Source organism: Spinacia oleracea, chromosome 6, assembly GCF_020520425.1.
Source record: "Spinacia oleracea cultivar Varoflay chromosome 6, BTI_SOV_V1, whole genome shotgun sequence".
NCBI classification, from domain to species: Eukaryota; Viridiplantae; Streptophyta; class Magnoliopsida; order Caryophyllales; family Amaranthaceae; genus Spinacia; species Spinacia oleracea.
In genome coordinates this window covers 79554219-79698397 of record NC_079492.1, presented here as the reverse complement: position 1 = coordinate 79698397, position 144179 = coordinate 79554219, and the positions used below count along the sequence as shown (strand labels likewise).

Here is a 144179-nt window from a genome sequence, read left to right as displayed (position 1 = left end):
AGCTCCCTTGCTCGTCGTCGCATGCCCGCACTATACAACACCCCTTAAGGGTAACACATAGCGTCCATTGATTTGTGCGTGCAAGTTTTATGAGCGAATTGCATAAAAATTAAAACTTTTATTTCCAAAATTAATTACAAATTAAAAAATCATATTAATTTCATAATTTTAGGGCGAAAAATCGAAAATTTATTAATCAATTAATTTCCGATTAACATGGATTCAAATCTAGGTCATAAAAATTTAAAATTTAACACAAATTAACAATTTTTATGGTGGTTTTTAATCATAGGTATCTAATCAAATTATTAATTAATTATGTAAATCAAATCAATTCTAAATTATTCGAATTTCAACAAATTAATCATAATTACAAATTAGATTGTATAATTAACAAGGCTAGGCATTCAAACTTGTTAAACATATACAGTAGGTCAATCAAAAATTCAAGATTTATCAACAATAATCGCAAATATTTAATTTAACATCTTAAATTTACAAACTTTTGCGTTCGAAAAACTAAAACCTCCGAAAAGTCATAGTTAGGCTTCGAATTTGGGAATTCTGGGTTTCGGCGAAAAACAATATTTTTGTCAAAATTTTAGAATGCCTTTTACATGCGGAATTGACACAAAAATCACTCGATTTGGTTGAGTAACGAACATTCTGCCGAAAAACTGCGTACATATAATTAAATAAACGCCATTTGCAATTAATTAACAATTACGAAAATTAATCACCCCTTTTAATTCCTTGCAAATTTGTAATATTTAACCATGTTTATGCAATTTTAGATTATGAAAATAATAAGAGGCTTGTGATACCACTGTTAGGTTATGATACATATGACAAAACATAAATCATGCGGAAAAACCATAAAGCCAGGAAACATATTATTCACACATAATCATTTAGCATAGTTCAGATGCATACACTTTGTTGCGTGCCCTCCCTAGCTGCGCCCGAACCGAACAAGAACAAGTCTTTAGGACTCCAAGTGTCGTCCCTCCGTAGATAGTCCACAGCACGTCCGGATCCGCCTTAAGCTTGACCAACTAGAATCGCCCTTAAGGTAGTATAGATTTCGGCTAAATAGAGGCAAGAGAGTGGCTGATTTTTCTTGAAAATCTTACCTTTGAATACTTCAATTGTGTCTATAAATTATGACCCTAGGCTCCTATTTAAAGAGGTATGGAAAAAGAATTATAATCCTACTAGGATTTAGATTTATTAATTAGAATCCAACTTGAACTCTAAATAATGAATTTAATCTATTAGGATTAGGATTTAATCAATACACGAATTCCGATAGGATTAGGATTCTTTACGAACATGAGCATCGTATGGCCACGAGCATCGTACCACCCGCGCAGGCCTTGCGGCCCACACGAGCAGTCGCTGCTCGCAGCCCAACAACACGCTTAGCGTGCGCGCGCCAAGACATTGCTGGGCCTGGCCTTGCGCTGGGCCTGGCGAGGCTGTGGCAGCTCCATGTTGGGCGCTCGGCTTGCTGGGCGCGGGCTTGGCTTCGTACTGGGCCTTCGTCTAGCAAGCCTCGTCCGATGCTAATTCGTACGATGCGCTTCCGATTAAATTCCCGGTTCCGGAATTCATTTCCGATACGAACAATATTTAATATTTCCGATTCCGGAATTAATTTCCGTTTCGAAAAAATATTTAATATTTCCGTTTCCGGAATTATTTTCCGATTCCGATAATATTTCCGATTCCGACAATATTTCCATTTCCGATAATATTTTCCGTTACGTACCATGTTTCCGTTTCCGGCAACATCTACGACTTGGATAATATTTATTTTTCCGATACGATCCATATTTCCGTTTCCGGCAATATCATCGTTTCCGGAGTATTCATTTCTTGCTTGTGACGATCTCAGCTCCCACTGAAACCAAGATCCGTCGATTCCGAATATCCATAGACGGAGTATTTAATGCCATTAAATACTTGATCCGTTTACGTACTATTTGTGTGACCCTACGGGTTTAGTCAAGAGTAAGCTGTGGATTAATATCATTAATTCCACTTGAACTGAAGCGGCCTCTAGCTAGGCATTCAGCTCACTTGATCTCACTGAATTATTAACTTGTTAATTAATACTGAACCGCATTTATTAGACTTAATATTATATGCATATTTGGACCAAGGGCATTATTTCCTTCAACCTTGGTCTGTGGACATGAACTTAGCCAAAGAACCCATTAAGAGACTGCCAATATAGATCCAATTGCCTCGATTGAAAGTGAAATATTGGGGGGACAAGAGTCTTGCTAAGATTGTTAGCCAGATTGGTACTATGATCAAAGTGGACCAAGCCACTCTGAATAGAGATAAGCTAATGTTTGCCAAAGTGCTAGTTGAGGTAGACATTGACCACAAATTTCCTGATGTGATACAATTCATGAATGAGAATGGAGTAAGAGTTGATCAGAAAGTCCACTATGACTGGTTGCCATTGTCATGCTCTCTATGCAAGGGTATGGGGCACAGTAATAACACTTGTACCAAGGGAATTGTAGGAGGGACCAGGAAAGTATGGAGACCAAAAGCTGTCCCACCAGTTCTAACTTCAAGGGATGTGGCAGTTACTACTCAAGTAACCACTCCTAGTGCTTTTGTTCAAGCCACAAAGTTCAGCACACATAGAGGACAGCAGCTTAAACCTGTCAATACTGCAAACAAGTTCCAGATGCTCAGTGTTGAGGAGGATGATGACCTAGTGGGGGTCCAAGTAGTCCACCCTAATGAGTTGTTATTGTCTCATGATAGTCCTTTAGGCAGGGGGGTGATAGCCCCTATGCCTAATGGATAACATATTCTGCTGGAATGTAAGGGGATTGAACAAGAAGCAAAAACAGCTAAAAGTGAGAGAGATGATATTCTCTCACAAAGCCAAACTGTTCAGTCTCCTTGAAACTAGGGTGAAGGCTTCAAAAATGGGAGATCTCTACTTGAACCTTTACCCCACTTGGTGCTTTTCCACAAATAGTAGTTGTCACAACAATGGGAGGATAGTTATTGCCTGGGATGCAGCTGCTTTCACAATTGACATAATCCATATGACTAGTCAAGTCATGCATTGTTATGTTCCTCCCTCCTCTATGCAGGGTTCTTTCTTCTGCACCTTTGTTTATGGGCTGAATACAACTAGGGAAAGGGAAGCTCTATGGAGCACTCTTTTAGATGTGGCTAAAGTATGCAATTCCTCTGCTTGGATCACTATGGGGGATTTCAACTCTATCATGGACTTGGAAGACAGAATTGGTTCCAGGGTTAGATTAAGTGAAGTGCAACCTATGAGACAATGCATGGCTGTGTGTCAACTCACTACCATCAAAACTGTGGGGAGACAGTTCACCTGGAACAACAAGCAAGATGGTGTTGACAGGGTTTTCACAAGAATTGACAGAGTGTTAGCCAACTCCACTTGGGGTGATTGCTTTGAGAATGCAGAAGCTTGTTTCTTACCTGAGGAAGATTTTGACCATTGTCCCATGGTGCTTAGCACTCACAGAGCTGATGCTGTGAGGATACCTTTTAGGTTCTACAATATGTGGACCTCCTCTCCTAAATTCATGGAGATTGTTCAGACACAATGGTGCAAATTTGTTTATGGCTGTCCCATGTTTAGAGTACTTCAGAAACTCAAATGGATCAAAGCTGACCTGAAGCTGTTAAATAAAGCTGGTTTCAATCTGTGGAAGCTGAGTATATAAGAAATAAAGAGTTGTTCCTGTCTACTCAGAAACAACTTCACTCTAACCCTAGCAATAGTGAGCTGGCTACTGCTAAAAGAGATTATGCTGAGCAATACAGAGCTGCCAAAGCAAATTATGACTCTTTTATGCATCAGAGAGAAAAACTCCACTGGCTAGAACATGGTGTGGCGCGCGTTTGGCTTGCTGGGCGATGGCCCGGCTTCGTGCTGGGCCTTCGTCCGGCAAGCCTCGTCCGATGCTTATTCGTACGATACGCTTCCGATTAAATTCCCGGTTCCGGAATTCATTTCCGATACGAACAATATTTAATATTTCCGATTCCGGAATTAATTTCCGTTTCGAACAAATATTTAATATTTCCGTTTCCGGAATTATTTTCCGATTCCGATAATATTTCCGATTCTGACAATATTTCCGTTTCCGGCAATATTTCCGATTCCGGCAATATTTCCATTTCCGTTAATATTTTCCGATACGTATCATGTTTCCGTTTCCGGCAACATCTACGACTTGGATAATATTTATATTTCCGATACGATCCATATTTCCGTTTCCGGCAATATCATCGTTTCCGGAGTATTCATTTCTTGCTTGTGACGATCTCAGCTCCCACTGAAACCAAGATCCGTCGATTCCGAATATCCGTAGATGGAGTATTTAATGCCATTAAATACTTGATCCGTTTACGCACTATTTGTGTGACCCTACGGGTTCAGTCAAGAGTAAGCTGTGGATTAATATCATTAATTCCACTTGAACTGAAGCGGCCTCTAGCTAGGCATTCAGCTCACTTGATCTCACTGAATTATTAACTTGTTAATTAATACTGAACCGCATTTATTAGACTTAACATTGAATGCATACTTGGACCAAGGGCACTATTTCCTTCAGTCTCCCACTTGTCCGTAGGGACAAGTGTGCATTACCTAATTCCTTTGTCGCTCGATGCTTGCTCTTGAACATAAGGTAAGAGTTCATCCTTATTATGTCCAGAGGTGTTTCTCGGTTTCAGAGTTCAACTGATCAAATAAACAGATAATCATAGCCTATGATTCATCCGAGCACGGCCATGCATTTTACAGTTTCTAGCTCTCCGAGTGGCCTTGTACAACTTTTAAGCATCTCATCCCGATTTATGGGAGGACAATCCCAATCTTGCAATCTTGAGATTAGACTTCGTTTGATAGGTGATTACCTGAGCGTTGCCTTTATAGCCTCCTTTTACGGTGCGACGGTTGGTCAACGTCAAAGTAACCAGTTCTCAAACAAGTAATCTCAAATCACTCAGGTATTGAGGATTTATTGTCTAATAATTTTAATGAAATTTACTTATGACAGATTTTCATCTCTTACAGTAAAGTTTCATAGGTCTGTCCGATACTAGTCTTCCCAAAGTAAGTATCTATGCAAATGATTATGACATTGCCATGTCCACATAGTTCAAGAAACAGAACTACTAGTCATCTTGCATTCTAGTCGTCTAACGTTTTCTATGCGTCCAATTTTATAGAAAACTCCGACCAGGGACCATTTTAAACTTTTGACATTCAAGTTCACTTGATAGACATTTCTTAGTCACAGGACTGGTCTTGACAGTCTATCTTGAATATATCGTCGAATTGAAGGGACTCATCATTTAATACTAAACCAAGATTAAATGGAATATGAAAAATACATTTCATATATGATAAATGTTTCAACCCTAGTGTTTTATAACCATGGGCCTTAAACCCATCTTTAAAACAGTTCATAGAATTCAAAGCTATGCTTGATTTCTAGTGCTACAATGTGAGTGTTGCTTCTCACTTGTTGCATAGGTTTAGTTATCATGCTTTGCCAATCTTAATATCCTTTTCATCGAATGTTCTTCGAGATAGATGATAAGATCTTTTGAGTATGTTTATTTTGTTGATCTAGTCTTTCTTGCTACATCAGTGGTTCTACATATTTTTCAATGAAGAACCATCAAGTCAGCAGACATCTTTCTTGCTTCAAGAGTGGTTCTACGCATTTTGCAATGAAGAACCATCAAGCCAGAAGACATGTGATCTACTCAAGTTCAGTGAAGAACTCTTTAACATAAACAACCCTGTTTTATTGCTTTTTAGGCAATAATAATTTTTACTTCAACTGTTTAGGTTCCTAGTGATGCTTTGTTTGGATTTACTTATCCAAGCAGTTCACAGATATGTGGAAGACTTTCCAGCTGTATCTTAGAACATAAAAATTATTATTTTAATTTCCCACGCAACAACTCATGGTCTCCAATCCATGTTGCCATTTCAAAACACGATGCTCTTTTAGCTCGTCCTTGTCAATGGTTAACTCCAAAGGGATCTTGCTTGATCCTTTGCCAGTGTTTATGCATGTAGCATCAACTATTTAGCATATCTTTATTTCCTTGAATCAAGAATTATTCGTATGTACCTTTTCAAGTACCATAAGTTTTTCTTGATCTCAATCTAGTTGATCTTCACTTAGATCAATAGAGATTGGTATATGTTCGTCATGCCTAAAGTCATACGATACGTTTTTGGCGATCCTCATATTATATTATACATGATAAATTCTTTTGCAGAATAACTCCCAATTGAATTCTATTCATGTAACTTTAGCTCATATAGTTTCAGTAGATACTAAATCCAGCTAAATTCATTGACATATAATATAGGTGAAGAATCTCATTAGATTCTTTGATGTTTAACTTAGTAAATGCTTATACATAGTTCAAACATTCTTTACTTAGATTTATTCACATGGGTCGAATATCTCCAATGGAGTATTTCGTGTTTGATTTACTAAATGCCATTACTAATCTAAAACAATATTATAAGATCTTTGAAAATAGATCTTAATACCCATTATGTACTAAGTTTCGCCTTGGTCCGTCATTGATGAATAATTTCAAATCTAAGTCATTAGCATTTGAATGTTATTTCACAATAGAGAGATATGTGTGTGATACACATAGGACCAATTAAGTTTTATGTACTCCCACTAAACTTCTTATATATCTATAATAATCATGTACATTTTATGAAACTAAAATACTTATTAGCTTCACTAAAATACAATTCCAATTCCCAATTGCTTGCTTAAATCTGTACTTAGATTTCATAAGCTAGATTTCCTTTCAAGCATTATTTGTATCCACAAATCCTATGACATGCCATGTACATAGTTTCTTCCAACATTTGATTGAGGAATACGTTTTGTCATCCAATTGCCATATGTACCAATATGCAATCATTGCTTGATTTATAGACTTGAGCATTACGATTATGCATGAGGTTTCAACAAAATCCATGCCATGAATTTTCTTGTAACCTTTAGCAACTAATCTAGCTTTGTGTGTGAACACAATTCCATGTTTGATGGTTTTTATCCTTAAAACCAATTTTCAACCAACAGGTGTTAACCTATTCTTGCAAATCAACAAAATTTCAATTTTGTCATCAAAACATTGGTTATGTTTTATGGCCTTTAACCAATTAAACATATAGTCTATATATGGCCTCTAACCATTTTAGGGAATCAATATTTCGTCATAGCTTTCTTACTAGTCACAAACTCATTAATCTTTGTGATAATAGTTTGACTGCAAGTTGTAGGTTTCTTCACTATCTAATAGAAGAATCGCATAGTTTCAGTGACTTGAACTCTATGCCTACTTGGGTATAGAACATCAAACAATAGAATATCAATAGCCACTTGAAAGTCCTTTGAATATTCTGTTCTCCTTGAAGCACTTGTAAAGTCTTCTAAGAGATGTCTATTCTTTAAAAGCCACTTCTAAAGTCCTTAAAGAATACGTGTTCGGATTTTCTAAAGAACTTCGAAAAGCCTCCGGATTGTCCGTTTATGTTTGTTGTTCGCCTCGAAGACTTTCGAGGTCCATTTTCTCCCACTTGTCATTTTGGAAACGAATCTCCAAAAGGACATTATTTCGAGCAAACAAACATTATGTTCTCAAAAATTCGTGGTAGAAACAATACCCTTGTGTCTCATTTGAATAAATCACAATGAAATATATATCTATACTTAGGCCTTAGTTTGTCGAATGACAAACACTAAGCTCCCACTGAGTTTTGCAACTCTCTAGATATATTTTATGAAAGGTTATTCTGAAATTACTTTTCAATAGCTTTGACGAATTTGGTTTAGTTTGGTGGTAGTTGAGCATTTTGTTTTAGAAATTATAGGAAAAGTCTTTATGATTCATCATTAATCGAATCAAGTACTAATTGACTTCGATTATTCCAACTAAGATATGCCATATCTTATGGACCTAGATTGTGAAATTACAACACACAATCATTGATGATCATATTTGGTCTCAAGTAATCATCAACATGATCTAACCTAGATCTTTATGATTTCTTGCCAAGTGGATTTTATACTTCTGAATCGTTTATGTTTGTTGTTCGCCTCGAAAACTTTCGAGGTCTATTTTCTCCCACTTGTCATTTTGGAAACGAATCTCCAAAAGGACATTATTTCGAGCAAACAAACATTATGTTCTCAAAAATTCGTGGTAGAAACAATACCCTTGTGTCTCATTTGAATAAATCACAATGAAACATATATCTATACTTGGGCCTTAGTTTGTTGAATAACAAACACTAAGCTCCCACTGAGTTTAGGAACTCTTTAGATATATTATGAAAAGATATTCTGAAATTACTTTTCAATAGCTTTGACGAATTTGGTTTAGTTTGGTGGTAGTTGAGCATTTTGTTTTAGAAATTATAGGAAAAGTCTTTATGATTCATCATTGATCGAATCAAGTACTAATTGACTTCGATCATTCCAACGTAGATATGCCATATCTTATGGAGCTAGATTGTGAAATTACAACACACAATCATTGATGATCATATTTGGTCTCAAGTAATCATCAACATGATCTAACCTAGATCTTTATGATTTCTTGCCAAGTGGATTTTATACTTCTGAATCTTTGAACTAGCCAAACAGATTCAACTTATATCACATTTAAGTAAATAAACCTATATTCACTCAAATCCATGTGAAATAATAAAGTCATAAAATCTTTCTTTAGCTTTGAACTCTATTGTCTAGGCATTCTAACAATAGTTCATATCTTTTGTTACTTTCAACAAGTAAGACTAGTTGTCTTAAATTGATCTAGAAATCAATCAACTTTCAAAAGTCCATCAAAATAGAGCTTTTGAATGTTAACTTGTTGATATGGTCTAAGCAACAATGCCAAAGGTTAGTGGAACTCAAATCAAGAGATTGATTTGAACCTAGTAAAGTTTTATTGTTAAAGAGTTGTTTGTTTTTAATCAAGCATATTGACTCAACCCGTAAATGACCATTTCATTCAAATAAACAAACAAACAAGCATTGTTTTCGTTCTTCTGAATGTGAGTCTTTCTGTGTTTGAAGCAGAAATTTAGGTATGTTGATTATGTAACAAAATAGCCATTAAGTTCCAGCCTTTGAACTAGATGACCCTACAACTAATGTAGCATTGCCATGCTTCATTTCCCACTTGTAGGTCATTAGTGTATCCTAGCTTCCATTGTTTGAGTTATTACCGAAGTAAGAACCTCAAGCGGTATATGATACCAAGGAAGTTTGATTGCTAGGTCACTTCTCTTTAAACATAAACTCTTAGGTAGAAACGAAATCGTAAAATTTCTTTCATTTGTTCCTTATTTTCCTATTTCTTGTACCCTTTCTTATAGTCTTAAGAATTGAATTCTTTAGTGTTGACTTTTATACATTGTTTAGACATGTCCAATGTCACTCTAACAAAGTTCTTACCATTTTAATTTATGTTGAATATTTTGTTTCAACTAGATGATCTTACCAGAAGCTTCTAAAGTTCTCTAAGCATCGATCTATTCGAATGTCTAGGGACTAGATTCATTCGAGAATTAAATGGACAAAGATTTTAGGTTGTTAACCATTGGTAAAGCTGAGCGTTTAAACTCAATGCTTTATGATCTAAAAACTACATTGTATTTTGAATCCACAAGCACCAATCGGTTCGCCATTCGATTTTGATACTCGAAAACAACCATAAAAGTCACTAAAAGAAACGTACTTTTAAATTGCTCATTTTCTCTCATTTCCGTGAATCGTTCTTGGATTCATTACCAATCGAGGAAATTTACTGTTACCTTTCTAAAAGGATTTATTGCAGTGCAAGATATTTAATTATAAACAATAATTAAAACATACATTGAAGCATGCAAAGTCTAAACATTTATCATAAGTAATAACTTGAAAATTAAAGCAATCATGCAATTTAAACAAGTTATTAGCATTTTATTCGAATTTATTGTTCCGGCTGGTGTGAATAAAATGATTCCAAGACCCTAAAATCCATTGAAGAATTAAGCACATTATGTATTTAGACTTAATTCTAAAATCTTTTAGGTAAGCAAAAGCCTTTTGCTAATAGTCTAGAAACTATTCTTGGTTGATAGGCACGTCTAAGAACTTATTAGGTAAACCTATCGATTTTGCCACGACATAAAAGGACTCCTTACTTATATCGTTGAGTTTCACCAAAACTAACATGTACTCACAATTATTTGTGTACCTTACCCCTTTAGTATCGATAAGTAACATCTCGCTATGGCGGAAAACTATTACTAAGATCGATGAAGAAAGGATATCCAAGTAAGTGTTATTTTGGCATGGCACCTTTTAACTCAATTTTTAAGTTTGGAACTTAAAGCTCTTACTATGTTGGAACTTAAAGCTCTCATGCATATTTAAGACATATTTAAAAGCAATAAATAACTTTAAAACATGCATAAGATAAATGTGATCTAGTATGGCCCGACTTCATCTTGAAGCTTCAACTTCAAAGTCCGTCTTGAAAATGGATACTTCGTTTTGAATTTCACCGTGGGAGGCGCCATTTTCTTCAAATAGGATAAGCTATAACTAATTACAACTATTTGATGGTACGCAGACCATATTTGAATTGAAAAACAATTTTGGTACTTTAGACCAATTACATTCAAATTAATGGTACGCATACCATATTTTCTATCCTATTTGGGCCATACTAGTCACTTCATAACCTGCAAAACAGTACATATACAATATATACCATTCACCCATTCATTATCATGAATGGCCCACTTAGCTGGTTAGTAAAACACGTTATGCATCACATAAATATTTGCAGCAATTAATCAAGGGCACCAATAATCTACCAATTATTCAGTCCTTATTAATTCTAATCAAGTTGTTTAACCTTAAGGGATTTGTAGACCTAATCAAGAGTTTATGACTAAAAATGCTCCCACTAAAACCAATAAATTCATATGCTTTACTAATTTTAAACATAAAAATGTATTTCTAGTCTAACCGGAAACATACAAATTTAATTAAAATTTAAAGCTCATATAAATTTATAATTGAATCCGCTTTTTTAATTTATTTTCAGTCGAATTTAAATTAATTCAAGATTTTTAATTTTAGTAAAATAATTAGAATAAATAAAATTTATCATAATTATAAAATACAAAATTAAAATCCAAGAAAACAATTTAAATTATTAATTTTAAAATTAATTAAAATTACATGAACTGAAAATTCCAAATTAAAATTTTAAAACGATTTAATCGTAACACAAGGTACGCACATCACCACGCAACGCACAGCCATAGGCCACACGCACGCAGCCATCGCTGGCCACGATGCGCGCAGCCTATGTGCTGTGTCGCGTCTGCTGCTGCTCACCCTCGCAAGGCATCAATCGAAGCACGCGAGCAAGTGCTCGCTGCACGCGCCAGCGCTCGATGCACGCGAGCCAGCGCTCGCTGCACGAGGCATTGCTCGCTGCACGCGAGCCAGCGCTCGCTGCGCGTGAGCCCACGCTTGCTTCGCGAGGCAGTGCGCGCTGTGGCGCAGCTCGCTTGCTACCCACACGCGACTGCTCGCTGCCTTGCCTCTCGCCCTTGCCCACTCGCCCATCGCGCATAGCACACGACACAAGGCAGGGCTACTGCCTTGTGCTCACGCACCATTGCCTTGCTTGCTGCATTTGTACCGCATGGGCGACGAGCTCCCTTGCTCGTCGTCGCATGCCCGCACTATACAACACCCCTTAAGGGTAACACGTAGCGTCCATTGCTTTGCACGTGCAAGTTTTATGAGCGAATTGCATAAAAATTAAAACTTTTATTTTCAAAATTAATGACAAATTAATAAATCATATTAATTTCATAATTTTAGGGCGAAAAATCGAAAATTTATTAATTAAATAATTTCCGATTAACATGGATTCAAATCTAGGTCATAAAAATTTAAATTTTAACACAAATTAACAATTTTTATGGTGGTTTTTAATCATAGGTATCTAATTAAATTATTAATTAATCATGAAAATCAAATCAATTCTAAATTATTCGAATTTCAACAAATTAATCATAATTACAAATTAGATTGCATAATTAACAAGGCTAGGCATTCAAACTTGTTAAACATATACAGTAGGTCAATCAAAAATTCAAGATTTATCAACAAGAATCGCAAATATTTAATTTAACATCTTAAATTTACAAACTTTTGCGTTCGAATAACTAAAACCTCCGAAAAGTCATAGTTAGGCTTCGAATTTGAGAATTCTGGGTTCGGCCGAAAAATACTGTTTTTGTCAAAATTTTAGAATGCCTTTTACATGCGGAATTGACACAAAAATCACTCGATTTGGATGAGTAACGAAGAAACTGCCGAAAAACTGCGTACATATAATTAAATAAACGCAATTTGCAATTAATTAACAATTACGAAAATTAATCACCCCTTTTAATTCTTGCAAATTTGTAATATTTAACCATGTTTATGCAATTTAGATTATGAAAATAATAAGAGCTTCGTGATACCACTGTTAGGTTATGATTCATATGACAAAACATAAATCATGCGGAAAAACCATAATGCCAGGAAACATATTATTTACACATAATCATTTAGCATAGTTTAGATGCATACACTTTGTTGCGTGCCCTCCCTAGCTGCGCCCGAACCGAACAAGAACAAGTCTTTAGGACTCCAAGTGTCGTCCCTCCGTAGATAGTCCACAGTACGTCCGGATCCGCCTCAAGTTTGACCAACTAGAATTGCCCTTAAGGTGCTAGGATTTTCGGCTAGGTTAGTGCAAGTGTATGGCTGAATTTTCTTTCAAAAACTTACCCTTTGAATACTTCAATTGTCTCTATAAATTATGACCCTAGGCTCTTATTTATAGAGGTATGGAAAGGGAATTGGAATCCTACTGGGATACGAATTAATTAAACTAGAATCCTATTAGAACTCTAATTAATTAATTTATCCTTTTAGGATTAGGAATTTAATCATATACCAAATCCCAATATCTTTAGGAATCGTGCATGAACACAAACACACACACGCACGGCAGCCCACGAGGGGCGCCTATGCGCGCGCGCGCTCAGCCCACGCCACGAGGCCCGCAACGCAGCCATGGCCTTGGCGCGCGCTGGGCCTGCCTTGCGGTGGGCCTGGGGGCTGCCTTGGCTTGGCGTGTGGCGCGCGTTTGGCTTGCTGGGCGATGGCCCGGCTTCGTGCTGGGCCTTCGTCCGGCAGGCCTCGTCCGATGCTTATTCGTACGATACGCTTCCGATTAAATTCCCGGTTCCGGAATTCATTTCCGATACGAACAATATTTAATATTTCCGATTCCGAGAAGCCGGGCCTTCGTCCGGCAGGCCTCGTCCGATGCTTATTCGTACGATACGCTTCCGATTAAATTCCCGGTTCCGGAATTCATTTCCGATACGAACAATATTTAATATTTCCGATTCCGGAATTAATTTCCATTTCGAACAAATATTTAATATTTCCGTTTCCGGAATTATTTTCCGATTCCGATAATATTTCCGATTCTGACAATATTTCCGTTTCCGGCAATATTTCCGATTCCGGCAATATTTCCGTTTCCGTTAATATTTTCCGATACGTACCATGTTTCCGTTTCCGGCAACATCTACGACTTGGATAATATTTATATTTCCGATACGATCCATATTTCCGTTTCCGGCAATATCATCGTTTCCGGAGTATTCATTTCTTGCTTGTGACGATCTCAACTCCCACTGAAACCAAGATCCGTCGATTCCGAATATCCATAGATGGAGTATTTAATGCCATTAAATACTTGATCCGTTTACGCACTATTTGTGTGACCCTACGGGTTCAGTCAAGAGTAAGCTGTGGATTAATATCATTAATTCCACATGAACTGAAGCGGCCTCTAGCTAGGCATTCAGCTCACTTGATCTCACTGAATTATTAAGTTGTTAATTAATACTGAACCGTATTTATTAGACTTAACATTGAATGCATACTTGGACCAAGGGCACTATTTCCTTCAAAGGGAAGTTCAAGAAGGAGGTTGCTTATGCTGTCTTGGTAGCCTTGGTGTACCACATTTGGAAAGCTAGAAACTCAGCCATTTGGGATCTGAAAGTTCCCTCAGTTGACACTACAGTGAAGAACATTCAGGCTGACATCAGGGGTAGAGTACAGAATCTGATTAGCAAAAAGGTTAAGGATATTGATAGGGAGTGGTTTAGCTCCTTGTAATTCTGTTCCTTTTCTTCTTGTTTTTGTGGTGGATCGGTTTGTTAGGCTTTTGCCTTTTTTCTGCTTAGGGCCATCTCCCTAGCAGTTTGTACTCTTGTGTTCCTACTTAATATATTGCTCACTTGCTTGCCAAAAAAAAATGATTGAGCTTATCTATGTTCATGTCCAAACGCATTTATTAAACGAAATTCAAATTTAATCATACTCAACTTATTTATTAAATGAACGAACATAAACGAGTTTTATCCCGGTTTGGGCTCGAGTTTTATATTGGGGTGTCAAATCATTTACACCCTTACATGCCTTTTTCGGGACAATATGTCTATGGCATTGAATCCGAGATTAAGTCTATTTTGATTACTTCAGGGTTTATTGGATTGTTTTAGGGGTCATTTTGTTCACTGAACTGGAATGATTTGGAATGGAGTCTCATACCAAGGGGGTATTGATTTTATTTCTCATACCAACCTAAAACTGTTTGGTTTGATCTTGGAATGAATTCTATCTCCCATTCATACTGTTTGGTTCATTTTTGGAATGGATTCTGTATTTAATTTTTTTAAAATATATATTGATTTTTTTTTACAGAAGTATCAAAGAAATGACTACCAGAAAAGATCCCTCAAAACTATTATTCAATAGTAGTATAAAATGTTCTCAAATATAAAACTCTGTATATAATATTCATATAAAAAAGCCCTTTCTCTCTCTAGTTTTCCTCCCAAAGAAGGAAACCCCCAAAAAACCAAAACCCTAGCCGTCACCGCCGCATGCTCGCTAGTGGCCGGATCTCAAGGTTGCCGGCGAGCCTGCCATCAATAGATCGTAACCTCCACTCTGTTTTCAATGGTGGTTCAACAGGTAGATAAGACAAAGACGGAGCCAAGTTTTCGCCAGCGAACGCTTCTACCTCCTCTTATTGTGTCGCTCTTCTCATCGGATTTTTAGTGTAGTTCATAGTATCTTTTGTTGTTACTGGTTTTAATCGGCTTTGAAATTTTCGTCGGGGAAGTTCCATACACTCACCGGGTCATCAGAGAGGTGTTGTCTCAGATCTGATTTCCAAAGCCTATTCCAAACGTCGCCGCATAGTGTTAGAAGTTGTTACACTTGTTGGTAAAGGTAAATCTTGGATTAGGGTAGGTTTCGAATTGGGGATTTTGTTGATCTTCAAATCGAAGGGTTTCAGTTCTTGATTAAGGGGAGTTCGGCAACAAGTCATCAAAAGCCAATCTTTTCGCCACCGTCGGAAGGTATCCGGTAAAGGAGAATCGACTGTAAAGGTAAAGGTTGAAGGAAATAATGCCCTTGGTCCAAGTATGCATTCAATGTTAAGTCTAATAAATGCGGTTCAGTATTAATTAAACAAGTTAATAATTCAGTGAGATCAAGTGAGCTGAATGCCTAGCTAGAGGCCACTTCAGTTCAAGTGGAATTAATGATATTAATCCACAGCTTACTCTTGACTGAACCCGTAGGGTCACACAAATAGTACGTAAACGGATCAAGTATTTAATGGCATTAAATACTCTATCTATGGATATTCGGAATCGACGGATCTTGGTTTCAGTGGGAGCTGAGATCGTCACAAGCAAGAAATGAATACTCCGGAAACGATGATATTGCCGGAAACGGAAATATGGATCGTATCGGAAATATAAATATTATCCAAGTCGTAGATGTTGCCGGAAACGGAAACATGGTACGTATCGGAAAATATTATCGGAAATGGAAATATTGCCGGAATCGGAAATATTGCCGGAAACGGAAATATTGTCAGAATCGGAAATATTATCGGAATCGGAAAATAATTCCGGAAACGGAAATATTAAATATTTGTTCGAAACGGAAATTAATTCCGGAATCGGAAAGATTAAATATTGTTCGTATCTGAAATGAATACCGAAACCGGGAATTTAATCGGAAGCGTACCGTACGAATAAGCATCGGACGAGGCCTGCCGGACGAGGGCCCAACACGAAGCCAGGGCCATCGCCCAGCAAGCCAAGCGCGCCACACGAACAGCCAAGGCCACGCCAGGCCCAGCGCAAGGCCAGGCCCAGCAGGCCATGGCAGCGCGCGCAGCGCGCGCAGCAATGGGCTGCGAGCTGTGCTGCTGCTCGCGTGGGCTTGCGGCTCGCGTGGGCTGAGCGGCCGTGTGGGCTGTGCGTGGGCATGGCCTGCACGCTCGTGGGTCATGCTCGTGTAGAGTTTGTGTTCACATACGAAACTTAAATTGTATAGGATTTGTTTGATGATTAAATTCCTAATCCTAAAAGGATAAAATTAATTAGTTAGAGTCCTACGAGGATGCTAGTTTAACTAATTAGTATCCTAATAGGATTCCAGTTCCTTTTCCATACCTCTATAAATAAGGGCCTAGGGTCATTATTTGCAGGTACGATTGAAGTATTCAAAGGGTAAGTTTTTGAAAGAAAAATCAGCCATACACTTGCAAACACATAGCCGAAATTCCTAAGCACCTTAAGGGCGATTCTAGTTGGTCTAACTTGAGGCGGATCCGGACGTACTGTGGACTATCTACGGAGGGACGAAATTTGGAGTCCTAAAGACTTGTTCTTGTTCGGTTCGGGCGCAGCTAGGGAAGGCACGCTACAACATGTATGCATCTATTCTATGCTAAATGATTATGTGTAAATAATATGCTTTCCTGGCTATATGGTCTTTCCGCATGATTTATGAATTGTCATATGTATCATAACCTAACAGTGGTATCACGAGCCTCTTATTATTTTCATAATCTAAATTGCATGAACATGGTTAAATATTACAAATTTGCAAGAATTAAAAGGGGTGATTAATTTTCGTAATTGTTAATTAATTGCAAATTGCGTTTATTTAATTATACGTACGCAGTTTTTCGGCAGTTTCTTCGTTACTCATCCAAATCGAGTGATTTTTGTGTCAATTCCGCTTGTAAAAGGCATTCTAAAATTTTGACAAAAATAGTGTTTTTCGGCCGAACCTTGAATTCTCAAATTCGAAGCCTAACTATGACTTTTCGGAGGTTTTAGTTTTTCGAATGCAAAATTTCGTAAATTTAAGATGTTAAATTAAATATTTGCGATTCTTGTTGATAAATCTTGAATTTTTTATTGACATACTGTATATGTTTAACAAGTTTGAATGCCTAGCCTTGTTAATTATGCAATCTAATTTGTAATTATGATTAATTTGTTGAAAATTGGAATAATTTAGAATTAATTTGATTTTCATAATTAGTTATAATTTAATTAGATACCTATGATTAAAAACCACCATAAAAATTGTAAATTTATGTTAAATTTTAAATTTTTATGACCTAGACTTGAATCCATGTTAATCGGAAATCAATTAAATAATAAATTTTCGATTTTTCGCCCTAAAATTATGAAATTAATATTATTTATTAATTTGTCATTAATTTTGAATATAAATTTTTAATTTTATGCGATTCGCTCATATAACTTGCACGCACAAAGCAATGGACGCTACGTGTTACCCTTAAGGGGTGTTGTATAGTGCGGGCATGCGACGACGAGCAAGGGAGCTCGTCGCCCATGCGGTACGAATGCAGCGAGCGAGGGCATGGTGCACGAGCACAAGGCAGCAGCCATGCCTTGTGTCGTGGGTTGTGAGCAATGGGCGCATGGGCAAGGGCGAGAGCAAGGAGCGAGCAGTCGCGTGTGGGCAGCAAGCGTGCTGCGCCACAGCGCGCACTGCCTCGCGCAAGCTTGCGGAGCCTCGCGCGCTGCGAGCGCTAGTGTGCGTGCGACGAGCGCTGCGCCCAGCGATGGCGTGCAGCGTGCTTGTTGCGACGTGCGACGAGCGCTGCGCCCAGCGATGGTCAGCAGCATGCTTGTTGCGACGAGCGCTGGCGCGCACCTTGCGATGGGGAGCAGCAGCGATGCGACGCAGCGCATGGGCTGCGCGCACATGGCCAGCGATGGCTGTGTGCGTGTGGCCCATGGGCGTGCGTTGCGTGGGGTTGTTGCGTTTCGATTAGATCGTTTTAAAATTTTAATTTGAAATTTTCAGTTTACGTAATTTTAATTAATTTTAAAATTAATAATTTAAATTATTTTCTTGGATTTTAATTTTGAATATTGTAATTATAATAAATTTTATTTATTCTAATTATTTTACTAAAATTAAAATCATGAATTAATTTAAATACGACTGAAATTAAATTAAATTTATGGATTGAATTATAAATTTATATGAGCTTTAAATTTTAATTAAATTTGTATGTTTCCGGTTAGACTAGAAATACATTTTTATGTTTAAAATTAGTAAAGCATATGAATTTATTGGTTTAAGTGGGAGCCCTTTTAGTCATATACTCTTGATTAGGTCTACAAATCCTTAAGGTTAAAACAACTTGATTAGAATTAATAAGGACTGAATAATTTGTAGATTATTGGTACCCTTGATCAAAGCTTGATTATGTTGCATGATTAAGGATTTTAGTTCACTTAAAATCTAACCAACATAATAAGAGCCTTAAGTTCCAAAGTTAAAAATTGAGTTAAAAGGTGCCATACCAAAATATACACTTGCTTGGATATCCTTTACATCAATCTAGTAATAGTTTTCGCTCAGCGAGGTGTTACTTATTGGTCCTAAAGGGGCAAGGTACACAAATAATTGTGAGTACACGTTAGTTTTGGTGAAACTCAACGATATAAGTAGGGAGTCCTTTTATGTCGTGGCAAAATCGATAGGTTTACCTAATAAGTTCTCAGACGTACCTATCAACCAAGAGTAGTTTCTAGACTATTAGCAAAAGGCTTTTGCTTACCTAAAATGTTTTAGAATTGAGTCGACAAACTGTGCTTAATTCTTCAATGGTTTTAGGGTCTTGGAATCATTTTATTCACACCTGCCGGAACACATAATTCGAATAAAATGCTAATGACTTGTTTAAATTGCATGATTGCTTTCATTTTCAAGTTATTATTCATGATAAATGTTTAGACTTTGCATGCTTCAATGAATGTTTTAATTATTTTTTATAATTAAATATCTTGCACTGCAATAAATCCTTTTAGAAAGGTAACAGTAAATTTCCTCGATTGGTAGTAAATCCAAGAACGATTCACGGAAATAAGAGAAAATGAGCAATTTAAAATGTACGTTTCTTTTAGCGACTTTTATGGTTGTTTTCGAGTATCGAAGTCGAATGGCGAACCGATTGGTGCTTGTGAATTCAAAATACAATGTAGTTTTGAGATCATAAAGAATTGAGTTTAAACGCTCAGCTTTACCAATGGTTAACAACCTAAAATCTTTTTTCCATTTAATTCTCGAATGAGTCTAGTCCCTAGACATTCGAATAGATCGATGCTTAGAGAACTTTAGAAGCTTCTGGTAAGATCATCTAGTTGAAACAAAATATTCAACATAAATTAAAATGGTAAAGAACCTTGTTGGTGACATTGGACATGTCTAACAAAGTATAAAAGTCAACACTAAAGAATTCAATTCTTAAGACTATAAGAAAGGGTACAAGAAATAGGAAAACAAAGGAGAAAATGAAAGGAATTTATAATTATGTTTCTACCTATAAGTTTATGTTTAAAGAGAAGTGACCTAGGAATCAAACTTCCTTGGTATCATATACCGCTTGAGGTTCTTACTTCGGTAATAACTCAAATAATGGAAGCTAGGCTACACTAATGGCCTACAAGTGGGTAATGAAGCATGGCAATGCTACATTAGCTGTAGGGTCATCTAGTTTGTTTTAAGTCCTTTCAAGGCTGGAACTAAATGGCTATTTTGTTCCATAATCAGCATACCTAAATTTTTGCTTCAAACACAGAAAGACTCACATTCAGAAGAACAAAAACAATGCTTGTTTGTTTGTTTATTTGAATGAAATGGTCATTTACGGGATGAGTCAATATGCTTGATTAAAACAAACAACTCATTAACAATAAAAACTTTACTAGGTTCAAATCAACCCCTTGATTTGAGTTCCACTAATCTTTGGCACTGTTGCTTAGACCATATCAAAAGCTCTATTTTGATAGACTTTTGAAAGTTGATTGATTTCTAGATCAATTTAAGACAACTAGTCTTACTTGTTGAAAGTAACAAAAGATATGAACTATTGTTAGAACGCCTAGACAATAGATTTCAAAGCTAAAGAAAGGTTTCATGACTTTATTATTTCACATGGATTTGAGTAAATATAGGTTTATTTACTCAAATGTGATATAAGTTGAATCTGTTTGGCTAGTTCAAAGATTCAGAAGTATAAAATCCACTTGGCAAGAAATCATAAAGATCTAGGTTAGATCATGTTGATGATTACTTGAGACCAAATATGATCATCAATGATTGTATGTTGTAATTTCACAATCTAGGTCCATAAGATATGGCATATCTTAGTTGGAATAATCGAAGTCAATTAGTACTTGATTCTATTAATGATGAATCATAAAGACTTTTCCTATAATTTCTAAACAAAATGCTCAACTACCACCAAACTAAACCAAATTCGTCAAAGCTATTGAAAAGTAATTTCAGAATATCTTTTCATAATATATCTAAAGAGTTCCTAAACTCAGTGGGAGCTTAGTGTTTGTTATTCAACAAACTAAGGCGCAAGTATAGATATATGTTTCATTGTGATTTATTCAAATGAGACACAAGGGTATTGTTTCTACCACGAATTTTTGAGAACATAATGCTTGTTTGCTCGAAATGATGTCCTTTTGGAGATTCGTTTCCAAAATAACAAGTGGGAGAAAATAGACCTCGAAAGTCTTCGAGGCAAACAACAAACATAAACGAACAATCTGGAGGCTTTTCGAAGTTCTTTAGAAAATCCGAACACGTATTCTTTAAGGACTTTAGAAGTGGCTTTTAAAGAATAGACATCTCTTAGAAGACTTTACAAGTGCTTCAAGGAGAACAGAATATTCAAAGGACTTTCAAGTGGCTATTGATATTCTATCGTTTGATGTTCTATACCCTAGTAGGCATAGAGTTCAAGTCACTGAAACTATGAGATTCTTCTATTAGATAGTGAAGAAACATGGAGTTCAGGTCACTATGCAATTCTTCTATTAGATAGTGAAGAAACCTACAACTTACAGTCAAACTATTATCATGTAGATTAATGAGTTTGTGACTTGTAAGAAAGCTATGACGAAACCCAGATTCTCTAAAATGGTTAGAGGCCATATATAGACTCAAATGTTTTAGATGGTTAAAGGCCATAAAACATAACCAATGTTTTGATGACAAAATTGAAAATTTGTTGATTTGCAAAAATAGTTTCACACCTATTAGTTGCAAGTTGGTTTTAAGGATAAAAACCATCAAACATGGAATTGTGTTCACACACAAAGCTAGATTAGTTTCTAAAGGTTACAAGCAAATTCATGGCATGGATTGTGTTGAAACCTCATGCATAATCGTAATGCTCAAGTCTCTAATTCAAGCAATGATTGCATATTGGTACATATGACAATTGGATGACAAAACGTATTCCTCAATCAAATGATGGAAGAAACTATGTACATGGAATGTCATAGGATTTGTGGATCCAAATAAATGCTTGAAAAGAAAGCTAGCTTACGAAATCTAAGTACAGATTTAAGCAAGCAATTGGGAATTGGAACTGTATTTTAGTGAAGCTAATAAGTATTTTAGTTTCATAAAATGTACATGATTCTTATAGATATATAAGAAGTTTAGTGGGAGTACATAAAACTTAATTGGTCCTATGTGTATCACACACATATCTCTCTATTGTGAAATAACATTCAAATGCTAATGACATAGATTTGAAATTATTCATCAAAGACGGACCAAGGCGAAACTTAGTTCATACTGGGTACTAAGATCTATTTACAAAGATCTTATAATATTGTTTTGGATTAAGTAATGGCATTTACTAAATCAAACACGAAATACTCCATTGGAGATATTCGACCCATGTGAATAAATCTAAGTAAAAGAATGTTTGAACTATGTATACGCATTTACTAAGTTAACATCGAAGAATCTAATGAGATTCTTCACCTATATTATATGTCAAAGAATTTAGCTGGATTCAGTATCTACTGAAATTGAATGAGCTAAAGTTACATGAATAGAATTCAATTGGGAATTATTTTGCAAAAGAATTTATCATGTATGATATAATATGAGGATCGCCAAAAACGTATCGTATAACTTTAGGCATAACGAACATATACCAATCTCTATTGGTCTAAGTAAAGATCAACTAGATTGAGATCAAGAAAAACTTATGGTACTTGAAAAGGTACATAGGATTAGTTCTTGATTCAAGGAAATAAAGATATGCTAAACTTTGATGCTACACGTATAAAACACTGGCAAAGGATCAAGCAAGATCCCTTTGGAGTTAACCATTGACAAGGACGAGCTATAGATCATCGTGTTTTGAAATAGCAACATGAATTGGAGACCATGAGTTGTTGCGTGGGAAATTAAATATTAATTTCTATGTTCTAAAGATACAGCTGGAAAGACTTCCACATATCTATGAACTACTTGGATAAGTAAATCCAAACTAAGCATCACTAGCAACCTAAACAGTTGAAGTAAAAGTACTTATTGCCTAAGAAAGCAATAAAACAGGGTTGTTTATGTTAAGGAGTTCTTTACTGAACTTGGGTGGATCATATGTCTGCTGACTTGATAGTTCTTCATTGCAAAATGCGTAGAACCACTCTTATAGCTAGAAAGAATAGATCACAAACTAAACACACTCGAAAGATCTTATCATCCTATCTCGAAAAGACATTCGATGAAAAGGATATTAAGATTGGCAAAGCATGATAACTAAACCTATGCAACAAGTGAAAAGCAACACTCACATTGTAGCACTGGAAATCAAGCATAGTTTTAAATTTCATGAACTGTTTAAAAGATGGGTTTGAGGCCCATGGTTGTAAAACATTGGGGTTGAACATTTATCATATATGAAATGTTATTTCATATTCCATTTAATCTTGGTTTAGTATTAAATGACGAGTCCCTTCAAATTTGACGAAATATATTCAAGATAGACTGTCAGGACCAGTCCTGTGACTAAGAAATGTCTATCAAGTGAACTTGAATGTCAAAGGTTGAAAATGGTCCCTGGTCGGAGTTTTCTATAAAATTGGACGCATAGAAAACGTTAGACGACTAGAATGCAAGATGACTAGTAGTTATGTTTCTTGAACTATGTGGACATGGCAATGTCATAATCATTTGCATAGATACTTACTTTGGGAAGACTAGTATCAGACAGACCTATGAAACTTTACTGTAAGAGATGACAATCTGTCATAAGTAAATTTCATTAAAATTATTAGACACTAAATCCTCAATACCTGAGTGATTTGAGATTACTTGTTTGAGAACTGATTGCTTTGACGTTGACCAACCGTCGCACCGTAAAAGGAGGCTATAAAGGCAACGCTCAGGTAATCACCTATCAAACGAAGTCTAATCTCAAGATCGCAAGATTGGGATTGTCCTCCCATAAATCGGGATGAGATGCTTAAAAGTTGTACAAGGCCACTCGGAGAGCTAGAAACTGTGAAATGCATGGCCGTGCTCAGATGAATCATAGGCTATGATTATCTGCTTATTTGATCAGTTGAACTCTGAAACCGAGAAACACCTCTGGACATAATAAGGATGACAACTCTTACCTTATGTTCAAGAGCAAGCATCGAGCGACAAAGGAATTAGGATATGCACACTTGTCCCTAAGGACAAGTGGGAGACTGAAGGAAATAATGCCCTTGGTCCAAGTATGCATTCAATGTTAAGTCTAATAAATGCGGTTCAGTATTAATTAACAAGTTAATAATTCAGTGAGATCAAGTGAGCTGAATGCCTAGCTAGAGGCCGCTTCAGTTCAAGTGGAATTAATGATATTAATCCACAACTTACTCTTGACTGAACCCGTAGGGTCACACAAATAGTACGTAAACGGATCAAGTATTTAATGGCATGAAATACTCTATCTATGGATATTCGGAATCGACGGATCTTGGTTTCAGTGGGAGCTGAGATCGTCACAAGCAAGAAATGAATACTCCGGAAACGATGATATTGCCGGAAACGGAAATACGGATCGTATCGGAAATATAAATATTATCCAAGTCGTAGATGTTGCCGGAAACGGAAACATGGTACGTATCGGAAAATATTATCGGAAATGGAAATATTGCCGGAATCGGAAATATTGTCAGAATCGGAAATATTATCGGAATCGGAAAATAATTCCGGAAACGGAAATATTAAATATTTGTTCGAAACGGAAATTAATTCCGGAATCAGAAATATTAAATATTGTTCGTATCGGAAATGAATTCCGGAACCGGGAATTTAATCGGAAGCGTATCGTACGAATAAGCATCGGACGAGGTCTGCCGGACGAGGGCCCAGCACGAAGCCAGGGCCATCGCCCAGCAAGCCAAGCGCGCCACACGAACAGCCAAAGCCACGCCAGGCCCAGCGCAAGGCCAGGCCCAGCAGGCCATGGCAGCGCGCGCTGCAATGGGCTGCGAGCTGTGCTGCTGCTCGCGTGGGCTTGCGGCTCGCGTGGGCTGAGCGGCCGTGTGGGCTGTGCGCGGGCATGGCCTATACGCTCGTGGGTCATGCTCGTGTAGAGTTTGTGTTCACATACGAAACCTAAATTGTATAGGATTTGTTTGATGATTAAATTCCTAATCCTAAAAGGATAAAATTAATTAGTTAGAGTCCTACGAGGATTCTAGTTTAACTAATTAGTATCCTAATAGGATTCCAGTTCCTTTTCCATACCTCTATAAATAAGGGCCTAGGGTCATTATTTGCAGGTACGATTGAAGTATTCAAAGGGTAAGTTTTTGAAAGAAAAATCAGCCATACACTTGCAAACACATAGCCGAAATTCCTAAGCACCTTAAGGGCGATTCTAGTTGGTCTAACTTGAGGCGGATCCGGACGTACTGTGGACTATCTACGGAGGGACGACATTTGGAGTCCTAAAGACTTGTTCTTGTTCGGTTCGGGCGCAGCTAGGGAAGGCACGCTACAACATGTATGCATCTATTCTATGCTAAATGATTATGTGTAAATAATATGCTTTCCTGGCTATATGGTTTTTCCGCATGATTTATGAATTGTCATATGTATCATAACCTAACAAAGGTTGGGTTGGGGCTTCCGTTTTTGGTGTCCAAATAGCCGAATTTGAGGGACTTGTAAGTGGTTTCCTTTCCTCTTTTTCTATCTCTGGTTCTTGGTGTTTGGTTTATCAATAGTTAATCTCCCCTGTTATTTTTGGTCAGTTGCTTTAATTACTCATGTTCAAGTTGTTTAGTGTCTTGTGGGTAGTATATTTGTTCTTCTTCCTTAATGTCGAAAGTTTCCCATATGAGGTTGTGGCTTGTGGAATTTTGCTTTAGTTTTCGGAAGTGCAGGGTTTAATTGGATGTCCTATGTGGTATGTACAATGTTGAAGTTTGTTGTAATTGTAGAGTGGGAAAATGTCATTTGGTTTAAGGAGATCATGAGAATTGGTATCCTTAGTCCCTCCAAAGAGTGGTTTTTTGGAGGGGGTGTGATGTTGTGTTTTAAGGACTCAATTTCCTTTGTTAGGAGTCTTGGAGGTAATGGTTATGTGTTTGTATCAAGGGAAGGAGGTATGTTTGGAAGGGGGTTTTATTCTTCGCGAGTCTGTGTTGTGTGTTGGTCGATGCGGTTAACTGGTGTTAATTCTCATTTTAGGTTAGCGATGAGATTGATTCTCATTGCTTTCAAAAATATTTATCTTAGCGCTACTTCCCTTTCGGGGATTTATAGCATGCTTTCCAAGTCACTTTTAGTGACTATTTGGGCTTGTGAGGAAATCACAAGTCATTTGCAACCATCTCGGGGTATTACTCCTCTTTCGCTCTTTTCTTTGGTTTCCAAGCTTCATAGGTTTTCAGAGGATTCTCTCAGTGTTTACCAATCACGCAGCAATTCAATCTTCAATAAGGAGATCAATAGCAAAAATGGCTCTGTCCAGTTGACCTACGTAAGGCGTGGTAAACAGAGTCATGACAACAATCAAGGGTCGACATATAAAAATCATGCTATTCCTATAATTTTTAATGTTTTGTTGGTTGTTCGGTGTGTAATCTATGTAAAGGGTTTTAATGACCCTAGTAGTTTAGGTTATTTTAGTTTTGTAAGTTGTAATATGTACACTTTATTTATTTATGCAAATTAAGCTTATGTCAAAAAATATGAATAAAAATGTTCTCAAAGTATATTGAAGCTAATTTTACGAATATTCAAACATCACCAAGTATATATCAACATAGTATATTGAAGCTAATTATTATACAGTTCAATCAGGACCAAAAAAGTGTCTGCACCAAATTTTTGAAATCCAAAACGTCACCAAGTATACTGAAGTCATAGCGTTGCATTGCCTTTCGTTTAAATCCATTGAAATTGAGTATCGAAGGGTAGAAAATACTCCGTATAGTGGAAGCAAATTTATTGAGATTCCTTTGGTGATTACTTTGGGGATTTAGTACCACAAACAACAGTTCAATCCAAAATTAATTAACCAAATAACATTGGAGAGGATAATGATGGTCGCCGACACGCCGATAATGATGGTAGTGTTGGGTTATGATACATATGATATTACATAAATCATGCGGAAACAACCATTAACCCAGGATTACATATTATTTACACATAATCAGATAGCATAATTTAGATGCATACTCTTTGTTGCGTGCCCTCCCTAGCTGCGCCCGAACCGAACCAGAACAAGTCTTTAGGACTCCAAGTGTCGTCCCTCCGTAGATAGTCCACAGCACGTCCGGATCCGCCTTAAGATTGACCAACTAGAATCTCCCTTAAGGTACTAGAATTTTCGGCACTTTTGAGCAAGATGTGTGGCTGAATTTTTCTCTCAAAAACTCACTTTGAATACTTTAAAACTCGTTATAAATTGTGAACCCTGGCCACATATTTATAGGGGTATGGAAAGGGAATTGGAATCCTATTCAGATACAAATTGATTAAACCTAGAATCCTACAAGAACTCTAATTTAATTAATTTATCAAATAGAATTAGGAATTTAATCATTAACCGAACTCTGCACGTTTTAGGAAACGTGCACGAACACAAACACTTACACACGCACACACGGCAGCCACGATGGGCCGCCCATGCGTGCGCACGAGTAGCAGCCCACGCAGCGAGGCCTGCGCGAGCTGTAAGCCCACGCAGCTCCCGCGCGCGCTGCGCGCGCTGTGCGCGCTGCCACGGCCTGCTGGGCCTGGCCTTGCGCTGGGCCTGGCGTGGCTGTTTGTGCGGCGCGCTTGGCTTGCTGGGCGATGGCCTGGCTTCGTGCTGGGCCTCGTCCGGCAAGCCTCGTCCGATGCTTATTCGTACGATACGCTTCCGATTAAATTTCCGATTCCGGAATTCATTTCCGATACGAACAATATTTAACATTTCCGATTCCGGAATTAATTTCCGTTTCGAACAAATATTTAATATTTCCGTTTCCGGAATTATTTTCCGATTCCGGTAATATTTCCGATTCTGACAATATTTCCGTTTCCGGCAATATTTCCGATTCTGGTAATATTTCCATTTCCGATAATATTTTCCGATACGTACCATGTTTCCGTTTCCGGCAACATCTACGACTTGGATAATATTTATATTTCCGATACGATCCATATTTCCGTTTCCGGAAATATCATCGTTTCCGGAGTATTCATTTCTTGCCTGTGACGATCTCAGCTCCCACTGAAACCAAGATCCGTCGGTTCCGAATATCCATAGATAGAGTATTTAATGCCATTAAATACTTGATCCGTTTACGTACTATTTGTGTGACCCTACGGGTTCAGTCAAGAGTAAGCTGTGGATTAATATCATTAATTCCACTTGAACTGAAGCGGCCTCTAGCTAGGCATTCAGCTCACTTGATCTCACTGAATTATTAACTTGTTTAATTAATACTGAACCGCATTTATTAGACTTAACATAGAATGCATACTTGGACCAAGGGCATTATTTCCTTCAGTCTCCCACTTGTCCTTAGGGACAAGTGTGCATTTCCTAATTCCTTTGTCGCTCGATGCTTGCTCTTGAACATAAGGTAAGAGTTGTCATCCTTATTATGTCCAGAGGTGTTCCTCGGTTTCAGAGTTCAACTGATCAAATAAACAGATAATCATAGCCTATGATTCATCCGAGCACGGCCATGCATTTCACAGTTTCTAGCTCTCCGAGTGGCCTTGTACAACTTTTAAGCATCTCATCCCGATTTATGGGAGGACAATCCCAATCTTGCGATCTTGAGATTAGACTTCGTTTGATAGGTGATTACCTGAGCGTTGCCTTTATAGCCTCCTTTTACGGTGCGACGGTTGGTCAACGTCAAAGCAACCAGTTCTCAAACAAGTAATCTCAAATCACTCAGGTATTTGAGGATTTAGTGTCTAATAATTTAATGAAATTTACTTATGACAGATTTTCATCTCTTACAGTAAAGTTTCATAGGTCTTGTCCGATACTAGTCTTCCCAAAGTAAGTATCTATGCAAATGATTATGACATTGCCATGTCCACATAGTTCAAGAAACAGAACTACTAGTCATCTTGCATTCTAATCGTCTAACGTTTTCTATGCGTCCAATTTTATAGAAAACTCCGACTAGGGACCATTTTCAACCTTTGACATTCAAGTTCACTTGATAGACATTTCTTAGTCACAGGACTGGTCCTGACAGTCTATCTTGAATATATAGTCAAATTTGAAGGGACTCATCATTTAATACTAAACCAAGATTAAATGGAATATGAAAATACATTTCATATATGATAAATGTTCAACCCCAATGTTTTATAACCATGGGCCTCAAACCCATCTTCTAAAACAATTCATGGAATTCAAAGCTATGCTTGATTTCCAGTGCTACAACGTGAGTGTTGCTTCTCACTTGTTGCATAGGTTTAGTTATCATGCTTTGCCAATCTTAATATCCTTTTCATCGAATGTTCTTTGAGATATGATGATAAGATCTTTTCGAGTTTGTTTATTATGTGATCTAGTCTTTCTCGCTACAATGGTGGTTCTACGCATTTCTCAATGAAGAACCATCAAGTTAGCAGACGTTTTTCTTGCTTCAAGAGTGGTTCTACGCATTTTTCAATGAAGAACCATCAAGCCAGCAGATAGGTGATCTACCCAAGTTCAGTGAAGAACTTTAAACAACCCTCTTTTATTGCTTCTTAGGCAATAAGTACTTTAACTTCAACTGTTTAGGTTGCTAGTGATGCTTTGTTTGGATTTACTTATCCAAGCAGTTCACAGACATGTGGAAGACTTTCCAGCTGTATCTTAGAACATAGAAATTATTATTTTAATTTCCCACGCAACAACTCATGGTCTCCAATCCATGTTGCCATTTCAAAACACGATGCTCTATAGCTCGTCCTTATCAATGGTTAACTCCAAAGGGTCTTGCTTGATCCTTTGCCAGTGTTTATGCGTGTAGCATCAATATTTAGCATATCTTTATTTCCTTGAATCAAGAACTATTCCTATGTACCATTTCAAGTACCATAAGTATTCTTGATCTCAATCTAGTTGATCTTCACTTAGATCAATAGAGATTGGTATATGTTCGTCATGCCTAAAGTCATACGATACGTTTTTGGCGATCCTCATATTATATCATACATGATAAATTCTTTTGCAGAATATTTCCCAATTGAATTCTATTCATGTAACTTTAGCTTATCTAGTTTCAGTAGATACTAAATTCAGCTAAATTCTTTGACATATAATATAGGTTAAGAATCTCATTTAGACTCTTTGATGTTTAACTTAGTAAATGCTTATACATAGTTAAAACATCCTTTACTTAGATTTATTCACATGGGTCGAATATCTCCAATGGAGACTTTCGTGTTTGATTTAGTAAATGCCATTACTTAATCCAAAACAATATCATAAGATCTTTGTAAATAGATCTTAATACCCAGTATGTACTAAGTTTCGCCATGGTCCATCATTGATGAATAATCTCAAATCTAAGTCATTAGCATTTGAATGTTATTTTACAATAGAGAGATATGTGTGTGATACACATAGGACCAATTAAGTTTTTATGTACTCCCACTAAACTTCTTATATATGTATAAGAATCATGTATATTTTATGAAACTAAAATGCTTATTAGCTTCACTTAAAATACAGTTCCAATTCCCAATTGCTTGCTTAAATCTGTACTTAGATTTTATAAGCTAGCTTTCTCTTTCAAGCATTTATTTGGATCCACAAATCCTATGACATACCATGTACATAGTTTATTCCAACATTTGATTGAGGAATACGTTTTGTCATCCAATTGCTATATGTACCAATATGCAATCATTGCTTGAATTATAGACTTGAGCATTACGATTATGCATGAGGTTTCAACACAATTTACACCATGAATTTGCTTGTAACCTTTAGCAACTAATCTAGCTTTGTGTGTGAACACAATTCCATGTTTGATGGTTTTTATCCTTAAAACAAACTTGCAACCAATAGGTGTGAACCTATTCTTGCAAATCAACAAAATTTCAATTTTGTCATCAAAACATTGAGTATGTTTTATGGCCTCTAACCATTTAAAACATTTGAGTCTATATATGGCCTCTAACCATTTTAGGGAATCTAGGTTTCGTCATAGCTTTCTTACAAGTCACAAACTCATTAATCTACATGATAATAGTTTGACTGCAAGTTGTAGGTTTCTTCACTATTTAATAGAAGAATCTCATAGTTTCATTGACCTGATCTCTATGTTTCTTTACTATCTAATAGAAGAATCTCATAGTTTCAGTGACTTGAATTCTATGCCTACTTGGGTATAGAACATCAAACATTAGAATATCAATAGCCACTTAAAGTCCTTTGAATATTCTGTTCTCCTTGAAGTACTTGTAAAGTCTTCTAAGAGATGTCTATTCTTTAAAGCCACTTCTAAAGTCTTAAAGAATAAGTTCGGATTTTCTGAAGCACTTCGAAAAGCCTCCGGAATGTCCGTTTATGTTTGTTGTTCGCCTCGAAAACTTTCGAGGTCTATTTTCTCCCACTTGTCATTTTGGAAACGAATCTCCAAAAGGACATTATTTCGAGCAAACAAACATTATGTTCTCAAAAATTCGTGGTAGAAACAATACCCTTGTGTCTCATTTGAATAAATCACAATGAAACATATATCTATACTTGGGCCTTAGTTTGTTGAATAACAAACACTAAGCTCCCACTGAGTTTAGGAACTCTTTAGATATATTATGAAAAGATATTCTGAAATTACTTTTCAATAGCTTTGACGAATTTGGTTTAGTTTGGTGGTAGTTGAGCATTTTGTTTTAGAAATTATAGGAAAAGTCTTTATGATTCATCATTGATCGAATCAAGTACTAATTGACTTCGATCATTCCAACGTAGATATGCCATATCTTATGGAGCTAGATTGTGAAATTACAACACACAATCATTGATGATCATATTTGGTCTCAAGTAATCATCAACATGATCTAACCTAGATCTTTATGATTTCTTGCCAAGTGGATTTTATACTTCTGAATCTTTGAACTAGCCAAACAGATTCAACTTATATCACATTTGAGTAAATAAACCTATATTCACTCAAATCCATGTGAAATAATAAAGTCATAAAATCTTTCTTTAGCTTTGAACTCTATTGTCTAGGCGTTCTAACAATAGTTCATATCTTTTGTTACTTTCAACAAGTAAGACTAGTTGTCTTAAATTGATCTAGAAATCAATGAACTTTCAAAAGTCCATTAAAATAGAGCTTTTGAATGTTAACTTGTTGATATGGTCTAAGTAACAATGCCAAAGATTAGTGGAACTCAAATCAAGGGGTTGATTTGAACCTAGTAAAGTTCTTTAAAGAGTTGTTTGTTTTAATCAAGCATACTGACTCATTCCGTAAATGACCATTTCATTCAAATAAACAAACAAACAAGCATTGTTTTTGTTCTTCTGAATGTGAGTCTTTCTGTGTTTGAAGCAGAAATTTAGGTATGCTGATTATGGAACAAAATAGCCATTTAGTTCCAGCCTTTGAAAGGACTTAAAACAAACTAGATGACCCTACAATTAATGTAGCAATGCCATGCTTCATTTCCCACTTGTAGGTCATTAGTGTATCCTAGCTTCCATTGTTTGAGTTATTACCGAAGTAAGAACCTCAAGCGGTATATGATACCAAGGAAGTTTGATTGCTAGGTCACTTCTCTTTAAACATAAATTTATAGGTAGAAACGGAATCGTAAATTCCTTTCATTTGTTCCTCGTTTTCCTATTTCTTGTACCCTTTCTTATAGTCTTATTGAATTCTTTAGTGTTGACTTTTATACTTTGTTAGACATGTCCAATGTCACCAACAAGGTTCTTTACCATTTTAATTTATGTTGAATATTTTGTTTCAACTAGATGATCTTACCAGAAGCTTCTAAAGTTCTCTAAGCATCGATCTATTCGAATGTCTAGGGACTAGACTCATTCGAGAATTAAATGGACAAAGATATTAGGTTGTTAACCATTGGTAAAGCTGAGCGTATTAAACTCAATGCTTTATGATCTCAAAACTACAGTGTATTTTGAATTCACAAGCACCAATTGGTTTGCTATTCGATTTTGATATTCGAAAACAACCATAAAAGTCGATATAAGAAACGTACATTTTAAATTGCTCACTTTCTCTCTTTTCCGTGAATCGTTCTTGGATTCACTACCAATCGAGGAAATTTACTGTTACCTTTCTAAAAGGATTTATTGCAGTGCAAGATATTTAATTATAAACAATAATTAAAACATACATTGAAGCATGCAAAGTCTAAACATTTATCATGAATAATAACTTGAAATTAAAGCAACCATGCAATTCAAACAAGTTATTAGCATTTTATTCGATTTTATTATTCCGGCAGGTGTGAATAAAATGATTCCAAGATCCTAAAATCATTGAAGAACTAAGCACAGTTTGTCGACTTAATCCTAAAACATTTTAGGTAAGCAAAAGCCTTTTGCTAATAGTCTAGAAACTACTCTTGGTTGATAGGTACGTCTAAGAACTTATTAGGTAAACCTATCGATTTTGCCACGACATAAAAGGACTCCTTACTTATATCGTTGAGTTTCACCAAAACTAACATGTACTCACAATTATTTGTGTACCTTGCCCCTTTAGGACCAATAAGTAACACCTCGCTGAGCGAAAACTATTACTAGATTGATGTAAAGGATATCCAAGCAAGTGTATATTTTGGCATGGCACCTTTTAACTCAATTTTTAAGTTTGGAACTTAAGGCTCTTACTATGTTGGTTAGATTTTAAGTGAACTAAAATCCTTAATCATGCAACATAATCAAGCTTTTGATCTCATGCATTTTAAGACATATTTAAAAGCAATAAATAACTTAAAACATGCATAAGATATTTGTGATCTAGTATGGCCCGACTTCATCTTGAAGCTTTAACTTCAAAGTCCGTCTTGAAAATCTCCGTGGGAGGCACCATTTTCTTCAAATAGGATAAGCTATAACTAATTACAACTATTTGATGGTACGCAGACCATATTTGAATTGAAAAATAACTTTGGTACTTTAGACCAATTACATTCAAATTAAAGGTACGCAGACCATATTTTCTATCCTATTTGGGCCATATTAGTCACTTCATAACCTGCAAAACAGTACATATACAATATATACCATTCACCCATTCATTATCATGAATGGCCCACATAGCTGGTTAGTAAAACACATTATGCATCACGTAAACATTTGCAGCAATTAATCAAGGGCACCAATAATCTACCAATTATTCAGTCCTTATTAATTTTAATCAAGTTGTTTTAACCTTAAGGATTTGTAGACCTAATCAAGAGTTTATGACTAAAATACGCTCCCACTTAAACCAATAAATTCATATGCTTTACTAATTTTAAACATAAAAATGTATTTCTAGTCTAACCGGAAACATACAAATTTAATTAAAATTTAAAGCTCATATAAATTTATAATTGAATCCAAAAAGTTTAATTTAATTTCAGTCGTATTTAAATTAATTCATGATTTTAATTTTAGTAAAATAATTAGAATAAATAACATTTATTATAATTACAATATTCAAAATTAAAATCCAAGACAATAATTTTAATTATTAATTTTAAAATTAATTAAAATTACGTGAACTGAAATTTTCAAATTAAACATTCAAAACGATCTAATCGTAACGCAAACACCCTACGCATTGCACGCCCATGGGCCGCACGCATACAGCTATTGCTGGCCATATGCGCGCAGCCCATGCGCTCGTCGCATAGCTGCTGCTCTACCAATCGCAAGCCATCGCACGCTGTAATGCTGCGCGCGCGCCAGCGCTCGTCGCACGCGAGCCATCGCTCGCAGTGCGCGCTCGCCAGCGCTTGCTGTGCGCGCGAGCCATCGCTCGCTGGGCGCGCGACATCGCTCGCTGGGCGCGCGACATCGCTCGCTGGGCGCGCGAGCAACGCTGGGCGCAGCGCTCGTGGCACGCGAGCTTGCGATCGCTGCGCGCGAGGCTGCGCGCTCTTGCGCGAGGCAGTGCGCGTTGTGGCGCAGCTCGCTTGCTGCCCACACGCGACTGCCTTGGCTTGCCTTTCGCCCATGCCCATTTGTTCATAGCTCGTGGCCCACGACACAAGGCAGGGATGCTGCCTTGTGCTCGTGCACTACGCTCTTGCTCATTGCATTCGTGCCGCACGGGCGACGAGCTCCCTTGCTCGTCGTCGCATGCCCGCACTATACAACACCCCTTAAGGGTAACACGAAGCGTCCATTGCTTTGTGCGTGCAAGTTATATGAACGAATCGCATAAAAAAATTAAAATTTATAAAATTAATGACAAATTAATAAATATTATTAATTTCATAATTTTAGGGCGAAAAATCAAAAATTTATTATCCAATTGATTTCCGATTGTTATGGATTCAAGTCTAGGTCATAAAAATTTAAAATTTATCATAAATTTACAATTTTTATGGTGGTTTTTAATCATAGGTTTCTAATTAAATTACAATTAATTATGAAAATCAAATTAATTCTAAATTATTCTAATTTTCAACAAATTAATCATAATTACAAATTAGATTGCATAATTAACAAGACTAGGCATTCAAACTTGTTAAACATATGCAGTAGGTCAATAAAAAATTCAAGATTTATCAACAAGAATCGCAAATATTTAATTTAACATCTTAAATTTACGAAATTTTGCATTCGAAAAACTAAAACCTTCGAAAAGTCATAGTTAGGCTTCGAATTTGAGAATTCTGGGTTCGGCAGAAAAATACTCTTTTTGTCAAAATTTTAGAATGCCTTTTACATGCGGAATTGACACAAAAATCACTCGATTTGGATGAGTAACGAAGAAACTGCCGAAAAACTGCGTACGTATAATTAAATAAACGCAATTTGCAATTAATTAACAATTACGAAAATTAATCACCCCTTTTAATTCTTGCAAATTTGTAATATTTAACCATGTTTATGCAAATTAGATTATGAAAATAATAAGGGGCTCGTGATACCACTGTTAGGTTATGATACATATGATATTACATAAATAATGCGGAAACAACCATTAACCCAGGATTACATATTATTTACACATAATCATATAGCATAATTTAGATGCATACTCTTTGTTGCGTGCCCTCCATAGCTGCGCCCGAACCGAACCAGAACAAGTCTTTAGGACTCCAAGTGTCGTCCCTCCGTAGATAGTCCACAGCACGTCCGGATCCGCCTTAAGATTGACCAACTAGAATCGCCCTTAAGGTACTAGAATTTTCGGCACTTTTGAGCAAGATGTGTGGCTGAATTTTTCTCTCAAAAACTCACTTTGAATACTTTAAAACTCGTTATAAATTGTGAACCCTGGCCACATATTTATAGGGGTATGGAAAGGGAATTGGAATCCTATTCAGATACAAATTGATTAAACCTAGAATCCTACAAGAACTCTAATTTAATTAATTTATCAAATAATTTTAGGAATTTAATCATTAACCGAACTCTGCACATTTTAGGAAACGTGCACGAACACAAACACTTACACACGCACACACGGCAGCCACGATGGGCCGCCCATGCGTGCGCACGAGCAGCAGCCCACGCAGCGAGGCCTGCGCGAGCTGTAAGCCCACGCAGCTCCCGCGCGCGCTGTGCGCGCTGCCACGGCCTGCTGGGCCTGGCCTTGCGCTGGGCCTGGCGTGGCTGTTTGTGCGGCGCGCTTGGCTTGCTGGGCGATGGCCTGGCTTCGTGCTGGGCCTCGTCCGGCAGGCCTCGTCCGATGCTTATTCGTACGATACGCTTCCGATTAAATTTCCGATTCCGGAATTCATTTCCGATACGAACAATATTTAACATTTCCGATTCCGGAATTAATTTCCGTTTCGAACAAATATTTAATATTTCCGTTTCCGGAATTATTTTCCGATTCCGGTAATATTTCCGATTCTGACAATATTTCCGTTTCCGGCAATATTTCCGATTCTGGTAATATTTCCATTTCCGATAATATTTTCCGATACGTACCATGTTTCCGTTTCCGGCAACATCTACGACTTGGATAATATTTATATTTCCGATACGATCCATATTTCCGTTTCCGGAAATATCATCGTTTCCGGAGTATTCATTTCTTGCCTGTGACGATCTCAGCTCCCACTGAAACCAAGATCCGTCGGTTCCGAATATCCATAGATAGAGTATTTAATGCCATTAAATACTTGATCCGTTTACGTACTATTTGTGTGACCCTACGGGTTCAGTCAAGAGTAAGCTGTGGATTAATATCATTAATTCCACTTGAACTGAAGCGGCCTCTAGCTAGGCATTCAGCTCACTTGATCTCACTGAATTATTAACTTGTTTAATTAATACTGAACCGCATTTATTAGACTTAACATAGAATGCATACTTGGACCAAGGGCATTATTTCCTTCAGGTAGACGACTCAGCGAAGAAGATGCGGTGATGGTCGCCGGTAATGATGGTTGCGTCTGCGCGCACCCTCCTCTTTCTTCTCTCTTTTATGAATTAGGGTTAGGAACTTGAGTGAAATGGGGTTTGAATCTCTAGGAAATAGGTGGGTATGCGATTCTAGGGGTATGACAAGGAGATAGAACTAGGGATGGCAATTGGGCGGTGCGGATAGGGGGACCCCTTCCCCCGCACCCGCACCCGCCAAAAAAATTTACACCCATTACCTACCCGCTACCCACAGCGGGTATAATTTTCTCGTCCACACCCGCCTAGGCGGGTACATTCTTATAACCGTACCCGCCCCACCACCCACGTGAATATCCACCAACTATTTTTACCCGCCTGTACCCGCCTGCTTAATAATATAATAGAAAAAAAAATCTTGTTTCTACTGTTGCCACCAAGGGCTACTTGCCTACAATAACAACAATATTTATAAATAATCTAAACAATCCGAAAACTAAATTAAGCTGGGTAAAAATGCAAGAATTTCAAGTATAAATTCCTATTACGCATATCACTGGGACGATAAATGCAAGAAAATATTGAAGTGACCTTTCAATATGGCTAAACAAGTTTTACCGTACATATGATATGGCAACTAAATTAATTGTCCATGCCTTAACTATCTTCAACTAAAATAAGGAAGCAGTAAAACAAAAACAAGAAGGCAGTAAATTAATTCCTTGTTCTTGCAGTACAATAGATTTCTTCACTTTTGGAACGTTCACCTGTCATCAGAATACATGCGCAAATCAGACTAAGTTTTACAATTTACACCAGCACATGAAAAAAAATACAAATTGTAAGCATAAGTAGTAGGACTGCAAATTGAACAGCAACACCAATCAAAGAACTCAACCCCAACCAAGGTATTCAAATTACCGAATAGGAAGTAAATAGAGAAAAAAACAATTGTAAAACTGACCTTGAGGTATGAGCTGCGGCTCCCCAGCTCGACGGGAGGACGGAATGAGAAAGAAAGAGTAACAGAGAAGGAGGCTCGCCGAGAACTACTACTGACTAGGTTTCTCAATTACTCCATTAGACATTCATACAACGTACAATGAAAAGTGAGGAGGGAGGCGCCGGCTACGACCTACTACTGATTCACTGACTAAGTACTATGGTTTTCATCTAAATGAGTAAATGGAATAAATGGGCTTATGGGCCTATATAAACTCTGGGCTAATATATTACTCATAAATTATGAGTCGTAATTGTAAAATAGTATTAAAGAATACGGGAGTGAGAGGGGCGGGCGGGTAGGAGGCGGGGCGGGTAGAAGGCGGGGTGGGGCAGGCGGGTTTAGAGTGGGTATGACCTAAAATCCACTACCTACCCATTGCCCATGGCGGGTATGAGTTTTATACCCACACCCGCCTACTACCCACCAAAGTTATATCCATCCCCGCTCCAACTGGGGCAGGTGCGGTGCGGTATTCGCAAAATTTTACCCACCTGCTATCCCTAGATAGAAGTAAAAACCCAATGAGTATGAGACCCCATTTCAAAAATGCCCAACCAAACAATAAGATAGATGGAATGGATTTTAACTCCATTACAACCCATTCTAAATGGTACAACCAAATGATCCCTAGAGTGGTGTCAGTTTTTTAACTCTAACCAATTTAGAAAGCCGTTTTAAAACCCTTAACTTTTGGGCCTAATTGAAATATTAGACTAAACGAGGCCCTTCAAATCTTCCATCCATGCCATAGCAAATTCAGCTCAAAATTCAGAGTTCCCCATTCTTCTCTCCTCCATGAAATAGTTGATGAAAAACTCACAAAAAGCTTCAAAAGCTTCGTAATCGGCGCGAAAATGGTGTTTCGGACAGCAATTAGGTTGATGACATCCAAGAAACCAAAGCCAAAGATGAAACCCATTGAGCTCAAGGGTCAACAACCTGAGCAAACTCAAACTATTACTCGCGCCATCTTCGACATTCTCAAAGAGCAAGGACCTCTCACCATTGCTCAAACCTGGGAACGACTCCAGGTTTCCTCTCTCCTCCCTCTTTTTCGGTTGCAGCATTATTGAATTGATTTTATTTGTTCATTTTTGGATAATTGGTGTTTTGGCAAGTTATTGTTGATTTTATATGTAATTGCTGATTTTTTTATTCATATTGGGATAAAATTAGTTTCTATATGAAAAACACGGAGTAGTCGTTATGGAATTGCTGATAATTTTGGGATAATGGTTTTTTTTTTTATTAATAATTGTTATTGAGGGGTTATTCTAATTTTCTACATGAGCCGTAAGAAAGTTTGAAGTGTTTGAAGTTGTAAGAAATGTTTGGAGTTTAATGTTGATGAATTACCGAGTTTTCTTATGATTCGAACAGTTTAATAGAGGAAACTTTAATAGTTCAATCTCAAAGATAATGTCGATCCTCTTTTTAATGTATGAGTTCCATACCAGATTCATGTTAGGGGTTTGATGTAGTGTCGAGATGGGTTTGATGGGCAATAAACTAAGGAAGCACAAGTGTTGTATTTAAGTGTTTTGAAGGCTAAATGTAGAACAAGATAATAAGGAAAATCCTACGTAACTTGTTGTGCCATGGTAACCAACTGCCTTGAAAACGAGATTCGGTGCAACTGGGGTGCATAATTGTATTCACCAATTCGTTCCCTAAAGGTTTATACAGCTTTCAACACACAATGACACTCATGGGTGTGAGATGAAGTTACTAGAACTTATGCGGTCATGCCCAAAAGAGAGAGAAAAGAAGAAGATGAGAGAATGATATTATGTCTCACAAACTCAGAAAATGAGGAGTATATATAGGATCTGTAGAGGAGACAAAATAGCCAAAAGAAATCCAAGAACTCAAAGGAATTCAATGATAATAATCAACCAATTAAACCCATGATCAAGAGAAATAATGGACCAACTTAATCACCAACTTAATCACCAAAATTAGAATGATAAGTGTCCATAAAACATAATTAAAAGGCTATTGTAAAAGAGGAATCCAAAGAGATAATAAAATCGGATAACCATTCGGGCGCGAGAGCATTCATAAATATTCATGAATTACGCCGTTTTTTTCGAAACCGGTCGGCTTTTCATAACCCGGCAGGTTTTCGGTGTATTTCACCAAAGCCTTTTCAACTCTGATTTCAAAACGCTTTCGGTGCACTTTTCCATTTTTAAATTCCAATAATCCCCCCACTAAAGATGGGAAAAGATATCAAATGAAAGAGGAAAAATTTTGGGCATAAGAGAAGATCAATACATAAAATCCGGTGTTACGCTTAAGTAAATTGAAACCAAATGCTTAGTGAAGTGGAACAATGAGTTACAAGTCCAAGGGATGGAAAACCTTGAAACCCTTAAACTTTTGATCAAAGAGTGGACTAACCTTGAAACTCTAAGATTTGAGTCAAGCCCCCCACAACACATATCTCAATCTAAAGATCTAGTAAACTCCGCAAAGTGAACGCGTTTCAAGCCATGCGTTTACCTTAGTTCCCATTGAAGCTCTAGAAAACCGCCCAAGTTTCCATAGAAGATGACGAGTCCTCACAACCACGTAGGTGAATCCCTTGTGCTTCTCAATAGCACAAAACATTAGTAAGTATAAATCCATTAAGAATTCAAACGCGTTAAACTTACAACAAGCATTACAAACACAAAACGCCATAGGGATGGAATATTAGTAATGCTAATCATATTCACTTCATGGGCTTGAGCCCCATCTCCCTCAACGAGTCAAGAACTTGGTTTCTTGCTAACCCCTTAGTCAAAGGATCCGCCAAATTTCTTTCGGACCTTAAATAGTTCAATGCAATCACTCCATTTTTTAGTAGTTGCCTTGCCGGACTATGTCTGAGGCGGTGCTTCTCCTTACCATTATAGTTGCTATTATTAGCCACACCAATCGCAGTTTGAGAGTCACAATGCAAAGACACTGGAAAAGATCTTTCCCCCACAATGGAATATCGGCTAAAATACTTCTTAACCTATCCGCTTCTTGATCTGCCAACTCAAGAGCAATGAATTCAGATTCCATGGTGGAGCGAGCTAGACATGGTTGTTTTGAGGCCTTCCATGAAATAACACCTCCACCTAACATAAACACATAACCACTAGTAGAAACAACTTCATCATTATCAGACACCCAATTAGCATCACAATAACCTTCCAAAACATTAGGAAAAACGATTAAAATGCAAATATACATCCATGGTACCCCTTAGGTACCTAAGCAATCGATGAAGTGCATTCCAATGTTCACTACTAGGATTATGAGTATATCGACTTAATCTACTTACCGCATAGGCAATGTCGGGACGTGTGCAATTCATAAAAAAACATCGCTTTTCCTATTACTTTGGCATATTGCTCTTGAAACACGCTTGGGCCCTTATTATTTGTAAGCTTTATACTTGCATCATAAGGAGTCTTACATGGCTCTACATCATAGCAATCGAACTTTTTCAAGATTTTCTCCACATAATGAAATTGACTCATTGAGAACCCATCCTTGGATTTGGTCAACCAGATACCAAGGATCACATCGGCGTAACCTAAGTCATTCATTTCAAACTTAGTAGACAAAAAATCTTTAGTGTAATTCATAACCTCAAGGTTACTGCCCATAATTAGCATGCCATCAACATAGAGACAACTAATAACACAAGAGGAATCAAACACTTTAGAATACACGGTATACACCCCCACACTTTCAAAATACTCATGTTAGGACTATAACCCTTCCAAAGCTCATAGGGTGTCTTATCCAATTTCTTATGGGGCACACTATTGAGTACATAACAAGCAGATAAAACCGCCTCCCCCACATGTTGGATAATTCGGAACTTAGAAGTATGACATTCATAGTCTCTTTTAAAGATTTGTTTTTCCTTTTGGCAATACCATTTTGTTGTAGGGTGTAAGGTGAACTTAACTCATGGATGATTCCATCGGTTCCACAAAATTCTTATAAAGAACATTTTATATATTCACCACCTCTATCAGTTCTAGCTCTTTTAATTTTAAGGTCAAGTTGATTTTCAACCTCGACTTTATACTTTAAAAATGCACTTTCGGCATCATCCATAGTTTTCTAAATATAAACTTTAGTAAACCTTGAAAAATCATCAACAAGAGTTATGTATTAATTTTTCCCACCTCTACTAGTAGTGCAATTTTAAAAGTCCGTTAAATCCGAGCGAATCAACTCTAACAATTTAGTACTTCTCGTTACTACTTGCTTAAAAGGTTTTTTAGTATGTTTGACCTCAAAACATACAGGACATTTAGAGGCCTTGTCAGTTTTATCAAAAGAAATGAAGTTCATGTCCTTTAACTTTTTCATGTAAGAAACATTTAAATGTCCTAATCGGTTGTGCCAAACATCCATAGACTCAACGATATAAGCAAAAGAAGAAGTACTTTCATTATTGTTTAAAACATTCAACACAAACAATCCTTCACTAAGGTAACCTTTCCAAACAAAGTCTCCATTCTTAGAGATAACAATCTTGTCCGCCTCAAAGACAACTTTTTGGCCGACTTTGTTGAGAAGGGCTCCCCAAACAAGATTCCTCCGAAGGGAGGGAACATACAAGACATTATTCAAATTGGGAATTTTTTTCCGGAAGTGAGTTTAAGGTGGACCTTCCCTTTGCCAAGAACTCCGGCGGTGCTACTATTTCCCATGTAAACATGGTCTCCATCGATAGCATCCTCAAAGTCCGTCATGATAGCCTTGTTAGCATAAAAAAATGTCTTGATGTTCCCGTATCCAAGATTCATTCCACCTTGTTCTCAACCATGTTGGCTTCAACCACCAGCGCGGCTATCACCTTATTCTTTTCAACAAGGTTGGCTTGGGAGACACCATTGGAGTTGCTCTTGTGGCGGTGGTCACATTGATAGGCTTTGTGTCCTATCTTTCCACACACATAGCAAACTCCTTTGGTCTTTTGTATCTTGTGGTTGTTAGTGATGTTTCCTTTGCTTGAATGATTATTCTTCTTCCCTTTAAACCTGATTTTAGTCGTAGGAACATTAGATCAAACCAAGTTAGCTTTAGAAGAATTCAAAGAAAGAGATTCAAACTTATCCTTGAGGCGGTTAGCCTCTTCGGTCCTCATATGACCAATGAGTTCTTGAAAGTTCATATCCTTCTTCTTGTGTTTCAAAGAATTGCGGTAGACATTCCACGATGGTGGAAATTTCTCCAAGAGCACATTGGCTTGAAGAGTTTCACACATCTTCATACCTTCAAACAAGATGTCGGTGACGATGTTCTCATAATCATGGACTTGATCCATGATGGACTTGTCATCCGTCATCTCGAAATTGATCCACTTACCAACAACATACTTTTTCTTACCGGCATCATAGGCTCCATACTTCTTTTGCAAGGTGTCCCAAATGGACTTGCTTGACCGATTGGTGATGAGGAGATCAACAAGATTTCGTTAACATGATGGAGAATGTGAGCCCGAACAAGTTTGTTGTCTTTCTCCTTCTTGGTCAATGCTTTGGCCACCTTCTTGACATCCTCCGCCGAAAGGGAGAGATCCGGAGCTACCGCCTTGCTTGCTTCAATTGCTTCAATCACATCTTCACAGGGCACATTATTTATTTCAAGTTGCTCAAAAAAGATCAACAATTTTTGTGTCCATCTCTTGCAGTCCTTGCCATCAAGAAGCTCTAATTTAGAGAGGCCCGAGGAGTCTTGTTCAACATAGAGTTAGTTATCCATAACAATAGACATAATATCTCGTTTTCCAATTGTTGTATTTAAGTGTTTTCAAGGCTAAATGTAGAACAAGAGGATAAAGAAAATCTTACCAACTTGTTGTGTCGTGGTAACCAAACCAGTGCCTTGAAGACGAGTTTCGGTGCAACCGGGGTGCACAATTGTATTCACCGATTCGTTCTCTAAGGTTACACAACTCTTAACACACAATGACACTCTTGGGTGTGAGATGAAGTTACTAGAACTTATGCTTAAAAGAGAAAGAAAAAAGAAGAAGATTAGAGAATGATATTGTGTCTCACAAACTCAGAAAATGAAAAGTATATATAGGATTTGTGGAGGAGAAAAAACAGCCAAAAGAAATCAAAGGACTCAAAGGAATCCAATGATATTAATCAACCAATTAAATCCATGAAAATGAAGGGTTGATAACCCCGATAATCAAGAGAAATAATGGACCAACTTAATCACCATAATCAGAATAATAAGTGTCCATAAAACATAATTAAAAGGCTGTTATAAAAGAGTAATCCAAAGAGATAAAAAAAAAGGGGACAAAGTCGAAGCTTTAGTTTCAAAACCGGTTAGACCGGTTTTTCAAAACAGGTCTCATAAATATTCATGAATTACGCCGTTTTCAAAACCGGTCGGGTTTTCAAAACTCGACAGGTTTTAGGTGTATTTCACCAAAGCCTTTTCAACTCCGATTTCAAAACCGGTTGGATTTTCAAAACCCGTCAGATTTTCGGTGCACTTTTCCAGCTTTAAATTCCAACAATAAGGAGAGGCTTGGAAGGTGGAAGAAAGATTACGTAGGAAAGTCCAGCGGGGCCGCTAGTGCAGTAGCGAAATTCTTCTTCCTTGCGCGATCAAGCGGATGGCCAGCGGCCCACTGGTTTTTGCGCCGGCTCTTACTAGCTTCCTCTCTTAATGTTTTGATCAAGGGATGTGGCTTGTTTAGACACTTGGATTGTCTTATATACCCTAGCACTATATATATAGTCATATTATGCCTGTTTTAGAGTTGGGGTTGTTGATTTAAGAGAGAGAAACTCCTTATCGAAACCTCATACACTTAAGGTTTAAGTGAGGGAGAGTTGTGAGGTGAAGCTTCCTTAGCTTGATAATCTCTTTGTAAATCTTCATCATAATTTCTAGTGGATTGGTGAGTTTTTCTCCCGGTGCTCGGGTTTTCCACGGTAGATTTTCTTGTCCCCGTTTTCATGCTTGTTTTGATTGCATATTGTTATTCATAATTGTTAATGGTTGTTATCACAAATTAGTTGGAACATTTCTAATTCACAACGATTCAGTAGTCACATTAGTAGTTCAAATTACAATATCAACATGACTTTTAATTGCGAACAGAGGGAGAGAGTGTTGTTTTAAGTGCTGCCTTCACTCTTGGAGGGAAAATGATAAGTTCGAGGGAAGGAAGCTGAACGTACTACTTTTCTTGTAACCATCTAAAATGTTATATTCAACATTATCAAAAAAAGTACAACCTAAATGGTTTGGTTTGAGCCAGTATAACCAGTGATCCAGTTTGAGAAGTTGCTACTTTGAGGCTAAAGAATACTAGTTTTTCCTTGCTTGAATTCTCTTACAGGCTAAGGCTGTGACTGATCATGTGTATTAGATTATACACAATACGGAGTATATGTCTGGCTATGGAGTTCAAACTATAAACCCGTACATATTTGATGAACTTTTCTTGTTTTATTGGTTGTGTGGCATGTGTGCATGCTGTTGTGTGGTATTCTGAATTCTGATAGATTTGGGATTTTGCTGTAAATTGAACATTGTGCTTCTGTTTTTTTGCTTAAGAGCTGACTTGATCACTTAAGTTCAGATAAGTTCAGATAAGTTCAGATAAGCATACACCATGCTTAAGCATGGTGTATGCTTCTGTTTTTTTGCTTAAGAGCTGACTTGATCACTTGAGTTAAATAGCCCAGAAAAATAAAAAAGTAAATAAAGCCCAAACTTGATGTACTGAAAAATAAAGTTCTTTTTCCCCAAACCCGACTTCCTTATACCCCACTATATTATGAATCACATGAGTTTGTGACCCACTTTTTTACCCTTTTACTTTTTATTCTCTAGTGGACCTATTTGTAGTCATCCTTTACTTCTTCTTTTTACTCTTTTTTTTCATTGTATGCACGTATATACTACTCCCTCCGTTCCTAAATAAGTGTCACTTATGGAGAGTGGTACGATAATTAATAAAAATGAGAAGTGTGTAAGAGGTAATGATTGAGAATGTTTTTGTTTTTTTGGAAAGGGGAAAGTAGATAATTGTTTGTTGATAAAGTACAAATAAAAGTGGATGTGGGAATTGAAAAAGTGGGAAAAGTGTAGAATGTGTAAGAAAAAGCAATCATGATTTATGGAAAAGTGGGAAAAGTGTATGTAAAAGTGTATGTTAAAAAATGGAAAGTGGACACTTATAAGGGAACGCCATTTATAGAAAAGTGACACTTATTTAGGAACGGAGGGAGTATATATTATTCAACCCTTATCGAAGTAGTTATTTTAGGTTTCAAAATTGAGAATTGGTCTATTTTTTGTCAGTGTGTCAATTTCGGCCATGTTTGTAGACATCTCTACACTATTCTACCCTTATCGACCATCAGGTAAGCTTCAAATGCTTTATGATTTCCAATAAAAAAATTAATGTTAATATGTTATGAATTTCACTTGTAATTCTTTATTAGAAAATTAGTTTTGTATTGAGAGGAAAATAGCAAAAGCTTATAGTACAAAGTCTATGATTTAAAACCTTTGAAAGGGCAACGAGCATTATGGAGTAAAATAATTGTGTTCACTAGGGATGAAATTGGGAGACTTATATAGGGCATATGGAGTACTAGTGTAAAATTTTATTTATGTCGCATGCTCCGTGTCCATTGGCCCCTGAAAGAAAAACTTTCAAGATCCGCCACCGGTGAAATCCCCATGTGTACTTTCCAATGGCTGCAATATTCAATGCATGAATATCTCTAATCCCTATCCTCCACAAGATTTGGAGAAGAATACATTACTCCAAGCTACAAAACCTGCTTTTTCTGCTATAATATTCTCCATTCCATAAAAATGCTCTACAAACTTTCTCTGTGCCCAATATATATGAATTCACTAAGCAATATATATATGAATTCACTAAGCAAGACTGAATTGATGAGCTGCACTCTGCCTTGGAAATATATATTCCTGCTACTCCATAGTTTTTGATCCTAGCAGGCTAGCAGTCATTTTTTCAACCAAACTTTCACATTCTGCGACAGAAATTCTCTTTGAGCTAGATTCTTCGACGTACCTAAAAGGAATACTACCTTTAACGAAACCAGAAACTTCTAGCACCTATTCATGTCCTGTTCACTCACACGATAAAACTATACAGTATACACTGCAGATTTTTGGACATTTGCTTGCGGGCCTGAGGAATCTGAAAAGATCTTAATACCTTGGAGGAACAGGTAAACAGATCATTTGCAAAACAAGGGTGTGTCAACTTCACAGCTGCACGTCTTGGATGAAACTGAAACTGAGGTAGCTTACAGTTTTAATCATTATTCGTAACAAGTATTCCATACATATCACAAATAAGAAGGGGTGATAATGGATTCCTTTGCTGTACTTCTGTCTTTGATACAAAGAAACCATGCAACGCTCCGTTAATCATAAGAAAGAATTTTGGAAATTAGGAGTACACGTATGTGTTGATTAACTTTGCAGAATGCTTAGGGAATTTCAGAGCTACGAACATTTCCTTTAAAAAAAACCCAGTTAATGGTATCATATTCTTCATATCTAGCTTAACATATGTAACTAGGTTTTGCTGACTTCCTGCCATATTGCCTCACCCTGCCTTGACAGACCATAATATTGGGCACTATAAATAAATCTACCATGCACAAGGCACCTTGATTGTCTGCAATATGATAAGGTAGCACATGCTTCAATCTGTCATACATCTTTGTGATGCATTTATTCAAAGTATTGCAACATGGGGCAGACTGAAATTCTGTCACACCGCACGTCCAGGAACTCAAAGTGATGGCATTCACATTGATTTCCTGCCATAGTTGTCCCGTGTTAAAATAAAAAGATCAAGTACAGCTGCAATAATGTCGTCACCTATAATCAAGCACATGTGTGATGTGTGGTGTATGCTTGTCATGGTTCATGATTTATTTGTTCTTTCAAAGCCTTAAACCATAAAGATTGTGTAGAATACTTTTATTTGCCGAAGTATATTGTAAATGGGGTTTTTGAGAATATGCTATTTTAGTTACTAGATTGTTGTCATTGTTGATTATTCGTCTATTCCACGAATGTATGGCATGAAGAGTTCTTGTAACATCTTCTAACCACCCTTTTATGGTTTTCAGGAAGTTGGTTTAAAGGACCTAACAAGCAAAACTCAGATGAAAACAGTTATGAAATGGATGAAAGAGAGACAAAAACTTAAAATGATCTGTAACCATGTTGGGTCTCATAAGCAATTTCTGTATACCACCTGGTTCACAAAGGAAAATATCAAGCCTGCGAAACCTGGAAGTTACGATTCAAAGGAGTAAGATGGGCAAAGTCAAGTTATTCGAGAACTGGGTCAACCTTTGGAAACCTACTTGTGTCAAGCTTGAAGCGAGGCTTGGCGCTTGCTTTACTGATATGAACTGGCTGTGGCTTTAATATGTGCTCTTTCCTGCCGAAGCTAATCCTGTTAGCCTGTTATAAACTGCATTCCGCTGTACAGCCTATACCAAGACCAATGGTTTATTTTTAAGATAATAAGGGCAATAAGGCTACTACTCTGAGCTAGCTGTCTACTCTGCTGCCTTTGATCAAAGAAAAAGATGGATGCAATTTCTGTTTGTAGTCCCAAAAGACGCGTTTGGTCCATCCTTAGGTATGACTGTATGAGGTATGGGGTTAGGTATCAAACTATCAAACCTATGGGTTTGGGATGACTCATACCTAGAAACCCAACCTTAATTCACGTGTTTGGTTGTATACAATCCAAAGTCAATTTCATTAATTTGACTAGCAAAATATAAATAATATAAATAATCTCTCTCCTCCTCACCCTCTACCTTCAAAAACTGAACTTTAAACATAAAATGGAATATTTGTCGCTGCTCATATCTTATGCAAACTAATTTTTTTTAAAGTTGGATATGATCACCTAGTTTTTTTTATTAATGTTGACAGATTAAGAGATGTTAGTGAGTCAAGACTAATATATTAGTCAACTTGGGTGGCTTAGTCAACTTGGGTGGCTAGACTTGGTTAACATACCTGAAAGTTCAGATGACAAGGAATACTTGATCAATCTGAATGGAAAAATGAGTATTAAGAAGCTTGGGTTGCCAGTTTAAAGGTAGTTTGTTTTTGTTCTTGACTAAGTATTAGACTCATGCAATAGGTTGCTCTAAAATCTGGACGATTGAAAATTAGATTATCATGATCGTCTCAAGATTCGATTAAAATAACAAATTGTGTAAGTGTCAAATTTGCACTTTGGGAAATAATTTTGTATCTATTAGTCAAGTGAGAGTTATAGTGCTCTCATTGTCTAGCGTTGACTTCTGTATACTTTTAAGATCTAGGTGATGAAAACAGAGTGTGATAATCGCTTATAAATTAAGAATGTTAATTTATTAATTTTGAGGTATGGATGTACTCAATAATCCTTTTAGATAGTGAATGTTATCTATAAGACTATAACAGTACACCAATTATTTGGAATATGTTAGCACGCTATTTTGGACGACTCGGACTCAAAGGTTGGACATGGTTTTGACCCATAACTAATTTCGAGGTATGGATGTACTCAATAATCCTTTTAGATAGTGAATGTTATCTATAAGACTATAACAACACACCAATTATTTGGAATATGTTAGCACGCTATTTTGGACGACTCGGACTCAAAGCTTGGACATGGTTTTGACCCATAACACGAAAACGGATTTTAACAAAACTGCTAGACGACAACATCTATAACTTTCAATCTTCTAACTGTTTCGGACCAAAATAGACTCTGCATGATGGATTAAGGCTAGACCTACGGATTGATAGTTTATAGGCCTCACGGTTCTTAGTAAAACTCCTTTTACGACCATTTTAGTGTTTTTACTTTTGGCTATACTGGTTTGACTAAAGTTACGGGATGAAGATGAAGGGAACTATCCTGGGTGTGGGTGAACTCTAGGGAAAGACTCTAAGTGTGTGGAGACTCTCTAAGATGTAATTCTAGGTGAATGATGACTCGATTGGTAGACTTTAAGTTTAGAGTCTTAGGAAACAATTTTGATTAAGACTCTAGATGGACCTAGGCTAGGTGAACTTAGGCTTTAATGGACATGATGGACTTAAGGGATGACAGACTCGGCTAGGATTTTTGACTCGACTTAGCTTTTCCTTTGCCTCGAATATTATTAAGCGATTATAACGAGTAGTGTGGTGTAAATCTATTTTTTAATTGATTTTCAAAAACAGACTCTTTTTTTTTCTTAGAAACTTTTGCTTTTAGTGAACGTTAAAGTTATTTCATTAGCATGAACGGTATTAGGCCGAACATTAGTGTCATTAGGAAGCTAATAACGACTTACGAATCGATTTTAGTATTGCGTATGTTTCAAGAAGTCAGTTGCACGAAAGGAGCGCGAGGCGTGACGAATTTCTTGCGCCCAGAAGGGGTGCGCAGGAAATTTGCCGCGCACGCCTGTGGGGCGCGAGAAAGAACTTGCGCCTGCAGGCCGATTTTTGCTTATTCGTGCAGTTTATTTTCTGGTCATTCCAACTTTTCGTAGTTTATGTTTTACTGAATCAAGCCCTTTATTCGAGCGTGCGTGCACTTAAATATTCAGCGTTCCGGACGAAAGTATAATTTGTGTCCGTACTGGCCTTTGGGGGTAATTCGTAAACACTACTTGGGTTAGTTTCATAACTCGTTCGATTAACGTAATTGCATAAAAACACCTTGGATGCAATTTTGAATTTGCTCTTTTATGGTGGATATTTTTAACTAGATCAATGTATTGTTTAAGTACGAATGCGTCTTGGTCGTTTGAATTAGTTGCACGAACATTGTACTTTTTTTTTACTTCGCAAACATACGGAATTATTCTGGAAAATCCCAAGTGAGCGTTAATAATTTCTCACGCACAAATGTGTGCGCAGGAAATTTGTTGCGCCAACCTACTGGGTGCGGGTATTTTTTCGCGCACATGGGCAAATTTCACTTTTTGATTTTGCAGCAGAACATGCGTGCTTGCGTGAAAATATTCTTGCGCGTTGTCTGCCGCGTTGGAATTTTCTCACGCCATCCTGGGTTGCGCTAATATTTCTTGCCCTCGCCCCGGTTTGCGGAACACGTAGTTTATTTAATTTTGATTCGTAGCTAATTATTTGTGCTTTTAATGTTTTAAGCATTTTTTATTAACTTTTAGATATCGTTGACTTTAAAATTTTGCGTCTGGTTAGTTAATTCGCACATAGCATGTAATATCTACACAAAACTACAACGAGCATGATTTTGAATTTAAATATGCACACTTATTTTATGTAAAGTCTCTATGGTACAATGGCTGAGGGGCAAAAGGTACCAAACCTATCGTCAATTCTCCGACAGGCATCGGTCGAAGTAGCCGGGTTCATGAACGAGTTTTATCAAGGCTTATCCGGTACACGCTGGAGTGGCGCGTACCAAGAATGGACCCATGAGATAAGAGATTTTGTTTGGGACAGGTGGACTACAGCGAAAGTGTCGAGTGGACAACATCCGAAGCATATACTCCCCTCGAGCTAGTAGGTGTTCTTATTCCCAACTTCCGAGATGAGACATGTCAAGGAAGCCAGGTTTACGTGCGGTTCAGTCCGGTCAAACAATTACATTCATTTTTCAGGTCGTCCCAACTTAATAAGGAAATAAAGCAGTGTAGAGTTAGATTTTTCCCTTGGGCTAGGTCCACTTACCACTTGCACAATTATCTCAATATACTCCCCAGTAGAGTCACCACTGTGAGGGGGGCGGAAAATACGTGTTTAGGTTCTCTTCGTTCTCTTCCCTCGTGGATGTGTGGCAAACAATATTAAGTAAACGGGGACTAATTGGTGGTCGTAGCCTCCTTTTTACTAGACCTTAGAGTCGTCATTTCGTTTTCAACGACAATGAGGAAAATTGACAAAACCCGGTTATTGTGATACGAGAGTAACAGCCGAAACTCAGGCTCATGTACTTGACCACAACGGTTTTAGGTTCCCTTGTGATCCCTGGTTTGGATCGCTCAACATACATCCAACGGAGTAGAGATAAGGGTTCGGGGGACATTTACTAATATGGGGAGTGACCATCATTAGCCCATGTGACGGCCCTTACTAGTTCAATGTAACGATGATGGGACATGCGTTAAACTATATTACTAATCTGGATTACATTTAATGCAAAGATATTAACTAACAAACGTCAAGAGGATGATTTAGATTAATTTAAGGTGCCTAGAAATGATCCGGATTGTCCAAAGAATATCTTATTAGGCGTTATAAATAATTAGATTAAAGTTAGCAAATTTATATTGGTGATGAAAGAAATAAAAATATAATATTTCACGTTACAATATAGCTTAGGCTATATTGCGGTTCTTAGTAACACTCACCATTTGCCTTAGTGAGCCTCAGCCTCAAAACGACCTTTGTACTGAATTTTAGATCTTTATCCTTCCTTCAATTCCGGTAGAGTTTCCCCTTAGATTCTTCGGTTTAGGCTAAAGTAATTGGGATGGTTTGAATGCTTATACGGACAGAGTTCTTCTTAACAAGAGTTAATACGGCATAACTATTAAGAATACGGGACGGGACTTCAACGGAGATTTAGAATACTAGAGAGGGAAGAGACAATTCAGAATATCAGAGGAGTGGGACTGAATTGATGATCATATAATTGGGGTGCAAAAGGGCTATATTTATAGTGTAGACTGGCGAAATTCCGAAAGAATTAGGATCGCGAAACCAGATTTAATCTAATTTGTATCCGTCTGAAACTGTATCAAGCGCAAGAGAATTCTGGGGCAGGTCATTGGGCGCAAGAAATGATTTGCGCTGCCATATTAGTTCGGTTATGCGTTTTCCAGAAATTTTGATCTTTAATGGGTCATAACTGAAGGAAATAATGCCCTTGGTCCAAGTATGCATTCAATGTTAAGTCTAATAAATGCGGTTTAGTATTAATTAACAAGTTAATAATTCAGTGAGATCAAGTGAGCTGAATGCCTAGCTAGAGGCCGCTTCAGTTCAAGTGGAATTAATGATATTAATCCACAGCTTACTCTTGACTGAACCCGTAGGGTCACACAAATAGTACGTAAATGGATCAAGTATTCAATGGCATTAAATACTCCATCTATGGATATTCGGAATCGACGGATCTTGGTTTCAGTGGGAGCTGAGATCGTCACAGGCAAGAAATGAATACTCCGGAAACGATGATATTGCCGGAAACGGAAATATGGATCGTATCGGAAATATAAATATTATCCAAGTCGTAGATGTTGCCGGAAACGGAAACATGGTACGTATCGGAAAATATTATCGGAAATGGAAATATTGCCGGAATCGGAAATATTGCCGGAAACGGAAATATTGTCAGAAACGGAAATATTATCGGAATCGGAAAATAATTCCGGAAACGGAAATATTAAATATTTGTTCGAAACGGAAATTAATTCCGGAATCGGAAATATTGAATATTGTTCGTATCGGAAATAAATTCCGGAATCGGGAATTTAATCGAAAGCGTATCGTACGAATTAGCATCGGACGAGGCTCGCTAGACGAAGGCCCAGCACGAAGCCAGGCCATCGCCCAGCAAGCCACACGTATCACCAACACACGCCAAGGCCTCGACCAGGCCCATCGCAAGCCAGGCCCAGCCGAAGCCATGGGCGCGCGCGGACAGTAGCATGGGCCGAGCGCTGTGCGCTCAGCGTGGGCCGCAAGGCCTGCGCGGGTGTACGGTGCTCGTGCGATGCTCGTGTGCGAATCTTAAATCTATCGGGATTCGATAAAAGATTAAATCCTAAACCTATTAGGTAAAGTTTATTCAAATAGAGTCCTAGCAGGATTCTAATTAAATAAATTAGTATCCTAATAGGATTCCAATTCCTTTTCCATACCTCTATAAATAAGGGCCTAGGGTCATTATTTATACATAAGTTTTCAAGTATTCAAAGCTAGGATTTTTAAGCAGAAAAATCAGCCATAACTCTTGCCTATTTAGCCAAAAATAAGTAGTACCTTAAGGGCGATTCTAGTTGGTCAATCTTAAGGCGGATCCGGACGTGCTGTGGACTATCTACGGAGGGACGACACTTGGAGTCCTAAAGACTTGTTCTTGTTCGGTTCGGGCGCAGCTAGGGAAGGCACGCAACAAAGAGTATGCATCTAAACTATGCTAAATGATTATGTGTAAATAATATGTTTTCCTGGCTTTATGGTTTTTCCGCATGATTTATGAATTGTCATATGTATCATAACCTAACAGTGGTATCAGAGCCTCTTATTATTTTCATAATCTAAATTGCATGAACATGGTTAAATATTACAAATTTGCAAGAATTAAAAGGGGTGATTAATTTTCGTAATTGTTAATTAATTGCAAATTGCGTTTATTTAATTATACGTACGCAGTTTTTCGGCAGTTTCTTCGTTACTCATCCAAATCGAGTGGTTTTTGTGTCAATTCCGCATGTAAAAGACATTCTAAAATTTTGACAAAAAGATTATTTTTCGGCCGAACCCAGAATTCTCAAATTCGAAGCCTAACTATGACTTTTCGGAGGTTTTAGTTTTTCGAATGCAAAATTTCGTAAATTTAAGATGTTAAATTAAATATTTGCGATTCTTGTTGATAAATCTTGAATTTTTGATTGACCTACTGTATATGTTTAACAAGTTTGAATGCCTAGCCTTGTTAATTATGCAATCTAATTTGTAATTATGATTAATTTGTTGAAAATTAGAATAATTTAGAATTAATTTGATTTTCATAATTAATTATAATTTAATTAGATACCTATGATTAAAAACCACCATAAAAATTGTAAATTTATGTTAAATTTTAAATTTTTATGACCTAGACTTGAATCCATGTTAATCGGAAATCAATTGAATAATAAATTTTCGATTTTTTCGCCCTAAAATTATGAAATTAATATTATTTATTAATTTGTCATTAATTTTGAATATAAATTTTAAATTTTTATGCGATTCGCTCATATAACTTGCACGCACAAAGCAATGGACGCTACGTGTTACCCTTAAGGGGTGTTGTATAGTGCGGGCATGTGACGACGAGCAAGGGAGCTCGTCGCCCATGCGGTACGAATGCAATGAGCAAGGCCATGGTGCACGAGCACAAGGCAGCAGCCCTTCCTTGTGTCCTGGGCTGTGTGCAATGGGCGAATGGGCGAGTGCGAGAGCAAGGCACGAGCAGTCGCGTGTGGGCAGCAAGCGAGCCACGAGTGCTGCGCCAAGCATCGATCGCTCGCTCGCAGCAAGCGCTATTGTGCGTACGACGAGCGCTGCGCCCAGCGTTGGCGTGCGAGCGCTATTGTGCGTGCGACGAGCGCTGCGCCCAGCGATGGCGTGCGAGCGCTATTGTGCGTGCGACGAGCGCTGCGCCCAGCGATGGCGTGCGAGTGCTTGTTGTGCGTGCGACGAGCGCTGCGCCCAGCGATGGGCTGCGGCAGCATGCTCGTGCGTTGAGCGCTGGCGCGCGCAGCGAGCACCATGCGTGATGCCTTGCGATGGTGAGCAGCAGCGATGCGAGGCAGCGCATGGGCTGCGCGCACATGGCCAGCGATGGCTGTGTGCGTGTGGCCCATGGGCGTGCGTTGCGTGGGATTGTTGCGTTGCGATTAGATCGTTTTGAAATTTTAATTTGAAATTTTCAGTTTACGTAATTTTAATTAATTTTAAAATTAATAATTTAAATTATTTTCTTGGATTTTTATTTTGAATATTGTAATTATAATAAATTTTATTTATTCTAATTATTTTACTAAAATTAAAATTATGAATTAATTTAAATACGACTGAAATTAAATTAAACTTTTTGGATTCAATTATAAATTTATATGAGCTTTAAATTTTAATTAAATTTGTATGTTTCCGGTTAGACTAGAAATACATTTTTATGTTTAAAATTAGTAAAGCATATGAATTTATTGGTTTAAGTGGGAGCCCTTTTTAGTCATAAACTCTTGATTAGGTCTACAAATCCTTAAGGCTAAAACAACTTGATTAGAATTAATAAGGACTGAATAATTTGTAGATTATTGGTGCCCTTGATTAATTGATGCATATGTTTATGTGATGCATAATGTGTTTTACTAACCAGCTATGTGGGCCATTCATGATAATGAATGGGTGAATGGTATATATTGTATATGTACTGTTTTGCAGGTTATGAAGTGACTAGTATGGCCCAAATAGGATAGAAAATATGGTCTGCGTACCATTAATTTGAATGTAATTGGTCTAAAGTACCAAAGTCGTTTTTCAATTCAAATATGGTCTGCGTACCATCAAATAGTTGTAATTAGTTTTAATTATAGCTTATCCTATTTGAAGAAAATGGTGCCTCCCACGGAGATTTTCAAGACGGACTTTGAAGTTAAAGCTTCAAGATGAAGTCGGGCCATACTAGATCACATTTATCTTATGCATGTTTTAAGTTATTTATTGCTTTTAAATATGTCTTAAAATGCATGAGATCAAAAGCTTGATTATGTTGCATGATTAAGGATTTTAGTTCACTTAAAATCTAACCAACATAGTAAGAGCCTTAAGTTCCAAACTTAAAAATTGAGTTAAAAGGTGCCATGCCAAAATATACACTTGCTTGGATATCCTTTACATCAATCTAGTAATAGTTTTCGCTCAGCGAGGTGTTACTTATTGGTCCTAAAGGGGCAAGGTACACAAATAATTGTGAGTACATGTTAGTTTTGGTGAAACTCAACGATATAAGTAAGGAGTCCTTTTATGTCGTGGCAAAATCGATAGGTTTACCTAATAAGTTCTTAGACGTACCTATCAACCAAGAATAGTTTCTAGAATATTAGCAAAAGGCTTTTGCTTACCTAAGATGTTTTAGGATTAAGTCGACAAACTGTGCTTAGTTCTTCAATGATTTTAGGATCTTGGAATCATTTTATTCACACCTGCCGGAACACATAACTTGAATAAAATGCTTAATAAACATTGAATTATGCATGTATGCTAGAATTTAAGTTTATTAAGAGAAACCGTGAATGGTTATTTATTTGTTTATTCTTTTCAATTGTAGTTTTAAATATGGCAAACAACAATTCATTCAACATTCGATCAATTCTCGAAAAGGAGAAGTTGAACGGGAAAAACTTCCTTGACTGGCAAAGGAACTTGCAAATAGTTCTTATGCAGGAAGAAAAGGAGTATGTCCTAGAAGAGGCGATGCCCGAAGCCGCAGGCGACGGGGTCACTCAGGCAGCCCTCAATCGTTGGATTGATGCCAACAAGGATGTGAAATGTCTAATGCTCGCCACCATGAGTGCAGATCTGCAGAAAACGTTCATCAACTCAGATGCTTTCACAATCATCAGTGAGTTGAAGAACATGTTCCAAGATCTGGCTCGAGTCGAAAGATTCGAGACTCATAGGCAAATTCTTGAGACCAAGCTTAAGAAAGGCGAGCCCGTAAGTCCACATGTTCTCAAAATGATTGGACTCATTGAGAATATGAGTCGGCTGGATCAGCAATTTTCTCAGGAAATGGCTATAGACACCATCCTCCATTCTCTTCATAGCGGGTATGATCAGTTAAAACTGAACTACAGTATGAATAGTCTGGACAAAACGCTCACTGAGCTTCACGGTATGCTGAAGACCGCTGAAAAGACGCTCAAAAGTGATAAGCAGGATGTGCTTATGGTGCGTGGGGGCAAGTTCAAGAAATCTGGAAAGAAGAGGAATGCTAAGAAAGGTGGAAACAAGGCCAGCCCAACTAAGCAAACTGGCGCCAAATCTGTAAAGAGGAAGGTCAGTCAACCCACTTCTGAATCCGAATGCTTCTACTGCAAGAAGAAGGGGCATTGGAAGAGAGATTGCTTAAAGCTAAAGGAAGATCAGAAGAACGGAACCGTCGTTCCATCTTCAGGTATTTTCGTTATAGACTGTATACTTGCTAATTCAACTTCTTGGGTATTAGATACAGGTTGTGGCTCACACTTATGTTCCAATCCACAGGGACTAAGAAGAAGTAGAAAGTTAAGCAAGGGTGAAGTCGACCTACGAGTGGGAAATGGAGCACGGATTGCTGCATTAGCTGTAGGAACTTATTATTTGTCGTTGCCCTCCGGGCTAGTTTTGGAACTGGAAGAGTGTTTCCATGTTCCAAGTCTTACTAAAAACATCATTTCAGTTTCTTGCTTAGATGCTAAGGGATTTTCCTTTTTAATAAAAGACAATAGTTGTTCGTTTTATTTTAAACAGATGTTTTATGGATCTGCTAGATTAGTCAATGGACTTTATTTATTAGATCACGACAAACAAGTATATAACATAAATACCAAAAAGGCCAAAAAGGATGATTCAGATATCACCTATCTGTGGCATTGTCGATTAGGCCATATAAACTTGAAACGCTTAGAAAGACTTCAAAAGGAAGGAATTCTAGAACCATTTGACTTAGAGGATTATGGTAAATGCGAATCATGTTTACTTGGCAAAATGACAAAGCAACCTTTCTCTAAAGTTGGAGATAGAGCAAATGAACTATTGGGTTTAATCCATACAGATGTATGTGGACCAATGAATACAAATGCTAGAGGTGGTTTCAGCTACTTTATCACTTTCACTTATGACTTCAGTAGATATGGTTATGTCTACCTAATGAAGCATAAGTCTGAATCCTTTGACAAATTCAAGGAATTTCAGAGTGAAGTAGAGAATCAATTAGGCAAGAAGATTAAGGCACTGCGGTCTGATAGAGGCGGTGAATATCTGAGCTATGAATTTGATGACCATCTGAAAGAATGTGGAATTCTATCAGAATTGACTCCTCCTGGAACACCACAATGGAACGGTGTGTCGGAACGGAGGAACAGAACCTTGCTAGACATGGTCAGGTCAATGATGGGTCAGGCCAAAATTCCATTAGAATTTTGGGGACATGCACTAAATACAGCTGCACTCACTATAAATAGAGCTCCGTCTAAAGCTGTCGAAAAGACTCCATACGAATTATGGTTTGGAAAGCCTCCAAATGTGTCTTTTCTTAAGATTTGGGGATGTGAAGTATACGTCAAACGATTAATTTCAGACAAACTTCATCCAAAATCTGACAAATGTATCCTTGTGGGCTATCCAAAGGAAACAAAGGGGTATTACTTCTACAATACATCTGAGAACAAGGTGTTTGTTGCTCGAGATGGTGTCTTTTTGGAGAAAGATCACATTTTCAAAATGACAAGTGGGAGAAAAGTAGACCTCGAAGAAATTCGAGTCGAACAACAAACTCTAGAGAATGCTCAAGATGACATTCAGGATGAAACTCAGAGATCTTTAGAAGAATCTGGTGAGAATCATGGTCAATCTAGAAATGTTACCCCGCGTAGATCGCAAAGATATAGATCTCAACCGGAAAGGTACTTAGGTATTTTGACGAACGAGAGCTATGACGTTCTATTACTTGAAAGTGATGAACCTGCGACTTACAAACAAGCTATGACGAGCCCTAGCTCCAAGCAATGGCAAGAAGCCATGCAATCTGAATTAGACTCCATGTCTGAAAACCAAGTATGGGATTTGGTCGATTTGCCAGATGGCTACCAAGCCATTGGAAGCAAATGGGTTTTCAAACTGAAAAAGGACAAGGATGGGAAACTTGAAGTTTTCAAAGCTAGATTGGTTGCAAAAGGTTACAGGCAAGTCCACGGTGTGGATTACGATGAAACCTTTTCACCAGTTGCAATGCTAAAGTCTATTCGGATAATGTTAGCAATCGCTGCATATTACGATTACGAAATATGGCAGATGGATGTCAAAACTGCTTTCTTAAACGGCGTTTTAACAGAGACTGTGTTTATGACACAACCTGAAGGTTTTGAGGATCCAAAGAATGCTAAAAAGGTATGCAAGCTAAAGAAGTCAATCTACGGATTGAAGCAGGCATCCAGGAGCTGGAATATACGTTTTGATGAAGTAGTCAGTGACTTTGGTTTCATCAAGAACGCAGACGAATCTTGTGTATACAAGAAGGTTAGTGGGAGCAAAATTGCTTTCCTAGTATTATATGTCGATGACATATTACTTATCGGAAATGACATTCCTATGTTGAACTCTGTCAAGATTTGGCTTGGGAAATGTTTTTCGATGAAAGATCTAGGAGAAGCACAGTACATATTGCGCATCAAGATTTACAGAGATAGATCTAAAAAGATGATTGGACTTAGTCAAAGCACTTATATCAATAAGGTGCTTGATAGGTTCAAGATGGAAGACTCCAAGCGAGGCTACCTACCCATGTCTCATGGAATAACTCTAAGCAAGACTCAGTGCCCAAAAACACTTGATGAGCGTAGACGAATGAATGGGATTCCATATGCATCATTGATTGGTTCAATAATGTATGCTATGATATGTACACGCCCGGATGTTGCGTACGCACTCAGTGCTACGAGCAGATACCAGTCAGACCCAGGAGAGGCACATTGGACTGCTGCCAAGAATATTCTGAAGTACCTGAAAAGGCACAAAGATGACTTCCTGGTCTATGGTGGAGATGATGAATTAATTGTTAAAGGCTATACGGACGCAAGTTTCCAAACCGACAAAGATGATTTCAGATCACAGTCTGGGTTTGTCTTCTGCCTCAACGGGGGTGCAGTAAGCTGGAAAAGTGCTAAGCAAAGCACCATTGCGAATTCTACAACTGAAGCGGAGTACATTGCTGCACATGAAGCAGCAAAGGAAGCTATATGGCTAAGGAAGTTCATAAGTGAACTTGGTGTAGTCCCCTCCATTAAAGGACCAATAGTCCTGTATTGTGATAATAACGGAGCTATTGCACAGGCAAAGGAGCCTAGACACCACCAGAGAGTCAAGCATGTACTTCGTAGATTTCACCTTCTACGAGAGTTCGTTGAAAGAAAAGAAGTCGAGATAAACAAGATTGGAACTGATGACAACATATCAGATCCATTGACTAAACCTCTGCCGCAGGCGAAGCACAACTCGCACACTGCAGCTATGGGAATCAAGCATATTGGAGAATGGTTTTGATATCCCTGTTTAATGTTTTAAAGTTTTAGAGTTTAAATCTTTGTAAAACATTATTGGTTAATCATTCACAATAAATGAAAAGAATTCATTTTTCCATTTAATTTGTGGTTTATTAAATGATGAGTCCCTTCAATTTGACAATATATTCAAGATAGACTGTCAGGACCAGTCCTGTGACTAAGAAATGTCTATCAAGTGAACTTGAATGTCAAAGGTTGAAAATGGTCCCTAGTCGGAGTTTTCTATAAAATTGGATGCATAGAAAACGTTAGACGATTAGAATGCAAGATGACTAGTAGTTCTGTTTCTTGAACTATGTAGACATGGCAATGTCATAATCATTTGCATAGATACTTACTTTGGGAAGACTAGTATCGGACAAGACCTATGAAACTTTACTGTAAGAGATGAAAATCTGTCATAAGTAAATTTCATTAAAATTATTAGACACTAAATCCTCAATACCTGAGTGATTTGAGATTACTTGTTTGAGAACTGGTTGCTTTGACGTTGACCAACCGTCGCACCGTAAAAGGAGGCTATAAAGGCAACGCTCGGGTAATCACCTATCAAACGAAGTCTAATCTCAAGATTGGGATTGTCCTCCCATAAATCGGGATGAGATGCTTAAAAGTTGTACAAGGCCACACGGAGAGCTAGAAACTATGAAATGCATGGCCGTGCTCGGATGAATCATAGGCTATGATTATCTGTTTATTTGATCAGTTGAACTCTGAAACCGAGGAACACCTCTGGACATAATAAGGATGACAACTCTTACCTTATGTTCAAGAGCAAGCATCGAGCGACAAAGGAATTAGGAAATGCACACTTGTACTGAAGGAAATAATGCCCTTGGTCCAAGGATGCATTCAATGTTAAGTCTAATAAATGCGGTTCAGTATTAATTAACAAGTTAATAATTCAGTGAGATCAAGTAAGCTGAATGCCTAGCTAGAGGCCGCTTCAGTTCAAGTGGAATTAGTGATATTAATCCACAGCTTACTCTTGACTGAACCCGTAGGGTCACACAAATAGTACGTAAACGGATCAAGTATTTAATGGCATTAAATACTCCATCTATGGATATTCGGAATCGACGGATCTTGGTTTCAGTGGGAGCTGAGATCGTCACAGGCAAGAAATGAATACTCCGGAAACGATGATATTGCCGGAAACGGAAATATGGATCGTATCGGAAATATAAATATTATCCAAGTCGTAGATGTTGCCGGAAACGGAAACATGGTACGTATCGGAAAACATTATCGGAAATGGAAATATTGCCGGAATCGGAAATATTGCCGGAAACGGAAATATTGTCAGAAACGGAAATATTATCGGAATCGGAAAATAATTCCGGAAACGGAAATATTAAATATTTGTTCGAAACGGAAATTAATTCCGGAATCGGAAATATTGAATATTGTTCTTATCGGAAATAAATTCCGGAATCGGGAATTTAATCGAAAGCGTATCGTACGAATTAGCATCGGACGAGGCTCGCTAGACGAAGGCCCAGCACGAAGCCAGGCCATCGCCCAGCAAGCCACACGCATCACCAACACACGCCAAGGCCTCGACCAGGCCCAGCGCAAGCCAGGCCCAGCCGAAGCCATGGGCGCGCGCGGACAGTAGCATGGGCCGAGCGCTGTGCGCTCAGCGTGGGCCGCAAGGCCTGCGCGGGTGTACGGTGCTCGTGCGATGCTCGTGTGCGAATCCTAAAGCTATCGGGATTCGATAAAAGATTAAATCCTAAACCTATTAGGTAAAGTTTATTTAAATAGAGTCCTAGCAGGATTCTAATTAAATAAATTAGTATCCTAATAGGATTCCAATTCCTTTTCCATACCTCTATAAATAAGGGCCTAGGGTCATTATTTATACATAAGTTTTCAAGTATTCAAAGCTAGGATTTTTAAGCAGAAAACTCAGCCATACTCTTGCCCATTTAGCCAAAAATAAGTAGTACCTTAAGGGCGATTCTAGTTGGTCAATCTTAAGGCGGATCCGGACGTGCTGTGGACTATCTACGGAGGGACGACACTTGGAGTCCTAAAGACTTGTTCTTGTTCGGTTCGGGCGCAGCTAGGGAAGGCACGCAACAAAGAGTATGCATCTAAACTATGCTAAATGATTATGTGTAAATAATATGTTTTCTTGGCTTTATGGTTTTTCCGCATGATTTATGAATTGTCATATGTATCATAACCTAACAATAACTTCTTCATACAAACTTGGATTCTAGCAAATAATATCTTGTTGGAAAGCTACGGAATCCAGATTTCCAATGCCACATGTCTTGCATAAATAGGCTTCGTAGTTATGGCCGAAAGAGTGGAGGTCGATCCGTTTTGGCAAAGCCCAAGTAAATGTCTTATAACTTATTCGTTTTAAATCGGATTTGGGCTTATGATAAGTCTATGGAAAGCTTATTCCAAGGCCTATAATACCATGTAATGTGCATGATCCCAATTATAATTTATAAGACTAAAATTTTCTTTGTAAGGACGTATCATTTGCTAACGATCGTATTCTATGCACTCGTGAGCATGTTTAAGTAATTTGGGTTTACATTTACATGTGTTGTGCCCAAGAAATATGAGTTCATGAAGTGTCATCATTAAAGCTATGTTATTCTAGAGCCTTAATTTAGGAAAAAGCACTTAGAATCATTGTAGCGCGTACATGTGTGCTGTAACGCGGATAATTCTATCTTTCTACCGATGCAACCACATATTAAGTCGTATCGGGATGCGAATGCGACTAAGTACGTGTCCAGTCTATTTTAGGATGCTTTCTATTTGTGGAAGTTACTATACTTAACAGGTTCTTCTCCAGATGGTCTCTTCAGCCAATCGAGGGTCGTTCTTCCGCTAATAAGAGTGCATTGTTGACAAGTGGGGTTATAGTTTCATCATTGAACCTTTCGACACGGTACAAGGGGTCAAATGTAAGCGTCTACACTTGGATTCATGATCTAAAGGTTGTGCCCTCTTCATTTCATCAGAAGGTCAGAATGGAGGTCAAAGGGAACACTATCACCCTAAATAAGAATCAAAATAGCGGAAGAAAGACATCACAATAGAACATTTTTAAATTTATTAGCTTTTTAGCCTTAGCGCGTCGTTAGCCCTACATTTAGTAGCCTAACAGTAGCATAGTGTAGTTCATAGTGTTCTCTATGTATTCAAGAGGTCAGGTTGTCAGCTCTAGTGTATCCTTCCAAGCATTCGACCATGGAGTTTACATTCTTCGTGATTTAATGTTTATTCAATTTTACTACATATCAATCAATGATATTTAACAACTTTGTTTGTTGTTAATCTTAAGTCTTTCATTTCGCATTTATACTTACTAATTGAGTTCAAATTGGTAGTTTCTTATGTAATTGCCCGTTCACGATCGAGGCCTCCACGTAAAGAGTTTAACTGTCCCTAAGGGCAGTACCCCTGAACACCTTGATCACCCACAAGATAAGGTATTATTGCTTGTTCGTTTATAGCATTAACATAACGATTTTACTCTCTTCTTTGTTGCTTCATATTGTCTGGGTCTTTTCTTATTGTATGTACTTTAGAAACAGGAAGATTTTTTTAACTGCATATCGTTGCTTCATATTTGGCCAACGTGTGGCTTGTTACGTTGTTTCATGACTACTAGTAAAAGGTACGTGCGGTTGCACGTATGTGTCCTTCGTATAATTACTTCATCCGTTTATTTTTAGGTGACACAATTATTTAGGCATATTTCACAATATATATACGATTTCAAACATAATATCTTTTATTATAGATTATAAAATATTATGAAAAACTTATATTTTAAATAAATTTATTGAAACAAATCTAATAAGAACCCGGCCACATTACTATAATTTTTTAAATCGCAAAAGGAAGTCGAAAAAGCTTCTATCATATACGGAGTAATAAGAAACAAAGGAAGTATAAAATAAATATTGCATAATGACAAAGTGTTATATTATTGCAAAAATGCTACCAAGTATATAATTACATTGTCTAAAGTGCACAATTCTAATATTTACATTTTCGTGGCCAAATACATTTCTAGAACCATGAAAAAAAACAATCTTCTTTTGCTTCTTATGAAGTACTTCTGCCACAACTATAGATGCTTAGTTCCAATCAGTGAAAAAATATCAAATAATTATTAACCAATGTATCAATTTGGCACAAACAATGGCCATCAATTGCAAATTTCAGAAACTAACCATTTACCAATTGTGACGTACGTAGTTAAGATCAAAACTCAAGCCAATTTGCCTTCCAAGTCATTTGTGTAAGAAAGTAATTGTTTTCTTTCAAGAAAAAAAAAAAAAAAAAGTAATTGCTCAACCGTTAAAGATATACAAAAGTTACAACATGATCATTCATAGGCAGGATACAAATTATTTCCTTTTTTATAGGAACAATATAATCAATTAATCTTAACATGGGAAATATTTGATTTATTATCTCTCCAATTAAATTCATTAATTCTTCATTACAGGCCAGTCTGTGTCTCCGTATGAAGAATTGAAATCAGGGAAAATGATTATACCGTCACCTTTTCTCCTTTTCTATACAATTCCCCTATGCCTACCAAGAAGAGCTAGGCTCCGTTTGTTTTAATGGAAAACATTTGAAGGAAATGACTTTTTATATAAGGAAAATTCTCCTTTGTTTGTTTTCTTACAAGAAAAATAATAAAGAAAAATAAAACATAGAAGTGAGAATGAGAGGAGAAAATAAAAAAACTTAAGGGATTAGAGTAGAAAATATGACATTCTATTTTCCAAAGAGAAAGTTAGTTTTCTCCTACATAAAGTTGTTTTACACCCTTAACAAAACAAACGAAGAAAAATGAAAAAATTATTTTCTGAGAAAATATTTCCCGTCAAAACTAACGGAGCCTAAACCATATTGTTATACTTTCGTATATTTTAGTATATTATATTGTCTTGTGAATTGAAATTATTAAAAAAAATTATATTGATCTACATATCTCGAATGGCAACTGCAATACATTACTTTGTAACTTACTCGAAGAATTGAAATGGGCTAAAGCTCAAAGTTCCAATGAGTAACTAAGTATATACGAAAGTGAAATGTGTCCTCCAAAATTAGCTAAAATTTCCCCAATGATAGACTACAAAATTTAGGTAGGGAAAGAAAGATTAAATTATTAGATAAAGTAGCAAAATTTTCAAAACCACGTTGTCATCATCCTCATTTATCGCGTACTATTAAGGAAATGAACAGATTGAATACCTATACTCGGTACTGCACAAACAAAAAGAAAACCATTCCAAAGATACCCAACAAAAAAATAAAATTACCAAGAAACAAACGACTACATGCTAGAATATTATAAATAATCAACAATAGCTTTACACAATAAATGAAAGAAAAAACCTAAAATCCCAAATTCAAATTAAATTGAAGTTTTTTATCACAAAGGAAAAATAAAATGAACATGGGCTGATATGATGAGCCAATACCTCTCCTAACTTGAATCTTCATATTAGTTGATACCTTTATCCTCTCAGTAAGGTTTGATCCAAAAAGAGAATTTTGAAAGAGAAAATTAATTCCAAATTCAACAGTAAATATAAATTGATTTATTTTACTCATTTTTTTGGTTGAAATATTAGAATTTCATAATCATAAATTGAAGAGGATATACCGAGATATGACGGAGGAACGATGAAGGACAATTATTTCAAAGTATTTGGCTCTCTTTCTACAAGAATCTTAAGAGTTTAGAGACACGTGTTGGTGATTTCTATGACACATGTCTTGCAAAGCTCCTAAAAGTAAGCATGTAATTACCAACAAAGAAAGAGGGTATAATTGGAATCAAAATATTACGCAAAACTTGAAGGTGTGTTCGGCTATTTAGTATAAGTGAGGAAATAAGTCCACAAATAATGATTGTTGAAAAAAAAAAAAAATACAAATTCCAGGCTCACTTGTTAGTCGTTAGTTCCACAGCTTAGTTATACCTCTTGAGTGATCTGACAAAAACGTTCAGGGAAAAAGCAACACCGGCAGTATCGAAAGCAAAACCTAAGCAGGAGGATTACAGAATATAATAAAGTGCAGACAGTCATGAAGTGATAGCCTAATACGGGTAATTTGCCTTGGTGAACTAAAACAACCACTGAAGAAATCTTTGAACAAATCCTATCATAAACCAATGTTATAACTTGTTTTGCTCCATTTGCTGCAAGTTGTTTCAGTTTGTGGGTCTCTAAATTTGAAACTGTAACGAAAAATGAACTCTTCTACTGGTGATCCGACACCTTCAGTTAGAGCTCCTTGCATAGAATAGTGAACTCAATAAAATTGCAATTAGCAGAATGAAACCAGCAAATAAGACGTTAAAGTTGCTAGCAGTTGATTTTTTCGGATTAATCTTCATAATATCATTCCTGCTCCTACTTTCAATACGAGCAGCATTGGATGTTGGGCATGAAGGGGCCGCTACATTCCAGAATGATTTGGCAGTCAAACTTGGCAGCTCCTTTTCTGCTTGCAAAAATGTTGAGGTGTCTTCAGGAACTTCCATTGCCAGCAACTCAACAAAGTGATCTTTAAGGGCCTGGAAACAATAGTATATGACATTACTGATCACTGTAAAAAGCAACATTAGAAATAAAAATTACTCGTACAAGGATTAACCTCCGTCATAATTATAAATATGCAAAAAGCTTTACGTACTTACTATGACGAAAAGGGAAATGCAAATGAAAATAGAAAAAAGTTCCAAAACTTATCACGGGAGCAAAAGTGCAATGCACGACTTAAAAAGACAATACTCTCACACTTAGTTTGGTTAGCATTTGCGGGGGTGGGGGGGGGGGGGGGGGGGGGGGGGGGGGGGGAAGGAGGGGAGGGAGAAAGGAGGGAAAGAAAGGGATGTGAGGGGAGGGTAAAAGTGGGCTTCCATTTTCCTTTCAAATCTTTCCAACACTAGAGGGATTTGATTTGTTTGAAGGGGAAGGAAAATGGATTCATCCAATTACTTCCCTTCCTTCCCCTATGTCTTATCCAATAAAGGAAAAGTGTACCTTCCGTTCCTTTCCCTCCAAACCATCTTATCTAGACATAGTGTTAATGAGATAATCTGAAAATAACCACACATTTCACTGTTAAATGACATGTCACGCATCCTTGACACAATGTCTTTTTGGTAGAAAGAAAATGATTTTTATTAGGCTCTCACGTATGGTATAGAAAATGATAAGGGATTTTTCGGGAAAGGGAAGTGAAGGGAAAGCCACTTGCATAAAAATTTAACTTTCCCTCCCTTCCAGAAGCGAAGGAACCCGGGAGTAAAGAGAAAATTAGAAGTTGTCAACTACATTTCCTTTCTTTTACCGTCAATTCCATCCATTAAACCAAACATTGGAAATTAAAGTTTTAATCGTTTCCCTTCTTTTACTTTCTATTCTCTTTTCTGCCCTTCTCTCCCCTTTCCTTCTTTTACTAATATCGTACCAAACAAAGCGTTGGGCTCTATTTGGCAAGCACTACAACTAGCTAAAATTTCCTTCGTTCCTCAAATTCAACTAACTCATTATCTCCAGTACTACTCGACAAACACATCAGATGGGTCATTTTTTGAGCTTCTCAAATTCCAATGAAAATTTCAGCAAACTTATTTCACTTTGTTTGGATAACAGGAAATGGAGATAAAGGGATGGAAGGGAAACGAACAAGTTCCCATGTTTGCATAAGGGGTTGGAGGAAAGAAGGGAAGGGAGAGGAAAGGATCCATTTTCCCTCCCTCTTTAATGAGCACCATCCCTCCCAAAATTGGAGAGGTTTGGAGGGAAATGAAGCTCCACCTTCTGTCTTCCTTTCTTTTGCATGTCCTTCCTTTCCCTTCCATCTTGCTACTGAAACATTACTGATTTCAGTAGTGAATGTAGCCTCCAACTCTCGCTTTTCAACTTTTAGCAACTTTTAACTAATTTTACATCTTTCAACTGCTTTTATGATTAGCTTATCGTTTATAGTGAATTTTACTTAACATTTTAAAACTTTTACTCCCTCCGTCATTTAATTGTCACACTTCCTTTTATGACATGGATCCCTCATATTTTATTCAACAACAACAATAAAAAAATTAAAAAAAATAAAAAAAAGAAAGAAACAAAAACATGAAATCTGTATAAATCAACTGAAGTCATCAATATTCTCTCCCTCCACTCTGTCCTATCCAACGCCATATTTTCCTCAATTCCAAGAAATCTCATATCGTGCTCGATCACCTTCCTCCAAGTTTTCTTAGGTCTTCCCCTACCCCTTGCAATTCTATCACTTTGCCCCCCATCTATCCTCCTAACCGGGGCATCACTTGGTCTTCTGCTCACATGTCCAAACCATCTTAAACGATTTTCCATCATCTTAAACTCAATCGGTGCAACCCCTACTTTCTTCCTAATAATCTCATTCCTCAAACGATCATTTCTTGTATGCCCACACATCCAACGTAACATACGCATCTCCGCCACATTCGTCTTGTGCACGTGACAATGTTTCACTGCCCAGCATTCTGTGCCGTATAACAAAGTCGATCGAATTGCCGTGCGGTAAAATTTTCCCTTCAATCTTTGGGGCATGCCTGAATCACATAGGAACCCCGTGGCACCTTTCCACTTCAACCAACCTGCTTTGATTCTATGGGCCACATCGCCATCCAATTCTCCATCCTTTTGGATAATAGATCCTAAATAACGGAACATTTCAGAGCTTTGGACAATTTTCCCATCTAAGGTAATCTCCCCTGTCTCTCTAACTTGGACTCCACTAAACTTACACTCCATATATTCCGTCTTGTTTCTACTCAGCCTAAAACCCCGAGATTCCAACGTTTGTCTCCATAACTCCAACTTACTTTCCACTCCTTCTTTTGTTTCATCAATCAACACAATATCATCCGCAAACATCATGCACCAGGGAATACCATCTTGGATTGACCTCGTCAATTCGTCCATGACTGTAGCAAAAAGAAACGGGCTAAGTGCGAAACCTTGATGCACTCCAATCGTAATGGGGAATTCTTCGGTCTTACCAACACTAGTTCTCCCACTCGTGCTAACTCCCTCATACATGTCCTTGATGATATCAATATACTTCCTCGGAATTCCTTTCTTACTTAATGCCCACCAAATGATTTCCCTAGGTACCTTATCATACGCCTTCTCCAAATCTATGAAAACCATATGTAAGTCCTTTATCCCGATAATTCTCCATTAGTTGCCTTATAAGATGAATGACCTCCATAGTCGATCTCCCAGGCATAAATCCAAAATGGTTCTCCGAAATTTTCACAGTTTTCCTTAGTCTTTGCTCAATAATCCGCTCCCAAAAGTTTCATAGTATGACTCATTAGTTTGATTCCTCGATAGTTGGCACAATCCTGGACATCACCCTTATTCTTGTACAAGGGGATGATAGTACTCTTCCTCCACTCTAATGGCATCCTATTACTTCCCCAAATCTTGTTGAAAAGAGTTGTTAACCATACAACCCCTCTCTCTCCCAAGCATCTCCAGACTTCGATAGGTATACCATCGGGCCCCACTGCCCTCTTGCGTCCCATCTTTTTCAGTGCCATTTCGACTTCTCTCTTTTGAATTCTTCGCATAAAGTCTAGGTTAACCATATACCTAGCGATATTTGTATCCCCAATATCGCGCCCTTGATCCCCGTTGAACAAGCTATCAAAGTAGAACCTCCATTTATCCTTGATTTCCTTATCTCCCACCAAAACTTTTTGATCAACATCTTTCACACATTTAATCCTCCCGATGTCTCGCGTCTTTCTATCTCTCATTCGAGCAAGTCTATAGATGTCTTTTTCACCTTCCTTTGTATCCAATCTTGCGTAAAGATCATGATTCACCTTTGCTCTAGCTTCTCTTACGGCCTTCTTTGCTTCCCTTTTAGCCTCCTTGTACTTCTCGTAGTTCTCATCACTTCTACATTTTCCCAACTCTTTATAGCATTCTCGTTTGCTCTTTATAGCTTGTTGCACAACTTCCCTTTAGATTCCCCTAGGACTTCTTTCGCCACTCCCTTTATGGTGTGCTCCATTCTTGTCCATAATGAGTCTACATCCAAATCCATATCCCCGGCCCAAATACCTTCACTTGCCACCTTTTCCACGAATTTTAGTTGTTGCTCCCCTTGAAGTTTCCACCACTTGATCCTAGGCTCCATTAGTGGTCTACTCTTTCTTATATAACTTCTACCTTGAAAATCAAGTACCACAAGTCTATGTTGGGTTGTTGTACTCTCACTCGGAATCACCGTACAATTGGTGTAGCACTGTCTCAAAGCAATCCTTACTAAAAAGAAGTCAATCTGACTCGCATTATTTCCACTCCTATAGGTTACTAGGTGAGATTCTCTTTTCTCAAACCAAGTGTTTATTATACCCAAGTCATATACCAATGCAAAATCCAAAATAGCATTTCCCGCTTCATTCCGCTCCCCATACCCAAAACCACCATGAATGCTTTCAAATCCATCGCGACTCGAGCCTACATGTCCGTTGAGATCCCCGCCAATGATCAGTTTCTCACTTCTAGGGACACGTTGCGCCACTTCTTCTAAATCCTCCCAAAATTCTTGTCTAGTTGACGCCTCTAGTCCTGCTTGTGGTGCATAGGCACTCACAATAGTTACAACTTCATCCCCTATCACAAGCTTAATACTCATAATTCGATCACTCTTTCGGGACACGTCCACTACATCATCAATATAATCTTCGTCAATAAGGATACCTACCCCATTCCTACCCCTAGTTTTTCCCGAATACCAAAGCTTATAACCCCATGGAGCTATCTCTCTTGCCTTGTTTCCAACCCACTTAGTCTCCTGCAAACATAATATGTTAATTCTCCTCCTTCTCATAACCTCTACTACTTCGACCAATCTCCCTGCCAAAGAGCCAATGTTACAAGTCCCAAACCGCATCCTACTACCCTTACCCTTACCCTTGCCCTTACCATGAAACCTTGGATAGTTAACACCCCCATCGGGTGGCGCGCCGCTTCCGGGCGACGGCCTAGCAACCCTTGCATATTTTCCACTACACCCGGGCCTAGGAAGTGTAGCGCACCCTTGCATATTTGACACCACCCCCAGGTGTAGGGGTGGCGCGCCGCTTCTGGGCGACGACCTAGCAACCCTCACATATTTTTCACTACACCCGGGCTTAAGAGGTGTAGCGCGTCGCTGAGAAGGGGACGCCCCCACGATATTCCATTGTCGATTCATGTCATGATATGTGGCTTAGTTTTAATGCTGGCCACCACCAACCTACCGCACCCTCCTCCTTCTGAAGGACCAAAAAAAGAATTATTTTCTCAATCACCCCTCTCCACCCCATCCTGTATCACTCAATTGATAATATGGAAATTTTTTACCACCATTCAATTAATCTCTATCCTCCTTGCACAATAAGAAACAAATAAATTAAATTGGGATTGTTGATCATCCTAAATTATTGAGTGTAAACTTCCCTCGATCTTCTAACTCCTATCTTTACCTATTTCCTTTCTCTCTCACGATCAATCCCCTGAAATAGCAGAAGGAGAAGTGATTTCCGGAAAGGAAAAAAATCAGCCTAAATTAATCCACCTGCTATGGAGGATAAACATGAACACATCACTACGTCATTTGAAATGGTGGACGAGATGTTCAGTGAAGAAAATGATTAATGGTAGAACATAGAAGAAGAAAAGGAGGGTTATGGGAGAAAGAAAGAGGTGGTGAAATGTAAAATAAGTTGTAAAGACAAAGCGTAATGGTGCCAATCTGGCAATTTTGGTCACAGAGAGGGAAAACTTTAGACATAGCAAATTGTAAATGACATTGTCACTTGACATTTAGGTTACTCTCTTCATTTTCTGTGATTTGATTCTTTGACTTTCTTTCATGGAAATATCAGGTTAGCTTAGAATTATAGAAGCAAAACGAAATAAGGGAAGAATTTGGGAGCCGTTAATAGTTCCTTGAAACTTTTTACCATCATTAAAATTAATACAATGGAATTGGAGAGAACATGTTGTAGACTTGCAGCTGTGCAGCCTTATGTAACTAAAGGCATTGAAGAAGACAGGGAAGGATTTGATTAAGGAAGAGAAAATGGAGGGGGAGAATACACGGCAGGAGAAGAAAGATGATCATTGCTCTTATTGTCTTTTAGTGCACTCGTTTTTCCTTTCCTTTTATATTTAACATCGAAACAGTAAGTACCCATCCAAAGTGAGGTCCTTAACTATAAGTTCAAAAGGTGGAGGTCCTTAAAGTAAAGAAAAAAGTGACGCTATCAGTCCTAACTACGGCAGGTATTCTTCTGAAGGTCTCAACTTTTGATTAATCCATGATGGTCCTAACTTTGGGGAGTCTTCACTCTAAGTGGGCTTTATGACTTACAACTTGTTGAACAAGTTTTTTCATCTACTTTTTCCAAGAAAAATCAAAATGATTTTTTTTTTTTTAACTTCTTCTTCCTCCCTCCGTCCTTCACCTGCAACAGCCCAAAACCGCCGCCACTACCAGCCCCCCAACCAACACAACTACCAACACCCGGCCCCGTACTGTCGGCCTCTTCTCTCTCCTACCTTCTCGTCGACCTTCTCCGCAACTGGATATCATAACGTATCGCTCCACCGTAGAACCACTACAATTCACGCATCCATATCTCACATAAACTAATTTCTTCAACTCGCCTTCTTTTTCTCTCCTCCATCCCCCACCCTCTAAATTGACTCAGTTATATATAAATACTGTGATACTCTTCCAAGTTATTTAATTAACTGGATTCCCCCTTTTTTTATAAAAAAACAAAAAAAAAAACCCTTCAATTTGAAGCAGAAATTCAGCATCATTATAAAAAAAAGTTGTGTACATGTTTGATTGATCGGCACACATCCGACAAAGGTAAGACCGGAACCCGTGCAGTTCATCATGGGCGTGCGAGAGGCCAAGAGTAGTCAATTGAATGATCTTTTTGGGTTTTGGGTGTTGGGTAATAAGCTATTGCTTGATGTTGCATCATCCCCATTTTGTTTTGTTGATTTTGAAATCTGGGTATGTTGGGTTTGTTTTGGGTTGCAACTTTTGTACTCTGTGGTGATGATGATGGAGAAGAGGAGAGAGAAAAATGGTGGATGTTTGAAAAAACAGAGAAGAGTAAGAGTGAGATATCCAGAAAGAAAAAAGATAAAGAGGGGAGATAATATCAGATAAGTAGGTATAACTCAAACTGAAATTTTATTTTTAATTTTCTTTAAAGAAATGATAGCTATAGTGGTAATCTAGGGTATGGCAGGAGTTGGGGCGGAAGGAGAGAAATACAGAAGCAGAGAGAGTGGAGTTGGAGTTGTGATCTGGTATGGAGGAAGAGAAAAAAGGGAGAGGGTGTAAAGTAAAACAAAGAACGACAAAACTAAACGGTTCCAAAGGTCACAAGTTTTGGGAAGGGTACGGTGATAGTTAGGATTGTTCTAGGTTAAATTATATTTGAGACAAAAATGAAGACCACCCATAGTTGAGATTATTACTGTTACTTTTTCCTTCCTTTAAGTACTGACTTACTATTAACTCATTTCTCCAGCTAGATTTTTATTTAAAATATCTAACGTGTCATTTCCAACTACCGTATCATGTTCGACGAGTTTTTCCAAGCACATCATTAATCCATCATTTTATTAATTTTGAAACAGCATGCATCATAAATTCATAATTCTGTTCCCATTTTACTTTCCACTAATAAAAGCAACAGGAAATTTAGCTTAAAAACATGAACCACAAACCTCAAAACTCTCAGTTGGCAAAAGATAGTCACAAATGAAAGTGCCTGCCAGCCAAGGTATGAAGACTCTCTGTGGAAATGGAAGTATGCATTGCTTTCTGCAGCCAAAAAGATAAAAGGTTTTTCTGTATTAGATTAAGATAAAAGATGCACATGTCAAAGATTACTCCATGTAACACTTGTTATTCAAAAGAACCCGTAATACAGTCTAGAGTGTAACGGAAGCACGTCGATCTGTTACTGTTAATATTAAGCCTTTTTTGGGGGGTTGAATACCAATTGAAGATTAGGTATGCAATTCAGTGGTTGAAGGAGCTTGGAACAATTAAGTAAACAGTTTAGTGGTTGAAGGAGCTTGGAACAATTAAGTACACAGTTAGCGGTTGAAGGAGCTTGGAACTTCAGAAGCATATAACTAGGGAACAGAGGGGGAGAGGAGAAGGCAAGAAATTCACTTGTATATGCTGAATAGGTTACCATTTATAAGAGAAATTAGTAACTGCTGGCGCTCTTGATTAAGTAATTTAATACAGCACCAGAAACTACCAAGAGATGTATTTTTAACATGAAATTCTTGCTATAGTCTATATAAACAAACTCATCCACAGGAAATTCGAAAAGCAGTTTAATGAAAAGAAGAAAGCATGTAGTACCTTCAAGATTACTCTAAGTTAAAAAAAAAAGTAAGGCGCAGATCCTGGTGCACCTACGAAGGTGCGCGCCTTATGCGCCTTTCCTAGGCTCAAGGCACATCGCCTTATGGTATAAAGCTCCACGTGTGATTAAAAAAATATTATAAAATAAGGCAAAACCACGTGACTTTAATGACTCTCTAACAGATAGAGTTTACTATGATGACAAGAGGAGAGAGAAAACCCCAAATTATGTATCTTTTTTCTTGTCTCTTTCAGACAGCAGCAGGTGATGACCTGATGTAAACCCCTCTTTTTTTTCTTTTGAAGTAACTGTTCTATGTAAGGTGTACCCCACTTTTTCTGAGAATCTAAATAAAGAACCTTCCCAGTCTCACCCCTTTGTGACAACAATACTATTTGGACTATCTTTAACAGAAAATAAATATCACCAAAAAATATATAAATTCTGTGCCTTGCCTACGAAAGGCGTGCGCCTTCGCGTTGCTCCTAGGCTACAGGGACTTTTGCATCTTGGTTCGCCTAGGCTGCCTTTTAAACCTAAGAGAATACTAGTATACTAAACAACAGCCCTTAACTCCCCTTGTCCCCCCCCCTAAAAAAAGAACACACACACCACAACAACAACAACAAAAAATATTGATCCACAGGATTTCAACATTATGAAAGCATATATATAATCACAATCCTTTTGTGTTAAGCAGTTCCTATCAAACTCATCAAAGGAGGACAAGCTTCCATGTAAAGAATTACCTCAAGGGTTGGTGGATAATCTGGTAGATAGATTCTATGCTGGACGTCTCTATGTTTGCTTCAGAACCATTTTCAGAAGCTCCAGCAGTTTCCCTATCAGCCTCATCGGAGATCATATCCAATCTACTTCTCAAACTCCTGATGATATCTTCCTATATCATACAGAAATCTTTTACATTTGTAGAATTGGAAACAGTTTCTTTTTTTGATGGGGAGAATCAGAAATAGTTAGTTAGCAGAGACAGGACAATAATAGTATCTAAAGCCACAGACATGCTTGATACTACATGGTAGTGAACAATGATAGACAGGTGGTTCGCGCTTGTTGATTCTCACAAGGGACTGAATTTCCCTTTTATAGAGAATTTTCAACCAATTATTGATTACATTAATACAATAAATTCCCTGCAATTCTGGGTCATAAATTATAGTCATGCATTTTCCAAGTCAGATTTGCAAGTATCATACCCGCTCTGTTCCTTAATATTTTATTCACTTGCTATAGACTCTTGTTTATAGGAAAGTTTGAGAAGAGTGAGTGGGTGTAATGAAAAAGTGGATACAATAGGAGAGATGGTGTAAAAGGTGGGTGAGTGTAAGAAAAAAGATGAGAAAAGTAAGAGTGAGTCGAAAGGTGAAATATTGTTGGGAAAGGAGGTAAGATGGTAAAAAGAGTTTGCCAAAAGTAGAAGTGAGTAGAACTTTATGAAACACCCAAAACCGAAAGTGAGTAGAACATTAAGGAACAGAGGGAGTATGTATAAGGAACAAATTGTCACAGGGGATTAGAAAAATTGAAACAAGACACTTTCACCAGGATAATGAAAATTCATAGCAAAGCTTATTTTAGAATAATACCTTTATATCAGCCACTGCTTGTGAAATAGATTCTTTTGAGTTTAGATATGAATATGAGCACACTGTACCAGAATAGACGAGAATACCAACAACTCCCTTTTGGCTGCTGGCTTCACATACACAACCAGAATACAACATACTCAATATATATGCATAATTGATAACAGATGCAAAGTTGAAGAGTTGTATCTGCACCTTCCAATGACGCGTCTCTCATAAAAGGCAAAAGCATTTCAACTTCATGCACGCCACCAGATGTGCAAGGCTCATCCGTAATTACGTCAACCTAAACACAGCATAATGAGAAACTCCAAACCTTTACTTGTCAAGATGTATACAGAACGTGTCAAGGATATGAGAGGACATGCAATAATCTTGCACAACATAAAACTTTTGATGATCCCAGATAATAATAAGGTTCCTCTATTTCTACCAAAGATGCACCTCATTCAAAAAAGACAAACCAATCTTAAATGGTCCGAATTCAGTTGTTTTGAGGTACTGGATAGGAGAAGCAGAACAAAACACACAACACACAAACACACACACACACACGTGAAATGTGCTTTAGTAAATTCAATTTAACAGGTAGGTTGCCAAGAAAAGGGTAGGAAAGGGGTTGAAGTGGGCCCCATGGGCTTATTTTGACAACTGGTAGGCTAACAAAACAAAATGTTCGTAACAGGTAGTTATTTTTTTGCTGAATCGCAGCTTAAATTTTAGACCAAGGTACTGTCATTGGATTGTCAATTCCATTTAATCCCTAACAAGTTCGACTCATTTTCGTGTACACACATATTGACAGGGGTATGGTTGGCTAAGCATCCTGTTTTCCGGAGACACCAATAACGTGAAGGAAAGAGTTAATCCAATCTCTCTAGATGATCAGGAATTGGAAGAGTTAATTTCTTTGTGTGGATTACTTGATCGTTGAGTTAAGGGATGTGAAGGATTCTAGGGTGTGGAAAGGGGATCCAACAGGAGTTTTTTCTTGGAAGTCATTTCTTCAGTATTTGATTAAACCCCCGAAATACCCAACCTTCCCGATAGCGAACTTTATCGGGAAGCAAAAGCTCTTCTAGAGGTTACAGCTTTTGTGTGGACGTTAGCTTTGGGAAGAATTAAGTAGAATGATATGCTCCGGAAGTGGAGGCAGGGAATGGCAATCTCACCTGATATCTATGTGCTTTGTCGAGGTAATAGTGAGTCTACCTCACATATCTTCCGTCATTGTGGATTGGCATATTATCTATAGAGGAGACATTTTGCAGTGTGTGGAGAAGAGTGGGTGTGTCCTTTGAATATAGTTGAGTGGTTGCAAATTCGATTTGTGGGTTTCAGAAAGGCGGAGAAGAAAAGAAACTATGGCGAAATAAAGTTTTCGCAATCCTTTGGACAATTTGGTTGGAACGGAATGCTCGGATGTTTCACGTGATTTGAAAATTTTGTCAGAAATGACCTTTTAAAACCCAAAAATTGTGACAAATGACCTTTTAAAAAAAAATTGTGAGATAGGACCCAATTTCTGTTTATTGTTGTGAATAGGGACCAAAGCCCTAATTCCGGTGGTCAAAGTAATTTTTCGGCATTGACTGTCACGTGCCAGGCACATGAGTCGTTTTAAACAACTTTTTTTTTTTCAAAGAATTCCCTACAAATTTCCCACCCTTATTTCCCCTTAACTAACAACTGACCAAAAAAAAATAAACCCCTCGTTTTTCTCTCTCCTTTGATGCTTCTCCTTCCTTTACCACATTAATGGCAATCACCAGCAGTCTCTAGCCCACGAGACAAGGAGTAACATCCAGGAGCAGCAAGTTCTGCACCTTCGCATTCCCTTCACCACTTAAAATGGCAGCCTAAACGTCTGCCCCATAAGCCACAGCTTCATCAGGGTTGACCGGATGATACTCTTGCAAAGCTCCATCCCATTAAAGAAATCTTGGAGTAATTGCTGAACTTTTGGAATCCTAGTAGACCCACCAACAAGTACCACATCATCAACATTGCCCTTACCCATCTTAGCATCCCTCGAACACTTCTCAACGGGCTCCATACCCATTTCCTGAACAAATCCATGTTCAACCCCTAAAACGAGCACGTGTTATGGTGGTGTAGAAATCAACTCCCTCGTACAGAGAATCGATCTCAGTGGTCGTCTGAGCAGTTGAAGACAAAGTGCTCTCACCCTTTCACAAGCTGTCATCAACCTCCTCAAAGAACTCAGGGTTCCACTAATATATTTCTTGTGCTTCCTCCTGAACTCCTGCACAAAATGGTTCACCATCCTGTTATCGAAATCCTCACCACCAAGGTGAGTGTCACCAGCAATCGCCTTCACCTCAAAAATACCTTCTTCAATAGTCAACAGTGATGAATTATCTGTTGAACCCTAATTTCAAGAATTCAAAAATTGGAGAAATTGGACCCAAAAATTTGGGGCTTCCAGTGTTACCTTGTACGAAAATGGCGAAGAATTAAAGGGGTTTGCGCGAATTTTGTTGTTTCAATACTGCAGAGAAAGAATTGGAGAGAAAAAGGAGGAAGAAATTAACGAAGAACACAGAGGATTAGAGGAGAGAGAAAAACGAGTTTTTTAAATTTTTAGGTCAATTGTTAGTTAAGGGGAAATAAGGGGGAATTTCGAGGGAATTCGTAAAAATAAAAAAAATTGTTAAAAACGAGTCACATGCCAGGCACGTGACGGTCAATGCCGGAAAAATTGCTTAGACCACCGGAATTAGGGCTTTGGTCCCTATTCACAACAAAAAATAGAAATTGGGTCCTATCTCACACCTTTTTCTTTAAAAGGTCCTTTGTCACAATTTTTGGGTTTTAAAAGGACTATTCTGAAAAAAATTCCACGTGATTTACTGTGGGATAAAGTAACTTTGTTGGCATCCTAGTGAACTAAGGCAGCTGGGATTTTTAAAACTTACTCAATTGGAGAGGTAAAACAGAACTGGGTTAATTTGTAGCTAGTTTCTTATGGTTCTTTATGAGGACACCTTGTCCTCTTGCTGTCCTTCTCTCTATTTTTTAATAAAAGAATTTTTCAAATAAAAAAAAATCCAATCTCTCTACATTATTAAGTCTGGATGATTTTATAGTTTATCAAAAGATCAGCTACTTCATTACCTCTTCAAAGTCACTTCACTCACGAGATGAAGAGTTAAAAGCCAAGATCATTTATTTTAGTTCATCCAATGAAACCCTTTTATCACTCTTATCGCCGCGATCTCTCACTCCTATAATGGAGATCTGTGTTTCTGTCGCCTCAAATTATAACCTTACCCATTCAAGACATTAGCATTTGTGTTAATCACAAGCCTTAGACATATTTCCCACTCTCCATAGACCCTCTAACCCTTTTTTATCCCTTGGCATTTCATGTTAGGATGTTGCAGTTTTTTGTATGGTTATATAGATTCACAAAATTCAAAGACTTCTAGTTCCTTTGACTCTCCCATTGTGGGTGGGAAAGCACTTGGTTCAGAACCTAACAGAATACCTAGACAAGGAACCAAGGGTGGAGTACCAGCAAAAGGAACGCACGGAGTGCCTACACCATAACGAGTCAATATTTATATGGTGGAAACCTTATCCAGATGGATGATAATAAACCTGGAGGTTAAATTGTCAAGTATATATTTCTGTTGACTAATTTGTCAATCAAAAAGTTTAGAAACTAATATTGTTTGGAATAAAATAAAGGAAATTAAGGGGACACGTCTATTTAGAGAAAGGGGGTAGGGAAAAAACCATCATGCTAAAAAATTACCATGTCGAATTCTCTTTAAACACAGTAAAAGACAAATGTTTTGAAGAAGGCAAGAAGCTTTAACCTCTATAAACTAAAAAAATCACATTAAAATCCCGTTCGGTAGTTGTGTTACGTCCCGTTTACTGAAGTACTGAACTAAAAATATCAAAGCAAAAAACAAACGAAGAAACAAACACTCTCACGAAGGATGTAATTAGTAATATATCAGGGAAGAGGTGAACAATGAAGTTCCATCAGTAGAGATCTTACCAAATTACCATCAATGACTGCTTTTGCTCCTTTTAACTCCTTGACATGATTTGAAATTCCATCAAGCAAGACATCATTCAACATTTTGGCTTTTGATAGATTTTCACGATAAACTGGCCACCTAATAATGAAAGTCACAATATTCAAAAAACAATAACTTGTTAATGCCTCGATATTCTCTTTTGAGTAAAAACACTTGTTAGTTCTACACGCTAAACTTTAGGGATAGTCTTAACGAAGAATAATAATCTAAATAGGCTGTAGTGGATAAATTGTGGGCTCGTGACCTTATGGGACCACCAAAAGCAAACATGTTCACAAAACTGCAATGCAGCAGCGTTGGCCAAAAATCATAGACAAGTGCACAGAATTTTCTTATTTCCATTCTGGAAAATTGATCAGGATGGTTTTCCTTTTTCAACCAGCACAAGACGAAGAGCAGGCATTAGAACCCACTAGAGTCAGACATCTGCTCAGCCCATACCTTGCAGTAAAACTGAGGTTGATAGAATCGACCCAGCAGGCAGCAGGGTCTGAGCAGCTGCAGGGAAACATGAAGGACATTGTTTCCCTCAGAAGACATTTCTTTTCCCTTTTTCAACTGCATTAACACAAAAGACACTGTTTCAAGTAAACACCAAATCACCAACACAGTTTTACAGGATATTTATATGAAGAAAAAATCAATAAATCTAGGGAGGACTGTGGAAGCATGGCTAATTGGCTGTTGATTTCACAATCAAGATGATAAGTGGGACCATTGATTTGAGATGAATAGATTCCGTTTCTCCTATATCTCTTTGACTTCGAATTCCAATTTATAAAACGACATAAAAGAAATGCCAAGTATCCCAGCATCAGAAACAGTATTTAAGTATCCCAGTGACAGAAGAGAAAGAGATAAAAACTACAATTTTAAGTTTTAGTACTAAGAATGCTGCCAAAACTATGATGGCTTTCTTACACTGTAGTAAACATAACAGTGTCATGCCAAAGTAAGAGGGAGAGCAAAGCAGAAGAATGAGTTCACCGAATTAACAGAACAGGAAAAGTACCTTATGAAAAAATAGGGTAACAACCAATAAACAAATAACAATCAATGAATCAAATAAATAAAGTTATCATACAACACATTTAGAAATGTACCTTATAAAAAAATTGTAGATGCACCGAAAAGTTTGGAGGGAATTGAGAACCCTTCCCAATTTAAAATCACAAGGTCGAAGGCTATTGGATGTTATATTTGAAGACACGGAACAATTTCGACATGTCCACCTGCTTGAGTGAAATAACAGTCCCATTACCTAAAAGTTAGCAGAACAAAACCATCTGAAACGAGTAAGGAAAGTTTGAGCAGGAACAAGTTACAATAAAGTTACCTTACCTTCTAGGGCTATAAGATAAGTGAAGAAGCAACATTTCATCAGAACCATTTTCCAATAATGGTGTTGCATCTGCTACTCCCTTAACAGTCTGGAAAAGAACAAATTAAAGTAAAATGTCATTTGATTGGTCACAATTCACAACAGAATTAAGGGGTACAGAGAATATTCAAATCCATAGCTCATGAACTTCTTTATGTGTAATAAATGCAGCAATAATAAAAGCAATCTGAAAGAATTGAGAGTGGGGATACTATCTGGGCATAGATTACAATCATGAATTATCATTGTTTGCACTCATCAATCAGCCTAAACAAAATATGTAGATATATTAAGAGTCAATGCCGCCAATCACCAATGTGACAGATTAAGCATTATGTTTCAATTATACTGGAAGAAACAATTATACTGTAAACTCGTCGTCTAAATATAGGAGCATCTTAAATGGGGGGTTAAAATAGGACGCTCGAGGGTGTTCAGTGTTGTCAAAAGAGCCCCCCCCCCCCCCCCCCCCATTGGATGAGTTCGCATAAATGAAACAGTTATCAAATACTTTCCCAATGCTTTTCTAGTCGCTGCATTTTCCTTTTATGGAAGTTCACTATTAATGCTACATGGCCATATTTTGGCTATGAATTGACATATTTGCCCTAACTCAATTTTCACTTCCCGTGTGATTTACTCTTTCACTCTCCTCCCTTTATGCATATTCTCTAGCTTTTGGTTTTAATTTTGCTTACTTTTTGACCTTTCTTAATATGTATGGAAGATGGATATGTAGAGATTAAGACAGAACAAAGGAAGTATGATAACTTTTTTCATTAGTTCCATTCTAGAAAAATGGAAAAAATATATGATATAATTAAGTATAGTGGTTCGTTTTTTTTTTGAGACTTCATAGGGAAGTATCACCATTGAATTTCAAGTTTCTAAGAACAAAACAGATTTTAAATCTCATTGTAGCTTAAAAAAGTAGTTATGAACAATATTTGAGACCCAAAGTGAGGCTCATTGTTGGAGATAATATAATATTACTAATCGGCTCTAGCAATAAAAGAAATCTATAAGTGTATTCATTTAACTAAACTTATGGAAGAATTTAAATAATTTATTTTATTATTGACATGTACCTATACAATAAAGTTTCCTTGTTTTATTGATTCGTTACGCTTTTTGTAAATGTTTTTGAAGAAAGAAATCAGCTCAAAAAAAAAATTCCATCTCTAAATGGATCTGAAAATAGAAATAAATCACAATAAGTACCGTACTTTCATATTGTGAATTAGGTTTTCTATATATATATATACGATACAATTATCTTCCTAATCACATAGGTTTTCAAGAGAGAGAGAGAGAGCGCGGCGAATGACAACTCGAACCCTCGCGAAGAAGAAAACGCCAATGGCTCGTATTTCATCAAAAGCTCCAAGAAAGCAATTGAAAACTGCAGGTAAGTCTACCCCAAGAGCAGATGGAATGAAGACGACGCATAGGGATCAGCCTGGCAATGTTGTTCCTCGCAACATCCGAAAGTACCAGAATGTTACTCAGCCGCTGTATGGAAAAATCCCTTTCCAAAATCTTGTACGTGAAATAGCGGAGAACGAGAAGGCCGGCATACAATTTCATAGCAAAGCTGTGTTAGCTCTTCAGGTAGGATCGGAAAATTACCTTGCTAGTCTCTTTGAAGCCGCTAAGCTCTGTGCTAGTCATGCTAAGCGTGTCACTGTCATACCAGAAGACATATTTATGGCCAGAAACATCTGGGATAAACATCCTTAAACCTGATTCAACAACTACCCTTTTACAAATATCGAGAGATTCCGATCTAATGTCACAGCTGTAGTATCTAGTTTTGGCTAAATAATACAGCTGAAAATAATTATAATAAAACTACTTGTTACTTGTTAGTCTTAATCTTCTTGCTATTACTGCTGTTTTATTCATTAGTTATTGTCATTATCTATGCTTTTTGGGAATGTTGAAAATTTAGAGACAATTATAAGTAATGGTGATTAGATAATTAATGAATAACAATTCTAAATGTTCAATACACATCCGTCTCTCCTTTCCCAAATTCACGGAACTTCACCCTCTGCAAAAATAAAATCGTTTTTGCATCAAGGGCGTCCCCTAAATTGCATTTCTCTCTCATTTGTTATGTTAAATTCGTCAATGTTGTAGATCTGATGAATATTCGTCCAATTCAACATCTCTCTCATCCTTTAACCTAAATCTGCCGCAAATATTAATAAAGCATGAGTGTGCTTTCTTGGGTGCCCACCGGCAGTCCGCCACCAACCCCCCTCCTCTCCAAAAGAAAATAGTCCTCACTACCCACTAGCTCTAATAAAGCCGAGTCCCCCCAACTAACTTTCAAACAATAAAATACCAAGTCAATTAAATTACCTAAAACTAGTGGTGCCCTGTCAAAATTTCTGGAACCTGCTGAAATTGGGACCTCGTTGCAACAAGTTCCGGTTCCCATTTTATAAATTTAATAAATATTTGTCAATTTATTAAAAATTCAAATTTATGATTTGACCATTGATTATTTTATAGTTTGGGCTTAGATTATTATTTAATATTAATATTTTCCAAAAATGAGCTTGAAGCCTTGAATTGTTTTATAATTTGGGCTTATATAGGATTTTTATCCGGTTTCGGGTACACGATATACGAATCAGTATCCAACAGGTTCCGACCAAAAAATTGAGAACTGGCTCTTGTTGCAATAGGTGCCCAATTTTGTTACCGGGAACCAGAACCTGAATGGGTTCCTGTTCTGAAACAACAAAGGTTTTGGTTCCGATTCTGCACGGGTTACAGTCCCTGACTCTTGGTTGGTACCCTTATTTTTTGCTCACCCATACCTAAAACTATGAGTCACTTTAAACGGGTCAAGTAAATAGGGACGGGGGAGTACAATATGTGGACCTCAATTACGATAATACAATTTTGTTGCTCCCCCACCCCGGTTTAAATTCCAAGCTCTAATTTCAAATACATCTTGTTTTAGTATTATTAAAAGAATAAAAAAATCAATTCAATGTAAGGCGTGGTAATAGAGGCTCTGAAGATGAAGCTCAATCAGCAAAAATAGGCCACATCTGCAATCAACTTGGGGATTCTATAGGACAACCTGGCTAGATAACTAAGCACTCTAAAATTTTAATTGAGTGGCATTCTTCTCTTCTCCCATTTTATATTCTTTCCCCTTCTTTCCAATGCATGGAAGCCAATAAACACTCGATTTAAATTACCTCTTCCAAACGAGCAAATATTATCTTTTGTCCTACTCTCGAGTAATTGATGCTTCAACTTTTTACATGATTTTATATCCAAGGTTTAGATCAAAACACCACAAATCAATAAGGATCTACGGTTAATTTACTCCTTGCTTCTACGCAGGATCAAAGAAACATTTTATGGGGCTTTCTAGTTTGTTTATGTAAACGATAAAACAAAATAAAGGATATGGATATGCATCAATAATATGAATTGTAAAGGACAAACCACCGAACACATATAACAATGATTTAGGGCTTGTTCTATAACGGCAAAATTTGCAATTAATGCCAAGTAAAAGGGTCTTTAACGGTTTAACCTTCAATGAAAAAGGTGTAACTGAACTGTAGCCTCAGGCCTCGCCCAAGCCCAAGAAACTTTGTTTCAAATCCAAAAATAAGTACGTGTTAATTTGTAGGAAAATTGTCAAATTTGTCATATTATACATTCTATTAACCTTGTCCTGCGTCTCTTCTTAATAGATTTCATGCTACATGTCATGGATTAATTTCTCTATCTAAATAGGTGTCTTTTCTTTTGAGGGAAAATCTAAATTAGTACAAAAGTAGAAAATTATTTGAAACGCCCTTAAGAGTTCACAAGAAACATAACAAGAATAATCCCAACTATTGCTCATGTGGGAGTATATGGATATCATTAATTCCTAAATTAATTATATCTAATTTAAGAATGGTGAGAAATGTGAAACAACGAGAGAAACATAAGGAGATAATAGAATGTAGTTTCTATTTTTATTGTTTAGTTAATTATAGGAAACAAGATTGTCGGTGAAACAATGTAAACCATTATTTAATTAGTTTTCTAATTCATTATAAATGTGTAGAAGTGTAATGTAAAATTTATTCAATATAATTCAACAATTCACATCATTAAAGCTTAGTTTAAGAAAAGATTATTTTTCTTACGTAACTTTATTATTTCCTTCATAAAGGGTTGTTTGTTTATTCACAAAATATTATTTATTTGTGAGGTATCGATTTCATATTATCTAGTAAAAGCCAAATTTCCGCTGCGAGCTCTAACAATTAGTATCAGAGCCAACATCAAAATATTAAGTGGTTAAATTTTTTATTTTGAAAATATTTTTATAATGGCTTGTACTAGTGGAACGGTAAAAGTTGGGAAATATGAAATTGAAAAGTTCAATGGGAAAAATGATTTTTCCTATTGGAGGATGCAAATGAAAAATTTACTAATTTCGCAAAAGCTACACAAAGCGCTAGCGGGAAAAGAACAAAAACCCGGAGATATGAAGGATGAGGGTGGGAAGAGTTAGATCTTGAAGCACGAGCAGCCATAATCTTGTGCCTTGAGAGGGATGTTGCATTCTTGGTAAATGAAGAAGCAACGGCTGCTGGCGTGTGGGCAAAATTAGAGACAAATTTCATGACGAAAACTCTAACGAACAGGATCTATCTAAAATCCAAATTGTATACATGCAAGATGGAAGAAGGCACCTCAATTCGGGAGTATATCAATAAGTTTGATAGGATTATATCAGACTTAAAGGATATAGATGTGAAGATAGAAGAGGAAGACCAAGCGCTCATGTTATTACTTTCATTACCAAAGTCCTATGAAAATCTAGTTCAAACATTGATGCTTGTGGGTGATACTCTAACCATGGATGAAACTAGAACATCACTTTTAGCGGATGATCTTCGAAAGGTTGCTACAAGTGGGATGATGTCAAGCAGTGGAGGAGAATACAGGGAACAAGCCCTGAGATTGTTTACAACTAGAGAAAGGACTAATGAAAGAGGAAGACGCAAGGGAGGAAAGACTAGACCAAAATCTAGACCTCTTGCGGAGAGACCATGTTTCAAATGTGGTGAGCTTGGTCATTTTAAAGTAAATTGTCCAAATAAGAGGGCTACATTCAAGAGGTCGGACAACAACAACAATTCCAGAGGAAAATAACAAGAAAAACAAGAGGCAAGTTTTGTCTCAAATGACGAGGAGGATTAGTGTTACTCCGTATCAGAACAATGCACTGAAATATCTTGTAAGTGGATGCTTGATTCAGGAGCATCGCACCATATGTGCCCAAACAGAAAGTGGTTTACAACTTATCAAAGTTTGGACGGTGGCACGGTTTTGATGGGAAATGATAATGCTTGCAAGACTGTCGGGTTAGGTACTATCCGAATCAAGATGCATGATGGAACAATAATAACCTTGAAGGATGTAAGACACATCCCAGATTTACGGAAAAACCTTATTTCTCTTGGGTTATTAGAGAAAAATGGTTGCAAAATATCCATGGAAAATGGAGTATTAAAAGTTGTTCGTGGTTCCTTGGTAGTGATGAAGGGAATTCATCACGGTAATCTTTATCCTCTTTTGGGCACAACTGTTACAGGTGATTTAGCAGTTGGAATCAGTGGAAGTAAAGACCAAACAGAATGCACTAGGATATGGCACATGCGCCTTGGGCATATGTCGGAAAAAGGTCTATCATTGCTTTGCGGACAAGGTTTGTTGAAGAACATGAAGAAACCACAAATGGAATTTTGTGAACATTGTGTGTATGGAAAAGCACACAGGGTAAAGTTCTCTACAAGCAAGCACAAAAGCAGAGGGTTGTTAGACTATGTGCATACGGATGTTTGGGGTCCGGCTAAAGTCTCTTCCAAGGGTGGTTCCAAGTACTTTGTTACATTTGTTGATGATTATTCTAGATATGCTTGGATTTATTTTCTGAAGCATAAGAATGAGGTATTCGACATTTTCAAGCAGTGGAGAGCAATGGTTGAGAACAGAACGGGTGGAAAGCTAAAAACTGTACGGTCTGATAACGGTACAGAGTACACAGAGGGAGCTTTCAAGGAGTTTTGTGATCAAGAAGGCATTGTAAGACACTGGACAGTCAGAGACACACCACAACAGAATGGAGTCGCGGAAAGACTGAATCGTACACTACTTGAGAAGGCTAGGTGTATGCGCTCTAATTCTGGTTTAGGCAAGGAATGGTGGGCAGAGTGGGTTGCTACAGCTTGTTATATAGTGAATCGATCACCACATTCTTATTTAGATGGAGACACACCTCATAGGGTGTGGTCAGGGGAACATGCAGATTACAAGAGACTTAGAGTCTTTGGGTCCACAGCTTATTATCATGTCAAAAATAACAAGCTTGATGACTGGGTTGCACGGAAACGGGTACGGGAACGGGTACTGGGACGTGTACGGGGACAGAAAACGGCAAAATCAAAATTGCAAAAAATGGGTACGGCATGGATTCGGTAAAATAAAAAAAAGTTAAAAAATTAACTCAATTAAATACACGTGAGAATCAAACGGAAAGTATAAAATATTTAAAACAAATACTCTTATTTAATTAAAATATCTATCTTAGTAGTGATTGGTGAGAAAAATGTGGAGTTGTTAAATGTTAAGGGTAATTCGGTAACTCCCTCATTTTCTTTACACGTCTAACTGTCTAAGTTTCTAACCAAGCCATTGCTTTTAATCCATAAATGCAAACTGCCAGCTGTATTGAATTAAAGCATTCAAATTGCCAGCTTGTCTTGAATTAATTATTAATTATAAAAGCCAATCCAAAAAAATCTAAAAGATTCCCTGACTAAAAAACCCAAACCAATCTTAGCCGTTGCTTTTAATCAGTTACACAAACCCCTCAATATTCTCCTTTGGATCCACCACTTCACTTCTTCTCTTCCAATACAACTCCACCATTTTTGAACCCCAGTCTCTCCCTTTTCTCATTCTTTGGTGGCCGGCGATTTTTGCTTCGGCCGGCGGCTTCGAAAATCGAAGGAGAAGCAGAAGCAGACAAACGGCGGCGAGGGGCAAGACGACCGGCGAATGGCGAGACGATCGGCGGCGAGAATACGTGTTGGGCCTCTAAGATTTCATAATATCTGTTGGGTACGTGCCTTCCTCTTAAGAAACGTATCCAGCCCGTCCCCCGACTTCCCCTTGGCCGTCCCCGAAATTCGTCCGCGTACCCGCCCTTTGGATTCGTCATGGGTACGTATCCTAGGCGAATCCGTCCCGTACCCGTACCGTACCCGTACCCGGTACGGGAAACGGCTCCTAGGAGGCATACCCATGCTTCATAGCTTGATGAAAGAGCCAAGAAAGCAATATTCTTGGGGTATCCCAAAGGCGTTAATGGCTATCGTGTTTGGAGTATAGAGGATTCTAAATTCGTAATCAGCAGGGATGTGACATTTGATGAAAGATCTATGATAGCTTTACCCAAAGTTATGGTGTCAAATAATGGTGATGTCGAGACTACTTCAAATAATCAAGTGGTGGAGATAGAATCTAGAGACCAAACAGATTTTAGTCATGTTCAGGTGGAGCATCCTGGTGTTAATCAAAATAATGAGGAGGATGATCTTGAACATGAGGAGATTCAACGGGAAAATGTACATGTGTTACAACAACAGCAGCAGAAATCTTTGGCAACCACTAGGCCAAAGAGAAATTATAAATTAGTTCAGAAGTTTGGGTCAGAGAAACCTCTGAGGCCTTACGGGCAGGTTAACTTGGTAGAATATGCACTCTCGGTGGAGGATGATGAGCCGATCACCTTCAAACAAGCTATCAAAGACAAGGATAGAGAGAGTTGGTTGGTTGCTATGGAGGAAGAGATGCAATCTCTTCATAAAAACAAGACATGGGAGGTAGTCTCATTGCCCGTGGGAAAGACTGCTATTGGTTGTAAGTGGGTGTATAAAAGAAAAGAGGATCCTTCCAAGACCGATGGTATAAGATATAAGGCTAGGCTAGTGGCCAAGGGATTTGCACAGAAAGAAGGTGTTGATTACAATGAGATATTTTCTCCGGTGGTAAAACATACTTCTATTCGGGTGCTATTAAGTCTCGTTGCTCATGGTGATCTTGAGCTGGAACAACTTGATGTGAAGACAGCCTTCTTACACGGTGATTTGGATGAGGAAATCTATATGTATCAACCTGAGGGATACAAGGTTGAGGGTAAAGAGAGTCAGGTATGTCGCTTGAGGAAATCACTTTATGGATTGAAGCAATCTCCTCGGCAGTGGTACAAGCGATTTGATTCCTTTATGTTAAAGCAAGGGTTTTCTAGAAGTAATTATGATTGTTGTGTATACATTCGTAAACTTCATGGAGGTGATTATATTTATCTTCTATTGTATGTCGACGACATGCTTATTGCTTCAAAAAGTAAGGTGGAGATAAATATTTTAAAAATTCAACTTGGTGAAGAGTTTGAAACAAAAGATTTGGGCGCTGCAAAGAAAATACTAGGTATGGAGATTAGAAGAGAGAGATCAAATCGAAAATTGTTCTTGAGCCAGAAAGGCTACATTGAGCGGGTTATTGAAAGGTTTGGGATGAAAAGTGCTAAGTCAGTGGTAACTCCATTGGCTCCACATTTTAGACTCTCTAGTAAACAATCTCCCACTACAACGGAAGATAAGGCATACATGGATAATGTACCTTATGCTAGTGCAGTTGGCAGTTTAATGTACGCCATGGTGTGTACACGTCCAGATATTTCACAGGCGGTTAGTGTTGTCAGTAGATTCATGGCGAATCCAGGAAAGGCACATTGGGAAGCTGTGAAATGGGTTTTAAGGTACTTAAAAGGTACTATTGACACGGGTTTGTGCTTTGGTGGAGATATATGTCAGGTAAATGGTTTTGTTGATTCTGATTATGCCGGTGATCTAGATAATCGACGATCTACTACTGGTTACGTGTTTAAAATACATGGTGCTCCAGTTAGTTGGCGATCAATGTTACAGGCCACGGTGGCTCTATCTACTACAAAGGCTGAATACATGGCTTTGGCAGAAGGAGTCAAGGAAGCATTGTGGTTATGGGGACTTCTAGATGATTTGGGGTTGAAGCAGGAATGTGTGAATCTGAGTTGTGACAGCCAAAGTGCAATTCATTTGGCAAAGAATCAGGTTCATCACTTATTTTTAAAAAGCGCGCTTTTTGCGCTTAAAGCTCGGAAGCTCAGAAGCTCAAACCAAAACGCTTCTACCAGCCGAAGCCCAGCGACATACAAGAAGCGCGCGCTTCCTAGCGCTTCGGTGCTTTTGCGCTTCCTAGCGCTTTTGTGCTTCCTGTAGGCACTTCATACCCTTCTTTTTTATAAAAAATAAAGCCACATGACTCTAATCTTCTTTTTTAAAGTATCACGTGATTTCTTTTTTTAAAAAAACGAATATTTGGGAAGTTTTTGAAAACCCTAGTGCAATTTTCTCCCGTAGCCGGATTTCTCTAGCCTTCTCGCCGGATTTCTCCCGTCGGATTCTGAATTTTTCTTTCATCGTTTTGATATCTCTATTTTTTTTCATCTTTTCTTTCCATATTTTCTCCGTATGTTCTGAACTTTTGAAAATTTATTATTTCGTTCTTTCCGGGTGCGCTTCGCCTACGAAAAGCGTGCGCTTTCGCTTTGCGCTTAAGCTCCAGGGCCCTTTTGCGCTTCAGTGCGCTTCGCGCTTTTTAAAACTAAGTTCATCATGCTCGTACCAAGCATATAGATGTGAGATATCATTTTGTTCGAGATGTCATAGAGGAAGGTAGTATTTCTCTTATGAAGGTGCATACAAATGAGAACCCCGCAGATATGTTGACCAAAGTTGTGTCAGGAAGCAAGTTCCAACATTGCTTGGAATTACTAAACATTGTCCCATGTTAGGCATTACAAGGAAAGATAAAAGGAACTACGATTGGTTTGATCCCGGTCGAGGGTACGTAGGCAATCATTGTCAAAATGGTGCAACCGGATACGATACTACAATTTGTTCATCCAAAATTTGAATGTTTTCAAATTATGGACGAGGTGGAGACTTGTGGGAGTATATGGATATCACTAATTCCTAAATTAATTATATCTAATTTAAGAATGGTGAGAAATGTGAAACAACGAGAAAAACATAAGGAGATAATAGAATGTAGTTTCTATTTTTATTGTTTAGTTAATTATAGGAAACAAGATTGTCGGTGAAACAATGTAAACCATTATTTAATTAGTTTTCTAATTCATTATAAATGTGTAGAAGTGTAATGTAAAATTTATTCAATACAATTCAACAATTCACATCATTAAAGCTTAGTTTAAGAAAAGATTATTTTTCTTACGTAACTTTATTATTTCCTTCATAAAGGGTTGTTTGTTTATTCACAAAATATTATTTATTTGTGAGGTATCGATTTCATATTATCTAGTAAAAGCCAAATTTCCGCTGCGAGCTCTAACAGCTCACCTTCTCATTTTTATCTTAAGTTCTCAACTATACATTAACTTGGATTAATCTCAATTATTGGGGTACATACTTAGTTATTTGTTAACCAATTAAGAACACTAAAAGGGTGAGGGCCGTGAGGGATCAACTTATATGTGGTTTGTTGCTTTTTTACTTCCTTTTTAAAAAAAGAAATTCTCTCTTCCTCTTTCAGCTTCCATTTCCATTACCGACACAAACACCAACCTTCCCCTCCCTCTTTTACAGATTTGCTTCCCACTTTAACACCAGCGCAAAACCGCCATTGTCACGCCCATGGTGTAAAAACTCGCCCGAATGAACTCGTATCGCCCAGTTAACTAGGTTTTAGAGGCTGGCGATACGAGATATCCCGAATTGTAAAGGTATTTTTAAAAACAGTGATATCTCGGCCGGTTCAACCGATCCGAACCAATTTTGTCCGCATAAAACGTTATTAGCCTCACATCTACTTAGTTTTCGGCCGAATTCCCCATATTTTCGAAAAAAAGAAAGGGAAATATGAAAGCAATGGAGAAACTTCAGTGACAAAGAGAACTTCATTTTTAGAACTAAAACAAGAGAGGAGAGAGAAGGTGGACAAAATAATTCATTTAATTATATCACGTGTACGGTTTAGGGGAGGGGGACTAGGGTAGGTAGTGAGTGCGGTTGACATGGAGCTTCTTTTTCAAATTCCTACGCGACAACCGCGACAAGGTCGGGGACTAACGCATCATTTCCGTTACCGAAATCCACAATCGATCCTAAGACCGCGACCGATACCGCATTTTTTATCTATGGTCATGCCTCACACCAAGCCGAATTATAATACAAAACTTGCACCCACCAATCCCCCTCCCAAGCACAACAACAAAATAAGGGCAGGAGCATTAGTAAGACAAATAAGAAGAGTTTGACAGGTGGTGGCGCCACGATGAAAAACCTTGGCATTGAAACCACCGGCAGGAGCCAGAAAATTAAGGAGACGGGGTTGGGGGTTTTATGGGCAACCAAACTTCTAGTCTTCTACATATAATAATAAATCGGAATACATGATGAACATCATAAAACAAATGGTATACCTTTATTTAAAATTAAAATGAACAAGATGGTAGGACACAGAATGACGTGTAGAAGTATTGTTTCAGCAACGTACAACGGTAGGTGGTATAATGGTCTACAGTAGGATATATATTATTAAACTAACAACTTAGTTCTCGTTCATGCATTTAAAGTTTCAACCAAGCACCAAATAAGGAGATTCCACGTGTGAAAATTTGGCAACCCACGCCTTTGCTAGAAACCAAACACCAAAGGTTTTAACATTGACAAGAAGGTTCGAAGATAAAGGTCAAGATCCAAACAATAAAATTACCTGGCAAAGTGCTAAAGTTGAATTCTTGAAGGAAGATTCACCAACCCATACATATATACCAACGACCTTAACACCGCCTACCAGCAACCGCGAAACCTGCATGAACAACAAAATTAACTACCTTAAAAAGCAGGCAATAAGACATACAAAGAACTTTAAACTACTTGTACGATCAAATAAAAACCCTATGGAGCCAAATCTTTTAGGTGAACGTTATAAAATCCTAACAATGACGCTTAGCTGCCATCAAATATTTTAAAGAGCATCAAAACTGAAAATAATACTTAATAATTGGTGCACTTTGACTGGCACGGAGTTTAATGAAGGTGAGTTGATTTTATTAAAGAATGAAAGAAGTGGGGTAAGTGTAAATAAAAGATAATGGAAGTGGGGTAAGTGTGGATTAAATGATTAAATATTAGTAGTGGGGTATTTGGTGTAAAATGGATATAATAAAATAAAGGGAGAAATTTCCAAAAATAGAAATTGCACCAATCATTTAATTACGGACGATAAAGGAAAGTGCACCAATCATTTCCATACGAAGGGAGTATAATTGTTAGTTATCTCAATGTATTGTACACTCTTTACTAACATAAAATAATTAGAGATATTATACTTCGTATACCTTGGCTTCCCTCTTTCCACCAAAAAGCTTGAATATAATCAATGTAGACCTTTCATTGATGAGGTGGTAAGTTACTACAAAGTCTTGGAATGCTAGGAAACTCTTCTATGCTGGCAAGCTTCAATTGGTCAAGACTATTCTTTTAAGTTTGCCATTATTCTAGTGTCAAATTTTAAGTTTCTTTAGGATTTTTCTGTGGACTTGGAACACTTATCCCTAGAAGTATCTTGTCGCTTGGCGTACTCTATGTCTTCCTAGATGTGCCGGTGGTTGGAACCTGAATGAAGACCATGTGGAGTAAACCTACAGTTGCTAAATTGTTGTACTCACAAGGAAAAACTCTGGTGTAGGTGGGTGGAATGGTGGATAGCTATTACATCAAGGGCAGGCAGATTCAGAACATCAATGGCCTTCTTCAACGTCATGGCCATCGAGGAAGATTTTGGAGTCCATGGAGCTGGTTATTGTTGTTGGTGACTGGAATTCTTTATGCAAGGATGGCAAGTTCTCTATTAAGAGCATGTATCAGAAACTTATAGGCAGTCTGCAGTTGTGAAAAGGTCACATGGAGAAGGTTGATATGTAATAACAATGCTACGCCAAAGAGATTGCCTACTTTGGATAGGATAATTATAAAGAAGTTGTAACAGTTAACTGTTCTCTTTGTGTTCCAGATATCCTGAACCAATAGGGAATTTGTTTTTTGAATGCTGCTATCCTTCAGCAGTTTGGAGTAAGGTGCTTAACTGCCTGCAGTTCAGTAGAACCCTGCTCAATTTGATCAAGATTACAGTGGGTAATTAGGACCTCTAAAAGGGTAGGAGACAGATTCAACTTGCTGATGATGTTCTTGCTGAATGCTGAGAGTATGTACAGCAGTTGGATCCAGATCCACAGAAATGAGAAAGTGTTTAACCACATATGCATAAGTCCTTCAGATTTGATGTAGGATATTAGATTCAGAGTAAGTTTGTAAAGTTACTGACATTCAGAAGCTGCTACTTATGAATTAGCTTGAGTTCTTTTGGTTTTGTATTGGTCTTTTTGCTGTAAATGATGATTGGATAACTCAACCCCAGAAGGTATGAGGTTATCCATACTGACGCCTTAGCAAAGTTCATTAATATCCTTGGTTGTAAACGGTGCTCTGTTGGAATTAGCTGTTGCTACATGTAATCACTTCCTATTTGGTAATAACATATCATTTTAATTGCCAAAAATACGATATTAATGGTGAAAGGTGTGCATCAGCTAAGCGTGTCCAGTCAAATGATGCACGTATTGAGAAAAACTGGAAGTATACCAGCAAAAGAATGCATACGAAGGAGGACGAGAAGTCCACTATATATCAAAAAAAAAGAAAAAAAAAGTATTCCATACTTGCAATACATCACAAAGGAACATGTTAGGGAATGCCCCTTTAACATGAGACCAGAGAGAAGCTAAGTACACTAGTCGCTCCCAAAACTTAGAGGTTGTATACAATTTGTTATGCAAGGTTTGGGGGTCTGACTACACAGGACAACTGATGCTTACCAACTACCAAGTAAAGGAATTAACAATTACGAAAATTCTTCCTCTCTCTGTGGTGCGCATGATAGGGTGAACTTACTATCCTGCACCCACCACCATTAATGGGTAGAAAGAAGAAATCTGCAGCTCAAACTTCTCCACGAACTCCTGAGGGTACGTTGGAAACCAATGTAGCTTCAAAAAACACAAATTTAGGTCCCAATCATTCTGGGTTTCATGCCTCCTCGTCTGTTATGGATCCAGCGTTAGAACCTCAAAATGTCATGATTTCCTCGCCACTGGTTCATCCAAGTGCAGGTATGATTTCAGTGGGTCTTCATAATACTATACTTGCTTATAAGCAAGCTCTTGGCTTGTCTGGACCTCCTAGTAGGCAAATAGAGCCGTTGCAATTGAATCCAAGGGATTCTGGCGTTCAAGCACAACCACATGTCCAGGGTGAGAGAGGAGGTGGTGGTATAGGAGTGGAAAGAGAGGTGGAGGCACGAGTTAGGGGGTTGGCTCAACAACTTGAAGAAACTTTGACACAAAGCAACCAGATCTGTGAACCGATTCAACCTATGGGAGGAGGTACAACTCAACCACAAGGTCTTGCCTCTGCTCCTGCGTGGTCTAGTATGTTTCAGCGCTCTCCATTAACTGGGAAGGGGGTTTCACTGAACTTTGTGGCGCCAGTTCTTAAGGAGGGGAAGAAGGTGGCTCAATTGCAGAAGGAAGAGGTGGATGCCATGACTGAAAAATGGCTAACTTCTCTGGTGGTGTATGTAGTAGGAGATACACCTACTATTGCTTCAATTAAAAGGTACATTTCTGTGAACCGGAGTCATGTTGGTGTTCCAAATGTGTTTCTACATGATGCTGGGTATTTTGTGGTTCAATTTAATAGCATTGAGGATAAGAATGATATCATGTGTGGTGGACCTTATATGTTCTTCAATAGGCCAATCATTCTTAAACCCTGGTCTGCTGATTTTAACTTCTCTGAGGAAGTCTTGAAAGTGATTCCATTGTGGATAAAGCTCCCAAATCTCCCTCTTAACTGCTGGAGTTGTGACTCTTTAAGTAGGATAACTAGCCTATTGGGAGTACCACTAGACAGCAAAGGGTATCATTTGCAGATGACTGTACCACTAGACAGCAAAGGGTATCATTTGCAAGAGTTTTGGTGGAAATGGATGTGACTGTGGAATTACCTGATTTTGTGTGGGTGGAAGATATAACTGGTAGGATCTTTAAGCAAATAGTTCAGTATGATTGGAAGCCTACCTATTGTCATCAATGCCAAATGCCTGGGCATAACTGTGGTGCCAGAACACATTCAAAAGAACAGGAGGAAAGGAGAGTTCCCCCAAGGGTGAGAAAGGTTTGGGTCCCAAAACAGAAACAAGCCACTACAACAGCTGTTACTACTCCAGCTACTACCCCAATGCATCACTCTATGACTGTTCCTAACTCTGAAGCAGATGCTGGCTGGAAGGTGGCTACTAAGGGTACTAGACAGAAGAATATGCCAGTAACCACAAGCAATTCTTTCAGTACTTTAGATGAAGAAGATGATGAGATTGAGACTGAGGAGGTAGAGGTAGAGAACCAGTTAGAGGACGAGTTCCTCAATAACTTACCACCTGACCCATTATGTTAAGCCTTTGCACTTGGAATATTAGGGGTTTAAATGACCCCTCCAAGGTTACAGAGGTTAAAAAATTGATGAGTAGAAACACTATTAAAGTAATCGCCATTTTTGAAACTAGAGTTAAAAGGGGAAAGTATCAAAGTATCATAAATAAGTTTGGGAACCAATGGGAATGGGCTCATAACTATGATCATAGTGGAAAAGGAAGAATTTGGTTGGGTTGGCAACCAGGGAGTGTGAAAATGAATGTGATTAGCAGTCATGAACAGGTTATACAATGTGAGCTTCGAGATCATAATGGTAGATTGTTGTTCTACTTTAGTGTTGTGTATGGTTCGCATTCCATAGCAGACAGGCAACATCTCTGGAGACAGCTAGGTGGAATTAGTGTAACGGTAGGGAAGTCTCCTTGGCTTCTGGCAGGTGATTTCAACACTATTCTGGATGTTCAGGATAGCGTGAATGGTGCTCCTGTTAGCTGGGCTGAGATTAAAGATTTTGCAGAATTTACAGAGACTTACAAATTGTTTGAAATTAGAAGCAAGGGGCATTATTATTCATGGCATAAGGGAGGGGATAGCAACAAAACAGCCAGCAGGATTGACAGATGTCTTGGGAATGAAGATTGGATGGGTGCCAAAGGAAGTGTGTGCTCTAACTATCTCAAACCTTCCATTTCAGACCACAGTCCTATTCTTATTGATTGCATCCCAGAAGAACAAGGGGGTGGAAGACCCTTTAGGTTCTTTAACTTTCTAGCTGACCATGATGGGTTTATGCAGAGTGTGGAAGATGGGTGGAAAGTGCAGATTAAGGGCACTAAAATGTTTTCTGTGTGGGAAAGACTGAAGAAAATTAAGGGAAACCTAAAGTTACTTCATAAGCAAGAGTTCCAAGGAATCCAAGCCAGAATTGAGCAAGCTAGAGAGCAACTGGAGAATGTTCAAAACCAGCTCCAAACTCTGATTCTCACTTGCTTAGTCAAGAGCAAGAGTATGCTGCTAGTTTGAAGAAGTGGATGAAAATAGAGGAGTCAGCTCTAAAGCAAAAATCAAGGGTGCAATGGTTGAAAGAAGGAGATTCTAACAACAGTTATTTCTTTGCTGCAGTGAAAGAAAGACACGGAGTCAATAGGATCTTGGAGCTCATTGATGACAGTAATGCCAAGCTAGTGACTCCTGGAGAAATTCAGGGGGAGGTGATTAAGTTTTACTCCCTTTTGCTTGGCTCAAGTGCTGATCAGCTACCCATGATAGACATTCCTGTAATGAGGAAGGGTACTCAGTTGACTTATGAGGAGAGGGGCTTGCTCTGTATGCCTGTTACCACTGCAGAGTTTGATAGTGCTATCAACAGTATAGATGACTCCAAAGCTCCAGGGGTGGATGGGTTGAATGCTGTCTTTTCAAGAAAGCATGGCCTGTGGTCAAGAAGGACATCTATGCAGCTGTGTTGGAATTTTTTGACAAAAAAATCTTGCTCAAGCAGATTAATTGTACCTCAATTACTCTGGTGCCAAAAGTGATTAACCCTACTAGGGTTAAAGAGTATATGCCAATTGCTTGCTGCACAGTTGTATACAAAATTATTTCAAAAATTTTAACAACTAGGCTCCAGAAAGTGGTGGGATCTGTTGTTTGTGAAAGCCAAACTGGGTTCATTCCTGGGAGACATATTGTTGATAATGTGTTGCTAGCTACTAAGCTAGTGAAGGGCTATAACAGAAAACACTTATCCCCTAGATGCATGATCAAGGTTGATCTCAAGAAGGCATATGACCAGTGTATAAAAAGGCGCGCCTAAGGCGCGCCTAGGCTCTGAGGCGCAAGGCGATTGGAGCCAGCGCCTTTTATTGTCTAGGCGAGGCGACTTCAATGAGGCGCACCTAAGGCGCACCAAGGTGCAAAAAGGCGCACAAAGGCGCACTTTGAGGCGCAAAAAGGCGCAAAAAAGGCGCACCTACCAAGAGACATACCATTTTTTCACTTTTTTTTTCACTTTTTATTAGGGCGCCTCACTTCAATGAGGCGCACCGAGGCGCGCCTAAGGCGCTGGGAACTCCAAATCGCCTTGTTGCGCCTTGAGCCTTTTTATACATTGCATATGACTCTATAGAATGGAATTTCCTAAGAAGTGTTATGGCTGAACTAGGCTTTCCTGGTGTGTTTCTGGATTGGATCTTTGCTTGCATCACCTCTGTGTCATATAGTGTGCTCATAAATGGAAAGCCTGCTCCTCCTTTTCCAGCAAAGAAAGGATTGAGGCAAGGAGACCCCCTTTCTCCTTTCCTCTTTGCAATTGGGATGGAGTATTTATCAAGGAATATGGGACAGCTACAACTTGATCCAAATTTCAACTTTCACCCTAGGTGTGAAAGGCTAAACATCACCCATATGATGTTTGCTGATGATTTATTAATGTTTTGCAGAGGAGATTTGGTGTCAGCTTCAATGTTATTCCAAAAATTTAAGAATTTCTCTCGAGCTTCAGGGCTGGAAGCAAATCTTGATAAGAGTAACATCTACTTCTGTGGGGTTACAGAGAGAATTCAAAGCCAAATTCTGGATGCACTCAAAATTCCTACAGGGATTTTTCCTTTCAGATATCTAAGTGTACCTTTGTCCACAAAAAAGTTAGCCTATGTTCAATGTAAGCCATTGGTTGATAAGGTGCTGGCAAAAGCCAAGAGTTGGACATCTAAACATCTATCTTATGCTGGAAGGCTGCAGTTGGTCAAAACCATTCTGTTGAGCATGCAAACCTTCTGGTGTCAGATCTTTGTATTGCCTAAGAAAGTGATTAGAGAGATTCAAAGCTACTACAGGCTGTTCTTGTGGACAGGTGATACAAATCCTTCAAAAAAAGCTCTAGTCTCTTGGGATACTATGTGTCTTCCTAAAACTGCTGGTGGCTTGAATATTAGAGATATGGAAGTTTGGAACAAAGCTGCTATATGTAAACTGCTCTGGGCTATCACTCACAAAAAAGACAAAATGTGGGTTCGATGGGTTGATAGCTTATATATCAAAGGAAGGAATATAAATGGTCTTCAATGCACTACAATGTCTTGGGCATTGAAGAAGATTATAGGCTGTATGCCTCTGGTGGATAGTATTGGGGGATGGGGAGCAGTTGAGAAGCAAGGCAAGTTCTCTATCCAACTGATGTACAAGAAGATGTGTGGTAATTTCCAGAAAGTCCCTTGGAGGAGAATCATTTGTAACAATTCTGCCACTCCTAAGAGCTTATTCATTTTGTGGTTAACCATCTGGAGAAGGCTTCCTTCTTTAGACAGACTGATTAAGTGGCACATAGTCAGCTCTGACAGTTGTTTACTCTGCAACTCTTACTCTGAATCAGTGGAACACCTATTTTTTAGCTGCTGCTACTCATCTCAGGTTTGGAGGAGGGTGTTGGACTTGTTGAGATTCCACAGGAACCCTGAGAACTTCACTGCTGAGTTAACTTTGTTAATCAAAGAAAACAAAAAAAGTGGTAGAAGACAGAAGCTTTTGATAGCCTTTTTTGCAGAATCTGTGTACTCTATTTGGCTTAATAGAAATGATAAGCTGTATAATGGTCATTGTAAGCAACCTGATGAGTTGTTTAGGGGCATACAGTTTAGAGTGGCAGCTAGAGTTCCTGCTGAGCTTCACTCCTGTCTGTGATTTAAGGCTGCTAAATTTCTAGGAGTGTAATTGGCTGTTTGGTGTAAGTGGCTTGGTGGTCAGGTTGTTCTTTGTAAGGCTGTTGCCTTTCCTCTTTTGGTGATAAAATTCTTTATTTGCCAAAAAAAAAAAAAACTACCAAGTAAAGGTTTTGAATTCTACAGAAATAAAATATCAAAAAAATGTAATAGAGAAATACATACCCAACAAAATTACATGATTAGTCATTTACCTAAATTCCAAAAACCTTGTGAGCAAGAATTCAAAAGACTAGTGTGGCCAGTACCTAAAAAGCAATTATTATATCATGGACTACGAACCCTGATACGCAGTTTGTTTGGATGAACATATGTCCAAAAATTAAGAACATATTTGCTACTTCTTTGTCCAGTATTTTAATTACTTCCAACATGGATGAATGATCAGTGCATAAAAACGCTCAAGGTGCACCAAGGGAATTGGGATCCCTTGCGACCCTTGTTGGAGTGAGGCGCACTTAGGCTCCGTTTGGTAGGGTGTAAAACGTTTCCGTGGAAAACGATTTTCCCCTTTTCAATCATTTTACGTTGTTTGGTTTGACAAGGAATGAAAAACAATTCTCCATAACTCCCTCAAAGGTGGAATAACCTTTTCCATTTGAAAGGGAGGGAAACCACTTTTCCACCTTTCCTCCTTACCTCCCTCTCCTTCTTCCCCTCAATCTTCACCATCTTCTCTCATATTCTTTAAGGAACCAAACAAAGGAAAACAGAAAACTAGTTTGGAATTGTGTTATCTCTTGGATAATGTTTTACATGGAAAGTCACTTTACATTGAAAACATTTTACACCAAACCAAACGGGGCCTTAATAAATAAATAAAAGTAAAGTTCTGTGAAAAGAAGTAAAGCGTCTTGGTGGGCTCATCAAAATCACTTTGCCTAGACCCAAAAAAAAAAGAGCATGACCCCTATTGCCTAGCCGCACTTTTCTAAACACTGGGCATAATCGATGTTACTAGGAATTTTATGATTTTGGCACAAAATAAAGTGCATTGATATATTTTCATAACTTTTCTGAAGTAAATGATACTCACTAAAAACAAATAATAAACTTACTCCCTCCTACCTTAATATTGCATTCATTCCATTTTGGGGTGCTTCGTATTGTTCTACTCACTTCCACTTTATTCTATTTTGGAAATCACCTTTTATCATCTTACTCATCTTTCCCTAAAATATTTACACCCTTCCACACTCTTTCTTATTTTATCGATGTTTTCCTTACACTCATCTTTATACTATATATCTCTTACATAATCCATATTTGTCTTACCACAACTAACATATTACTAACTTTCCTATAAACAAGAATCTACAAAAAGTGTGTAGAATATTAAGGAATGAAGAGAGTATATATTTGTAATCTCTGAACTATATGTTCATGTAATTGAGGTAAATAAAATGCATGATTGTAATCTTTGAGCTATACAATCCTAATTGTTTAATTTATCCAACAACTTAAATTGAACGCTATTCAATAACCGGGTCGTGTACTAGGATAATTTTCAATAATGGAGCACAAACTGGTTCTTATCTGTTCCAAATGACTTAATCTTTTGCGGGTTTCTCAATATGAAATATATATCCTATTCTAGGACCAGGCCTCCAATTGACACCCCCTACCAAATAAAGTACCTCCTCTGTTTCCTGAGCTCTACTCACTTTATGTTTTGATTTCCTATGTTCTACTCACTTTTAATTATATTGATTTAGGTAGACGGACCCAATAGAAAGTAACATGGATAGTTCTCAACTCTTGCAGGAATTAAGGGATTCTTATCGATCGCAGTCAATAAAATAGAACACAAATCGCAGTAAGTGTACTTTTGGCACAAAACTGAAATCAAGCAAAATGCTCTGACTATTTTTCATATAACTCAACTCTCCTTTTTTTTATTTAGAAATAAACCAGCTTTTTATAGGCATACAAGCACGCCTAATAGAGTCCTAATGACCCTAGGATAGCCTGAAAACAATCAACTAAACAGAAAGATAGAATTCTACAAAATAAATCCTAAAACGAGTAGAAATCGGCTTCGCTAAAAACGAATCCTAAACTAATTACAATTATGAAAAAGAAAAAGAGACCAAATACGAATAAAACTCTAACTAAACTAGGTTATGGGGAACCCTACTAGATATAGAATTCAACTCAATATGTAAAATCTCATGCAAGATCAGACTTGTTTTTGTGAGATCTAAATTCAATTTGGAGGATCATATTTAATTTCGAGGATCAGATCTTTATTTGCAGGATTTATATTTCGCATACATGGATTTGCAGCAATTTATGTCAACCTATTATTCGTACTTTATCATCTCGTGAGACTTAATCACATGTAAAAGTATCCACTTGGTGGTCCCAATTTTAGGTTCTCTTTGGTTTCAGTAGCTACTAGAACAAGAAAACAGAGGTAGTAATTCATAGAACCTTTAGCAACTCGCTCTGGTGATATTTTTTATAACAGAGCACTACAATAAGGAGAGAATAGAAAATGAGACAACCCCCACCAAATATAGTGTTCATAAAACTTTTAGCAACTCGCTCGAATTAGGACAAAGTAGAAAATGAAGGGTTGGTTGTAATTATTCCCCCCTACATCATTCCAAATTTCACCAAAATCCAACACTGGAAATCAACTTCAGTTCAAAACCACAAGCAGAGTACCACAAATGAAATTTCCTGCACCAGGAAATCACTAAACCAATTTACATAGACAAAATGCAACTCAGTAACCAAGAAATGTCAACTAACAATTTGAGGATTCTCAAACTTACGCTGATTTTTTTTTCCCTTTTTGGCAAAAACTTAGGCTGATTCTAATACCCTGAAATTTCAGATATACGAAGTATACAATATCCTCCTCCCACATTATCTCCCAAATTCGCCAAAACCCACCAACAAAGTTATAACAGCTACATTAACATACAACACTTTTGAAACCAAATTCAACAGCAGTTCATAGGAACAAGTAATGTACAACGACAGACATTGTTGCAGTTCAATAACCGATAAAAATCAAATTGCTGTTGAAGAATTTTCTAACTTCCGCCATAATCAACAATCCAAAATTTAGATTACCTGACGAGCGTGCTCTGTGACCCAATCCTTGTCGATAGCGAGTGAAGAAGAATCGACAGAAGATTTGGGCTTTGAACCTTTCTTCTTATCGCCACCACCTTTGAGAGGATCAGTGATGGAACATGGGGGATCTCCGGCATCATTTGGTGGTGTTGGCACTAAATCAAAGATAAACCCTCGATCTAATTTGGAATTGAGCTTGCCTATCACTAACCCTACCTAAAAAACAACAATTATTCGCAAAACAAAACTTCATTATTCAACTTGATTCCCTAATTTTGAGAATTTGAGAGGAGATAGAAAGATGGAGAAAACGTGGACCTGCGCAGGAATTGCGGATTGAGCAAGACGATCTTCGGCTAATTGAAGGCGGGTTTCTTCTCCCACTACTGTTTTCACCATTGTTGCTCTTCAGTTTCGCTGATCAATTTTGAATTTGGGGTTGATTGAATTTCGTCTTTTTGTTCAGTTGCACAAAAGACGGAAGCTGACTTCAAAATATAGGGGTAATTTTGTAATTCCACACTTGCGGACGGTGACATCTTATAACATTTCCAACGGTAAACTAATTTCTAAATTAGCTTGTCATGTCACATAGTATTTCAAGCTACTTCCCTTTCTAGCTATTTAGTACCCTAGTGGTTAGCTACTAGATTGATATGTAATGTAGTCATATTTGTCAATCAATATTTTAATTTAATTTAATTTAATATTATTTCATTGGCCAAAATTTTTCAAGCAAATCAGCTTAAATATGCTAATTTGCTCGGCCAAGCTAATTTATCATTCCAACTCCAATGGTCATGCTAGTAGCTTGGAATTTCTTAAAATTGCAAACAAGTCTCTAGCTGCAACCATTGGATATGCTCTTAAACACTTGGTAACTGGGACTAGATGATTGGACAGGGTTTGCTTACTGAGATGATGGTTTATTAGAGCTGATCAACATGATTGGGACGATGGTATATTATAGAAGCGGATACATATACCCCTGGGTATCAAATAGTAACATACCCTAGGCTCCCATTTGTTGTTTTCACATAAGCAACCCCACATGCATGGGATGAAAATTTAAATCTAAAATAGCAAACCCGCATGGAATTTAAAATTTTAAACCAATCACAGCCATGGGTATCATACCCAGGGGGTATCCTAAACGACCAAGGATTCGTAGCATTGCACACACACACACAAACGCAGCCCACGAGGGGCGTTGTGTGTGGCTCGGCCCAAGGAAGGCGTTGGCAGCACGCAGCCCATCCGTGGGCGCTGCTGCTGGGCCTGGGTTGTTCGCTGTTTGTTGTGCGCGCGGGCTTCGCTAGGTGTGGGCCTGCCTTTGTGCTGGGCCTTGCGTCTAGCAAGCTCGTCGGACGATCGTTTCGTACGCCGCGCTTCCGATTCGTTTTCCGATTCCGGAATTCATTTCCGATTTGAACAAATATTTAATTTTCCCGATTCCGGAATATATTTCCGTTTCGAACAAATATTTAATATTTTCGATTCCGACAATATTTTTGATTCCGGTAATATTTCCGTTTCCGACAATATTTTCGATTCCGGCAATATTTCTATTTCCAATAATATTTTCCGATACGTACCATTTTTCCGTTTCCGGCAACATCTACGACTTGGATAATATTTATATTTCCGTTATGATCCATATTTCCGTTTCTGGCAACATCATCATTTCCGGAGTATTCATATTTTGCCTTTTGACGATTTCAGCTCCCACTAGAACCGAGATCCGTCGATTGATATTCATAATTAGAGTATTTAATTCACTTAAATACTTGATCCGTTCACGTACTATTTGTGTGACCCTACGGGTTCAGTCAAGAGTAAGCTGTGGATTAATATTATTAATTTCACTTGAACTGAAGCGGCCTCTAGCTAGGCATTCGGCTCACTTGATCTCACTGAATTATTAACTTGCATAATTAATTAATATTGAACCGCATTTATTAGATTTAGCATTGAATGCATACTTGGACCAAGGGCATTATTTCCTTCACCTATACGCCTCCACAGGCACAGATTCCCCCATTACAGCCTCAGGCCCCTCAGTCTGACCCTATGTTAGTGGAAATGCGGAATATGATGCTCTAAATTAAAAAGTCTCTTTTGGGAAAGGATGCAAAAATTGATGCTCTTGCCGCTCATAACAAGATCATTGATAATCAATTGGCAGAAATGGCCACTAGTCTTGCAGAGAGAAACCAAGGGCAACTCCCTTCAATGCCTGATCCTAAAGAGATTGTGAATGTTATTATCGTGCGGAGTGGGCATGGGTATGAAGGCCCTTCTATGCCTGTTGATGATGATTCTAGAGTGTCTACTAGTGATCTGATTAAGAAAGTAGCTAAGGAGGTAATCACAGAGAAGACAGTAGCTGAAAAGGTAGCCCATGAGAAAGAGGTTGCACATAAGGTTAAGAAGGGGACAAAGATTCAAGTACCACCTATTATACTCCCCTTCCGAAACCGTCAACTCAAGAATAAGCTAGACGAGAGTTTGGTAAGTTCTTGGACGTGGTAAAACTTTTGCAGGTAACTGTTCCTTTTGCTGAGTTAATTTTACAAGTTCCTGCCTATGCTAAATTTATGAAAGGTATATTGACCAGGAAATGTGCTTTTTGTGAGGTTGAGACTGTAGCCTTTACTGAAGAGTATAGTGCTTTATTGCAAAATAAGTCTCCACGTAAGCTTAAGGACCCCGGAAGTTTTTCTATTCCTTGTAACATTGGCACATTTTTATTGATAAAGCTTTATGTGATCTAGGTGCTAGGGTGTGTGTCATGCTCTTCTTTGTCTTTGCAAAATTAAACACGGGTGAGTTGAAAGTTACTAATATTACTCAACAAATGACCGACGATTCTGTAAAATACCCATTAGGTGTTTTAGAAGATGTTACCGTTAGAGTAGGTAAATTTTACATACGTGTGGATTATGTTGTGCTGGATATGCAAGAGGATACTCAAATTCCCATGATTCTATGTAGACCCTTCCTTCATATTGCGGGGGCGATTATTGATGTAAAAAGTGGGAAATTGACTTTATCTGTGGGGGATGATAAGGTAAATTTTAATCTGAATAGTGGGGGATGTGTTAGGTTATGATACATATGTACAACATAAATCATGCGAAAAAACCTATATGCCAGGATTCATATCAATAGCACATAATCAAATAATTAGTCTAGGATGCATACTGATGAGTGACATTTATGTCCCTCCTAGGGGTAGTTTTTAGGTAATTTTCTAGCTTATTTTATTATATATTTATCTAATTTTATCATTTTTAGCCTTTATTTTATTTTATTTTATATTTTGTAGCTTAATTAGCGTACTTAGTGATTTTTCTTTGTTTTTAGGCCTTAATTTCGTAATTTGTTTGTTTTCCTTGTTTTTATAATTTCATATTTTAATTATTATAGTTTTCGTTATTAGTTTCCTATTTTCTATTAATTTCCTTTTCTATTTCTTATTTAGTTATTATTATTATTATTTATTTTATTTTTCTCCTAGTTTCTATTTTTATTTTGTGTAGGTGCATATTGTTCGGGGATCGAATTACTGGTTTCAAAGGGCGGTCAAGGAAAGTCAATTGTTTAAAAGAACAGTGAGCAACCAATGCACCTCTCCTCCCTATACTACACCACCCTCTCCTTAACCATCACCACACGTGCTGCAGCTATCAACTCACCAACACCATCCTCAAACCTCCTGCAGCCACGCAAGGCAAACACCATCCTCACCACCTTCGCACAATAGCACCGCAAACAACATGAAAGGTAGCAGCAAAACATCCCAAAATCGCACCAAAACAGAGTAAAATACAGAGCAGTTCGGTTTGGTCGAACCCGAATGGAGTTCGACCGAACCCAATTTACAGAAGCTACTGTCCATTTGAAGTTCGCCCAAACCCACCTTGCGTTCGCCCAAACCAGACTCGGGTCGTCCGAACCTCCATTAACGTTAGACCGGACATTTGAGCGCTCTAATTTGGTACGGAATTAATGAAATTGAACGGCTCCGATTGATTGAACATGAGCTGCGAATTAGAGCCGTGGGATCGAATTAGAATGTGACGATGATGGAGATTAACTGCAGTTTCATTGTGTGATGGACGATGATGATTAATTGATTGATGTTGAGAGACGATGATGACTGATGATGATGGGCTGATTTGAGGGTGAGGCGCAGCGAAATGGAGCAAAGGGGGCGAAGAAGAGGACGAAACAAAAAGGACGGGGAAGGGTCTGATGGCTGACTTCTTTTGGGGGGTTTTATTTTTGTTTCCCATTTTCTTTTCCTTTTATTTTTCATTCATTTACTTTTCTTTTTATATTAGTTTTAGATTTTTAAATTCTTTCCTTTTTTTTTTTCTCTCTTTTATTTTCTTTTGAACTTGTAGTATAAATACTCATTTTTTGGGTCATGACAAATTACCATGTAAATACTTAGAACATTTTTTAGGGTTTTAGTTTAACTTAGCTTTTAGAGAGAGAAAATGAGAGATAATCAATGAAAATTGGGGCTTTTGAAATTCAAGTGTGGCAATTTGGTTTGAGAATTTCCACCATTAATCAATGAGAATTCTCTACTCTCTCTCCTTATTTATTGCTTATTTATTACTTTATTTATCGTTTTAATTAGTCAATTGTTTTTGGTTTAGCTTAATGATTCATGTTTGGATTAGTTGTTATTAATGTTTAGAATCATGTTTTTAGTTGTTAATTTCGTTAAATTTCATATTTTTAGGATTATGGAGTAGTTTATATATTGATTAGGGTTTGGTGAAAACTCAACATTGATTGGTTTGGGTGTTTGTGATTAGAAATTAGGGATTTTCATAATTAAATTATTACATGTTTAAGCATTTCCAATACATGTTGCATTTAACTTGATCAATTAAGTGTTTCATGATTGATTGGAGTAGTCTAGTTGGGTTGGAAAGGGATTAAAGACCTAAACTTGACTAGTTGGTTGAATTGGACTTTAACTTATCCCGGGATGATAGTGTAGAGCGGGAGTTCATGTTTGATTCTTAGGGAAATTGCTCGCACGTCGGGAGATAGTTGGAGCTATTTGTGAATTCAACGCCTATTCATGTAGTGCTTGTGAATCTTCCCCGTTTTTAGCTCTTTTATGTCCATTCCATGATTTGTTGTTGTTTGACCCATTCCCTAATCTCGTTTGCTTTTGGTTTCTTAGTTTAGTTTAGTTAGTTTTAGTCTATTAGGATTTTCCAAAACCCTGTTTCGACCTAGCTTGTTGTTCGATTAGCATAAATTAGCACACCTTAGTCCTTGTGGATTCCGACCCTTTCTTACCGCTTTACTTGTGTTTAGTGGTTAGTTTAGGTAATTTGTTTGATTAGGAGAGACTAGTAACAACCTAGTTTTCCCCTCGATCACATACACTTTGTAGCGTGCCCTCCCTAGCTGCGCCCGAACCGAACAAGAACAAGTCTTTAGGACTCCAAGTGTCGTCCCTCCGTAGAAAGTCCACAGCACGTCCGGATCCGCCTTAAGATTGACCAACTAGAATCGCCCTTAAGGTACTCAAGATTTTCGGCTAATGTGGGCAATATTATGACTGAATTTTGCTCTCAAAATGTCACTCTGAATACTTGAAAAACTCATCCATAAATTGTGAACCTAGGCACATATTTATAGGGCTATGGAAAGGGTTTTAGAATCATATTAGGATACTAATTAGTTTAGTTAGAATTTTATTAAAACTCTTTTATACTAATTCTATCTATTAGGATTAGGATTTAATCAATGAACGAATCCCATTAGCTTTAGGATTTGTATCGAACACAAACGCACACGAGCACGAGCATGCCGCACAGCCCACGCAAGCCTTGCGGCCCACGCGAGCAGCGCAGCTTGCAGCCCACCTGTGCGCGCGCGCCTTGGCCTTGCTGGGCCTGGCCTTGCGCTGGGCCTGGCATGGCCTTGGCTGCGTTGTGTTGGGCGCTTGGCTTGCTGGACGCGGGCCTGGCTTCGTGTTGGGCCTTCGTGTTAGGTTATGATACATATGACAATTCATAAATCATGCGGAAAAACCATTTAGCCAGGAATACATATTATTTACACATAATCATATAGCATAGTTTAGATGCATACTCTTTGTTGCGTGCCTTCCCTAGCTGCGCCCGAACCGAACAAGAACAAGTCTTTAGGACTCCAAGTGTCGTCCCTCCGTAGATAGTCCACAGCACGTCTGGATCCGCCTTAAGATTGACCAACTAGAATCGCCCTTAAGGTACTAAAGATTTTCGGCACTCTTAGGTAAGAAATGTGTCTGAATTTTCTCTCAAAAACTCACTTTGAATACTTGAATAATCTGTTAAAATATGTGACCCTAGGCACGTATTTATAGAGTTATGGAAAGGGTTTTGGAATCCTATTAGGATACTAATTTATTTAATTATAACCCTACTAGGACTCTAATTAAATAATCATTATCTAATAGTTTTAGGATTTAATCACACTTCGAATCCTGATTGCTTCAGGATTCCCGCACAAGCAATGCACGAGCACCGTACACCCGCGCAAGCCTTGCGGCCCACGCTAGGCGCACAGCGCTCGGCCCATTGCTGCGCTCCGCGCGCGCGCGCCCAAGGCCTTGGCTGGGCCTGGCCTTGCGCTGGGCCTGGTCGAGGCTTGGCGTGCGCTGGTGTGCGTTGGCTCGCTGGGCGACGGCCTGGCTTCGTGCTGGGCCTTCGTCTAGCGGGCCTCGTCCGATGCTAATTCGTACGATACGCTTCCGATTAAATTCCCGATTCCGGAATTCATTTCCGATACGAACAATATTTAATATTTCCGATTCCGGAATCAATTTCCGTTTCGAACAAATATTTAATATTTCCGTTTCCGGAATTATTTTCCGATTCTGATAATATTTCCGATTCTGACAATATTTCCGTTTCCGGCAATATTTCCGATTCTGGCAATATTTCCATTTCCGATAATATTTTCCGATACGTACCATGTTTCCGTTTCCGGCAACATCTACGACTTGGATAATATTTATATTTCCGATACGATCCATATTTCCGTTTCCGGCAATATCATCGTTTCCGGAGTATTCATTTCTTGCCTGTGACGATCTCAGCTCCCACTGAAACCAAGATCTGTCGATTCCGAATATCCATAGATGGAGTATCTAATGCCATTAAATACTTGATCCGTTTACGTACTATTTGTGTGACCCTACGGGTTCAGTCAAGAGTAAGCTGTGGATTAATATCATTAATTCCACTTGAACTGAAGCGGCCTCTAGCTAGGCATTCAGCTCACTTGATCTCACTGAATTATTAACTTGTTAATTAATACTGAACCGCATTTATTTGACTTAACATAGAATGCATACTTGGACCAAGGGCATTATTTCCTTCAGTCTCCCACTTGTCCTTAGGGACAAGTGTGCATTTCCTAATTCCTTTGTCGCTCGATGCTTGCTCTTGAACATAAGGTAAGAGTTGTCATCCTTATTATGTCCAGAGGTGTTCCTCGGTTTCAGAGTTCAACTGATCAAATAAACAGATAATCATAGCCTATGATTCATCCGAGCACGGCCATGCATTTCACAGTTTCTAGCTCTCCGAGTGGCCTTGTACAACTTTTAAGCATCTCATCCCGATTTATGGGAGGACAATCCCAATCTTGCGATCTTGAGATTAGACTTCGTTTGATAGGTGATTACCTGAGCGTTGCCTTTATAGCCTCCTTTTACGGTGCGACGGTTGGTCAACGTCAAAGCAACCAGTTCTCAAACAAGTAATCTCAAATCACTCAGGTATTGAGGATTTAGTGTCTAATAATTTTAATGAAATTTACTTATGACAGATTTTCATCTCTTACAGTAAAGTTTCATAGGTCTTGTCCGATACTAGTCTTCCCAAAGTAAGTATCTATGCAAATGATTATGACATTGCCATGTCCACATAGTTCAAGAAACAGAACTACTGGTCATCTTGCATTCTAATCGTCTAACGTTTTCTATGCGTCCAATTTTATAGAAAACTCCGACTAGGGACCATTTTCAACCTTTGAAATTCAAGTTCACTTGATAGACATTTCTTAGTCACAGGACTGGTCCTGACAGTCTATCTTGAATATATCGTCAAATTGAAGGGACTCATCATTTAATAAACCACAAATTAAATGGAAAAAATGAATTCTTTTCATTTATTGTGAATGATTAACCAATAATGTTTTACAAAGATTTAAACTCTAAAACTTTAAAACATTAAACAGAGACATCAAAGCCATTCTCCAATATGCTTGATTCCCATAGCTGCAGTAGGCGAGTTGTGCTTCGCCTGCGGCAGAGGTTTAGTTAATGGATCTGATATGTTGTCATCAGTTCCAATTTTGCTTATCTCGACTTCTTTTCTTTCAACGAACTCTCGTAGAAGGTGAAATCTACGAAGTACATGCTTGACTCTCTGGTGGTGTCTAGGCTCCTTTGCCTGTGCAATAGCTCCGTTATTGTCACAATACAGGGCTATTGGTCCTTTAATGGAGGGGACTACACCAAGTTCACCTATGAACTTCCTTAGCCATATAGCTTCCTTTGCTGCTTCATGTGCAGCAATGTACTCCGCTTCAGTTGTAGAATCCGCAATGGTGCTTTGCTTAGCACTTTTCCAGCTTACTGCTCCTCCGTTGAGGCAGAAGACAAACCCAGACTGTGATCTGAAATCATCTTTGTCGGTTTGGAAACTTGCGTCCGTATAGCCTTTAACAATTAATTCATCATCTCCACCATAGACCAGGAAGTCATCTTTGTGCCTTTTCAGGTACTTCAGAATGTTCTTGGCAGCAGTCCAATGCGCCTCTCCTGGGTCTGACTGGTATCTGCTCGTAGCACTGAGTGCGTACGCAACATCCGGGCGTGTACATATCATAGCATACATTATTGAACCAATCAATGATGCATATGGAATCCCATTCATTCGTCTACGCTCATCAAGTGTTTTTGGGCACTGAGTCTTGCTTAGAGTCATTCCATGAGACATGGGTAGGTAGCCTCGCTTGGAGTCTGCCATCTTGAACCTATCAAGCACCTTATTGATATAAGTGCTTTGACTAAGTCCAATCATCCTTTTAGATCTATCTCTGTAAATCTTGATGCCCAATATGTACCGTGCTTCTCCTAGATCTTTCATCGAAAAACATTTCCCAAGCCAAATCTTGACAGAGTTCAACATAGGAATGTCATTTCCGATAAGTAATATGTCGTCGGCATATAATACTAGGAAAGCAATTTTGCTCCCACTGACTTTCTTGTATACACAAGATTCGTCTGCGTTCTTGATGAAACCAAAGTCACTGACTGCTTCATCAAAACGTATATTCCAGCTCCTGGATGCCTGCTTCAATCCGTAGATTGACTTCTTTAGCTTGCATACCTTTTTAGCATTCTTTGGATCCTCAAAACCTTCAGGCTGTGTCATAAACACAGTTTCTGTTAAAACGCCGTTTAAGAAAGCAGTTTTGACATCCATCTGCCATATTTCGTAATCGTAATATGCAGCGATTGCTAACATTATCCGAATAGACTTTAGCATTGCAACTGGTGAAAAGGTTTCATCATAATTCACACTGTGGACGTGCCTGTAACCTTTTGTAACCAATCTAGCTTTGAAAACTTCAAGTTTCCCATCCTTGTCCTTTTTCAGTTTGAAAACCCATTTGCTAAGCCATCTGGCAAATCGACCAAATCCCATACTTGGTTTTCAGACATGGAGTCTAATTCAGATTGCATGGCTTCTTGCCATTGCTTGGAGCTAGGGCTCGTCATAGCTTGTTTGTAAGTCGCAGGTTCATCACTTTCAAGTAATAGAACATCATAGCTCTCGTTCGTCAAAATACCTAAGTACCTTTCCGGTTGAGATCTATATCTTTGCGATCTACGCGGGGTAACATTTCTAGTTTGACCATGATTCTCACCAGATTCTTCTAAAGATCTCTGAGTTTCATCCTGAATGTCATCTTGAGCATTCTCTAGAGTTTGTTGTTCGACTCGAATTTCTTCGAGGTCTACTTTTCTCCCACTTGTCATTTTGGAAATGTGATCTTTCTCCAAAAAGACACCATCTCGAGCAACAAACACCTTGTTCTCAGATGTATTGTAGAAGTAATACCCCTTTGTTTCCTTTGGATAGCCCACAAGGATACATTTGTCAGATTTTGGATGAAGTTTGTCTGAAATTAATCGTTTGACGTATACTTCACATCCCCAAATCTTAAGAAAAGACACATTTGGAGGCTTTCCAAACCATAATTCGTATGGAGTCTTTTCGACAGCTTTAGACGGAGCTCTATTTATAGTGAGTGCAGCTGTATTTAGTGCATGTCCCCAAAATTCTAATGGAAGTTCGGCCTGACCCATCATTGACCTGACCATGTCTAGCAAGGTTCTGTTCCTCCGTTCCGACAACCGTTCCATTGTGGTGTTCCAGGAGGAGTCAATTCTGATAGAATTCCACATTCTTTCAGATGGTCATCAAATTCATAGCTCAGATATTCACCGCCTCTATCAGACCGCAGTGCCTTAATCTTCTTGCCTAATTGATTCTCTACTTCACTCTGAAATTCCTTGAATTTGTCAAAGGATTCAGACTTATGCTTCATTAGGTAGACATAACCATACCTACTGAAGTCATCAGTAAAAGTGATAAAGTAGCTGAAACCACCTCTAGCATTTGTACTCATTGGTCCACATACATCTGTATGGATTAAACCCAATAGTTCATTTGCTCTTTCTCCAACTTTAGAGAAAGGTTGCTTTGTCATTTTGCCAAGTAAACATGATTCGCATTTACCATAATCCTCTAAGTCAAATGGTTCTAGAATTCCTTCCTTTTGAAGTCTTTCTAAGCGTTTCAAGTTTATATGGCCTAATCGACAATGCCACAGATAGGTGAGATCTGAATCATCCTTTTTGGCCTTTTTGGTATTTATGTTATATACTTGTTTGTCGTGATCTAATAAATAAAGTCCATTGACTAATCTAGCAGATCCATAAAACATCTCTTTAAAATAAAACGAACAACTATTGTCTTTTATTAAAAAGGAAAATCCCTTAGCATCTAAGCAAAAAACTGAAATGATGTTTTTAGTAAGACTTGGAACATGGAAACATTCTTCCAGTTCCAAAACTAGCCCGGAGGGCAACGACAAATAGTAAGTTCCTACAGCTAATGCAGCAATCCGTGCTCCATTTCCCACTCGTAGGTCGACTTCACCCTTGCTTAACTTTCTACTTCTTCTTAGTCCCTGTGGATTGGAACATAAGTGTGAGCCACAACCTGTATCTAATACCCAAGAAGTTGAATTAGCAAGTATACAGTCTATAACGAAAATACCTGAAGATGGAACGACTGTTCCGTTCTTCTGATCTTCCTTTAGCTTCAAGCAATCTCTCTTCCAATGCCCCTTCTTGCAGTAGAAGCATTCGGATTCAGAAGTGGGTTGACTGACCTTCCTCTTTACAGATTTGGCGCCAGTTTGCTTAGTTGGGCTGGCCTTGTTGCCACCTTTCTTAGCATTCCTCTTCTTTCCAGATTTCTTGAACTTGCCCCCACGCACCATAAGCACATCCTGCTTATCACTTTTGAGCGTCTTTTCAGCGGTTTTCAGCATACCGTGAAGCTCAGTGAGCGTTTTGTCCAGACTATTCATACTGTAGTTCAGTTTGAACTGATCATACCCGCTATGAAGAGAATGGAGGATGGTGTCTATAGCCATTTCCTGAGAAAATTGCTGATCCAGCCGACTCATATTCTCACTGAGTCCAATCATTTTGAGAACATGTGGACTTACGGGCTCGCCTTTCTTAAGCTTGGTCTCAAGAATTTGCCTATGAGTCTCGAATCTTTCGACTCGAGCCAGATCTTGGAACATATTCTTCAACTCACTGATGATTGTGAAAGCATCTGAGTTGATGAACGTTTTCTGCAGATCCGCACTCATGGTGGCGAGCATTAGACATTTCACATCCTTGTTGGCATCAATCCAACGATTGAGGGCTGCCTGAGTGACCCCGTCGCTTGCGGCTTCGGGCATCGCCTCATCTAGGACATACTCCTTTTCTTCCTGCATAAGAACTATTTGCAAGTTCCTTTGCCAGTCAAGGAAGTTTTTCCCGTTCAACTTCTCCTTTTCGAGAATTGATCGAATGTTGAATGAATTGTTGTTTGCCATATTAAAAACTACAATTGAAAAGAATAAACAAATAAATAACCATTCACAGTTTCTCTTAATAAACTTAAATCCTAGCATACATGCATAATTCAATGTTTATTAAGCATTTTATTCAAGTTATTTGTTCCGGCAGGTAAGAATAAAATGATTCCAAGATCCTAAAATCATTGAAGAACTAAGCACAGTTTGTCGACTTAATCCTAGAACATCTTAGGTAAGCAAAAGCCTTTTGCTAATAGTCTAGAAACTATTCTTGGTTGATAGGTACGTCTAAGAACTTATTAAGTAAACCTATCGATTTTGCCACGACATAAAAGGACTCCTTACTTATATCGTTGAGTTTCACCAAAACTAACATGTACTCACAATTATTTGTGTACCTTGCCCCTTTAGGACCAATAAGTAACACCTCGCTGAGCGAAAACTATTACTAGATTGATGTAAAGGATATCCAAGCAAGTGTATATTTTGGCATGGCACCTTTTAACTCAATTTTTAAGTTTGGAACTTAAGGCTCTTACTATGTTGGTTAGATTTTAAGTGAACTAAAATCCTTAATCATGCAACATAATCAAGCCATAATCTTATGCATAATTAAGACATATTTAAAGCAATAAATAACTTAAAGCATGCATAAGATAAAGGTGATCTAGTATGGCCCGACTTCATCTTGAAGCTTTGACTTCAAAGTCCGTCTTGAAAATCTCCGTGGGAGGCACCATTTTCTTCAAATAGGATAAGCTATAATTAAAACTAGTTACAACTATTTGATGGTACGCAGACCATATTTGAATTGAAAAACAACTTTGGTACTTTAGACCAATTACATTCAAATTAATGGTACGCAGACCATATTTTCTATCCTATTTGGGCCATACTAGTCACTTCATAACCTGCAAAACAGTACATATACAATATATACCATTCACCCATTCATTATCATGAATGGCCCACATAGCTGGTTAGTAAAACACATTATGCATCACGTAAACATTTGCAGCAATTAATCAAGGGCACCAATAATCTACCAATTATTCAGTCCTTATTAATTCTAATCAAGTTGTTTTAACCTTAAGGATTCGTAGACCTAATCAAGAGTTTATGACTAAAAAGCGCTCCCACTTAAACCAATAAATTTATATGCTTTACTAATTTTAAACATAAAAATGTATTTCTAGTCTAACCGGAAACATACAAATTTAATTAAAATTTAAAGCTCATATGAATTTATAATTGAATCCAAAAAGTTTAATTTAATTTCAGTCGTATTTAAATTAATTCATGATTTTAATTTTAGTAAAATAATTAGAATAAATAAAATTTATTATAATTACAATATTCAAAATTAAAATCCAAGAAAATAATTTAAATTATTAATTTTAAAATTAATTAAAATTACGTAAACTGAAAGATTTCAAATTAAACATTCAAAACGATCTAATCGCAACGCAAACACCCTACGCATCGCACGCCCATGGGCCACACGCACACAGCCATCGCTGGCCATGTGCGCGCAGCCCATGCGCTCGTCGCATAGCTGCTGCATCTTCCATTGCAAGCCATCGCACAAGTGGTGCTCGTTGCGCGCGCGCCAGCGCTCGATGCACGCGAGCCATCGCTCGCTGTGCGCGCTCGCCAGCGCTCACTGCGCGCGCTCCAGCGCTCGATGCACGCGAGCCATCGCTCGCTGTGCGCGAGCCATCGGTCGCTGTGCGCGAGCCATCGCTCGCTGTGCGCGAGCAATTGCTCGTTGCGCGCGATCGACGCTGGGCGCAGCGCTCGTGGCACGCGAGCTTGCGCTCGCTGCGCGCGAGGCTGCGCGCGCTTGCGCGAGGCAGTGCGCGTTGTGGCGCAGCTCGCTTGCTGCCCACACGCGACTGCCGTGCCTTGCCTTCGCCCATGCCCATTCGTCCATAGCTCGTGGCCCACGACACAAGGCAGGGCTACTGCCTTGTGCTCGTGCACCATGCCCTTGCTCATTGCATTCGTGCCGCACGGGTGACGAGCTCCCTTGCTCGTCGTCGCATGCCCGCACTATACAACACCCCTTAAGGGTAATACGAAGCGTCCATTGCTTTGTGCGTGCAAGTTATATGAACGAATCGCATAAAAAATTTAAAATTTATATTTAAAATTAATGACAAATTAATAAATAATATTAATTTCATAATTTTAGGGCGAAAAAATCGAAAATTTATTATTCAATTGATTTCCGATTATTATGGATTCAAGCCTAGGTCATAAAAATTTAAAATTTATCATAAATTTACAATTTTTATGGTGGTTTTTAATCATAGGTTTCTAATTAAATTATAATTAATTATGAAAATCAAATTAATTCTAAATTATTCTAATTTTCAACAAATTAATCATAATTACAAATTAGATTGCATAATTAACAAGGCTAGGCATTCAAACTTGTTAAACATATACAGTAGCTCAATCAAAAATTCAAGATTTATCAACAAGAATCGCAAATATTTAATTTAACATCTTAAATTTACGAAATTTTGCATTCGAAAAACTAAAACCTTCGAAAAGTCATAGTTAGGCTTCGAATTTGAGAATTCTGGGTTCGGCAGGAAAATATTTTTTTTGTCAAAATTTTAGAATGCCTTTTACATGCGGAATTGACACAAAAATCACTCGATTTGGATGAGTAACGAAGAAACTGCCGAAAAACTGCGTACGTATAATTAAATAAACGCAATTTGCAATTAATTAACAATTACGAAAATTAATCACCCCTTTTAATTCATGCAAATTTGCAATATTTAACCATGTTTATGCAATTTAGATTATGAAAATAATAAGGGGCTCGTGATACCACTGTTAGGTTATGATACATATGACAATTCATAAATCATGCGGAAAAACCATTTAGCCAGGAATACATATTATTTACACATAATCATATAGCATAGTTTAGATGCATACTCTTTGTTGCGTGCCTTCCCTAGCTGCGCCCGAACCGAACAAGAACAAGTCTTTAGGACTCCAAGTGTCGTCCCTCCGTAGATAGTCCACAGCACGTCCGGATCCGCCTTAAGATTGACCAACTAGAATCGCCCTTAAGGTACTAAAGATTTTCGGCACTCTTAGGTAAGAAATGTGTCTGAATTTTCTCTCAAAAACTCACTTTGAATACTTGAATAATCTGTTAAAATATGTGACCCTAGGCACGTATTTATAGAGTTATGGAAAGGGTTTTGGAATCCTATTAGGATACTAATTTATTTAATTATAACCCTACTAGGACTCTAATTAAATAATCATTATCTAATAGTTTTAGGATTTAATCACACTTCGAATCCTGATTGCTTCAGGATTCCCGCACAAGCAATGCACGAGCACCGTACACCCGCGCAAGCCTTGCGGCCCACGCTAGGCGCACAGTGCTCGGCCCATTGCTGCGCTCCGCGCGCGCGCGCGCCCAAGGCCTTGGCTGGGCCTGGCCTTGCGCTGGGCCTGGTCGAGGCTTGGCGTGCGCTGGTGTGCGTTGGCTCGCTGGGCGACGGCCTGGCTTCGTGCTGGGCCTTCGTCTAGCGGGCCTCGTCCGATGCTAATTCGTACGATACGCTTCCGATTAAATTCCCGATTCCGGAATTCATTTCCGATACGAACAATATTTAATATTTCCGATTCCGGAATTAATTTTCGTTTCGAACAAATATTTAATATTTCCGTTTCCGGAATTATTTTCCGATTCCGATAATATTTCCGATTCTGACAATATTTCCGTTTCCGGCAATATTTCCGATTCTGGCAATATTTCCATTTCCGATAATATTTTCCGATACGTACCATGTTTCCGTTTCCGGCAACATCTACGACTTGGATAATATTTATATTTCCGATACGATCCATATTTCCGTTTCCGGCAATATCATCGTTTCCGGAGTATTCATTTCTTGCCTGTGACGATCTCAGCTCCCACTGAAACCAAGATCCGTCGATTCCGAATATCCATAGATGGAGTATCTAATGTCATTAAATACTTGATTCGTTTACGTACTATTTGTGTGACCCTACGGGTTCAGTCAAGAGTAAGCTGTGGATTAATATCATTAATTCCACTTGAACTGAAGCGGCCTCTAGCTAGGCATTCAGCTCACTTGATCTCACTGAATTATTAACTTGTTAATTAATACTGAACCGCATTTATTAGACTTAACATAGAATGCATACTTGGACCAAGGGCATTATTTCCTTCACTTCGTCTAGCAAATCTCGTCCGATGCTAATTCGTACGATGCGCTTCCGATTAATTTCCCGATTCCGGAATTCATTTCCGATACGAACAATATTTAATATTTACGATTCCGGAATTAATTTCCGTTTCGAACAAATATTTAATATTTCCGTTTCCGGAATTAATTTCCGATTCCAATAATATTTCCGATTCCGACAATATTTCCGTTTCCGGCAATATTTCAGATTCCGGCAATATTTCCATTTTCGAAAATATTTTCCAATACGTACCATGTTTCCGTTTCCGGCAACATCTACGACTTGGATAATATTTATGCTTCCGATACGATCCATATTTCCATTTCCGGCAATATCATCGTTTCCGGAGTATTCATTTGTTTGCCTTTGAGGATCTTAGCTCCCACTGAAACTAAGATCCGTCGATTCCGAATATCCATAGATGGAGTATTTAATGCCATTAAATACTTGATCCGTTTACGTACTATTTGTGTGACCCTACGGGTTCAGTCAAAAGTAAGCTGTGGATTAATATCATTAATTCCACTTGAACTGAAGCGACCTCTAGCTAGGCATTCAGCTCACTTGATCTCACTGAATTATTAATTGTTAATTAATACTGAACCGCATTTATTAGACTTAACATTAAATGCATACTTGACCAAGGGCATTATTTCCTTCAGTCTCCCACTTGTCCTTAGGGACAAGTGTGCATTTCCTAATTCCTTTGTTACTCGATGCTTGGTCTTGAACATAAGGTAAGAGTTGTCATCCTTATTATGTCCCGAGGTGTTTCTCGGTTTCAGAGTTCAACTGATCAAATAAACAGATAATCATAGCCTATGATTCATCCGAGCACGGCCATGCATTTTACAGTTTCTAGCTCTCCGAGTGGCCTTGTACAACTTTCAGCATCTCATCCCGATTTATGGGAGGACAATCCCAATCTTGCGATCTTGAGATTAGACTTCGTTTGATAGGTGATTACCTGAGCGTTGCCTTTATAGCCTCCTTTTACGGTGCGACGGTTGACAACGTTAAAGTAAGCAGTTCTCAAACAAGTAATCTCAAATCACTCAGGTATTGAGGATTAGTGTCTAATAATTTTAATGAAATTTACTTATGATAGATTTTCATCTCTTACAGTAAAGTTTCATAGGTCTGTCCGATACTAGTCTTCCCAAAGTAAGTATCTATGCAAATGATTACGACATTGCCACGTCCACATAGTTCAAGAAACAGAACTACTAGTCATCTTGCATTCTAGTCGTCTAACGTTTTCTATGCGTCCATCTTTATAGAAAACTCCGACCAGGGACCATTTTCAACTTTTGACATTCAAGTTCACTTGATAGACATTTCTTAGTCACAAGACGTGTCCTGACAGTCTATCTTGAATATTTCGTCAAATTGAAGGGACTCATCATTTAATAAACCACAAATTAAATGGAAAAATGAATTCTATTCATTTATGTGAATGATTAACCAATAATGTTTTACAAAGTATTAAACTCTAAAACTTTAAAACATTAAACAAGGACATCAAAGCCATTCTCCAATATGCTTGATTCCCATAGCTGTAGTGTGCGAGTTGTGCTTCGCCTGCGGCAGAGGTTTAGTTAATGGATCTGAGATGTTGTTATCAGTTCCAATCTTGCTTATCTCGACTTCTTTTCTTTCAACGAACTCTCGTAGAAGGTGAAATCTACGAAGTACATGCTTGACTCTCTGGTGGTGTCTAGGCTCCTTTGCCTGTGCAATAGATCCATTATTATCACAATACAGAGCTATTGGTCCTTTAATGAAGGGGACTACACCTAGTTCACCTATGAACTTCCTTAGCCATATAGCTTCCTTTGCTTCTTCATGTGCAGCAATGTACTCTGCCTCAGTTGTAGAATCCGCAATGGTGCTTTTCTTAGCACTTTTCCAGCTTACTGACCTCCGTTGAGGCAGAAGACAAACCCAGACTGTGATCTGAAATCATCTTGGTCGGTTTGGAAACTTGCGTCCATATAGCCTTTAACAATTAATTCATCATCTCCACCATAGACCAGGGAATCATCTTTGTGCCTTTTCAGGTACTTCAGAATATTCTTGGCAGCAGTCCAATGTGCCTCTCCTAGGTCTGACTGGTATCTGCTCGTAGCACTGAGTGCATACGCAACATCCGGGCGTGTACATATCATAGCATACATTATTGAACCAATCAATGATGCGTATGGAATCCCACTCATTCGTCTATGCTCATCAAGTGTTTTTGGGCACTGAGTCTTGCTTAGAGTCATTCCATGAGACATGGGTAGGTAGCCTCGCTTGGAGTCTGCCATCTTGAACCTTTCAAGCACCTTATTGATATAAGTGCTTTGACTAAGTCCAATCATCTTCTGAGATCTATCTCTGTAAATCTTGATGCCCAGTATGTACTGTGCTTCTCCTAGATCTTTCATCGAAAAACATTTCCCAAGCCAAATCTTGACAGAGTTCAACATAGGAATGTCATTTCCGATAAGTAATATGTCGTCGACATATAATACTAGAAAAGCAATTTTTCTCCCACTGACCTTCTTGTATACACAAGATTCTTCTGCGTTCTTGATGAAACCAAAGTCACTGACTGCTTCATCAAAACGTATATTCCAGCTCCTTGATGCTTGCTTCAATCCGTAGATTGATTTTTTAAGCTTGCATACCTTTTTAGCATTCTTTGGATCCTCAAAACCCTCAGGATGTGTCATTAACACAGTTTCTGTTAAACCGCCGTTTAAGAAAGCGGTTTTGACATCCATCTGCCATATTTCGTAATCGTAATATGAAGTGATTGCTAACATTATCCGAATAGACTTTAGCATTGCAACTGGTGAAAAGGTTTCATCGTAATCCACACCGTGGACTTGCCTGTAACCTTTTGCAACCAATCTAGCCTTGAAAACTTCAAGTTTCCCATCCTTGTCCTTTTTCAGTTTGAAAACCCATTTGCTTCCTATGGCTTGGTAGCCATCTAGCAAACCGACCAAATCCCAAACTTGGTTTTCAGACATAGAGTCTAATTCAGATTGCATGGCTTCTTGCCATTTCTAATAGCTAGGGCTCGTCATATCTTGTTTGTAAGTCGCAGGTTCATCACTTTCAAGTAATAGAACGTCATAACTCTCGTTCGTCAAAATGCCTAAGTACCTTTCTGGTTGAGATCTATATCTTTGCGATCTACGCGGGGTTACATCTCTAGATAGTCCATGATTCTCACCAGATTCTTTTAAAGATCTCTGAGTTTCATCCTGAATGTCATCTTGAGCATTCTCTAGAGTTTGTTGTTCGACTCGAATTTCTTCGAGGTCTACTTTTCTCCCACTTGTCATTTTGGAAATGTTATCCTTTTCCAAAAAGATACCATCTCGAGCAACAAACACCTTGTTCTCAGATGTATTGTAGAAGTAATACCCCTTTGTTTCCTTTGGGTAGCCCACAAGGATACATTTGTCAGATTTTGGATGAAGTTTGTCTGAAGTTAATCGTTTGACGTATACTTCACATCCCCAAATCTTAAGAAAAGACACTTTTGGAGGCTTTCCAAACCATAACTCATATGGAGTCTTTTCAACAGCTTTAGACGGAGCTCTATTTATAGTGAGTGCAGCTGTATTTAGTGCATGTCCCCAAAATTCTATTGGAAGTTCGGCCTGACCCATCATTGATCTAACCATGTCTAGCAAGGTTTTGTTCCTCCGTTCTGACACACCGTTCCATTGTGGTGTTCCAGGAGGAGTCAATTCTGATAGAATTCCACATTCTTTCAGATGGTCATCAAATTCATAACTCAGATATTCACCGCCTCTGTCAGACTGCAGTGCCTTAATCTTCTTGCCTAATTGATTCTCTACTTCACTCTGAAATTCCTTGAATTTGTCAAAGGATTCAGACTTATGCTTTATTAGGTAGACATAACCATATCTACTGAAGTCATTAGTGAAAGTGATAAAGTAGCTGAAACCACCTCTAGCATTTGTACTAATTGGTCCACATACATCTGTATGGATTAAACCCAATAGTTCAGTTGCTCTTTCTCCAACTTTAGAGAAAGGTTGCTTTGTCATTTTGCCAAGTAAACATGATTCGCATTTACCATAATCCTCTAAGTCAAATGGTTCTAGAATTCCTTCCTTTTGAAGTCTTTCTATGCGTTTCAAGTTAATATGGCCTAATCGACAATGCCACAGATAGGTGAGATCTGAATCATCCTTTTTGTTATTTATGTTATAAACTTTTTTGTCGTGATCTAATAAATAAAGTCCATTGACTAATCTAGCAGATCCATAAAATATCTCTTTAAAATAAAACGAACAACTATTTTCTTTTATTAAACAAGGAAAATCCCTTAGCATTTAAGCAAGAAATAGAAATGATGTTTTTAGTAAGACTTGGAACATGGAAACAGTCTTCCAGTTCCAAAACTAGCCCAGGGGGCAGCGACAAATAATAAGTTCCTACAGCTAATGCAGCAATCCGTGCTCCATTTCCCACTTGTAGGTCGACTTCACCCTTGCTTAACCTTCTACTTCTTCTTAGTCCCTGTGAATTGGAACATAAATGTGAGCAACAACCTGTATCTAATACCCAAGAAGTTGAATTAGCAAGTATACAGTCTATAACGAAAATACCTGAAGATGGAACGACTGTTCCGTTCTTCTGATCTTCCTTTAGCTTCAAGCAATCTCTCTTCCAATGCCCCTTCTTCTTGCAGTAGAAGCATTCAGATTCAGAAGTGGGTTGGCTCACCTTCTTCTTTTCAGATTTGGTGCCGCCTGGCTGCTTAGTCTGGCTGGCCTTGTTGCCACCTTTCTTAGCATTCCTCTTCTCTCCAGATTTCTTGAACTTGCCCCCACGCACCATAAGAACATCTTGCTTATCAGTTTTGAGCGTCTTTTCAGCGGTCTTCAGCATACCGTGAAGCTCAGTGAGCGTTTTGTCCAGACTATTCATACTGTAGTTCAGCTTGAACTGATCATACCCGCTATGAAGAGAATGGAGGATGGTGTCTACAGCTATTTCCTAAGAGAATTGCTGATCCAGCCGACTCATATTCTCAATGAGTCCAATCATTTTGAGAACATGTGGACTTACGGGCTCGCCTTTCTTAAGCTTTGTCTCAAGAATTTGCCTATGAGTCTCGAATCTTTCGACCCGAGCCAGATCTTGGAACATGTTCTTTAACTCACTGATGATCGTGAAAGCATCTGAGTTGATGAACGTTTTCTGTAGATCTGCACTCATGGTTGCAAGCATTAGACATTTCACATCCTTGTTGGCATCAATCCAACGATTGAGGGCTGCCTGAGTGACCCCGTCGCCCGCGGCTTCGGGCATCGCCTCTTCCAGGACATACTCCTTTTCTTCCTGCATAAGAACTATTTGCAAGTTCCTTTGCCAGTCAAGGAAGTTTTTCCCGTTCAACTTCTCCTTTTCGAGAATTGATCGGATGTTGAATGAATTGTTGTTTGCCATAGTTAAAACTACAATTGAAAAAGAATAAACAAATAATCATTCACAGTTTCTCTTAATAAACTCAAATTCTAGCATACATGCATAATTTAATGTTCATTAAGCATTTTATTCAAGTTATGTGTTCCGGCAGGTGTGAATAAAATAATTCTAAGACCCTAAAACCATTGAAGAATTAAGCACATTATGTATTTAGACTCAATTCTAAAATCTTTTAGGTAAGCAAAAGCCTTTTGCTAATAGTCTAGAAACTACTCTTGGTTGATAGGTACTTCTAAGAGCTTATTAGGTAAACCTATCGAATTTGCCACGACATAAAAGGACTCCTTTATATCGTTGAGTTTCACCAAAACTAACATGTACTCACAATTATTTGTGTACCTTACCCCTTTAGAATCAATAAGTAACACCTCGCTATGGCGGAAAATTATTACTAAGATTGATGTAAAGGTTATCCAAGTAAGTGTTATTTTGGCATGACACCTTTTAACTCAATTTTTAAGTTTGGAACTTAAGGCTCTTACTATGTTGGTTAGATTTTAAGTGAACTAAAATCCTTAATCATGCAACATAATCAAGCCATAATCTCATGCATAATTAATACATATTTAAAAGCAATAAATAACTTAAACATGCATAAGATATAAATGTGATCTAGTATGGCCCAACTTCATCTTGAAGCTTCAACTTCAAAGTCCGTCTTGAAAATGGATTGGAAACTCCGTCTTGAATTTCACCATGGGATGCGCCATTTTCTTAATATAGGATCAGCTATAATTAAACTAATTACAACTATTTGATGGTACGCAAACCATATTTAAAAGCAATAAAATTTGGTACTTTAGACCAATATTACATTCAAATTAATGGTACGCAGACCATATTTTCTATCATATTTGGGCCATACTAGTCACTTTTCAATAACCTGCAAAACAGTACATACACAATATATAGCATTCACCCATTCATTATCATGAATGGCCCACATAGCTGGTTAGTAGAACATGTTATGCATCACATAAATATTTGCAGCAATTAATCAAGGGCACCAATAATCTACCAATTATTCAGTCCTTATTAATTCTAATCAAGTTGTTTAACCTTAAAGGATTGTAGACCTAATCATGAGTTTATGACTAAAGGCTCCCACTTAAACCAATAACTTTATATGCTTTACTAATTTTAAACATAAAAATGTATTTCTAGTCTAACCGGAAACATACAAGTTTAATTAAAATTTAAAGCTCATATAAAATTATAATCGAATCCATTTAATTTATTTTCAGTTGAATTAAACGAATTTAAATTAATTCAAGGTTTAATTTTAGTAAAATAATTAGTATAAATTAAAATTTATAATAATTATAATAATCAAAATTAAATTCCGAGAAAATAATTTAAATTATTAATTTTAAAGTTAATTAAAATTATTTCCGAACTGAAAATCTCAAATTAAAAAACAAAACAGATCCATCGTTGCAAGACGAGGCACTTGGGCTTGCGCCCAAGCCCCATCGAGCTACGAGGCTGCTGGGCCCCGCTCGATCGATCGCTGCACAAGGCACACACAGCCACACGCACACGCAGCCATCGCTGGCCACGCTGCGCGCAGCCCTTGTGCTGTGTCGCGTCTGCTGCTGCTTTGCTTGGGCGAGCCAGGCGCGCTGTGGCGCAGCACCATCGCTGCCCACACGCGTCTTGCTCGTCGCTTGTGCCTTGCCTTGTCTACCTCACCCATCGCATAGCACACACGGCCATCACCAATGCCTCGCGCGCGCGCCATGTTATGTTGCTCGCTGCATTCGTACCGCACGGGCGACGAGCTCCCTTGCTCGTCGTCGCGTGCCCGCACTATACAACACCCCTTAAGGGTAACACGTAGCGACCATTGCTTTGTGCGTGCAACATTTATGAGCGATTTTCATAAAATTTTAAAAATTTTAATTTAAAATTAACGACAAATTAATAAATCATATTAATTTCATAATTTTAGGGCGAAAAATCAAAAATTTATTAATCAATTAATTTTCGATTAACATGGATTCAAATCTAGTTCATAAAAATTTAAAATTTATCATAAATTAACAATTTTTATGGTGGTTTTTAATCATTGATACCTAATTAAATTGTCAATTAATTATAAAAATCAAATCAAATTCTAAATTATTCGAATTTCAACAAATTAATTACAATTACAAATTAGGTTGTATTATTAACAAGCTTAGGCATTCAAATTTGTTAAACATATATAGTAGGTCAATAAAAAATTCAAGATTTAACAACAAGGATCCAAATATTCAATTTAACATCTTAAAATTACAAACTTTTGCGTTCGAAAAACTAAAACCTCCGAAAAGTCATAGTTAAGCTTCGAATTTAGGAATTTTGGGTTCGGCCCAAAATTACTATTTTTGTCAAAATTTTATAATGCCTTTTACATGTGGAATTGACACAAAAATCACTCGATTTGGTTGAGTAACGAATATTCTGCCGAAAAACTGCGTACATATAATTAAATAAACGCAATTTGCAACTAATTAACAATTACGAAAATTAATCACCCCTTTTTAATTCTTTGCAAATTTGTAAAATTTAACCATGTTAAGCAATAATGATCATGCAATTAATAAGAGGCTCGTGATACCACTGTTAGGTTATGATACATATGAACAACATGAATCATGCGGAAAAACCTATATGCCAGGATTCATATCAATTGCACATAATCAAATAATTAGTCTAGGATGCATACACTTTGTAGCGTGCCCTCCCTAGTTGCGCCCGAACCGAACCGAACAAGAACAAGTCTTTAGGACTCCAAGTGTCGTCCCTCCGTAGAAAGTCCACAGCACGTCCGGATCCGCCTTAAGATACACCAACTAGAATCGCCCTTAAGGTACTCAAGATTTTCGGCTAATATGGGCAATATTATGAATGAATTTTGCTCTCAAAATGTCACTCTGAATACTTGAAAAACTCATCCATAAATTGTGAACCTAGGTACATATTTATAGGGCTATGGAAAGGGTTTTAGAATCCTATTAGGATACTAATTAGTTTAGTTAGAATTTTATTAAAACTCTTTTAAACTAATTCTATCTATTAGGATTAGGATTTAATCAATGAACGAATCCCATTAGCTTTAGGATTTGTATCGAACACAAACGCACACGAGCACGAGCATGCTGCGCAGCCCACGCAAGCCTTGCGGCCCACGCGAGCAGCGCAGCTCGCAGCCCACCTGTGCGCGCGCGCCTTGGCCTTGCTGGGCCTGGCCTTGCGCTGGGCCTGGCGTGGCCTTGGCTGCGTTTTGTTGGGTGCTTGGCTTGCTGGACGCGGGCCTGGCTTCGTGATGGGCCTTCTTCTAGCAAGTCTCGTCCGATGCTAATTCGTACGATGCGCTTTCGATTAATTTTCCGATTCCGGAATTCATTTCCGATACGAACAATATTTAATATTTCCGATTCCGGAATTAATTTCCGTTTCGAACAAATATTTAATATTTCCGTTTGCGGAATTATTTTCCGATTCCAATAATATTTCCGATTCCGACAATATTTCCGTTTCCGGCAATATTTCCATTTCAGATAATATTTTACGATACGTACCATGTTTCCGTTTCCGGCAACATCTACGACTTGGATAATATTTATATTTTCGATACGATCCATATTTCCGTTTCTGGCAATATCATCGTTTCCGGAGTATTCATTTGTTTTCCTTTGACGATCTTAGCTCCCACTGAAACCAACATCCGTCGATTCCGAATATCCATAGATGGAGTATTTAATGCCATTAAATACTTGATCCGTTTACGTACTATTTGTGTGACCCTACGGGTTCAGTCAAGAGTAAGCTGTGGATTAATATCATTAATTCCACTTGAACTGAAGCGGCCTCTAGCTAGGCATTCAGCTCACTTGATCTCACTGAATTATTAACTTGTTAATTAATACTGAACCGCATTTATTAGACTTAACATTAAATGCATACTTGGACCAAGGGAATTATTTCCTTCAGGATGATAGAGTCATATTAATGTGAAAGTAGTTATTTATCAATGCAAGTTATGACATGACATATTTCGAGTCGACTACTAGGTTGAGTGCATGTTCTTTTAGACACACGAGTGTTGTGAGTTTGGGAGGGCATTGTTCACATACATATTGGGAGGAGAGCAAACGGGTACATCTTTTACCCGCCACATAAATGAGTGAAGAGTGTGTGAGCACTAGTCTTGAATTCCATTGTGCATTTGTGGTTTGCTCTGCGTGACGATTGTTAGGGAGGATTTGTAGTCGAATGGATTTGATTGGTTGGCATTGATGCATGCTTGTTGGATTTTACCTTGAATCGTATCCATTGTTTTGAGATGTATTAGGGGTGAAATTGATTTATGTATTCATTGATGATTTCTTTGCTTAGGGACAAGCAAAGATCTAGCTTGAGGGAATTTGATACACTCATAATTTATATAGTTTTACCCCCGTCCCGTATGCACTTTTCATCTCATTTGAGCTCTTCGGAGCCTATTTTAGTGCTAATATGTGTTGTGTAGTGTCTTTAGTGCATAACCGCTTTTCGATGATAATTGATCTTTGGAGACCCGTTTTTTATCATTCCTGGATGACTACACAGATCCCGAGCATTATGGGATGATCTAGCCAACTTCAAAGGGCCACAAACGTCAAACTAGACCCAAAGGAGTTAGGCTTGGGCCTCAAGATTTAAACTCAAGGCAAATACGGCAAAATATTCTCAAAACCTGTGGCCTCGGTTTTCGCAAACCGGCAGGTTTTGAGAAAGGGAGGATTTTAACTTTAGGTGCAAAACCGGCAGGTTTTGGGAAACCTGGGGCACCGGTTTTCGCTACCTGATGAGTTTGGTGTCAACAGTTGGGCCGAAAACCGGCCGGTTTCCACAAACCGGGGTGTCAGGTTTTCGGTCCCAACCCGTATTCTTTTGCTTGTTTCTCTCCGTGGGTTTGAGGGGGAGGCTATATATATTAATTTTAGTTTTTGAAGAGATCTCTCTCGAAATTCCGTATTATTTCCTAGTATTAGAACTTCAACTTAGTTTTTTTATTCACACAACTTTGTCAAACACTTAACTTTCATTTTAATTAAAGCTTCAATCTTTCAACTATTTCTTCGTTCTTCGTTTAGGCATTATTTTGTTTCTTATTTTATTATTCAATTTCAATTATGCTTTCATTTAATATGCTTGTTTGGTTTAATCTAAATATGTGTGAGTAATTTATTTTCTAGGGTTTTGGGAATCCATGAACGAATATGAAGGGATGATTAATTATTGTTGATTGTTGGTATTAGCTGTTAATTTCTATTGATTGCTCCTATTTACTTTGCAATTAGGTTTGCGCAGGTCTGATTGTATTAGTTTAGAAATATCAAGTTAAGATTCGAGAGATGCAATTTGATGTTTAGGCTTGTGTCAATAGGTAGGATTAGGATTAATACGTAGCGAGAGCACGTTATTTCTAAGTCTATGATTAGTATCGATTCGACAGAGCATGCTAGTCTAATTAACTGCTTTATTGATTATTATTGATTGTTTATCATCCTGGATTATTGTTCATTGGTGAATCTATGCCCTAGACCTTTTAATATATGAATTCCTATCATTTAATTATTGTCGTAGTTTTAATCATAAAAACCAACCCTTTTTCCCGTTCCTAATAATTTAGACCTTATATTTAGTAATAGAAAGAACGTTGTTTCCCTGTTGATTCGATCCCTACTTCCCTTACTATCTTGTTAGTGGACTTAGGTTTATCTTTGATTATTTTATAAGACTTTAGCCTGTCAGCTTCCTCCCACAAAGCTTCATTTCCTATGCTGAAACATAAACATAAACAAAATTTGGTTTCACCTTATACATTGTCAAAACGATCAGTAAACGGAAGGAAAAGAAAAAAAAGGAAAACTCAAGTTTACTCTCACGCATATCCATCAAGCAGTCCTCTGTCTGACATCTTAGGATGGAATTTGGGGTAATTCGAGTCAACGAGGAATTGGATTTAAAGAGCTACTCCCTCCGTTTCTTTTTGTTTGTTACGTTTGGACTTTTGCACGTTTATTAACGTATAATAAAGATTCTTTTTTTTATTGAAAAAATAAACTCAAGTAAATCCTTAATCCACTAATCATTACAACAACCAATAAGATTGTTTTATTTATCAAAATGAACCAATAATGGAAAAGAACACAGATTGCTAACTTAACATACTTAGGAAATTGTAAAGAATTTAATGAGTTGAAAAAATTGAACCAATTAAAATTAAAAGCTGGCACAAAAAATAACATTATAATAAATTTATAAAAGGAAAGATTCTCCCATGTAACAAACATTATGAAACGCCCTAAAAGTAATACGTAACAAACAAAAAGAAATGGAGGGATTACCAAACTGCTGAAGACATCAACGATTAAGCTTGAAATGACGAAGTAAATGAAATTCTAAAGTATCTGATGTTAAGTTTTACACTTAAAGTTGGTTAGGTTTCGATAATTTTACTTAACATTTCATTTACAATTAATGTGAGTTAGGTTTCTATAATTTTTATCAACAATCGTAGATTAAGCAATTAAGAATAATAGTACATATATTACACCGCATATAAACGGATACATTGTTTTTTTGAGGATTCTTAATTTTAAAATTAAATGTGCATTGCTAATCCTATACAAACGAAATCAATATTATTTGAAATAAGTTAATGATGAAACAATGGCAAAAGGCTGTTCTTGTTCTGCTCTCAGTTCCCGCCAATCTGTTGATGCTGGTTGTCATTGGATTCTCGTTTCATGTTCGCTAGATCGTTTGGTAGGTCAAGTACGAAAGGGATCCTTCCAGGATAGTTCGTTTTTGCAGGATGTACACCCATCAAACTGCAGATTGAGAACATTATAGTTAAAAACAGTAACCTGCGTGATTCATTGTTGAGGGTAGGGGTAAATATGAGATGAGCTGAGCTCAACTTGAACCAAGTTAAGAACATAACATATGTTCTGCTCGGTTTGTTCAAGTCTCGAGTTGAGCTCACTGAAGCAAAGCTCAAGTAGCTAGAGAGCAGGCTAGACTTATTATCACAACATCACACCCCTAGGCCCTAGCCATGAAAATTAAGCACTTATCACCTTTTCTCCAGCAGCATCACCGACCGAAGTTCAGAATTTGCAAAGCTGCACAAATCAGTATACAACGTTTGAATTAGATAATCTAATCTCTAGGCGCCGAGCCTCTGCTGGTACTAGAAGCTGTAAATTTATTTGAAGTAAAAAACGACTATTATTTATTGTAAGAACACTAATAAAAACGCTCAGTTTCTAGCGGATAACTACAGGAGTACAGTCTGATGCAGTACTTACAATTTGCAAATCTCATTCTTTGTTGACGGGTGACAATCATACCCAAACTCTGGCAGGGTTTGAAACAAAAATGCGCTGTGGGTAACAATTGCAATCTCTATCTCCTCTCTAGTCCACAACCTGCAAGAAACATTGCGAATTGAGAAGCCAACTTTTACACGTTATATGCTACTCCGTTACCAAAACAAGAAATCCTTCCTTCGAGACTACATGATTCAAGATTGTAGGCAAAAGAAATAGCAGAATCAGGCACCACTTCTTCCTTCGGAATCATAATAAAGATGAAATGTAGTTCATCCAGTATTAGTTGTCACATTGTCCTAACTTCTAATAATTCATAGAAAGACATAATTTTGCTAAATGCCCTTTTAAAAGATGAGTTACTTTCCATCCCTCGTTGTCACTTGGATTGAATTACAGTATGATATAATGGGATATCTCAAGGTAACAACTTTTTCTGGGCATCATAACAAATTATATTTAACTATTAATTCCGGACTGAGGAGTACATATATAAGGTCTCTTCCACTTTACTGTGGAGATTAAAGAGTTCCCTCCACTACCCTGCAAATTCCAGTTCAATTTTGGGTTCATCTAGTTGCTCGAAACCAAGCTAAGGTGAACAACAGGATAGCACCTAGCCTTTAGATAATCATACAATAAGAGGTGCGTTTATTAGTGCCAAACACTACTCTAACTCCTTCCACGAAGTAGGGAATTTGGGAGCTTACCAAGTGAGTTACCCCAAACTCTCTCGGATAAAGTCTGATCAGCCGAGACAAGCTGGAGAAACATCATACAAATAATTAAGTCCTGAAGTGGTGTAGTGGTTCCTTCACAGTTTCCTTACAATTATTGAAAGATGCAGTGGTTGTTATAACGACCAATTGGATAAAGGTTTTATTTAGCGGTTACATACCATTTTATGAACTTCAATCCTCGAGCTGAAACCTCTTCATCTGACTCCCTCACGTCATCCCTCCACAAGATATCTTCATCACTTTCTATCTGGTTGCATCAGAAAACTGATTTAAGACATGCATATTCTATCCTGGTGCAGTTAACTTGAATAAGCATTTATTCCACTTAAATACTTCGTAGTTTAAACCAAGTTGTTGGTGAGGCAAACATTGAGAGGCGTCAATTATTCCTTAAAAAAAGCAAGGAGTCGGCTTTTAAAATAGAAAAGTTACCTCTGGTCTCTCAATAAGTTATTGAACAAAGATTTACTAAGTCAGATGTAACGTGGTACAAGTGTTCCCTATACTTAAACTTCAAATAGGTATTTATCTGTATTGAAGAGTTGTAACTCCTGTTTTATGCATGTGTAATCTACATTGCACTAGAAAGATAATCAAGTGTGCTTACCAGGGAAAAGTCAATTGCTGGAAATAGACTCTTGTACTCACTAATGCTTCCCCTCTTATCACATGTGTTCACTCCCTGTATCAAAGATTTACCAAGTCAGATGTAACGTGGTACAAGTTGAACAACAGACATATAGAAAATGACTTTCATGTTGCATCACATACCCTCAACTCTTTGGTACAAATATGTGAAGCATTATCAAGAAGATAAAGTATTTGTACCTTGGTAATAACTAGCTTTAAGATTCAGACATCTTAAACTTTTCCGTACAGAAGCAAAGCAATAATCTATCATCGCCAAAATAGGGACTCACCAGGCGTTCCCGACAAAGCTCTTGTGCCAAAAATGGTGGGCTGTTTAGACTTGACACTGTAGCATGGTCATTCTTCACGTTTTCCAACATTAGAGGGGATGCACACATCCCATTCTTTATATTGTCCCCACCAAAGACTACGACTGCAGTTTGCATTGTCCTACAAATACAATTATATTGATCATCAGAATAACAAAATGAACAGAACACCTAACAGCTTGCAGAGGACAGCAACAGGAAGAAAGACATATAAAAAACGAGAGAGAGAATCACCCCAGCACTCATCTCTTTCCCAATCCTCAAATAGCTAAGAAACAGTGGAGAGGTTCCTCCAGAAATGCTCGAAAATAGGAAACCTGTAGTGCTGGGGTAGACTTAATTCTTTTTGCAAACACATCAGAACGTGAAGAATAGAGCTCAGGAACATTGTATTATACTAAATCACAATGTTATACTATGGCTTGGAGCCTTGGAGGGATATGATGTCTCATTCTGAATATTGATACTTCCATATTTACCGATAATTACTATGAAATATTTTAAATGACACTTTCTACCACTCTAAATTGCACAGATTACGGCTAGCTTGGAATATAAAACCAATGATGCATCGCTCTCGACGTACAACATACATGACCAACAATGATAACTTTTACTGTTTTACACATTGACAAATGAACTAAACTTTCAGAAAATATCTGTGTTAACACGAGACAGATACCTTAGCATAGGAGATGTAACGACTAGTTCAATCCTTTGCATTAGTCCACAAGCGTGAACATGTTTTCGGAGATTCTCAACCTGTGAAAAGAACAACATCCCAACTTTAGTCCGAGCACTCTCCCATAAATGATCTAATACTGCTAAAGAATCATGACACCAAGTACAAACCTACCTGTTCCCATCCAAGTTGTGAAAGGCGAGGATCAACCATTTCCGGAGATTTCTTGTATTTCTCCGCGCCTGCAACATTGTGAATCCCTTGTGCATGCCTAACCTATATCAACATGTATAAGCATAAGCATGTTCATAAAAACTTCAAGAAAACAACATAATGGTTGAAATCATTGCAATTTGCAAATTAAGCTTAGAACAAACCAGATGGAGAATTTTGCATCGGTGCAATGGGGGCAAACTCGAACTAGGCACAGCCTCCATATCTAAGAATAAGAAATGAAGAAATTCAAGTCGGGATTCACAATAAACTGACGCTGATCAAGCACAGTGTAAAAAAACAACTAAAAATGGGAAAAAGAAGTTGAAATTCCTCTAGAACGGGCAGAATTGAAGACAATTTCAGTCATTTTCACTATATTATTTAAATAATGTAACATTCGGAAATAGTTAGATTAACATGATCTAAATGTATCATATTTGTAAAGTTATCAATTCAATTCCGCTCCCACCAAAGTGATAATACTTTTGCAGGAACAAGCTACCCCCACCGTCCCATTTGACGTGCCCCATTTGACCAAAAAGCTCACATATTTTCTCCAATGGGGCAAGTAAAATGGGCTGGAGGTAGTAAGAGTTCATAGAAGTTAGCCACAGAATGGGCTACCGTAGTGTTCCAACCCCTTCTCACATGATGACATGATCACAATGAAACATATCAAAACTCGATATATTCTAATCAGGAACTGGAATTCTTATAAGAATATCCTAATAAGATCTTTGATAGATTTGCAGAAAAAGTCAATTTCCTAATCATTAAGTAAAGTACTACACCAACTTGTAAAAAAAATTAATAATTAAGATCATAAAAGTAACTTTTGTTGCACTCTAACTAATTAATTTTAACTTCTGTTGAAATTAAAATCAAATACTAGTACATACATCGTACCAGAGATTTCACTGCTATCAAAACTTGAACACTAATTAAGAAAATATGAACAGATCCTAATTCCTAAATTGAATACCACAAAATAGATTATATTTACAAATTAGGCATATAATTCAAATCCAGTGCATTTGTAAACTATATTGACACATAAACTGAACATTCGTTGAAGTAATTAATCAAAAACATTAATCAATTTTCATCTAGTTTTGTTCGATTTCATGATTCAAATTTCAAATACAGCTATATATACAAACAAATGCAGCAAAAAAAATATTCTTTCACCAAATAATAATATCAGAAGAAAAAAACATTGAATGAAGAAGAGGTGAGAGAAAATAGGTTAGCGGCTTACCACTTGGCACTTGCTAGAAGAGAGAGAGAGAAAGAGAGGTGGGGGATAAAATGGCGGGGCGCCAAACCAACACTTACCCCGTGGGTAAGTCTACGCTGCATACCCCATTACCTGATTGGGTTATTTCGCCAAGTCATGTCCTACTCACATCCCAGTCAGACTCAAAATTTTCAGATCTTCTTTTAAATTTGAATTTCAAAAAAAAAAATATTTTCCTTTTCATTTTTATTATCTGTCGGTGAAACCAAAGTTTTTTCATCTGAAGGCTATTTCTTCCCCTGCATTTTAATCGAAGAATTCTTTGTTTCATTGTTCATGTTTTATGTCTTTCCCTTGTTCATCTGTTATGGCTTTCCCTCGTCCATATTATTTTCGTCAACACATTTTCATTCACAGCATCAAGTTTTATCTATGAAACCGAAGGGCGATTCATTTTCGATGATACCGAAGTTCAATTTATTTGCGTTTTTTGTGAAAGAATCCATAGCTTTTTCGCTTAATAACTTTAGTCTGCGCCTTAATTCAATTAGATATGTTAAACTTACTGGGGAAAAAATCTGGTCTTGTTCCTTTCTTAATTAAAATCGAAAAAGAAATTGAATGTTTTTTGGCAAAAAAATAATTGGTTTTTTTGGGGATATCATTTTGTTCTTTCTGCTCCCACCCAGGCCAAACTCATAATTTTGTTCTTTCTGTAGTGGTTGGTTTCTTAATTAAAATCGAAAACGAAAATGATGTTTTTATAAAAATAATTGGTTTGTTTGGGATACTTTTTTTCATTTCTGCTGTTAACCATTGATATTGAAAAAAATGCTATTGAAAATGATAATAAAAGAAAATGATAGTAAAATAAAAGAAATAATCGACATTTGTGAAAAACGAAAATACTGAAATTTCACAATATTCTGAAAAATGGGCGCTAAACTTCTCGCTCATATAGACTAAATGGCGCCATAGCTGAAAATTTTCCCACCTAACTTAAGGTGGTTTTCCCCGAAAATGAAAAAATGGTTTACCTTAGTTGGCAGCTTCTAATTACAGGGTATGGTGACTAGACCTACCCTTGGAGTAAGTGTATGAGCTCCCATGGCGGGGGCATCTTAAATAAGAGTAATTTAAAGGTCCAATTACTCAAAAGTCAAAACTCACGGTTACTGCCGTTACTCCCTCCATTTCCAAATATAGGTGGATACCTTCTATTTGACTTATTTTGACTGAATTCGTATTATCTGAACTTATTTGAACTTATTTGAAATTATTTGAACTTAAATGAATTTGTCATATCTAAAAAAAATTATTTTGTCTGGAATAATTTATTCGAACTTATCTGAACCTATTTTGTCTAAAGTAAGTAAAAATAAGTCGAACAGAACAGAGCATTAATCATTTTAACTTTTTCATTAATTCATAAGTACTTTGTACGGAGTAGTTCTATATATCACTAGTATTATATGCACGCGATGCGTGCGGAATTTTACAAATAATAAGCACTAAAATCAGTCGCAAAGTTCATATTTTGCGACAGTGAGGTCTTATTAGCAACACGATATGAGAAAGAAATGGATCAACACTGCGGCAAAGTTAATGGCAGAAGAGCATTGCAAACAGGACATAAAACCAACCAATATACATGATAGAAAATAATACATCTTTGAAGCTAATAGTAGATGAAATTGAAGGAAATAATGCCCTTGGTCCAAGTATGCATTCTATGTTAAGTCTAATAAATGCGGTTCAGTATTAATTAACAAGTTAATAATTCAGTGAGATCAAGTGAGCTGAATGCCTAGCTAGAGGCCGCTTCAGTTCAAGTGGAATTAATGATATTAATCCACAGCTTACTCTTGACTGAACCCGTAGGGTCACACAAATAGTACGTAAACGGATCAAGTAATTAATGGCATTAAATACTCCATCTATGGATATTCGGAATCGACGGATCTTGGTTTCAGTGGGAGCTGAGATCGTCACAGGCAAGAAATGAATACTCCGGAAACGATGATATTGCCGGAAACGGAAATATGGATCGTATCGGAAATATAAATATTATCCAAGTCGTAGATGTTGCCGGAAACGGAAACATGGTACGTATCGGAAAATATTATCGGAAATGGAAATATTGCCGGAATCAGAAATATTGCCGGAAACGGAAATATTGTCAGAATCGGAAATATTATCGGAATCGGAAAATAATTCCGGAAACGGAAATATTAAATATTTGTTCGAAACGGAAATTAATTCCGGAATCGGAAATATTAAATGTTGTTCGTATCGGAAATGAATTCCGGAATCGGGAATTTAATCGGAAGCGTATCGTACGAATTAGCATCGGACGAGGCCCGCTAGACGAAGGCCCAGCACGAAGCCAGGCCATCGCCCAGCGAGCCGCACGCAACGCACGCCTCGACCAGGCCCAGCGCAAGGCCAGGCCCAGCCAAGGGCGCGCGCGCGCACGCAGCACCGCACATGGGCTGTGCGCTTGTCGTGGGCCGCAAGGCCTGCGCGGGTGCACGGCTTGTGCGATGCGTATGCCGGAAATCCTAATTCTATTGGGATTCGTGCGAAGATTAAAATCCTAATCTTATTAGAATTGCTTTGTTATTTAGAGTCCTAATAAAGTTCTAATTAACAAATCCACATCCTAGTAGGATTACAATTCCTTTTCCATACCTCTATAAATAAGGGCCTAGGGGTCATTATTTATACATAAGTTTTCAAGTATTCAAAACTAGGATTTTTAAGCAGAAAAATCAGCCATAACTCTTGCCCATTTTAGCCGAAAATAATAGTACCTTAAGGGCGATTCTAGTTGGTCAATCTTAAGGCGGATCCGGACGTGCTGTGGACTATCTACGGAGGGACGACACTTGGAGTCCTAAAAGACTTGTTCTTGTTCGGTTCGGGCGCAGCTAGGGAAGGCACGCAACAAAGAGTATGCATCTAAATTATGCTATATGATTATGTGTAAATAATATGTATTCCTGGCTTAATGGTTGTTTCCGCATGATTTATGAATTGTCATATGTATCATAACCTAACAGTGGTATCAGAGCCTCTTATTATTTTCATAATCTAAATTGCATGAACATGGTTAAATATTACAAATTTGCAAGAATTAAAAGGGGTGATTAATTTTCGTAATTGTTAATTAATTGCAAATTGCGTTTATTTAATTATACGTACGCAGTTTTTCGGCAGTTTCTTCGTTACTCATCCAAATCGAGTGATTTTTGTGTCAATTCCGCATGTAAAAGGCATTCTAAAATTTTGACAAAAAGAGTATTTTTCTGCCGAACCCAGAATTCTCAAATTCGAAGCCTAACTATGACTTTTCGAAGGTTTTAGTTTTTCGAATGCAAAATTTCGTAAATTTAAGATGTTAAATTAAATATTTGCGATTCTTGTTGATAAATCTTGAATTTTTGATTGACCTACTGTATATGTTTAACAAGTTTGAATGCCTAGCCTTGTTAATTATGCAATCTAATTTGTAATTATGATTAATTTGTTGAAAATTAGAATAATTTAGAATTAATTTGATTTTCATAATTAATTATAATTTAATTAGAAACCTATGATTAAAAACCACCATAAAAATTGTAAATTTATGATAAATTTTAAATTTTATGACCTAGGCTTGAATCCATGATAATCGGAAATCAATTGAATAATAAGTTTTCGATTTTTCGCCCTAAAATTATGAAATTAATATTATTTATTAATTTGTCATTAATTTTAAATAAAAATTTTAAATTTTTATGCGATTCATTCATATAACTTGCACGCACAAAGCAATGGACGCTTCGTGTTACCCTTAAGGGGTGTTGTATAGTGCGGGCATGCGACGACGAGCAAGGGAGCTCGTCGCCCGTGCGGCACGAATGCAATGAGCAAGGGCATGGTGCACGAGCACAAGGCAGCAGCCCTGCCTTGTGTCGTGTGCCACGAGCTATGGATGAATGGGCATGGGCGAAGGCAAGGCATGGCAGTCGCGTGTGGGCAGCAAGCGAGCTGCGCCACAATGCGCACTTCCTCGCGCAAGCGCGCGCAGCCTCGCGCGCAGCAAACGCAAGCTCGCGTGCCACGAGCGCTGCGCCCAGCGCTGATCGCGCGCAGCGCGCAATTGCTCGCGCACAGCGAGCGATGGCTCGCGTGCATCAAGCGCTGGAGCGCGCGCAGCAAGCACTGGCGAGCGCGCGCAGCGAGCGATGGCTCGCGTGCGTCGAGCGCTGGCGAGCGCGCAGCGAGCACCACTTGTGCGATGGCTTGCGATGGGAGATGCAGCATCTATGCGACGAGCGCATGGGCTGCGCGCACATGGCCAGCGATGGCTGTGTGCGTGTGGCCCATGGGCGTGCGATGCGTAGGATGTTTGCGTTGCGATTAGATCGTTTTGAATGTTTAATTTGAAATTTTCGGTTTACGTAATTTTAATTAATTTTAAAATTAATAATTTAAATTATTTTCTTGGATTTTAATTTTGAATATTGTAATTATAATAAATTTTATTTATTCTAATTATTTTACTAAAATTAAAATCATGAATTAATTTAAATACGACTGAAATTAAATTAAACTTTTTGGATTCAATTATAAATCTATATGAGCTTTAAATTTTAATTAAATTTGTATGTTTCCGGTTAGACTAGAAATACATTTTTATGTTTAAAATTAGTAAAGCATATGAATTTATTGGTTTAAGTGGGAGCCCTTTTAGTCATAAACTCTTGATTAGGTCTACAAATCCTTAAGGTTAAAACAACTTGATTAGAATTAATAAGGACTGAATAATTGGTAGATTATTGGTGCCCTTGATTAATTGCTGCAAATGTTTACGTGATGCATAATGTGTTTAACTAACCAGCTATGTGGGCCATTCATGATAATGAATGAGTGAATGGTATATATTGTATATGTACTGTTTTGCAGGTTATGAAGTGACTAGTATGGCCCAAATAGGATAGAAAATATGGTCTGCGTACCATTAATTTGAATGTAATTGGTCTAAAGTACCAAAGTTGTTTTTCAAATTCAAATATGGTCTGCGTACCATCAAATAGTTGTAATTAGTTTTAATTATAGCTTATCCTATTTGAAGAAAATGGTGCCTCCCATGGAGATTTTCAAGACGGACTTTGAAGTCAAAGCTTCAAGATGAAGTCGGGCCATACTAGATCACATTTATCTTATGCATGCTTTAAGTTATTTATTGCTTTAAATATGTCTTAAATATGCATAAGATTGTGGCTTGATTATGTTGCATGATTAAGGATTTTAGTTCACTTAAAATCTAACCAACGTAGTAAGAGCCTTAAGTTCCAAACTTAAAAATTGAGTTAAAAGGTGCCATACCAAAATATACACTTGCTTGGATATCCTTTACATCAATCTAGTAATAGTTTTCGCTCAGCGAGGTGTTACTTATTGGTCCTAAAGGGGCAAGGTACACAAATAATTGTGAGTACATGT

The 144179-nt window shown here is 37.8% G+C and overlaps 4 protein-coding genes and 1 long non-coding RNA gene across 8 annotated transcripts; 2 read left to right on the top strand and 3 right to left on the bottom strand.

Annotated features, from left to right (window-relative positions):
- Window positions 1-37967: 37967 nt before the first annotated feature.
- On the bottom strand, window positions 37968-38574 carry LOC110794185 (uncharacterized). Its single transcript, XR_002534953.2, has 2 exons — window positions 38363-38574; window positions 37968-38165 (listed from the first exon to the last, which is right to left on the bottom strand). It is a non-coding gene; the product is annotated as an uncharacterized lncRNA (long non-coding RNA).
- A 523-nt stretch (window positions 38575-39097) lies between these two features.
- LOC110794184 (uncharacterized) lies at window positions 39098-49255 on the top strand. Of its 2 annotated transcripts, XM_056833379.1 has the most exons (3): window positions 39098-39435; window positions 46739-46800; window positions 47568-47622. In XM_056833379.1, exons 1-3 carry the CDS (start codon window positions 39259-39261, stop codon window positions 47605-47607), a joined length of 279 nt encoding a protein of 92 aa, XP_056689357.1. In that variant the 5' UTR covers window positions 39098-39258; the 3' UTR covers window positions 47608-47622. The 2 variants fall into 2 exon arrangements, with proteins under 2 accessions (XP_056689357.1, XP_021854821.1); XM_021999129.2 differs by lacking the exons at window positions 46739-46800; window positions 47568-47622 and adding an exon at window positions 48559-49255 and having other exon boundaries at window positions 39121-39435.
- Window positions 49256-67641: 18386 nt separating this feature from the next.
- LOC110778889 (uncharacterized) lies at window positions 67642-105996 on the bottom strand. The gene is made up of 11 exons (XM_056831303.1): window positions 105838-105996; window positions 105517-105735; window positions 94933-95028; window positions 83013-83101; window positions 82775-82903; window positions 81629-81749; window positions 77791-77881; window positions 77596-77705; window positions 76738-76889; window positions 75333-75429; window positions 67642-68098 (listed from the first exon to the last, which is right to left on the bottom strand). The coding sequence occupies exons 1-11, from the start codon at window positions 105916-105918 to the stop codon at window positions 67802-67804; spliced, it is 1482 nt and encodes a 493-aa protein (XP_056687281.1). The 5' UTR covers window positions 105919-105996; the 3' UTR covers window positions 67642-67801.
- A 1710-nt stretch (window positions 105997-107706) lies between these two features.
- Window positions 107707-109184, top strand: LOC130463299 (uncharacterized). The gene is made up of 4 exons (XM_056832389.1): window positions 107707-107967; window positions 108063-108249; window positions 108294-108589; window positions 109062-109184. The coding sequence occupies exons 1-4, from the start codon at window positions 107707-107709 to the stop codon at window positions 109182-109184; spliced, it is 867 nt and encodes a 288-aa protein (XP_056688367.1).
- A 24858-nt stretch (window positions 109185-134042) lies between these two features.
- LOC110800224 (phosphoglycerate mutase-like protein 1) lies at window positions 134043-138804 on the bottom strand. 3 transcript variants are annotated; one of them, XM_022005528.2, is made up of 10 exons: window positions 138711-138804; window positions 137614-137675; window positions 137411-137512; window positions 137237-137316; window positions 136516-136675; window positions 136203-136277; window positions 135754-135842; window positions 134835-134954; window positions 134604-134648; window positions 134043-134354 (listed from the first exon to the last, which is right to left on the bottom strand). In XM_022005528.2, exons 2-10 carry the CDS (start codon window positions 137671-137673, stop codon window positions 134222-134224), a joined length of 864 nt encoding a protein of 287 aa, XP_021861220.1. In that variant the 5' UTR covers window positions 137674-137675; window positions 138711-138804; the 3' UTR covers window positions 134043-134221. The 3 variants fall into 3 exon arrangements, with proteins under 3 accessions (XP_021861220.1, XP_021861219.1, XP_056687492.1); XM_022005527.2 differs by lacking the exon at window positions 138711-138804 and having other exon boundaries at window positions 137614-138695; XM_056831514.1 differs by lacking the exon at window positions 138711-138804 and having other exon boundaries at window positions 137411-137507; window positions 137614-138694.
- Window positions 138805-144179: the final 5375 nt, after the last annotated feature.

Coding starts and splice junctions, on each gene's coding strand:
- LOC110794184 (XM_021999129.2), top strand. CDS start 39,259: ATGGTGTTTCGGACAGCAATTAGGTTGATGACATCCAAGAAACCAAAG. Junction 39,436..48,558: donor AAACCTGGGAACGACTCCAG/GTTTCCTCTCTC, acceptor TATGGTTTTCAG/GAAGTTGGTTTAAAGGACCT.
- LOC110778889 (XM_056831303.1), bottom strand. CDS start 105,918: ATGGTGAAAACAGTAGTGGGAGAAGAAACCCGCCTTCAATTAGCCGAA. Junction 81,750..82,774: donor ATCTACAATTTTTTTATAAG/GTACATTTCTAA, acceptor TTTCATTATTAG/GTGGCCAGTTTATCGTGAAA. Junction 77,706..77,790: donor GAGAGACGCGTCATTGGAAG/GTGCAGATACAA, acceptor GTGTATGTGAAG/CCAGCAGCCAAAAGGGAGTT.
- LOC130463299 (XM_056832389.1), top strand. CDS start 107,707: ATGGCCACTAGTCTTGCAGAGAGAAACCAAGGGCAACTCCCTTCAATG. Junction 107,968..108,062: donor AGAAGGGGACAAAGATTCAA/GTACCACCTATT, acceptor AAACTTTTGCAG/GTAACTGTTCCTTTTGCTGA. Junction 108,590..109,061: donor TATCTGTGGGGGATGATAAG/GTAAATTTTAAT, acceptor TATTTTGTGTAG/GTGCATATTGTTCGGGGATC.
- LOC110800224 (XM_022005528.2), bottom strand. CDS start 137,673: ATGGAGGCTGTGCCTAGTTCGAGTTTGCCCCCATTGCACCGATGCAAA. Junction 135,843..136,202: donor CAGCAATTGACTTTTCCCTG/GTAAGCACACTT, acceptor TGATGCAACCAG/ATAGAAAGTGATGAAGATAT. Junction 134,355..134,603: donor GTGATGCTGCTGGAGAAAAG/GTGATAAGTGCT, acceptor CTCAATCTGCAG/TTTGATGGGTGTACATCCTG.